General features: G+C 37.3%; 6 protein-coding genes and 2 non-coding genes across 10 annotated transcripts; 5 read left to right on the forward strand and 3 right to left on the reverse strand.

Annotated features, from left to right (window-relative positions):
• Window positions 1-4,563: 4,563 nt before the first annotated feature.
• Window positions 4,564-17,008, reverse strand: LOC132141685 (regulator of G-protein signaling 12-like). The gene is made up of 5 exons (XM_059551352.1): window positions 16,753-17,008; window positions 16,566-16,658; window positions 13,144-15,238; window positions 4,699-4,809; window positions 4,564-4,617 (listed from the first exon to the last, which is right to left on the reverse strand). The coding sequence occupies exons 3-5, from the start codon at window positions 15,094-15,096 to the stop codon at window positions 4,564-4,566; spliced, it is 2,118 nt and encodes a 705-aa protein (XP_059407335.1). The 5' UTR covers window positions 15,097-15,238; window positions 16,566-16,658; window positions 16,753-17,008.
• A 1,895-nt stretch (window positions 17,009-18,903) lies between these two features.
• On the reverse strand, window positions 18,904-62,842 carry LOC132142590 (huntingtin-like). Of its 3 annotated transcripts, XM_059552568.1 has the most exons (66): window positions 62,439-62,842; window positions 61,018-61,101; window positions 59,920-60,040; window positions 59,715-59,774; window positions 59,333-59,412; window positions 59,073-59,211; window positions 57,523-57,664; window positions 57,257-57,435; window positions 56,945-57,149; window positions 55,697-55,741; window positions 55,409-55,486; window positions 54,653-55,017; window positions 53,438-53,561; window positions 53,212-53,330; window positions 52,971-53,082; window positions 52,663-52,800; window positions 50,012-50,170; window positions 49,835-49,932; window positions 49,529-49,668; window positions 47,658-47,721; window positions 45,912-46,012; window positions 45,675-45,821; window positions 43,091-43,211; window positions 42,700-42,845; window positions 42,357-42,508; window positions 41,608-41,810; window positions 41,387-41,513; window positions 41,009-41,244; window positions 40,836-40,913; window positions 40,533-40,756; window positions 40,347-40,425; window positions 39,523-39,684; window positions 39,317-39,372; window positions 38,812-38,960; window positions 38,082-38,218; window positions 37,882-37,998; window positions 37,624-37,746; window positions 36,092-36,342; window positions 35,673-35,815; window positions 35,341-35,551; window positions 34,958-35,093; window positions 34,288-34,467; window positions 34,022-34,198; window positions 32,959-33,035; window positions 32,716-32,854; window positions 32,497-32,619; window positions 32,211-32,421; window positions 31,663-31,808; window positions 28,319-28,496; window positions 28,133-28,213; window positions 27,862-28,046; window positions 27,650-27,776; window positions 26,633-26,736; window positions 26,397-26,551; window positions 26,179-26,318; window positions 26,006-26,088; window positions 25,596-25,726; window positions 25,381-25,513; window positions 24,319-24,474; window positions 24,040-24,230; window positions 23,425-23,539; window positions 22,117-22,330; window positions 21,662-21,767; window positions 21,414-21,576; window positions 20,640-20,800; window positions 18,904-20,506 (listed from the first exon to the last, which is right to left on the reverse strand). In XM_059552568.1, the coding sequence occupies exons 1-66, from the start codon at window positions 62,543-62,545 to the stop codon at window positions 20,293-20,295; spliced, it is 9,348 nt and encodes a 3,115-aa protein (XP_059408551.1). In that variant the 5' UTR covers window positions 62,546-62,842; the 3' UTR covers window positions 18,904-20,292. The 3 variants fall into 3 exon arrangements, with proteins under 3 accessions (XP_059408551.1, XP_059408548.1, XP_059408549.1); XM_059552565.1 differs by lacking the exons at window positions 18,904-20,506; window positions 20,640-20,800 and having other exon boundaries at window positions 21,339-21,576; XM_059552566.1 differs by lacking the exons at window positions 18,904-20,506; window positions 20,640-20,800; window positions 55,697-55,741 and having other exon boundaries at window positions 21,339-21,576.
• A 9,342-nt stretch (window positions 62,843-72,184) lies between these two features.
• Window positions 72,185-79,780, forward strand: si:ch211-89o9.4 (uncharacterized protein LOC566247 homolog). Its single transcript, XM_059552569.1, has 8 exons — window positions 72,185-72,407; window positions 76,629-77,617; window positions 77,721-78,046; window positions 78,464-78,604; window positions 78,739-78,864; window positions 78,986-79,027; window positions 79,161-79,295; window positions 79,514-79,780. The coding sequence occupies exons 1-8, from the start codon at window positions 72,349-72,351 to the stop codon at window positions 79,691-79,693; spliced, it is 1,998 nt and encodes a 665-aa protein (XP_059408552.1). The 5' UTR covers window positions 72,185-72,348; the 3' UTR covers window positions 79,694-79,780.
• Window positions 79,781-92,229: 12,449 nt separating this feature from the next.
• Window positions 92,230-97,154, forward strand: LOC132142592 (polyadenylate-binding protein-interacting protein 2B-like). The gene is made up of 4 exons (XM_059552570.1): window positions 92,230-92,388; window positions 93,521-93,678; window positions 96,130-96,303; window positions 96,463-97,154. Exons 1-4 carry the CDS (start codon window positions 92,382-92,384, stop codon window positions 96,517-96,519), a joined length of 396 nt encoding a protein of 131 aa, XP_059408553.1. The 5' UTR covers window positions 92,230-92,381; the 3' UTR covers window positions 96,520-97,154.
• A 3,696-nt stretch (window positions 97,155-100,850) lies between these two features.
• Window positions 100,851-104,782, forward strand: LOC132141962 (docking protein 2-like). The gene is made up of 5 exons (XM_059551607.1): window positions 100,851-101,054; window positions 101,744-102,043; window positions 102,453-102,525; window positions 102,796-102,968; window positions 103,919-104,782. Exons 1-5 carry the CDS (start codon window positions 100,998-101,000, stop codon window positions 104,756-104,758), a joined length of 1,443 nt encoding a protein of 480 aa, XP_059407590.1. The 5' UTR covers window positions 100,851-100,997; the 3' UTR covers window positions 104,759-104,782.
• A 341-nt stretch (window positions 104,783-105,123) lies between these two features.
• Window positions 105,124-111,264, forward strand: LOC132141686 (zinc finger and BTB domain-containing protein 49-like). Its single transcript, XM_059551353.1, has 8 exons — window positions 105,124-105,686; window positions 105,792-105,886; window positions 106,065-106,161; window positions 106,269-106,372; window positions 109,571-109,676; window positions 109,886-109,965; window positions 110,122-110,215; window positions 110,408-111,264. Exons 1-8 carry the CDS (start codon window positions 105,401-105,403, stop codon window positions 111,262-111,264), a joined length of 1,719 nt encoding a protein of 572 aa, XP_059407336.1. The 5' UTR covers window positions 105,124-105,400.
• Window positions 111,265-111,729: 465 nt separating this feature from the next.
• On the forward strand, window positions 111,730-111,802 carry trnak-cuu (transfer RNA lysine (anticodon CUU)). The gene has a single exon. It is a non-coding gene; the product is annotated as a tRNA-Lys (tRNA).
• An 863-nt stretch (window positions 111,803-112,665) lies between these two features.
• Window positions 112,666-112,737, reverse strand: trnae-cuc (transfer RNA glutamic acid (anticodon CUC)). Its single transcript has one exon. It is a non-coding gene; the product is annotated as a tRNA-Glu (tRNA).
• Window positions 112,738-121,686: the final 8,949 nt, after the last annotated feature.

A 121,686-nucleotide genomic window follows, 5' to 3' on the forward strand; every position in this document is an offset into this window, starting at 1 on the left:
TCATAAATGTTTAGCACGGCTATTTACACCAATAGTCATACATTTTTAGCACGGCTATTTACACCAATAGTATGAGAACTGTATATTGTGTCACTCGCATAGAAAATTAATTACCGGTTTATCCGGGCTCAAAAGGAAATGATGATAATAGTTGACACATTCTTAGCTCATAAATTTATTTCATTTTGAAAATTACAGCTGCCGGCGCTTTAATTTTTTTAGTAAACCATTTAACATTACACGATGCCTACAAAATAATCAAAGCGTATGCTTTCTGCTCTAGGTAAGAACATTTCTGTCGAATGAGAAAAGTTCAGTCGTACATTAAAAAAATGTTTCTGATGTAGAAATTATGTTTCTGCCAAACACATCCAAAGAAACAAAGTTTTCTACTCGTGTGAGAAAAGCACTCGGGTGCATAAATTATATGAAGAGATGATGCCGGTCATCAGGTTATTTAAAAAATAAGACGATAGACGGTGTGCCTTGCTTTAGTGACACACAATGTGTTTAAACTCGTTTCAAATTGTAGGTGTAATTATTTTACTGACTTTAAGCAAAATGTATATTTGTTATTTTACAGTACACATACAATCTACAGGATAGAAGGATGCGGATACAGTAAAATACAACTATAAACTTTAAGAAAAGTTAACTTTCATTACACTAGTGTAAAGCGATCTTACAGTAACTGAAAAGCACTACGTAAAAAGCCCCGAAGGTCATTTTTATATTTTAATTTTGCTTTTAAATGGAGGTATTTTGGAACGGTTAAACAGAGGCCTTGCAAATGTCTTTCCTGTTCTGTGTGTGTGTGTGTGTGTGTGTGTGTGCGTGTGAGAGAGAGAGGGAGAGGGAGAGAGAAAGATGGTATTAAAAACTTTGAAGATAAGAACTTTAAAGAATCTAAAGTGATTAATGCATAACGCATCTAATATATATATATATTATATATATAATCATATATATATGATATGATATAAATAATTATAATATAATATAATATAAAAATATAAATATTTTAGGTAATATATATCATCATTTTGTTGAATTAAGAAACATTTAAACAGATGTAATGAATTACATCAGATGTAGTGAGGGTACGGATTATTCAAACATTACATTAATGTTAGCTTTGAAATAATGTACCCATTGACTTAGATCATACGGTCTGGAACTCCACCCTCGCCGCGCGGGGTGTGTGTGAAGCACCCCTTCATGTCTCACATACAGAAGAATACCCGGACTAGGACCTGTGAGATCCTGTTTTAACTTTAAACATTTTATTGTATTTTTTTAAGTCGTATTATTTTACTTTGGGGATATTTCATTCATGTTTGGACATCTCTTACCGGTCTAAAAAAAATGGAAGGGATATTTTTTTTATATGTATCATCAGAAATGTTTATTTTATATACTATGCTATATATAAAATCAGATTTAAAATAAGAAAAATGCTCTTCTTCTTTTTTTAAAAGAAGAGAATGGTGTGTTTTATAAGTTTGATTAACTTAAATGTTGAATACTTTTTTTTTGTTGTTTAATGAATTGCTTTAGTAGCCTGATGTCATTATATAATTATTTATTTCCATATTCTTTAACCCCTGGAGTCTGAGTGGGTTTTGGGGTGACTGGAGGTATTTTGGCCTCCCCCAGACATTGGTGTTATAAGTATATGTTGAATACATGATTAAAAATGTATGATAAATGATTTGGTTTGGTTTAGTAACATGTCTGTTACTGCGATGTGTTTTATAAACATGATGAATACTTGTTTAAAACGTGTGTTCTGGTTTAGTAACACGTCATATATAATTTTATTTATTTATTTTTTCATATTTTTTAAAATAGAGATAAGTCTCTTCTTAACTTGATATGTTCATGCGTATGTCCACTTGTTTATATGGTTTATCAGAATACAAAATTGTATAGTGGAGTGGATATTATAGTGATATAACAAGGTACGTGTGGTTTATGATTAAATGTATAGGGTAGTCATAATTCAGATCGCTTAAAAACTAAATTTAATTAAAAATGTACGTGCATGCAGCATTTTAGTGTGTGGTGGTACTGTAGGTGTACGGTTAAAATAAATAATTAAACAGCTTTTTGAAAAAGATATGATATAAAATGGATATGAAAATGAAAATAAGATGGATATAAAAGGTTTTAAATATAATATAGAAAATGTTTTGCAACGATTAATGTGAAATGAATTTAACTGAATTGTGTCAATGACACATCCGGGTTCCTCAATAGACCATATTCTTCATTGTGTTCAATTATAGATTTTTTCCCCGATCCTGGTAAAATGTATATTTTTAGTGATGACTAAAACTAATGTAAATGTTTTGTTTTATATTGTTTGCGAATGTATAATGTGTTTATATTCATTAAAAGAAGAAAATAAGACTTGGAGACGAATGAATGTATGAGAGGGAGAGAGAGAGAGAGAGAGAGAGAGAGGGGTACAAGAGATGCTAGCCGCGCACCAACCGTAATTCATAGGTGAACCGTCAGAAAACTGTCAAAACACGGTACTCCTGCGTGAGATACGTTAGTTTTAATTGGCAATGGCTTTGAAGATATTGTGATTTTGTAGTAAATTCGGACGAGTGTGCACTGTAGCGTGTAGACGTAGACAGTGGGACACAGAGGGTCAGGATCAAAGCTGATGTGAAAACAGCTTCTTCTGCCCCCTAAAAAATGGATCTTGTTTTATCTGAAACAGTCGGTTTTAGTATATTTTTTATAAACGTTTCATTTATAACCTTTTTAAAAGAACACAATGTTTTTCAACCTTAGTTAAATTGCTTTTAGATTATGTATATTATATAAAAGATAGAATATAAAGAATGGCATGTTTTTCAACTTTAGCATGATAATTAATTATATTATATAAATTATATAAATATTATATAAATTATAGAATGTTTTATATATAAATGTGAAATAACTAAAATGTTTTCAACTTTAGCGTGATAATTATTATATTATATAAATTATAGAATGTTTTATATATAAATGTGAAATAACTAAAATGTTTTCAACTTTAGCGTGATAATTATTATATTATATAAATTATAGAATGTTTTATATATAAATGTGAGATAACTGAATGTCACATATATGAAATAACTAAAATGTGTTTTAAACCTTTAATTGTTTTAGTAAATTATATAATGTTTTATATATAAATTATATAATGTTATATACTTGTATATATATATATATATATATATATGTGAAATAACTAAAATGTTTTCAACTTTAGCATGATAATTACTATATTATATAATTGATAGAAATTATATAACTGAAATGTTTTTAAACCTTTAATTGTTTTAGATTAAATAAATTCTAGGATGTTTTATATATAAACGTAGAACACACCGATCCCATTTATACACCGCTCAGGAATGTAATGGGGGTGGGAGACACACACACACACACATACACACACACACACAAACACATACACACACACATAACCGTATAACTGGGATAAAGTTCAAACAAGCTAACTGACACAAACTTCAAACAAGCTAACTGACACAAAGTTCAAACAGCGTAGGGGAGGGTTTCCTAAAACCATGATTTAGAACTAACTAGGTCAATAGGGTAAAAGCTTCTGTCAAAACCACATGATCGATGCGTGGGGAGTGTTTCCTTTACCTTTTAAACTACCCATCAAAATATATAATTTAGAACTAACTAGGTCAATAGGGTAAAACTTTCTGTCAAAACCACATGATCGATGCGTGGGAAAGGGTCATAGGTTAACCCCTGAACTCATTCCGGAAGTTCAGCCCATCCATCATAAGGTCACCAGAAGTTCAACCTGTCAAAAGGTCAAAGGTCAAAGTCATAAATCATCTTGACACAAAGTATATCATAATTACTACTCCTATCTGTTCTACTTATTTCAACTGACTTGTGAAAACTGATTAAAAAAAAAACAAATTCTTTTTTTTTTTTTTTTTTTTTACAGTAACGCAAATAGTTACTTTCCCTGGTAACGAGTTACTTTTATTATAGAGTAATTCAGATACTAACTCAGTTACTTTTTGGAACAAGTAGTGAGTAACTATAACTAATTACTTTTTTAAAGTAACGTTCCCAACAGTGTTTATATATATATATATATAAGCCATTAAGCCTCTAATTACACACACAAAGAAACAATAAAACTATAATAACCACTTGCATGCTCAGGTTAAACTGAGATGTCCGGTATTTTTTTTTTTTTGCCCCCAAGCTTCCATCTGAAAATTACACCATCCATGTTTCACTGTCTCCTCCGTTGCCATGGCAATCTGCTGTCACCACACTTGTGTGTGCATCACATGACACTTGGATGCACTCCGGTCTAAAATTAAACTCACATGTGTGAGTGTGACCACAGCCATGAATACACTAGAATACCCTCACTGTGGTGTCAAACCTGCTCTACATGCACACAGCTGTTGTTTTGTGAATGAGTGCCCTAGAGTTCATGCACTCCAGAGGGTTGGTTGTTTGTTTGTTTCAGTGTGCATGCATGTCTCTGAATTACTGCGTAGATCACTCATTCCTTATGTAATCATTCCCTACCCTCCGAGTGATAGGATCGGAATGCTGGGAAGTTTTATAAGTAAGAATGTGAGAGAGACAAAGACTGAAATGAGGAGAAAAAGAAAAGCATTTGGGGAACCTTACCTCAAGGTCATCAAGGGAACGAGCCATACTGAGACGCTTGGAACGTCCAAAAGATCGTCTGCCTGAGGAACGCTGAGGAAAGCCCATAGTAATGCTTTTAAATCTTCCACCCTGTGAGAAAAAGAGAGAAAGACATCAGTGACATACTGGTGGTTGACCAAATTCTTATAATGCAGATGTCCTTTTGATAGAATATATATTGTGTGATGCATTAAACATTCCAGTGTCCTCACATTGGCAAACCATGAGTCCCCAAGAAATGTCTAGGAATTTGTAAATGTCTTTATCTCACAGCAAGAAATGTCAAATCTGGTGCGGTCCATGAGGATGAGATGCACTGTTGTGCATAAAGAAGCTGGTGGCCACACTAGATACTGAAAGCTACTTTTCATTTTGACTTACTTCAGGAACTCATTATTCTATTTCTGTTTGTCAAACTTTGTTGAAGTTATGCCTCAGTTGTTATTATTATTATTATTTTAACATACAAATATTTACACTAAGACATTTGCTGGAAACTGAAGTCAAAAAAAGTCTGAACTTAGAATTTATTTTAATTGATTTTAGGAGTACAGCCAGCAAATAGTTAGGATTAAATAATTAAGATTTTATTAGAGTAAAAAATATTGTGAAATAATATTACAGTTTAGAATAGCTATTTTCTATTTAAATATATTTATATTAAAATTATATTATATTTGTAAAATAAAAAAGTATATTTTATTTCAGGATACTTTGATAGATAGTGTTGTAAGACCAAGATCAAGAGAGCCATTTAAATCCACATTTAATGATTGAGAATGGTCTTGGTAAAATATTAAACATTCATTTGCAGTATAATTAAAATTGCATAAATGTTATTAGATTAAGGTTTTAAATATAAAATTTTGAATATAGAAATAAATTATACTTTTACTTTTATTAAATTATACTAATATTAAATGCCAGCATATAAGGAAATCAGCATATTAGAATGATTTCTGAAGGATCATGTGAAAATTCTGTTTGCCATCAGAAAAATACGTTTTAAATAAATCTTTAAATAAATCTCAGTACAAAAAATGTTATTTTAAATTATTATTTATTGTGAAAGGTATTTAAATTCACTTTTAAATATAATGATGTAATTTCACTCATGATCATTCAAAGGACTTCTACATTTGCATTCATCCTTAGTTCTGCACACACAGAAGAGAGACTGGTGGTCAGGCTGAATCCCAACTCATAATCATATCACCGTCTACCAAAACTGTCTCCTGAGAAATATAAGTGATAAGCTCATTGTCTCCCTCTCCCTATTTTTGAAAAGGACAGCAAAATTTATACCCCATTCCATGTGTGAAGTACACAGAGGAGCCAGCAAACAACTCTCAACTCTCCTCTCGCTGTTTGATTTCATTACATGAACAGACACATAGGGAAATGTGCACTTGTGTGTGTGTGGGGGGGGGGGGGTGTAAAAATTAACCATGTAAAGGATATGGTTCTGAAGTTCCTTTTGTGTTTTTAATAAGAGGATTTCCTGATTTTTAAGTTAAATTTAATTTGTGCCATTAGCTGTACTGCACAGTATTGCCAAAATAATGATATTTGTATATTTTTTAAAGGAAATTTAAAATATGTAATGCATGCATGTGTAAAACTCGCCTCAGCTACTATCTTAAGGTGCTGTGGGTGGTTGCTTGGATGTCTCAAGGTTGGCTCTAAGTTTCTATGATATTCTGGTTCCTAGATATGACTTAAAGGGTTAGTTCACCATCAGCTGCAAGCATCAGTCCAAAAGAAGTTCAATAAAAAGCGCCTATCCATTAAAAAAACACACAGCTCTGGGTGGTGAACAAAGGCCTCCTGTAGTGAATCAATGCGTTTTTGAAAGAAAAATATCCAGATTCAAAACGTTATAATCAATTTAATCTAGCTTGTGCTCACTGTTGCACAAAGAAGCAGCTCCGGGTGGATAACGTATGAGTTCGGAAATGCGCATGCATCGCTCAGAAGTAAGTGTTTTAAATATGGATATTTTTCTTTCAAAAACGCCTTTGTTCACCCTCCGGAGCTGTATGAGACACCCTTTTTAATGGATGGGTGCTTTTTATTTAACTTATTTTGGACTGATTCATGCAACACCCGCTGAGTGGCATTAAACAGCTTGAAAGAAAGATTATTTTTAATATAACTCTGACTGGATTCGTCTGAATGAAGAAAGTCATATTCACCTAGGATGACTTGAGGGTGAGTAATTTATGGGCTAATATTAATTTTTGGGTGAACTAACACTTTAAGTCCTTTTTCAATGTAAAGATGCAGTCACATTAGCAAACGTCCAGTAAAATTTAATATTCAAAACAGGTCTACTGTCAATAGAGTAGCAATGTATAAAGTACAGCTCACACACAATACAGCGAATTTGTAAGACTAACTTGATGAAATTATTAAATTTTGCCAATAAAAACAGTAAGCACTATCAGAAAAAAGGTACAAAAGCTGTCACTGGGGTGGTATCTTTTCAAAAGTTACATGTACACTTTTGGTACTAATTTGTACCTTTAAGGTGCCAAAATGGACTCTTTAGGTACAAAGGTGTGCCTTTTGAGGAGGTACTGGCCCAGGGACAGCTTTTGTACCTTTTTTTTCTGATAGTGAGTGAACAACATTTTACTGCACCTTAAATGGCACCTTTAAGTGAAAACCCAAAATTAAATTTAATTTACTAACCCTCATGCCATCCCAGATGAAATGTATCACTTACTTTCTTTAGATCAATATGGACTGAGAGGACAAAACCCAAGTTAATGCTTCAAAATACAAGCAAAATGATTCCAGTGGATGAATCAATGTCTATTGAAATGAAATACGTTTGTGTAAGAAAAATATTAATATTTATTTTTAAATATATACATTTTTAATATAAACCACAGCTTCCAACAAACAAGCCAGAAGACACTGATTCATCAAATAGAGTGATATGGATTAAACGTCATGTTCACTTTGTAAAGCATCAACTCTGGGAATCCCCTTGCAATATATGGACTCAAAGAGAATCTTACTTTGTGTCCATTTAAAGAAAAAAAAGTCATGTATGTCTGTGATGACATGAAGGGAAGTATAAATGAGATAATTTTCATTGATGGATTCCTTTTAAAGAGTTTTTAAATCAACCATTTTCTAGTATACCAATTGCAAGTAGTAGCCTTTGTCTGATTGCTACTAAAACGTAAGCACTCAACAAAGCTTCAAAGCAACATTTAAGTACACATTATCTACATATTCAACTGGTATAAAATTAAGTATTTATGTATTTATCAGCATTTACCCTAATCGATTTGGTAAATACTTTTAAGCCATGACACCATGTCAAGTTTTGTGTTCAGAGAAAGATCATCAGGGACTAGAGGGAGAAGCAGAAGGATGAAAGTACAAAGATGAGAGAACAAGTAGTCAGGCGGTCAGACAGGCAGAGGGACAGTATGATTAGAGGGATAATTTCCATAGGCTAAAGTTTAGAGATTGATTGTGCAGATGACAAGAGCAGTGTAATCAAATGGCTTTGTTGCCTAGAAACACAGCGAACTGTGTGTTCAGCCTCATCATTATGACACATCAAGTGATAAAAACATTTGCACACAACCACAAATATGCCAACACAAGTGACTACATACACATGAGAGTCTATGCACATGTGTGTCTGCATTTAAAGGGACAGTTAACCCAAAATTGATAATTCTGTCATCATTTACTCACTCTCATATCATCCTTCGTTTTAAATTCTTTCATCTGCAAACACAAAATAATACAGTTTCGCATTAATTGTTATTCAAAATGTTTTAGTGACCACTGACTTTCACTATAGGAAATTTCCAAGATTTCTAAAAATATATATATATATATATGCTCTTCGTTCCCCAGGAGAAGAGGTTTAGAACAACGGTAAGCGGGCCTACACAATGATAGGATTTTCTATGAACTATTCCTTTAAGGCTACCAAGACAGAACATTTACATATTATTCTCTCTCAATCACACACACTCCCAATATGAATTTCAAGGCAAGCATGTATAGACACCATGATCACACAACACACATACACACACGCTCATATGACATACATAAAAAGAAACCTCACAGAATCAGGAGAGAACAAATGTTCTGCGCTACGGAAACAGATGAACACGGGTTCCTTAAAGAAAAAAACTGTAATGTGAAACAAACTGAAGCGTAAAGCGACTTAAAGAGGAAAAACTAAAAAGAATCAACCAAAAATTCAAAGAACACGAGAGTGATTGAGCTTATATTCTGCATCCACTCCTGGTGTCTGGATACTAGACCCATATTGGGTTTCATTAGATACACTATTGGTCATGTAACGGAGGAACGGCTTAGCAGGACGTGAATGACTGCCTCTTGATCACCCTAGTGGTTTCCATGGAATTGAGCACTACAGCGTTGTGAATTGATCTAAAGAAATATCATGGACTAAACCACATTCCTTGGGTGAATCTTGCGGGTGGTGGCTAAAAAGAATCATAGAGCTGTCAACACTAAATGTCCCAGATGTTAGCTGGAGCTGCTCTGTGTTGTGTGCAGTACTTGAATAGGAGAAAATAATGTTTTATTTATATACTTCAAAAGACTAATGATGGAGGGAAAGGGATAGAAACATGAGGCTCATATGACTACATCAGCATAGCCGAAAGCTCTTTTTAGGTTACCAAAGAGTGGATGATACACATACAAGCTAAAAGGTCTCACAGTGCATTCTTATCCATTTTTATTTCACTTCATATCACAGTTTTAACTATTGATTTATTCACTCCACGACGCTCGTTCTCTTAGGGTACAGTTGGCTCAGTCTTGGGGTTGAGATAACATCATATATTCCTGAGGGGAGCAGGGACGCACTGTGCACTGCACCGACCTCTTCGACTTATCAGGGAGGAGCACTGAAGAGCTTTCTTTCCTGTTTACTTCATCCATGTTGGGATGACAAATGTCACTATAAAAAACATCTTCCACATGCTGTTTATCTGTTTCAGACCCATCTCAAAAACTAATTTGTTCTCTGTACGCCCATGAAGCAAATCTGCAAAAATCTATTATAGGATAGTCTATCACACTGTAATATTACAACACAGCCACTGCAAATAAGGATTCTTATTATAAAAAAACTGTAAACATACAGAAAAACAAGTCTCAGTATTGACAATAACCAATGTGACAACTGTTTAGTACTGCTCTCCTCAAGTCTTAACATGTCTTGTTGTAGCGCATGATCAATAGTCATTGTAGGTAAATAGTTTACACATAATATGAACATGATATACAAAGTTTTTCTTGTATACGGTACATACAGTGCTTAGGAAATTTTTCCATTTACTTTTAACTACCTGGTGTCAAAGTGACTTTTAGTGGATGTATGAATTAAGCTGCATTTATTACATTAAATATGGATGACAAGAAAGTGTCTAAACACGTTTAGTCTTTACTTTGAACAGTATATCTATTTTATAATCATTTGAAATAAAATGTGCAGTAAATGTAAATAAGTCAAGGAAAATAAATGAAAAAATATTACAAAATAAAATAATAAGATCAAGCTTCTCATTTTTACTTTGAACAAATATATATAATTTGATATAAAATAATAAAATGAAGCCAACTGGTAAAATATTTTAGATTAACACTTTAGAAGATTAGGGAACACATATTAGCACTTTATTAGCACATATTATTGACTTAATCTGCTTGACCATATTCTAGATGCCTTAACCCAACCCTATACCTAAACATAACTACTATAACCCCCTACTTACTTTCTATAAGCAGTAATTATGGGTTTATTGAGAGGAAAACACTTATGTGTTCCTTAATCTAAAGTGTTACCAATATTTTGCTTTATAATCTAAAGCCATTCATACATACCACCTTTAACCCACTAAATCAATAATCATTTGAAATGGCTAATGAGTTTGGGAGGTAAAATGGACAAAGGAAAAGTATCATCATATTATACTGCAACAAGTATTTGACCTGTAACTGGCACACAGACAGTGGAACAGTGCCGCCTTTTGGTGAGTAATAAATCAACTTATGACCCCATGTGGATGCCAAGCAAATGTTAAGTTTGGTCTCTTTCATGATCTCGCAAAACAGACAAGAACGTTTAAACCAACATAATGAAATAAACCACTGTGAAAGGTTTCCTGAGCTTAAGGGGTGTGCTAATGCAGTCAAGAAAATTACAGCAGATGCTTTTGACTCCAAAATAACTTCATTTATAAATATAATTTATCAGCCTTATTCGGATTGACTGTACACTATTAAAACTCATGCTGCCATGATACCTCACACCTCTTCATCAGTCATGGATGCCACCACCTGTGTGAGACAAACGTGGCATGATCGCTATGTCAACAGAACTCAACTAGAATGCTCCCATATTAACAGATCCTGGAATCACCTTAGCAAATACATTTTTGTATGCAGTTTTTTATTACCTCAATAAATGAGAGTTTTTAGTTATTCATCTGCCACACTATTTAAATTAATTAGTGTGAGCTAAATTTAATTGAAAATTTGCAGAAAGACCTTAAAAAATGCTACAACATCCAAAAATAGCGCTTTTCCTTATACATACATTTAAACACAAAATATTGATGTTAATGTCCACATTACATGAGTGGTGCTAGAATGAAAGAAGCAGAGGATGAATTGAAAAACAACTGCTTAAAGCAGTCAACGCAGACCATTGATGTCTGTCATGACTGATCATGATTGTTTTTAGTAGACCCTGAAGCTGTTGTCACAGAAGATGCATGTAACAGCTTCAATACTATTCTGGGAAAACCAATCAGTGTTGTCTGTTTTGTTGCTTTGGGCCAGTTTGGGGACTATTGGCTCCTTTGCAGTTTACTTTATCTGAGAAACTGTGTTTTTAGTTCTTAGTCCAGCCAATAGCAAATCTTCTGAAGAATATTGATAATCTAATGACGATCCAAACCTGTATGATTTTAATTTCAACTGTAGAACACAAAGTGTCATATAGCTTCTGAAAACTTGCAATACATTTTTATGCGTCATCTGCAATATAAAAAAAAAGATGGTTCTTTACACATAGTAACAGATTTATTTAAAACCTTATCATCCACACAAACCCTTTTGAAATGGTTCTTTGTGTTAAGAGTTTAGAGCCGTTTTGTTTTTCAAATTTCTAACTGACAAATAACCTCATTTTTGTTTTTCTGGAGCTCAACCATCCAATTACACAGAGTCTCAACACACTCTCAACGGAAACATAATTGGTTTTACTTAAATGAAAGAGATTAATTGTAATTCTAGACTCATTTGTGTGTTTCTGACCAGATGCTGTCACATCTGCAGAAACTGCCATTCAAAATATAGAAACATGACGGAAATAATCTAATCTGGTACCATTAGAACCATTTCTTGAGAGTGTAGTTTTATGGCAACTTACTTTCATCATTTTTGGAGGTTAGCAGCCTCTGATCCCTATCTGCTTTTATTTTAATGGAAAATCTTGCATCAACCTTCTATTAAACTTCACCTTTTGTTCTCCACAGAGGAAACAAAGAACATCATATGGGTTTGGAGCAACATGAATTGATGACAAGAATTTTCATATTGTGAACCATTTTTTTAAAGTATCTTGACCAGATTAACTTGAGTGGTTTAATCTACCACCCAGATTCAAGATTTGAATGAATATGAGTGATCTGGTGTCAGCTGCTGGAGGCCCATCAAAGGCAGTCAGATCAGAGCAGGAGCTTACAGCCATTTGAAATGAAAGTTTTCCACTGGGAGAACGATAAGAACCCAGCTTTGTATCTTCTCATCTCAGGGTCAGTTTTAACATGTTCCCTCCAAGCCAGGAGCAGCAGCTGAAGCAACAAATGAGGTAGTTTCAGCCTGGCTACGCATGTCACCTACCTGACAGAATTCTTTTTGACAGTGAAGAGTTTGTGCCGTTTTACTGAGCGATGCAAAATTATAACAGCAACAGCACATTTTAAACTTAAAAGAAGAGAGAATTTAAGATAGAGTGAAATTTTGCGATTCCTCTTCTTTTCCCCCAGAAATCTCTAATGCAATTGAAAACCGCAAAGTAAAGGATCATGCTGTGCCTGATAATAAGAACAAGGAAAAAGTGATATTTATTCCAGGCACATAATCTGCAAAGTCTGCATTCCCTGGCTCATTAACCAGTGCACTGCACTTGTGTCACATTTAAAATCATTACTTATTATTTCTTCCTAATCCTGAAGATCAGGTAACGTTGTAATTCTGAATGCATTTCAATTTCTGGTCAATTCCTCTGGAATGCGGTAGCCTTACTGATTGTGATCCTTAAAAAGTAGTTCACAAATGTGAAAAGAGAACATAAATTAGGGCCTTTTTAATGTTTTAAAAGATTATAAAAAATTATCTTACCTTTTTTTCTGAATCTTTCATTCTTCTGCAATCGTTCGATTGTTGCTGATGCTCTCGCAGACTCTTCTCCCCGAACAGCTTCTTTGCCCACTCGTCCTTCCGTGCATGGAGTCGGTGAGGCTGTGAGGCAATCTCGCCTGCAGCACGGTACCGGTCGGCTGGAATCTTACTCATGGGTGGTGGCAGGGTGCTACAGTTAGCACTGGACCATCCGTCTGTGGATTCTGCATAAGACTCCTGATCACTGCTGTGTCCCTGACGCCAGTCTCTCAGGACGTGAACTGGCAGCCAGCGGTGGTCTGATGCTCCTGTCACCTTCTTGCCATGGGCGGAAAAGTGGGAACGTGAAGGAATGCCTGACACATCCAGCCGTGAGGAGGAGTTTAAATGCCTGCTAGAAAGCAAAGTTAGGTCTGCGTGGGAATGTGGATGGGGCAGAGGATGATCTACAAACTGGTCAGAACGGTAGCCATTACGATGCGAGACTGGCGGCGGCGATGGAAGACCTCCTAGGACACTTTGGCTACGAGGTCCTGGTGGGTTTTCCCATAGTCCTGTGGGAACATGTCGACTAGGGTTTGCTCCCAAGTCAACCAAGAGGACTCGGTTGCTCTTCTCCTCTGGCAGGAAGTTGCCGATGCCACTGTCACTGTTGCTGCTTGTGCTGTTGTTCTGCTGAGCATCTAGATCACCATCGAGGAAAGCTCGAGCTCGCATACCCTCTATAGATTCTCCCATATCACGGTACAGTACGGACACAAACTGTAGAAGCGGCTGGGAAGTCGGTGGGAACTCCAAGCAGCCACCAGTGTCTGGGTCTGGTGTGCAGTCAAAGCCAAAGCGTCGGGCTACACCTTGGTGGATCTTATGATGACAGAGTTCCGGGTCTACAATAAACACATGACAAGACGTACGCAAACCTTGCTCCTCTTCACCAAGTCTATTCATGGCATGTGCATTTGTGGCTTGCATTGTGACAAGGCCAAAGAAGCGGCGGTCATCTGGACAAACAGCGCTGAATGCTAACTTTTCTGCAGGGTAAGTAGCTAGAACAGCGCCTCGATCGTTGCATAGCTGTACACAATCATGCATGACTTTGAGCAGGACCAACGAGTGTACTTTTTGTTCTGCGCGCAGACGCCGCATACAGCCACGAATCGCCTGCAGGCTGTCACTTTCCAAATTGGCACTTGTTGAAGCTAATTCAATAGATCCCAAATATCCCACAACCATCCCAACGTTGAGTATACCCGCAGAGTCTGCATTTTGCAACAGGGCAAATTCATCTTGCTGTTCAAACACATCAACAAACACAGAGTCATCATTGAGCACTTTGGCCATCTCCTCTTCAGTGAGCGTGTTGGGATCACTCTGTCGGGTGCCAGCATTACCGTACGAGAAATCGGTCTCTGAGAGAGCTCTTGTTTTAGAAGCAGAGGCACAAGCTACTGCTTTCTCCGAGCTGCTGGATGAGTGGCTGGAATTTTCAAAGATCATGTTAAAGATTCCACCAGATTGCATTTCCGCTACAACACGTTCTGCACGGTTTATGCCTAGTGTCTTCGAGTCCATCTTTGGCCGCAACCAGTGGCTCTTGTGGTCATGGAACCCCAATTCTTCATCACTTGAACATGAATCTAGATGTGCATTGTTATTACTGCCTTCAGCAATGACCAAATATAAGACACCCGTGCAGCGGCCAATCAGCTTGACAACATCCTCGTGAGATGCTTTGGACACATTAATGTCGTTCACACTCAGTATCTGATCCCCAGAGCAAAGTCCCACATAATCAGCCGGACTACCTTTCAGGATGCAATTTAGCACACACGGAGACTGACCAGATAGTGTAAAGCCATAGCCTGTTCTTCCCCGTGCAACCTCCACCTCTCTTATGCGTGCAGATGGCTGGGCATTCACACGCCTCCTGCCTTGCTCTGATTGTCGGAACATCCTTCTTTCAGTCCCTGTTTTACTCTCTTTTGACTAGGTCTCACAAAAGCAGAGATGGCGTGTTTAGTGATATCATCCTTCCAGCTCCAGATCCCCAGTCTAAGGCACTAATGTGGTGCATGACTGAATATTCATACAACACCTTCACAAAGGAGAGAGGGAAAATGTCATTAATTCAATGACAAATTAATAATAATTTTAAGAGAAATTTATATGGAAATTGTGAAAATGTAATTTCAATTAAAATATATATTTGAAGGGATTCATTAAAACATTGAGAATTGTGGTAACAAATATGGTTCATTCCAGAATAGGCTTTCATATTGATACACTTTTTACCCACCCTCTCACTTTCCTGCCAACCAGAGGTGAGAGGACAGGTAGTTGTTGCTAAGCAATAGGAGCAAGGTGGGTATCAGACAGGGATCATACATTATTCTAAATTCATAAATAAAAATGACACAAAACAAACTTTTCATATACATCTGCATTGATATGTATGGGTCAATGACAAGACTCTTATTTTTTTTATATATACACATTAAAAATGTATACCAAAAGTGTGAGTTTACATTTTTCACGTTCAACATGTTTTCAATCGTTTATTAATTTATTTAGTGTGGCTATAAATCGGAAATGTCCAGGTGGTGTGATTGATAAACAAATAAATACATATGGAACCAACGTGACTACAGGGATTCCATTTCTAAGAACCTGTATAATGTATATCAAATATAACCATATAGAAATTGCAATATGCTAACTAAACAAAAAAATGCCAGACTTACTGGACATTTGCAAGTGTATATATTCAATGTTTATTTTAAATGTTGGTGAAAAGTGGCGTGGAGCATTTTATAATAATAAACATGAAAATGATAGCATAGAAAACTGATAGGATACAATAGTGTTTGTAATCGATATCTTTTCCGTATTTTCCTACAAACTTTCTAGATGTTAAAGATGAGAAGCAGATTCATCCACTCTTGCTAACGGTTCCGCCTTCTTTTTCCCCACTGTTGGAATGCCCACGCGTCAACATGTGTAACCATGACAATGGACTGTCTCTAGATATTTCTCATCGCTCATTGGTTTTCATGGCTGTCAATCATCTCCGCAACGACCCAAGCCCAGTTTGACGGAAACTCGCCAACTGACCACAAAAGTTATGCTACAGGTGTCCAAATCAACACGAGCGAAAAACGATAGGAAAGTAAAACACCACTGTACACGTATTAACAAGTTACCTACTACGTTTCAGATTAGTTTAATATCGGTAGAGAGAGCTGCCTCGGTATTGGTTTTCGCGAGGAACAGCTGGGCAGTGAGTAACATCTAACGTAACGGTATTGAATTATCGGCATCAATAGCCAGATACTGACAACATATATTGATACAAAACTCGTTATAAGCTATAAAACGATAACCCCGTATAGATACGCATGCGGTTACATCACAGTATCGTTTACCTGCAATGTATGAAAGTTTTAATATCCGCAGAAAGTACAAAAAATTCCCCTGGCTACATTGCTAACATTAGCCGCCACTTCCCAGAAACTTTCCTGTCAGGAAGAAATGAAAAATTTGTTGCATTTCAGTACAGAAGATACGGAGTTAAAGATCATAGTTATATATTAGACAATTAAGTGTTCTTACTTGTGACGGATGTGTCCCAACCATGACATGGTAACCTTAGTGCTGCATGAGGAGTAAACAAAAGGAGAGGGCAGCTGGTGTGTGGACAGCAGAAGCAGGAGGAGGAAACTACATCTCAGTTTTTTTCTTTTCTTCTTTGAGGACAGCACCGGCATAGGGGTTTTCCATTAGGGCTATATTTCAGTTTATCCCCAGTGTTCTACAGATGTGGTGTTTAAGAGTAATTTGAATGGCATAAAGTTAAATATCCTGCCAAGTTCACACTAGAACAGTTTAAAGTATTTTAATAAGACTAGAAATTGACAGCTTTTTCCATAACACATAAAACATGGAATTATCAAGATTATTAGTAGTAATTAATTTAGTTAATAATTAACAGCTGCTGCTGTTGTCCTGACAAACATAAATGTAAAATTAAATTTCACACACACATAAGCCCTGGAGAAAGTTAATAACCTGCACTTTTCAGAGGATATAAATTAAAAAACATCTAAATCCATTATCGAGCACATCATAAAACATCCGACTTTGGAGCAGAAAATGTTCAAAGCCTAGGAGTAAATGTAAAGAGAGAAAAAAAAATATCAAAAATTATATATATATATATATATATATATATATATATATATATATATATATATATATATATATATATATATATATATATATATATATATATAATACACACACACACACACATTTAAAAAGAATAATGATAAAAAGAAGTAAAAACAATATTTCAGGGCTCTTCAACTACTTTTAAGGGCCATATTACCTGAAGGACAATTTTAATTAGCAAATCTTAGGTTTTATTTGAAGTCTAACCCATCTGTCATTTTACAAAATAATGATAATAAATTTGTTTTCTCTCCCATTATTGACAGGCTGAATTTAGCTTGTGAGTCACTGGTTAATGTGCCCCACAATATGTGATAAACAATGAAAAATTTCAATTAAAGGAATGGAACATTCAGCATCTTTTATTCATTTCTGTGTTATAGCATTTTCATGATTTATGACGTTAAAACAACCCACCATTAAAATAAATACATAATTTTTTTGTAGTTTGCGTAAGTGAGCTAAATAAATAACAAAGGGAATAGGTTTCATAAAAAAATCCAATAAAAAAGCTCTGGTGCTTGACCATCATGGCATCATACTTTGATATATATGGGACATGTTTTAACTGTAAAAACTAAAACAATAGATAATGCAAGGGGAATGGTTTAAAAAATATTCCCATCTGAGGTGCATTGAACAAATCAGGATTCTCCCCTCTCTTTTGTAAATGAAGAGGATAAACTAAAGAGGATAAAAGGTATTTATCGTGTGATATTTATGAAATTGCGACAGGCACAGTAGTAACATTAATTTTGCAGTAGCTATGTCATGTTTGGTCCAACCACATTGGTGGTCTTTGTGAAAGGCATTCAACTTATTCCAGCAGTAAATGACCCCAACGCATCTTATTAAGCCCAACAAGACTTGAGATTTAAAGATCTGCCATCAGAGCCATTAAAGAAGTGTTTCAAGGGACACAGTATGTAGATTTGACTGTTATGTAAATCTAATATTTTGATTGGCTCTATATTTTGGAGATCTACAAGGAATCCTGTAGGCATGGGGCAATATTTATGCTAGTTGAATCTGACAATACATTTCAGGGAACTAAAGGCTTTTCACGGAGCAGTTAACTGCTGTGCATATTCCGCTTCACTAAGACAAAGTAAACATCCTATCAGAATAAACAGATATATAATAGACATAACCAGCTAATTCTCTCCATTGAAGCAGATTAACAAGCGTGCCACTAGTCATGTAATTTGCAAGATTCGTCTGCATTGGTAATTATGGTAATGCAATTTCCATGTAGACTGATCCGACTAACAATAACAAGTCACTCCGTTTCAAAAGTTAACCGGGTAACAAAAGTTACTCACATAAAATACTGACTCAATACTGAAAGCAGACTAAAGTATGCTTCAAGTTAATAGACATCATCAGCTTCTCAAATAGACTTATATTTACATTGAAAGTTTCTACGCCACCCAAGATGGATAAACATTTTTTTTTAGTCAGTCTCTCAAAAATGAAAGGCTGAGTTACTTACAACTGTCTTTCTCTTTAAACCAATTCATGTCCACCATTAGATGTTGTCATGCACCACAGTTTATTCATTTAATCACAAATAGTATTTCTTTTACACAAATTGTACACTGATGTAAACACTCCATAGATTAAAATACATACTTCCAAGTCATTTCACTAGATCAATAATCATATCTTACGTCCTGAGCTTTTAAAAGAAATTTAACAAATAACTAAAGATGTGTTTCAAGGGACACAGTATGTAGATTTGAGCTGCAATTTTCATATACATAAACCATAGTCTAAAAACGTATCTATGCTAATTGTAATGGCTATTTCAAACTGTGTCCATACAAAGGGACTTTAGAGATTCACATTAGTGATCTGGTTTCTCTCAGTCTTTAAAAAAAAAAAAAATCAACAAAAAAACAACAAATATAGACAACAAATTTTTAAGAGGAAAAATAAACTCTGTTCCAGGCAATTCACCCCTCTTACTCAGTAAGTCAAATACATTTTACATTTAAATATACACAAAAATCTTATCATACCAATAGTCCCAACCACTTCCACATTAGAGGGGATATACAAATTCGATTTACAATCTATTTTCGCTTCAAGTGCTAGCAAAGCAATGCGTCGCCCATGCAAAAGGAATGCTTTTAAACCGAAGGAGTTGTGAGTGTATGAAAACGAGCGTCTTTTTTTTCCATACAAGAGAGTACGGACCGTTGGAGAGGAGGGTAGAGACAGGGATCATATAAAATATCCGGATGTACTGATTTTAGCAAGTGAATTGGTGTGGCTAAATTCTAGGTCTGTGGACTAAAAGATCTGATCTTGGATCTGCTAAATTCCAGAAGTGCAGGAGATATTTTAATAGTGTTTCCATCATGTTTGTAAGAACATTCACTACAATATGTTCTATAGTCAGTTTGTTTATAGCAGAAAATTCTCTATATTAGAATATTATGTTCCTAATGATGGAAACACATCGTTAGTTTTGACACCAGAATTGATAACCTTGGCGTCCAGCCTCACAGTTTTGCCACAGTCACATTCTTTGATACTAGATGAAGAGCATTTATACATAATATGGATTAGACAAGCCTGCATCCATATAGACTTTGAGACGTTAAGTGACATATAGTGAAACCAGTAAAATATTCTTATGGTAGCACTACTTTTTTTGATTACAGATTCTGGTGTGCCTCATCCTTGCTTGGAACGGTCCCACTGTCTCTAATAACTAAGAACTATTTGGGGTAATGTCCTCTGACAGTTTCATAGCAACCGTCCATACATCCAATCAGAGATAACTGTTTGTTGTTGCCATGCATCCTGGTATGTAACGTTCTGATAAGTGTGATTTCTTCTGCTCGTGTACTATTACCAACTTTTTGATGCCTAATTTGTAATGGAGATCCTAATGATACAATATTGTTTTCTGTATTATATTGACGTGTCATGGTGAATGCTCTGCAAACAGCACAGTAATTGGTAATACGGACTACCAGGTGAAGCCACCATCTCAAAGACCGACTGGAAGGCCCTGCGGTCTAACTCTTCATCAATCTGGTGTCGGTAGAAATCCATAGCTACCAGACAAAAGAGGCTAATGTCCACTGTGTCAGACTTCCCCATTCGACTGATGACATGAGGCAGGCTAAAGAGAAGGGAGATGTTAAGGAAAACAAGGATGAAGACAAAAAGGAAAGCATGGAATAGGAAGTGTGCTGTCACCAAATCAAGGGGTGCAATAACTGCCCCAACTGAAAATCATAAGTGTTTAAGGATACAGGGCAGAGATCCACTGACTGGTCGAGGCACTGACAAAGAAACAAGACAAGCTCCACATTGCCATGGCGACAGGCGTCCTCTGTGTGAAGTTTGACAGCGAGAGTAGCACCCAGTCACGTACCATAGAGGACTGCCCAGTTGCATGAAGGGTCTGAAATACCTGTATCAAGAAATACATGCAGTTATATGATCATATTACTTGTTTAAAAAGTGACTTCAAGGGATAGTTAGAAAAGAATGTACAATGAAAGCCAATGGTGTCCAAAACAACACTGGATAGTATTGATTTCATTGTGTTTACTAAGTGTAAAAATTAATTGTGTTCACTAATATGTAAAAAAAAAAAAAAATCTAAATCTCATGTGTTCAGCTGAAGAAAAAAACTGGTTTGGAACAACATGAGGGTGAGTAAATGATGACAGAATTATAGTATGACTAAAGATGTGAATACATTTACTGATGTTCAGTGTATTTTCATGGGCAAAATCCATTTTGCTTAAGGGGGAACACTTTTTGTTCATGTGGAATCTCCATGTTGACTAACAGAAAGCTGCTTCGTTTGAGAGTGACTACAATGTGAGCTGTATTTCAAATAATCACCACTATACCAACAATAGACCACTGACCTTTTTTGTCTATGAAAATTTGAATGAAATTTTGCTAATGTGACCACACTCTAAGAATCAAAAGCATTTATGCTCACAGTGCACCTAAAGCATTACACAAGATATCAACAAAAAAAAAATTATTGGCGACCAAAAAGTGGCACTTGCCTTGTATACCACTGTAGCCATGAATTGCGGGTAAGGCTGCTGATTGGACAGGAACTCCCCAATGACTTTGTTCATGACGTCCTGCAGTGGGAAAAAGTCATCCAGGAACTGAGGAAGGATCCGGGCTACCACACGCGCCTCACTCGGAAAGCCTTTGCGAATCCTGTGGCAAGAGTTTTCCACAGACGAATCAGTACAATACAAAAATGGTTTTAGCTAGGGAAAGTTTCTTCAAAAAAGAAAGATACCTGTCAAACAGGACGGATACGCGCTCCATTGCGACAATGACAGATTCGCTGTCAGGAGCTGTGTGGTCTGCATCAGCAGGACGCCCAGGACTTCCTTTCTCCTTCCCTGTTGGGAAACATTACGCCAACCAGTAAGAGAAAATGTTCCGTAATGGATCCATTCAGAGTAAACTAGATTTCTATACATCCCCACTAAAGAAAATATCAACACGTAAATTTGAATGTTAATCTTGTTATCTTGTATTTTCACTTCAGTACCACAGAAACAAAATTAAAGAACCTTTCGCACAAGACACTTTTTTTGCTGACTTCATACTGAGGACTCTATGCTGCTATGTGCTCTGTTAGTAGGGTGAGCATCTAAAGTGAGTGTTCTTATAGCTGTTGGAGTTAGTAGGGTGGGTAAGTATTAAAGATGAAGCTGAAATGTGTCCTGCCTTCCTCTCCAGCCACACCTGTGTACATGCAGGTGAGCATGAGACCCAGGGCAGCCATGGCACGGTGTGGGCTGGGCATGTTCACACGGTCAACGCTCAGCTTGACTAGCGTCTCGGTGTCCACACGCGACAACTGCTCAGACAGAAGCAACCGCTCCAGACCTCGCAAAATGCAGTGGTAGATGATGGATGGTGTGGCCTCCTCACTAGCAGACAGCATCATACAGCACAACTGGAAATGTAGAGAAGGTACAATAGGAAAGAGAGAAGGTTCAGTGACATAGAGTGTCCAAGGAAAAGTAAAAAAAAAATGTAGCTTAGAACATGTTAAGTTCTTAAAAGTACATTCTCTTTATATTCACACTGATTTTGGAAAACATTTTACCATACAACACCATTTCCAAGAGGAGTTTAAATTTAAAGGGATAGTTCACCCACAAATGAAACCAAACAGTTGTGGGTAGCCATTGACTTTCATAGTATTTTTCCCCCTACACTATCAAAGTCAATGATTACCAGCAACTGTTTGGTAACCAACATTCTTCAAAATATTTTATTTTGTGTTCAACAGAAGAAATACCAGTTGGATACAGCGTGAGAATAAATAAATTATGACAGAATTAAACATTTTTGGTGAACTATCCCTTTAATGAAATGCTTGTATGTTGTAGCCATCAAGTGAAATGTGAAAATATATTTTCCTTAAACCTTGAATACATGTATTTACTAATTTCAAAAACCTTTTAAAATGTAAATTTTTCAAAAACGTTTTTAAAAATATTAAAATTGATTAAATCAGAAATAGAATTAACATTTTTGGAAAATCATGCCACGTAACATTTTACAACCTGTATATACCTTTCCTTGCCAGAGAAGGGTCAAATTATAGTATAATTTCTTGTTTTGTTGTTTCTGCACGTTTTTTCAGCCACATGGCTTTGTTGGTTGCACCACTTAATAAAATTTTCTCTAAATAATACAAGATAATTCCAAACTAGAATCATTTTCTGAATTCATATATTTACAGATATGAAGAAAAAAAAAACAGCATCATGTCATTGATCCAGAAACCAACCAGTTGACGTCCAGATAAAACCAGAATGCAAGAAGCTTGAATAAAACATAATTTTTTGTTTAAAAGCAGAGGCTCTGTTCTTTGTTTTGATATATTACATATTCGGATATTCATACAACAAAATACTGTGGGGACCAAGTTTTGTGAAAATGATCAAAAATGCTGGCGGTGGTTGGCAACTAAAAAAAAAAAAAAAAAACATTGACAAAGATAGAGTTAATATTTCAACACTATTTTCCAAATTGTTTCACCTGAATGATCCCGGCATTGAACTCGGACCCTACATCCAGGGGGTAGTTCTCCATCATGTAGAATGCCACCGCACACATCACCAACACATGCTGTTGGTTGTGTAGATTCACACATCTGATTGAGACACACAAAGAGTGTTAGTCATAAACATGCTCATCTATTTTCAGTGAGGCTATCTGATGCTAATGCTAGCCCTGGTCTTTAATGAGGGTTCTCAGATCTCAGTAAGACACCCTACATTACAGCTAATGAGGAGCTGATGACCATGCAGCGTGCAGGCGTGTGTTGTGATTGCCAGTTTGAACCTATTATTGAGTCTCCCAGCATGCCACAGAGACTTTGGCATTAGCTTTGACGGCATGGGGCATAACCTCTTAAGAGAGACGCTAACAGTGTGAAGTCTTTCATCCAATGCAGGACGCAAGCCGTTAACCTCTCATCCCATATTCTATTAAATAAACAGCAAATATTAAGAGGTAGTGTAACCAATCTAATGATTGGTGTGTGGAGTAAGGGTTAAAGCTCAAGGCTGGTAAAAGGACGATTGTTGATTCAATCCCAGCAACGACAGAGCGTAAAGTGTGTGTATGTATTCAGGTTGTAGTGTTACTCACTGTGCTATAGCTTTAAGGTTAGAGAGCAGGTATTCACTGACGGTAGGTATAAGCTGGCGTGCCGTATCATCCAGTAGGTCGCACTCCAGCACGTACAGAACTCCGTGAAGAGCGCCAATTCGACTGGGCAGATGAGTGCTGCGCAAGGTGCTCTCCAACAGACGGCACACAGGCTCTGCGATGGCTTTATCCTGACACAAGTACATTAGTCCTGACTGTTAAATAGCTGTTTTTGCATTTATTTATATAGCTGCGGCATCAGTGCATATACATGCTCACCATGCCAAGCACTGCGGCTGCTTTGCAGATCGCTGGCACGAGGTACTGATTGAGAATCTCATCTTCTGGTGGATGGACCTTCTGCAGCTCAGTCAGAGTGGAGAACATCATATCAAACTGATTCCTCTCAGTGAAGAGATCAGACACTGCCAGCAGCTTGAAGACACAGAGAGACAAAGAAATGATATACGTGTTAACTGTACAGGAAGAAAATTTGAATGTTTACACTCTTATGACACACTGTTCAGACTCTCAAATGTTTATTTACTGTGCTAGGAAGCAAAAGTTGAAACATGTCAACTGAATCAATAAACAAACACACAGTACGACTAGTATAGCCTGATTCATGAACAGATTACTCCTGTGACCTAGTTCTTATAAAGAATGATAAAACAACTCACAAACTCAGGAGTTATCGATCTGAATCAGCCTCAATAAAGTAAATGGTGTTCTCAATGAAACAGAGTGGTTACTGAATTTACATCTGAATCACTTCAGTTATTGTCTGATTTGAAATGAGGCAAGCACTGTTTTGTAACATTAGCTTCGTGACAAAGCAGAGCAAAAGATCATTTCAGTTAAACATTATTCCTGCTAAATTTAAATGAAAACATTAAATCATTAATTACATTTTTAAAATATTAAGCACACAGCACAGTCAGTTTCACCGCTAGACGTCACTTCAAAGTTACCAAAATAGCACTTTTTGTGTGAATTTGACATTTTTTTATTTAATTGATTTTAAATGTTCCTTTTGTGTTAATTTAATAAAAAGCAATAAATGGCACTACATCCAGATTTCTTTTCTCAAGTGTTGATTTTGCAGAAAATTGGTAGGTATTTCGTAACAACAGCTGTTTTATACAGATCATGCCTTTTTCAGTATGGCCAAAAACCCCACCACTTAACTTTTTTGTTTGGAGAACGAATGGAAACATTTTTAAAATATATATAATTTATCATCAAAATCTGGAAAAATATTGAGATATACATTTTTAGCTATATCATCCAGCCCTACTATACAGCATCAGAAGGCTGATGAAATGCTAAGCATAGACTCACCGATCTGACCACCTCACTGAGGAGCACAACAGGAGTCTTCTTGCTACTGGGGCTGCCAGGGAGGATCCACTGACTGTAGAGCTCCAGAAGGAACTGAGAGCAGGAATGGATGTCAACCCCTGCACGGTGCTTCCTGGACAGGACGAGAAGAAAGAAGTCTGGAGGATGCTGGTTTTCTAAGAGCTGTTCTGCTAGTAACTTTGTAAAAGTCTGACCTGGAGTTGATCGGCGATAATGGTGGTGAGGCAGGTGCTGGGGCATCTGCCTCATCTTCCTCATCCTCACCCCACTCCTCCTCCCTTAGAGGGGTGATGTTATTTCCCAACCACACGGAGTGAATTGACACCTACATAGATTACAGGATTGATATTTTAGGTAAGAATGTGCCTGATGCCAAATACCTTATTCAGAAAGACATGGATAATAGCTTTAAAGCGATTAAGCAATTCTACAGAATAATAGAAAAAATATTTGGCATACTCGTGTTTGCTGGATAACAAGTAAGCTACAGCAACTTCTAAAATGAATACGCAATAATAAGTGTGTGAAGTGTAAACTCTAAATGAAATAAGCGTGAATCAAATGTTAATATAATCAAGGTTTGTAGAGTAGATAATTTACTAACTTGACCCAGTTTGTAATCCATGTTGCCCATCTCCCTCTCGGTGTTAATCTGCAGCAGGAGTTTCTCATGGCTGATGAGGGTGCCTGAACATAAACACATACACACAAAGGTCAAGAATACAACAAGAGACTGTACACCTATAGAGCAAGAGGAGCTTTCGGCTGAGCACTGACCTGCCGTGGAGGATGATAAGGATGGCACGGGGTCCCAGGCATGATAGGGGAAGTGTGTGGCGAGGTTGTCTCTCTTTGACACCATGGCCTGAATCTCACGCTCAACCATACCTCTAATCACAGTGAGCTTGCGACCAAACCTACAAAACACACACAAACATATGATCCCCATCTAAACCTAGAGGCCCAGCACATGAATCAAACAGATGTGTACATACCTGGTATCCAGAGCTTTAAGGATTTTGTTGCGGGGTTGTTGTTCAGGGCAGCTGATGGCTGGATTTCCTGCTGTGGGCAGAGTCATGGAACTCAGCACCAGAGAGGTGATGGCCTGAACCGCCAGAACATTGATCTGAGTCCTCTCCATATCCTCCTGTGACACAAACAGACACGTTTTATCAATTATAAAAACCTGGTGAGTGTTTATATTTTTGGTAGAAGTTGAATGATTTACCTCTTGTTGGGTTTCCTCTTCTTGGTCCATCGTGATTGGCTGAGTGACCAGCACTCCCAACAGAGTGGCCCACGTCTCCTCAAACTGTGTCCGACTGCTCCAGCCTGCAAAGAGACCACATGAACAACTCAAGCTGTTTAATAATCATATACTTTACATAAGACTATACATGAAGTATGCCTGATTTTATATATATATATATATATATATATATAGAGAGAGAGAGAGAGAGAGAGAGAGAGAGATTCAGTAAGATTTTTTTATGTGTTTTAATGCATCCTTGCTGAATAAAATGAATTTCTAAATAATGAAAAAAAAAATTCTTACCCCAAACTTTTGAACTATTGTGTATACCCCAAACTTTTGAACTATTGTGTATACTCAACTTAAGTAATTTGAAATAGTAGCTTACCTATTTAAGGTAATATTTAAATGATCTTATGCCTCCACATATGTTACCCTTGACCACAAAACCAGTTATAAGGTTAATTTATACACCATCTGAACGCTGAATAAATAAGCCTTCCATTGATCTATGATTTGTTAGGATAGGAAAATATTGGCAGAGATACAACTATTTGAAAATCTGGAATCTGAGGGTGCAAAAAAATCTAAATACTGAGAAAACCACCTTCAAAGTTGTCCAAATGAAGTTCTTAGCAATCTATATTACTAATCAAAAATTTAAGTTTTGATATATTTACGGTAGGAAATTTACAAAATATCTTCATGGAACATGATCTTTAATTAATATCCTAATGATTTTTGGCATAAAAGAAAAATCGATAACTTTGACCCATACACAGTTTTTTTGGCTATTGCTACAAATATACCTAAGCGACTTAAGCGTGTTTCTGTGCTCCAGGGTCACATATATGTCTGTACTATCTGTAATTCTTTTAATTGTATTAATTTTTGAGGTATGTAATGTGAAAGATTCTGTAAGATCTCATAAAATTTCATTACTACTTTTTTTAAAGAGACACACTTTTTTAAAGAGAAACGAGTCTTTCATACCCAGTGTGTTAATGCGGTAGAGGAACTCTCTGAAGACGTCCTTCTCCTGCAGGAACTCTACAGGGATCTCTGGCAATGCTGTGCCATATTCTCCACTCGGCCTGGGGGACCAGCCCAGCTTCCAGACCTGTTGAATCAAACAAACAAACACTTTCATACGCTTCTAAACACCCATAAACATAATGAATGCATAAACCTTCATTCTCTCTCACCAGTGATGGGATTCGTGTGTAGCTGTTCACAATGGGCAGCCTGGCGAGGCTAATGATGACATTCCGTAGAGTAGGTGTAAGGAAGGCTGGAATGTTCTTGTTTCTATGGTGACCCAGAGCCAGCACACTCTGCAGACCTTCAACCAGTTCAGCCATGATCTCACAACACCGCCATTCAAGTTGTTCTAAAAAAAACAACAACAACAGTGACATTAACACTTGTTGTTGTAGTCATCATGGATCAGTGTGTAACATATGTGTCTTAACTTACTATATGCAGAGTCCACCTGGTCTTCTGACTGCTCTGTTTTCCGCTCCGGCCTCAGAAGCTGGTCACCAGGACCAACAGCGACTACATAACACACACAACATCATAATCAGAAAATGAATATGAATTGTGATTGCACTTTTATGAGGTTCTATTAGGCTGTGTTTTCCAGAGTTTTGCAACACACACCTGCGTGGATGAGGAGCTGTATACAGTGGACGACGGAGCAGGTGTGTGTGAGGTAGGTGTGTGAGGCGAAGTGTGTCCACACCGCCGGCTGCTGGAGAGCCAGACACAGACACGACAGACTCATTTGCATGTCCACACTCAGAGGCAGCTGATCCTGCAGCAAACGCCAAACCACCACCTACAGATACAGAAAGAGAAACATGCACTGAGTGGCTTTTATTACTATAGGACGTTACGCCTATGTCATATGCTGAAATGCCACTCTCTTGTGAACGCTCACATGACAGTTATCGGAAGCTAGAGATTATGGTTTATAAAGTTTTAAATATGCATATTTTTCTTACACAAATGCATCACTTTGGTTTAGAAGGCCCCCCCGGGAGCCGTGTGGAGTACTTTTTATGATGGATGGATGCACTTTTGTGGGATTCAAAATCTTAACCCCAATTCAATGCCATTATGAAGCTTGAAAGAGCCAAGACATTTTTAAATATAACTCTGATTGTATTTGTCTAAAACGGGGTGATGGGTGAGTAAATCATGGGGTAATTTTCATATTTGGTTGAACTATCCCTTTAATCAAATTGTCTGTCTGTGGATTTTAAACCGCAAAAAGACTGATATTTCAATATTACGTCTGCAAGTTCTGCACATCTCTGTGTGAAGATATGGAGCCCTTATGTCTACCACACACATACTCAAGTGTCATCGGTCACACTTTATTTTAGGGTCCAAATCTTACTATTAACTAACCATTAACTATGACTTTTGCCTCAATTAATTCCTTATTTGCTGGTTATTAATAGTTTATAAGGTAGTTGTTAAGTTTAGGGTATTGGCTAGGATTATGGATGTTATGCATTATATGTAATTTATAAATACTAATAAACAGCCAATATGTTAATAATAGACATGCTAATAAGCAACTAGTTATTAGTGTGAATTGGACCCTATACTAAAGTGTTACAGTGTCATCTCACTATTTGAAGACACTTCACATGAATTTCATCTCCAGAGCTGTGCTGAGAGTTCACTTCAAGTCATTTAATAAAACTATCGTCAGATACTTTCTTAAAGCAATAATAATAATAATAATAATAATAATAATAAACATTATTAAACACTATTTAAGGAATATCTAATTTTTGTGTTTCTGAAAATAAATACATTTCTCAGGACACTATTCTAAAATAAGTTAGTTTGATTACAAATCTCTTTTTGATTATTTTATTTGGTCTTTTGATCCTTAAAAGTTGAAATGTAAAACATTTTTTTTTAAATAAAACCCTATTTATATTTATAATATAAAAAAATCTAATTTTGAAGGCTAGACCAGCAAATGTGCATGCTATGCTAGTATTAATTTCAACAAAGAAAAATGTTAATTGAACTTTTTTCCCCCATGACTAAAACAAGACAAAGACGAGACAAGAATAAGGTCAATAAACGATAACTGACTATACCAACACGCAATATTGTTGACGATAAAAGACAAGACTAAAATGCATTTAAAAAAATAGAAACTATTCCGGAAAAAATATATATATTTTTCGTTACTGTCGAAAAAAAGGAGACAAAATATTATTGTTGACTGCTTTACATGTCTCTCCAACACGAGCTTTCATGTGTGCGGTTGCCAGATATCAAGATTTGAACTCCCCAAATCAGATCTTCTCTATTAAAAGGATACATTTTCTGCCCAGTGTTTAGCTTAAATTTAGCAATCTGGCAATCATGCACACATGCTCACTACATTGCAGAAGCTTTAATGATGATCTGAAATCAAACAAAAAAGTAAGCTGTAGTTTAACGATTTCCATATGAGACGTTCGGCTTAAATGAAAGTGTCATTCAGCCTGTCTGTGTTCTGTTATGACTCATGAGATCTCGACTATTTTGTTGCTAAATAAATGTACTTACTCAACTACGGTTGTTTTAACAGAGAAATTTTGAGTGAGCAAGTGATTGAGTGAGCGAGCGGACATGTTGCCAAGTATGGTGTCCCACACCCTGAATTGGTGCTCTGCATTTAACCCATCCAAGTGCGCGCACACACACACACAGCAGCGATTAGAGAACATACACACACACTGTGAACACACACCCGGAGCAGTGCAATTCCAAAAATTCCATTGCAATTTAGAATTATTGGAATTACTATTAGGAATTTCACTATTAAACAATTGTTTCTTTGTTTTTCCAGTTTTCATAATGTAGAGTGCTTATCGAAGTCTTTGATATTCATTTATATTAAATAGCCTATAATAAATCAGTACACTAGGTAAGGTACAATAACCATGTGTACGAGTCCATATGATTTGTGCAATACCTGAAATGTAAAAATAAATTTCTCAAATGACAACAATCATTGCCATAATAATTTTGAGCAAAACAAATTTTTTTTAAATCAGTTTAATGATCACACAGGATGACAAAAACGTTTTCATTGACTTAAACTAGACTAAAATGCTCAGACATATAGTAGACTAAAACTTGACTAAACAAAAAGGGGACAAAGTTGACTAAATATGGTAATAATTAAAAAGTACATTTGACACACGACTAAGACTAATTTAAAAGACTAATGTGATGACTACTGGTGACTGGCTCTTTTACTGAGAAGGCGGGACTCTTCGGCCATATTGCGGGTTGCACTTTCTCCTATTAATAAGTAATAGGAGTGCACTGTCTTTGTATAAACGTTTCTGTTTTTTTACTTACTGGCATCACCTGTTAAGTTTGTCTATTTGAACGATGAGTGGCAAACATTTATTTTCACAGTGCCGAGGCTTTTATTTTGACAGCACTGAGATTGAATTGTCGATTACAGTGTTTACCGTATTTTCCAGACTATAAGTCGCACTTTTTTTCATAGTTTGGCTGGTCCTGCGACTTATATTCAGGTGCGACTTATTTATCAAAATTAATTTGACATGAACTGAGAGAACTGAACCAAGAGAAAACATTACCGTCTACAGCCGCGAGAGAGCGCGAATGAGGCGTTTAGCGCGGTAGACGCGAATTCGCCTCATTCGCGCGTCTACTTCGCGCAAATGACACGAATTGAGCATCTGGCGCGTTATGCGCGAATGGTGCTTTTTGTGCATTTAGTGTTTGACGCGAATTCACGTCTGCTGCCCAAGTTGAAAAATTTGCTGCATGTGTTATATAATATCTTTAAATTAAATAGCATGATATCATGTTGGCCTATATCGGTTAACTTCAGCTATCGACCAACCTACATTCTAAGATATCTGCATTAGCCATCAAACAATCCATATTGGTCAACCACTAGAATATTCCATATAAAATCATCCTATTTGCAAAGGATGCATCAGTCTTACCTCTATGGCAAGAGTGCTGAAGGTGGTAATGAGAGTCTCTTTGTCTTTGGGAATGTGTAGTGAGGACGGTAGTTTGGACAGAGACAGCAGGTACTGACTCACCACGCCACACAGACTCAACACTGTCTGATAAAACCCAGGCTCACCTGCAACCGCACACATAAACACATGCAATGACAGTTGCAATTACCACTTCACTGTAATTTACAGAATTTGCCACAAAGGAAAATTCCTATGTACTTACACCTACGAAAGTTTGGACAGACCTACTCATTTTCTATTATTATTATTTTCACAATGTCAAATCACCAAAACAATGAGAAAACACAAATTTAAGGATGGGGATTTTGCAATGACCACAGCAATGTTAAACAAAGTTTGCCTCTGCCTTGATTATAGTATTTATAGTATTTAGTACACACATTTGTATGTTGATCAGTGCCACCTATTATAGAGGAACGGATTTGGTTGTCATTTAGCTAATGGTTACCCATACAAGGGTTCAGGTCCAGGAGGTTTGTGAGTTATTAGGTTAGGTTAGGACTCACTGTAGACTTGATTAAGCTTCTGCCAATGATCCCCACACATTTGGGAGGAGGGTAGGAGGGGCTGATGAGGGGAGGGGAGGAGCTCAATGACACCAGCCAATCGCTCAAAGGCCACCTGTTGAGCTGTGTCAAATATAACCGCCCCATGATCCTTACACACCCTCTGTACCCCAACACTCAGACATGATGCCAGCAGACACAAGTTAAAGTCCTGCAAACACAATAACACGACTTCAGTGTCTGTTCGTGTTATAAAATGAGAGATACGCGGGTATTTGGACTTTACCTTGCAGGTCATGATTGCGTTCAGGTCAGATTGGGGAAGTTTTGTCAGAAGCTCTGTAGTTTCATATAGAGCTCCTTCACCTCTCAGACAACACTGAGATTTCACCAGAGCAACATACCACTCCTGCAACACACACACAATAGTAATAATGGTATGCTTTTGCTAAGGATTTTTTCAGCTATTTTCAGTTTGAAACCAACGTTGTATGTAACGTCATACTTTATTGGGTTCCACATTTTCAGGGGGAGGAGGCGGGTCCCCGTCCAGTGGGTGTGAGGTAATGGGGGCGACAGGGCTCGTGGTATCTTCAGCAATAGTGGCTCTGAACCTGTCCAGCAGGGAGTAGAACCGCTGATGCCTGACATAAGAAAAAAAAAGACATTTAAAAAGCAGGGTTGTGAGATCTTCTTATTTAAAACAACAAAATAAATAGATCCGAACTAAACTGATGAGGCGCTTTACCTTTGCGCAAGGCCACTGGTCTGCAGGTACTGCTGAATCCTGTCCAGCTCCTCCAGCGGCAGCTGAGCGATACTATTCTACAGTAGGAGAAGAAAACACAATCCTCAATAAACATTTATCGCAGTGGTTCTCATCCAGGGGTCTGGGGCCCACTAGGTGCCCTTCCAAGGGGGCTACAAGATGGCTTGATATGATTTAAAGTAAGCTTGAACAGCTAAGATGTACGGAAGGCTGACATTGTGTTACTTATTTTAGTTTGTTCCCTCAACAACTGTCATTTTAATTTAACTAATCATTTCAATTTTTAATCTTTGACATGGACATTTTTATAATGATTTTATCATATAGATTTTTTATATACCGTAATCAGGTAGAAATGGTTAAAATTTAATTTAAAAATACTCTTATCACAAATGACAAGAAGTGATGTAAATTAATTTGTAATAAAAAATAGAACATAAAATGAAAAACATTCAGCTATTTAATTAGATATTACCTATTTATTTTAATTAGTTATAATTATTTTATTTACTGAGGTTTTATTATTGTAATGTATACGGTAATATTTATATAAATATTTAAATATTTATTTAAACGATTTTAAAGTACATCTCCTCGTTTCTCTATAATAAAAAAAAAAGAAAGAAAGAAAACAAGCAGCATTGTCATTTCAGCAGAATTACCAGGAATATCTTGGGGGGGCCTTCAAATAATGTCTTTGACAATAAGAAAAGCTGATTTGTGGTATCTGACATAAAAATAGAGCTTGATTCTAACTAAAAATGACTGGGAACACACTGGCTTCTAAAAGAATCATTTATCATCACTTTAGTGATGCCATATTACATAAATGCTTGTTATAAACTGTTCAGTCATCCATCCTCATAATATATTACAATGGCAGCAGATACACAGGGAGCTGCATTTAACTGCATTTTTTGTCGTAGTATTTAAATTCTGTTTTATTTACAATTATTTTATTTTATTTTAATTACCATTTATTAAAACAAATGGCAAAATCAGCTGGTAATGAGTTGTTACGGTGTGTGGGGCCATGTTTTACCTGCAAGGTCTCGGCAAGCAGCATCTCCACACGTCTGCAGGCGAGTGTGTCCACCATGCGAGCCAGCACACGGAACGGCGTGTTGAGTAGCTTGTCCACGTATAGCATTAGCAGAGCCCCAGACTGACTTAGATGAATGCCCTCCAGACACTGCAGGGTCTTCTTCAGCATTACCGGCTGGAGATTTACACATTTAAAACATAAGTGACTGAAAAGATGTGAAAGCACGAACTAAACAAAGATGCAGCGCATGTGAATATACATACAGTAGAAAGGTTGTCGCAGCGTGACTGTATAGCCTGTATGAAGAGTCCGCTGGCTGCTGAATTGCGGTGCACAGCACTGATGAGATCCTGCACTGGAGGCTCATGGGAAAGACTGATCAGATCACTCACATGATTCACTGTCAGCCACGTCAGATGCTCAGAGTCATGCAGGTTTTGACACTGAGACAGGAAGAGAAAAAAGTGCTATGTATAATATTTTTTATATGAAATACAAAACTGAATGGTAAGCTTGGCAAACAGAGATGTTTTATATAATAATAGCAGTAATCAACTTATTTTAAGAGATTTGTTTTTTAAATTATCAGTATCAGATGACTGCATATATAATGGCCGGTACACTCACTTTAAAAGAGTTTCTGGCCCCTACTGACTTTCCATTTGTTTAGTTTGTTTTCCATGCTACAGAAGTCAATAGGGAGCAACAACTGTTTGCTCACCTACAATCTTCAAAATATCTTCTTTTGTGTTCAGCAGAAGAAAGAAACTCAGAGGTTTGGCACAATTTGAGGGTGAGTAAATGATGGGAGAATGTTCATTTTTGGGTAAACAAAAACAAATTCTTAAGTGAAATGGTAGTTAAGACTTAAATTAAGACTCATGCTCAGACACTGCTTTAAGAAAAGGGCACACACTGCTTAAGAAATCTCACCACATAGTCACAGAAGAAGATAAGTGCTCCTCGTCGGACGATCTCTCTGTTAAACATAGCCAACTTCCCCTCGGGCCTCTCCTCCTCTCCAGATGAGTGCGGACTCAGCAGCTTAGTGCTGGACAGACTGTGCCTCCTGATGAAATTATAAAGAAGAACTTTGCTAAAAGGCAAAGTTACATATTTGTATAAACAACAGATCGACTCCTACAAAGAGCAATTTCAAGTTTCACTTCAACATATAACTGTAATAATTCACAACATGTTTTTGCCCTTAAAAAGAGCAATTTATTCCTAAAATGATCAAGAATTTAGCTTAGTCTGGTTTTAACAGTTGAGGCTTCATTTTAAACACCCTTTCTCATAAGGCTGCTCATAATGACCTGGGGGTCTGATGCACCTCTGACCACCAGGTGTAGTTGGTGTAGTTGATGATGAGAAGGACCTGACACCAGAGCAGGACCAGAGATGGGTGTGTAGTGATGAGCTGGAGCACTAGGCTGTTCAAACCCTCCAAAGCATAAAAATGACCCCCTTCCCCTCCCTCAGCCTTCAGCAGCCTGCTGCCCGCTGCCGTGATCCGACGGAACATTCCTGGAAAGTTGATGGCAAATGGGATCTTGGTGAGAAATCTGCTGAGCTGGAAAAGAGCCGGTGTTTGGTTCTTACACCGGGACATGTGACTATACGAGTTAAGACACGAGATTCTGCCTACCTGATTTGAAGATGTGGATCAAACACATGAGCAGTGTGCCCAGCTGCTGACAGTAGAACGTGTGCTGTTGTTCACTCATGTCAACTTTCACCTGTTTAGTGGCGATATCATCTAGCATCACCCCCACTAACTGCAATAAGAACCTGACAAACAAAAAGAGATTAATAACTGTATTAATTAATTCTTATTGTTGTCGTGTTTGACTTGTTGCTATGAACATTTAGAACAATGGAACATTTTAGCAGAAGCATTCAGCCAATCTTCAACAGGCATGTGATCATCTAAATACAAAAAAGGAGGAAAACCTGTTTTTCACCATTCAGTATGACTGTACAACAACAAATATAATTATCAAGGTTATTATTATTTTATATTTTATTTGATCATTTTTCCACACCGACTGATTTTTTTCCAATTACCTAGCAAACGTTTCCTCAGGTGGGACGTGCTGCGGCTCTCCATTGGCGTCTTCCATGGTGGTGGGCGGGGCTTCAGGAGGGGAGGAGTCATCATCACACAACCAACGGATGGTGGGACAGGAAAGGAGGTATGGCGACAAAGAAAGCTCCTGAATACGAGACAGAATGATGTCCTCTGTGGACTGTGAGATGAGGACGCGCAGGATGGCGAGAATCCCAGACACCCACAACTGCACCGTACCCACTGAGGCCTACAGAAGAGAACAGGCAAACACTGAGCCAATTGACAGGATTAAGGTTCACTGGCATTTACCACTGTTCAGCAGATTGTTCGGTGGGCAAAATACAGTAATTCCAATGGGAATCCATGTGCTAGGGAATTTTGTGTTAAGGCAAAAGAATTCCTTATGTAATTGGTCACTCAAATTCACCACGTGTACCAACAGAAAGCTGTTTGTTTTGAAAGTGACTTCTGTCTGAGCTATGCTTTATAAACTATATGGACAAAAGCATTGGGACACACCTCTTAATTTCTGAATTCAGGTGTTTCAGTCAGACCCATTGCAAGCACCTACCCACACAATCTGCATTTGTAAACATTTGTGAAAAAATGGATCGTTCTAAAGAGCTCAGTCAATTCAAGCATGGTACTGTATGAGTCATCTCTGTTGGATCAGATTCAGCTGTAAGTGATATTATTGGAAAGTGTTTAGGAACAGCAGAAATTCAGCTAAAAGTGGAAGACCATGTAAAGTCAGTGCTGAGGTGCATGGTGCATAAAAGTCGTCAACACTCTGCTGATTCCATGAGTAAATAGAACCAAACATTTACTGAAATTATTATCAGATTCACAGACTGTTTTTATGGCCAACCAGCTGCATGCAAGCCTCAGATCACCAAACTTCAGATTCACTGATGTAAAGCATGGGCCCCTGGACTATAGAGAAGTGGAAACATGTTCATGTTGGAGTGATGAACCATAGTCTCATAGGCGAGCCTGGGTTTGGCTGACACCAGGAGAACATTACCTGCCTGACTGCACTGTGCCAATTGTAACGTTTGGTAGAGGAGGGATTTTCTGAAAATGCCACTTGCTTCCAATAAAGGTCAATCTTAATGTTTCAGCATACCAAGACGTTTTGGACAATGCTATGCTTCCACCTTTGTGGGAACCCTTTGGGCAAGGCCCTTTTTCTACTCCAGCATGACTGTGCCCCAGTGCATAACACAAAGTCCATAAAATGACTTGGTTGGATGAGTCTGGTGTGGAAGAACTTGACTGGCCCACACAGAGCCCTGACCTCAAGCCCAACCCCACGGATCACCTTTGGGATGAACTGGAATGGAGGTTGTGAGCCAGGCCTTATCATTCAACATCAGTGCCTGACCTCCCAAATGCTCTACACTGTCATACAGTGTATATTGTTACACTATTGACATAGACATCGGACCATTTTGTCTGCAAATTCTATATTCTAATATTTACTGCTTGAGGAAAGTAATCTAAGTTATGTGTGACTGAAGGTTCTCACTAGTGTAGAAGGTGTGATGAACATGCTCTTCAGTAGCATGTCCACAGGCCGCAGAGAGGAGGGAGCCACAGTCTCGAACAGTGTGTTTAACACACCCAAAGCCTCATGGGAGTCCAGATGCATCTGTCAAGCAAACAAGCAAATATGTAAAGTACACTTAAAAGAAAACCTGTTCATTAGATTTCATTCTGAATTTGAGATGTAACTCTTGAAAATACGATTATATCAGGACAGAAAGTAGATTAGACAGAACCGCACTTGCTGTTTGCCGATCATTGGTAGGATGATGTCAGCAATCTGTCGTGAAAGCCTCTTCCACTTATCTTCATTCTCTTTATGGCACTGCTGTAGGACTAGAATAAACATCTCCAGCACCTGCACACAAAAAACAACCATAAGTTTACATGTAATCCAGGAATGCAACACACCCACACACACACACCAGAACAAAGTGGTACCTGATGGTGTTGTATGAGGCGTAGCAGCATGGACACCACCACCTCCTTTTGAGTGTCCAGCTCCTTCCCCGCATCTGCTTTATTGGAGCCCCGCAGCACAAAGAGGTCGTGTACTATAGGCTGCAGTGCAGGGATTGCTGGGAAATAAAGAGAAGCATAAGAATCAACAGTCTAACTTTTTCAAATGATCAGATTAATGTTTAAACCAGTGGTTCCCAACCTTTTTCAAGTCACGGCCCATACAACCAAACACATATGTGCCCACTGCAAAAAAATTAACTGACCCCGCTATTGTTGGGTTAATAACTTAGTACTCAGAAACTAGATTGTTAACTGTCTTTATTGAATGAACAGAAAATAACTCACCACTTGCCACAACTGCTGTTGTTCTGTAGCATATGCAGCAAAAATATATAAGATAAATTGGCGATTGTTTCTTAAAACAATCAACAAGCTCGAATAGTGGAAGCATAGTTACAGTTTAATATAATTGTTTTTTGTTATTTATATATATATATATATATATATATATATATATTAGTAATTGGCGGCCCACCTGCAATACCACTGCGGCCGACAGGTTGAAAACCACTGGTTTAAACTATTATGTGAAATTTTACAGTCGATATGCATTTTTATTTATTTTTTTTTTTAAATTTGATTTGATAAACTGTCATTACATATTCTCCTCAAGGGTGTGAATATATATTGGTATTGTGATTCCACACACCGTGTGTTACTGCCTTCCTGTCACTGGCCATGATGCCATCACACAGCTGAATGATCTTTGGGATGCTGATGATCTGTTTGGAGTGGTAGCGCTCATAGGACAGCAGAACCAGGAAAAAGAAAATGTTGGGCACAATCTCTTCAGAGTTCCTACATAGAAAAAAGAAATCACTTTAATGCAAATTTATGACATAAGCAAATCTGTGCTACGAGAACTCTACTATTGGAAAGATTGGGGTCAGTAAAATAAAAAATAAACTAATAATTTCATTCAGCAAGAATGCTTAAAAGTTAAAAATTAATGTAACAAAAAATTATATTTCTAATAAATGTTCTTTCAAGTTGTTTTTCATAAAATAATCTTTTTTTTTTGTATCATAGTTTCTTCAAAAATATTAATATGCATATTCGTTTTCTAAACTGACAAAAAAAAGTGTTACTTGAAGAAAATGACCCCAAACTTTTGATTTCTAGAGTATGTTATGGTGACTGTCAGATGGTCTTACCTGAACTGCCCCACTTCAATATACTCAAACTGTTTCAGCACGAAACCAATGAATACCTGAAACAAACACAGGGTAATAAAATATTAGCATTGTTTAAGTCTAATGTAGAAATAAAATAAGATTTCTTTTGATTCTCAATTAGTGGAGCAAATTGGAGATTAGCATGTTGATATTAGGAGTTTAATCCACAGCTCTAAACGACTTACCTGGTCTGAATCAAGCAAACAGTAGTTGACCCGGAGCTGCACAAGCTGGGTGAGTAGGTCCAGCACCTGTCTTTGTAGAGCAACTGAGGTGCTGGTGGTGTACTGCTTCAGAGCCTTTATCACCAGCGGCTCAAACAAACGGATGTGATTATGAATGGCATTCTGAAACACACACAAGTAGTCTACTATTAGACACTTGAAATATAGGTCAAGAAGACATCAGTATTGTTACTGTTAGTTAAAACTAAATGTAAAATTATTTAAAAATCATTATGCCAATTAAAACAAGATGAAATTAAATGACACAAAAATGTAATTAAACATTTTACAAAAAAAAACTATGCATTGACAACTGTAACAAGTTTAAGATGAAGTACTAAAATTGAAAGAAAATTAAGCTAAAATAAATATAAAAAAAAAACAAATAAAAATGACAAAAGCACATAACACTGATCTGAAATATATTTTACTGTTACAGCTGGTACATTCTCCTCGTGAAAGTATGCACATATACAAAACACTGTCAAAATTATGATATAAATAAGTGCAACAAATAAAAATACCATATAATAACAAAAACAATAAAACAGAAAAAAAAAAAGTTTCCCAAAAAATATCAATTTTACCATATATTTCCATATATTCCTCTTCTACCACAATATTTTATTACTGATTAATAAATAATAAATATTCATCAATATTTTTTCTTTGATATGATTCGTGTCACAGGTATCCCCACTGTTTTTACTTCCAACGTCACTCCAAAAAATTACAGTATATTTTGTTATTTTAAAATTATAGTAACGAATTATGAGGCAACTTACCTTGTCTCCTCGGTGGCGAGTGACATTGGTGATACTCGACCTCAGTTGATTGGAGACTTTTTGCATGACATCAAACCACCTATAGGACCACAGAAATGACATGTTCAGTCACAACAGCCTTTTAATTTTCTATTTCTAGATTTATCTCTACGAGGAACTGTTCTACACAAGCACACTCTCTCTCACCCAGAGGCGTCCTGCTCTTGTTCAGCTTGCACCATGTTTCTGAGGCTGGCATCTGCGAGGGCCTGGGTGAAGTGAGTGTATGGGGCCATGAAACAGTAATGGTAGAGGCCGGGTCTGACACTGGTCGAGCCGAGCCGGAGGGCCTTTCCCTGGGACCGACATGGGTGAGATGACGCCCCCTCATACTGAGATGCAAGATTGGTCCCAAACAATGCCTTCAACAGCTGTAAGCACAGAGCACACAGTGAAGCCCAGGACTTTGTAAAGCCACGGATTCAAACAAAAGAGTAACGCATGTCTAACCTGCTGAACACACACAGTGGCCATAGTGGGTTCCCTTGAAAAACAGGACTTGAGGTAACCCAGGATCTCTTCAACACACTAGACAGTTTAAAAACAGGGTTAAAGCTTGTTATTGGCATTCATTTTGCTTAGACATCATCATTTATTCACTGACTTAGACTTTGCTGTCATACTTTGCCAATATCATGCAGGGTGGCCATCTCAAGCAGCTGTGAAAGGACATCAAGCGCCGACCTCAGGAAACCTCCAAACTTCTCAGTAGTGTTGTGAAGGTCTAATGTGACTTTGTAGTTAGCATGTGTAGCTCTCAGTGCATCATAAAGCTTCAGATAAGGAGGCAGGTGATAAAAGCTGCCCAGAGTGGTGGATTTGTTAACGGCTGGTGTCGCTGTGCTGTCCACCGACCTGCCTGTATGGAAAAACAGTGCAAGATACCTGTAAATATTCAATTAATAAATAACAAATAGCACCATGACCTATTTTCCTTTGCATACTCAGTAGAATTCTTCATATGTATGTATCTACATGTGGCACTGTAAGCGTGACTGTACCTGTGTTGGCTTCTCCTCCTTTCTTTGGGCTCATGGGGGTGGTGCTCGGCTCCGTTATCTCCTTCTCTTTCCCCTTTCGTCTGATTGGACTGAGAGATGGAGTGTTGCCCAATGAGGGTAAAGTAGCCTGGGAGGAAAGATGAACAGAAATAATGAAGCTTTAAATACTGTTCGTAAATATGAACTATTACTGATGTATAGTATCTGTTGAATTCCTTTACCTTGACCGCATGGCCTGGGGGTGTGTCTTCCAGCACATGGGCGCAGATGTTAAGGATCTTCAGCAGGTGTGAGAACAGCTGCTCCACCATAACAACCAGAGAGCGGTCATTAAGAGCAGGCCACGCCTCCTCTACCTTCGAGGGGGCGGGGTTAGACTCCTCCTCACCTGCCCACGGGCTCTTCATGCACTTTGGTGCAACAGCTACAAAAACAGGTAGAACACAACATTTTAAATACAAACGGGACTAAAACAAAGTAAAGAAAACATTAAAAAAATGTAAATAGGTCTAGAAATGAGACTTCCACTAGCCTTGGATGAACAGAATTAAATCACACTTAACCCTCCTCAGGCTGTTTGGCCATTTTCGACAGATTTCATTTGTGTTTGTTTTATAAAAATGAGGCTTCCTTAATCTGAGTGATTCAAAATATGGTGACCTTTTTTAGATATGCAATCCGAACAAACAAAACAAATAACTTTGGTGGTCAAAACTGACCGACCACAGGAAATGAATGTGAAAGATTATAATGCTGAGAATTCATGTATTGAATAAAATCAAATCAACCAATAATAAAATCTACAACGCTGAACAAACACACATAGAAATAAAGGACAGAGACTATAAAACGTTAGCTCATTTGCTAATACAATGTTGGTGCAATTAAGAAACTTAAAACACTTAATAAAAAAAAGAAAATTACTCTCTCTTAAAAAACTGTGGCTACTCTAATCTAAATGAGTTTGTACCCGCGAGAAGGTTTCCAGCCAGTAGCAGAGCAGCCTGATGTGCAGACAGATCAAGAGGGAACCAGGCAGAGGAGATGAGAGACAAAACCATACTGGCCACACCGACCGTCAGAGACCGGCGCATGTCCTCACTACCACCAGGCTGAGAGAGACTACAGAAGAAGAGAAGATTTATACTACTGCAGAGACAGATAAAACAACAGAGACTACTGGCTTTTTATATTCTTTTACACTAATGATATGATCAAGACATCAAATCTACTGTAGGCAGGTTTTAATCTCTGTCCTAAAGGAAGATGAACTGTTCAGATTCCAAGTGTGAATTCAGATTAGGAGTGTGTACCTAAAGGAACGTCCTCGGCTGCGGTACTGGCTGGAGCGGTTGAGATGAAAGACAGAGGAGCACACATAGCCACAATGCCAGCCTGTGCTCCAAGTGCACACTGGGAAGGTGCTGGACAAACGGCACAGAGCCTCACAACAGCCAAACTAGAGCGATGACATTAAGTGTAGAGATTAGATCTTGATTCCAAATAAGACCATTCTTCATAATTACAGCAGCTGTTTCTTATGTCTGTACCACCAACCAGAACTATTTCCAACCAAACAGAAGCCCACAGAGGTCTACTATTATGATGTGTTTTTTATAATCTGTGGAATCATCTCTTGCAATTTGGAAACAAGCCATAAGCAATATTTTATAAGAATTTTACTTAAAAGGTTAAGGCACTCACAGTGGTGGCTCTGGAAGTGGAGGAGGTGAGGGCGTGGGAGACGGCAGCGATGACCCGGGATAGGTTGTTCTCCACTGTAACATCCGGTGAACTCTGATCCAGATTGTAGCCACGGTATGTTCTGCAGTGATCACATTAAGAATTAGAATAAAGCCAAATGCACAACCAATCAAAACTCTGGGTCAATAAGTAATTTTTTTTTTTTTTCTACTATGCTAACCAAGACTGCATTTATCTGAGCATAAATACAGCGATTTTGTTGAAAACAAATGTGTAAAAACAGTAATATTGCAAAATATTGTTACAATTTTAAACACGTGTTTTGCATTATAATACAGTATTTGAAATGGGGATCTAATGATTATCTGCGAGCCAGTTGAAAATCAATTTTAATATGTGATGATTCAAATCTGTTGAGATGCCAAACAAATCGCGATACAATTGGAGCAATAATAATAATAATAATTCCTTAAATTTATATAGTGCTTTTCTAAGCACTCAAAGCACTTTACATTGTCAGGGGGTATTTCCTCATCCACCAGCAGTGTGCAGCATCCACCTGGATGATGTGACGGCAGCCATAGTGCCCCAGAACGCCCACCACACACCAGCTTACTGGTGGAGAGGAGACAGAGTGATGATGCAAATCAGCAGATATGGGGATTGCTTGGAGGCCATGATGGTCAAAGGCCAATGGGCGAATTTAGCCTGGATGCCGAGGTCACACCTCTACTCTTTTTGAAAGACATCCTGGGATTTTTAATGACCACAGAGAGTCAGGACCTCGGCTTAACGTCTCAGTATAGACGTTACTGTTGACAGTATAGTGTCCCCATTAGTAATAGTATATTTGAATGCATCTCTGAGGGGAACTGACTGTCTTTAGAAAAGTGTACGTGGTATTTTCTTTTCATCTTGCCTCTGAACAATGCATATTAAAGGGTTCATATGATGTGATTAAAATGTTTCCTTTCTCTTTGGAGTGTTACAAGTTCTAGGTGCATAAAGAAGATCTGTAAAGTTGCAAAGACTAAAGTCTCAAATCCGAAGAGATATTCTTTATAAAAGTTAAGAGTCAACCATGCCTACCTCAAACGTCTCGTTCTAACATGCCTACCCTCATGTCATGATGTGGGAAGATTTGAATAACGCCGCCCAAATGTTCACACAAAGAAAGAAGACATAACTTTTATTCTTGCCGTTGCCACTGCCATGTGGAGACACTGTGTTTCATTGTGAAAGCGAAACTACGTTGTTTGGTCTTCCAAAAGAGGACACGACTAGAAATCAGTGGTTAAGTTGTATTTACAACACTGTTCTGGAACAGTTCAACCCAAATATACAGATGTGTTGCTGCGCATTTTACAGAGTAAGAGAACTGTTTCCTGGAAAAGTAGCCTACAATAAATACAGTGGCTGTTTCTGGGGCAATTCCAACTTTGCAAGGACACTCTGATGCTTCTGACTCGCAGTCTTTAAGTACGTTTGCATATTTAAAGAATTTGCCACTGATGATTCTAACGTGAGTTTTGAGCAGTGTAGAGTAGCGCTTGTTTGTCCTTTCTCCGATCAAAAATGGAGACATGGGTTTTATGTTTACATGGCATGATATGCAACACAATGCGAAAAAAAGACAGTATAAGTCATTATAATCATTAATTATGTCCCCACTGGATGCAACAAATGCATTGTTTGTAATGGGTTTTATTGGTTTTGTCTCATCGCACTGGGACACACGGCATCACAGTATGTTAAGGGGCATAACATTTCCATCACACACTTGAGGTATTCGAACCTTAAGCCGCATTCAAACAATGCATTACACCCAAATAATGTTCTTTTTAGCAATGCCATGTGACCCCTTTAAAGTAGTGTTCCTAAGCGCCACCTGCTGTCAGATAGGGAATCTGCATCTCATTCAGCTCCCCAGCTGTTTCCTTCAGATATGTTTTATGTAGTATAGTTTCGCAAAACTGAAGTCAGACTATTCTGTTTTTGCTTTAAATTTCTAAATTATACAATTTATACAAATTTCTAATTTAGATTAAAAACTACTCATGCTGACAGAGAGACAGAGAGCCTTAGTTTGTTAATATCAAGAGATATCTTTTATTTGCATAACTTTTTAATTTGTTTGATTTGGGGTTACTTTTAAAATTTCAATTTAGTTTTGTTATATTTTAATTTCAAAGTCAAATGGTGAATTGAATCGAATCGAATCGTATGTTGAGTGAATCATTACATCCCTAATTTTAAAATGTAATTTATTCCTATGATGGCAAAGGTGAATTTTCAGCAGTCTCCAGTCATCAGTGTCACATGATCCTTCAGAAATCATTCTAATATGCTGATTTGCAGCCCAAAAAAAAATTCTTATTATGATCAATGTTGATAACAGATGTGCTGCTTAATATTTGTTAACAGTGATGCATGTTTTTTTTTGTTTCGTTTTTTCTTCAGGATTCCTGATGAATAGAAAGTTCAAAAGAAAAGCATTAATTTGTTTTAAATTAATGTAAAAAAATAAATGAATGAAAGCAGCCATTTAAACATGTAATGCAAAGAAAGAAGAGCTGCAGTGTACCGTGTAATAGTGCTGGTAGTGAACTGTGATGGAGGCTGGGTCTCGTGCATTAGCAGCTGCAGGTACACACTGCTCTGATCTCGAGCTATGGCCACAACCGGGTCTGTCTGAGCCTGGTCACAGTCAAAGAACAACCTGGGCACCAACCTGAGTAAAGAAAGATTGAGCAAACTCAGAGTAGGAGATTTGTGATGTGCAGTTGGGAGATGATCAGTCAGAGGTGAAATGTCTGAATACCTGCTGATGGTGTTTGCTGCCACATGTCTCACACGCGGGTCCTCATCGCCCAGTAGATAAAGCACAACTTCATTTAGAAACCTGTCCTGGAGTCTCAAAAGCTGAAACAATTGTAATAAAATGAAAATATTAATAATAAAATATTAATTATTTTTGTAAAATATATTAAAGCTATGTTATATAGCATTATTAAAACATAACATCATTACATTCTGTAAGTGCATATACAAATGGCTAATTGAATTGAATCTTTCAGCTTACACGATTTAACAATATACACTACTGGTCAGTAATTTGGGGTCAGTAATTTTTTTTTTTTTCTTTTTTTTTAATAAAATCAATACTTTTATTCAGCAAGGATGTGTTAAATTGATAAAAAGTGATAGTAAAAAATATATATTATTAGAATATATATTATTAGAAATGTTTTTTTATTTTCAATAAATGCAGTTCTTTTTAACCTTTTATTCATAAAATATGTTAGACAGTAGAACTGTTTCCAACACTCATAATAAATCAGAATATTAGAATGATTTCTAAATGATCATGTGATAGACTGGATGTTACATGTGACACTGAAGGCTGGAGTAATGATGCTGAAAATTCAGCTTTGCATCACAGGAATAAATTATTTTTTTAAAGTATATTCAAATAGAAAACTATTATTTAAGTTGCAATAATATTACACAATATTACTGTTTTTTCTGTATTTTTGATAAAATAAATGCAGGCTTGATGAGCAGAAGAAACTTCTTTCAAAAACATTAAAAATAGTAATGTTTCCAAACTTTTGGTCTGTACTGTATATATACACACACAGCAAACAATAATGAATATGCACGATATTGTTATTGTGGGCACTTCTAAATACCATGAATAATTATATATTACAAATTATTCCGAATTTCGAATGCATTAAGAATACTATTCCCATCAACTCATCAAAATGCACAACACCACTGTATGCTGCTTGAAAGACTCTGTGCGCTCTGATGTAAACAAGCACGCATGAGAAGCACATAGGGGAACAGGTGAGAGACGCGCTGAATGAAAGCACATTCACTCTCTGACAGCAGATGGCGCTAAACTGCGGCCCTTACCCTGGAACCCCCATAAAGCAAGCAGCTGCATTACTTTCTAAAACATATTTATATTATTTTAAATAGCCATTCAGATTTGTGTATTCACTATGATGATTATCACAGTGCCAAATATTTAAGTATTTAGACTTAATATGCTATTTATTTTCAAACTTTTTTTTTTTTCATTTTAATCTGGACTACAACATGCCCAAGATATTGTTTGAAAGTGTTTAGAATCTTTGTTAATTCAAACTTTACATTAGGGCTTCATTAGTTAATATTAGTTAATTCATTAGTTAATAAACTGCCAATTCTGAACATTCAATAATCTTAGGTATTCCAGTATTTAATAACATGTTGTTTAAATCTAACATTGCAACTGAGCTAACATGAATTAAGACTAAAGTGATATGGGTCTTTATAGTTCTTTTGCACTTTAAACTGTGTAAAACTTTTAACTTTACATATTTTTTATGTATTGCTTATTGCATTTAAATGTTCAGTTATTTTTACAAAAGCATGAGCAATTAATTGCAAAAGGAAAATTTGATACCGGCATATCCCTAATATATACACACACATAAAACTAGATTAAAACATCAAATGAATGACAAATGAATCCTTCATCTTAAAAGGAGTAAAGTGAGAAAGAGAGATGACTTACCCCGATATAGTGATGCTCTCCTTTGTGCAACTTCTCAGTTTTTCTCTCCAAGAAACTTACTAACCTGGCAACCAAAGAAACAATAGTTGTTTTTAATAATTAGATGTTTGATTCTTTCCACAAAGTTCAGCAGTTACATATGAATTAGGGGTGTAACGATTCACTAGTTTTCTCGATGCATCGATTACAAACCCTGACGATTCGTATGCATCGATCTTGAAACATGATTTTTGAATAGTGAAGCGCCGATCTCAGACAGTAATCGATTCAAAATGCTAAGAATCGAATGAATCGCGATTTCTATAGCGATTCAATGCTTTCAAAATATATACACATTAAATTACTACACGCACAAATTAAAGGAGACCTTGAACAGTGTTCGTGAGTCGTGTCTCTAATCTGTGCTTCACGCGCTCCTCCGTTTACCGCCTGAGACTGTCACAGGATTGCGCTCGCGCTCCGTTCGTCTCTGATGCAGCTGACGTGTGATCTATAGGACTCGTGGCCAGTAATGCTAAAGTGAAGTAGTTTTACTTTTCTGTAGTTTGTCAATGGCTCTCTGCTTCTTACCGACGACGTTACCTGAGCAGTCAAAAGCTACGTATTTATTGCATGGACAGCAAAAATGTAAGTGTCTAAATCATACGCACAGTTCCATTGAATGATAAATGTGTTTTAACAATGCGGATGAACCGAATATACGAAGGAAATAACCACAGCATTAACGACCTTGAAATAAGAGCGCGGGGTTTATCTGATAATCAGATGCATGAAAGTAGCGTTTGTAGCTTTAACAAACAGACATCGGGCGCGTTTTCTCTCAGAATCATCATTCGCTGATGGAGAGAAGAAGTTAAATAGCTACTGTGGCATTTTATTCTGTGTAAATGAGATGAAGACCTTTTCACACTGAAAGAGAAGTGATCTCGCTCTCATAGACGTGCCAGGCTTTATCTGCAGCTAAACTGAATAAAAGCAGAATGAACTGATGAAACTAACTAATGAAACTAAATAAACTAATGAAAAAAACCCACAATAAATCAAATGTATGAATGATGCAGTGCTAATTGACATATCATTTATTACAGTACAAAACGTATATTTATATATAAAAGTATATTTTCTACCTTATTCTGTGCTGAAAATTTAAATAATTGCTAATTAAATGTAGCCTAATATATAAAACAATCATAAAATTGCCATTAGGGAAAAAATATCTATTGCAAATTACTGAATATTTCCAGCAGTGTATTTGATTTCTTACAGCTAATTAAAAGTAATAAACAAAGAAGAGAATTCCTTGTAAAAAAAATAAAATAAAATAAAAATTATAATAAATTATGATAATAAATAGGCTACATAGATAAAATGATTGCATTTGACATTTCTGTCACTTCTGAAATGATGGCTACGCCCCTGGTGTGACAAAATGTTAGCCTATACATAATACTCTTAAAGCTCTTTTTTAAAATCTTGGCTTACATACATTTTTACGTATGCAATATCGCACCATTAACTTAACATTTAACAATGGACAAGTTTTTTTTTTTTTTTTTCTAACCTATGGTTCTCTAACCATAAATGCTACTGTAATTTGCCCCCTGACTAAACATTTAAAGAATTTAGGGGAAACATTTAAATAATCCTGTGAATGCACTTAAAGAACGCAGAATTGAATCATTATAATCGAATCGAATTTAATTGTGACTCTAATCGTTCTAAACTGGCAAAAATCGTTCTTGAATCGAATTGAAAACCTATGAATCGAATCGAAGCCTTCCCAAAGATTCACAGCCCTAATATGAATATATGTGCTTTTTAAATTATTGTATCAAAATGTGCTAAGTAAAGTAAAGTTTGAATCCACTTACCGAAAATCAATCTCAGCAAGGGTCTCCAAAAGCTCAGTGCGAACCAGCCAATAGGAGCAGTCCTTCAGGGTCAGCAGATCAATGAGCAGCTGCAGGCCAAGTTCACTTAAACTGCCACTGCACAACGCCATGATACAGGTCTGTAGTTGTGTAAAAACACACAATACATTTATAATCTTAAACAGACAGAACTAAAAACTAACAGACAGATTTAAACTAGCATTCTTCACATGTTCAAAATGATCCGAGGGGCATGTATTATATATATATATATATATACACACACACACACTTTTTTTTTCTCACCCTAACAGCAGCACAGGCCATTTTACATGTGACTGAAGATTCATCTTTTAGACTTCGCTGCAGCAGAGGCACAAAGTTTTTGAGTGTCACAGAGTTTCCTAAGAAAACAGAAAAACAGAGAATGTGAAAACAAGCCTCAAGAGTGTGTGATTCATCTGATGTAGCTGTAGTCCTCACCCGTGACGGAGTGGATCTGGGACAGCCATGTCTCTGTGTTGTAACGTGTCTTGAGATGTATGCCTTGGATTAAAGCCCCACACATGATGGCTGTGGCTCCTCTGATCTGAGGATCCCCATGTTCAATGTACTGCAGTATATCACTGATGTACTGTTGCTCTGTTTACACAAACACAACAGTTTCAGGTATCTAGCTTGGTATCAATTCGGTTTTGGGGTCCAGACAGTCATGCTCAATATTTAGTCTTTTGTTGTAAGTGAATGTCTGGAGTGTTCATTCCCTCACTGAACGCTCTTGTCTTGTGTTTTTGTCGAGCAAGTGGATTATGTTTTCATTGGACAGGAGTTCTTGTGTTGTCATATTTAATATAGCACCACAGCTTGCCTGACTTTAAACTGGCTGTGTGTTTCCATGTTATCTTGTTTTTTGTGAGCACATAGGCCATGTGGTCTCATGGTGATATGTTTTGTGTGATTATTTATCTTTTTATGGTTCATTTTCCCCACCTGCTCTCCTCTGAAACTCTTTCCCTATTTATTCTCCCTGTGCTCTCCATTCTGTGCCAGACTGTTCCTGTGGTCCTGTTGGTTCCCAGTGTGTCCTGCCCTGCCACATCCTGTCTTATTTTGCAGTGGCTAAGTATTTTACTCTACGGGGTAGTTTTTGTTTATTTTTGAATTATGATAAAGCCTATTGAGCTCTGCGCCAGAGTCCTTGACTTTCCCATACCAAAAAATGGGACACACATATATAACTAAATAAAAACTAATTTAAAGACAAAACAAGAGACATTTATTAATTAAAAAAAAACAAAAAAAAAACAAGAGCGATTGATTCAGTTGACCCATGAATGAACAGAATCCTTGAGTGTTGTCAAAAGAACCGGTACTTCGGTACCAAGTCGGTACTAAAAAAATTTAAATGTCACAGTACCAGGTTTCTGTAAGTACCGGTGGTACCGAGGACCCGATCAACCCGGTTCTGGATGCATACAGCGCTATGATTTCCGCGAACCAGAAAACGCGGACGGAATCTCAAAATCCAGTCATGAAAATGAAACTTACATTTTAATATGGACAGTCACGATATTTGTCAAAATTAGCATAAATTAATCAAATCAAATCTCCATATGGACCAGTATCTGTAAATGTTAAGTCGCAAAAGTTGGTTGAAATCTGCATCCTGCATGTTCTGCGTGCATGTCTCTGTATGAATGAATGAATGGTTTGTTTACTACATAGACTGAAGCGCATGACGCTTGCAATAATGAGGACATACAACATCACCAGAACAGTTCGGAGTCACTTCACAAGCATTTTACCGTTTCATTTGAGTAAAACCAGTGTCAATTTAAAACTATTCACGGAAAACCGTCAAAACAGCCTCTACATTGCGAGTAAATCACTCGCATATGTGAATAAATTTGACTCAGGGCGACTAAATTATGTCTATTGTTAGCCATTGTCTAATAAATTCTTAGATTTTACTCGCCAGTGTGTGTGTGTGTTCGAGGCTATTATAAGATTGGCGCAGATATATTTTCACTCGCTGAACACTGACTGAGCGCTTCAGAGTTCTCTCTCCATCAAGCGATCTGTACTTTTCAATTCATCTCAATGGACGCACAGTACACCTGTATTTGCCTCTTTTACTGTCTATGGTATTTGCCGAACTGTAAACTCTGTGTGAAGGAGCACGACTCGCCGTCGCTTTGCTGATAGCTCTGTTTCTCACACATGCAAAGAGAGAGAGCGAGAGTCTTACCACGCTGAATCGACATGCTACATGTAAACTATATTATTTGTTGTCTTCTCCTGTTAAAATAATGGAGTTCATTTAGAATTATTAACATTTTCGAACAAGCAGAAGATATGCCGGTTTCTCCGGTAGTGGGCGGAGCTAATGCGCAAATGGCAATTTCATTGGCTGGCGCTCATCTATTACCGTCCCTGTTTTGATTTCAGCAAATCAGTTTGACCGAACGAAGACAACGTGATTAATATTCAAGAACCAGCAGCTCATCAATCCATAGTGCATTGTATATTGTTAGTATGGTAGTAGAATTAGTAGTATTATTATCTTTTAATAATAATTATTATGATCTATTACTTTTTTTTTTTACAGAAACCCTCAATGAACAAAAATATCTTAAGCATCACCACCAGTCTTAAGTTCAGATAAATGACAAATATGCATTCATCACAAATTCATTTTTACATAAAGGCATTGTGCTAGAAATATTACTATTATTTTGTAAAATGTATGTGATACTGCTACTACTGTTAATTAAAAATTAATCACACAATATTTCCTCCATGTTTTAATTTTAATAGCAAATCCCCTTTATTTACCAAAAAATAAAATGTGTTTAAATTTCATAAATTAAAAGACAAATTAAATTTGGGTGAAACTTGTTTACTGTTTTTCATAAATATATTACTTGTAGAAAAGCTTTAAACACAATGGTAAATAAGTATAAAGAATGCCATTGGTTTTATTTTTAGTGATAAAAAGTTTTTTTTTTTTTTTAATTAGCATATTTTTGTGTTTTGCTTTGGTACCGAGAACCGTGGATTTTCACTGGTATCGGTACCGAATACTGAAATTTTGGTACTGTGACAACACTAGATGGGGTCAGTGTTTTTCTCACCATCTGGCTCTTGTCCTTCTATTGGCTGCAAGTAGAGTTTGTTGAAGAAGGCTTCGGGTAGAAGAGCTGCTGCTGCCCCCACACAGCTAACGGCTAATGCCTTCACGCTCACACGCACCTCATTATCAGGAACCAGCCCTACAACACACAGATGCACACACAGATGCGCACACACACACACACACACACACACACACACACACATATATATGATTTTATGAAGAAAGACACTTTAATGTTCAAGTAGCAAACACTTGTATGCTTTATGTGACAATACAGAGTCAAGCAACACATGTCTTGTTTCTCACCATTTCTTTGGCCAGTGAGCAGAAAGGAGGCAGCCAACAGCCGCACACAGTGCACCAGAGGCCCTTCTTTTGGGTCAGTATAGTGACCAATATCTCCTTTAATCCTAGATGGCTAAAACACACAGAACACATACAAAATATTTACAGATTATGTTAGTCTTAACTACTAGATCTCTGTTAAGAATCTTTGAGAACCTGAAGATGCACAACATTGTTCAACATCATTATTGTGTGTGTTCACCTTGTTGTCAAGATCTGCGGCTTCCAGGACCTCTTCCTTTGGTATGAATCGATCCACACTGCTACCAGACGATTGCCTGTTGTGACCTTTTCCCTCCAGAAGATGGGGCTTACTTAAAGCTGACAACAAGAGAATACTGTGAGCTAAAAGGATGACTAATAAACACTCAAGTTAGACCATTAGAACAGGGTGTATCGCTGAGAAAGTGTACTAAATGAGGATGTACCCAGTGCTGACTGAGAGAAAGGCTCTGGAGGTTTATCAGGCGGTGGAGCTGCGCCCTCCTCTTCCTCATCCTGCAATGTGCCGATCTGCATCCCTGAGTACTGACTATCACTGCCATCCAGCACCTACACACACACACACACACACACACACATATATATATTTATATATACTTATATACACGTACATATATCACTAACAATATATATACACATAACAGAATGGGCCAAACTCACAAACAATCATAAACATTCAATTCATGCAAATGAACACAAAAAACAGGAACAGTCAGACATGCAGTATCACTTTAGGAACTCATACAAATATTGCATGATCACAGCTTTCTTCTGCATAATAATATGCATGTCAAGACAATTTTTGGCCTCACAAAAAAAAAAAAAAAGTAGGGTGTTAATCTACTGCAGAAATCTACCCGACAATAATGAGGATTTAATGGCTGATTAGATATTAACTTATACATTTTAGTCTTCTAATTTGGCAGAAGGAAGATCATTGCTTTTATCAAAACCAGGAAATTGCTCAAATTCAATCCAATGTTATTTTAGTATTATTTATATACTATTATAGTGCTTATAAATTTTTTGAATTAGCTTTCATTTTTATATTGCCAGTTATTTTAATTTTCAAGTTTTATTCATTTTAGGTGTGCTTGTCATTTTTATTAGTTTTTTGTTTTCTTTTAATATTTCTAAACAGCTTTAATTTATTTATTTCAGTTTTAGTCATTGTAATATTTAAACTTCAGTTGGCTGTCAAATCAACATTCCGAATTTTCATTTTCAAGCTTAAGTTTTTAATCGAACTTTTATTCTAATTTATCTTTAAATTGCAATTACCAAAAATTATTTTTAACACTTTTAGTATAAGTTAACAATGACTGATTTCATTTTTAAACGGTGTTCAAACCCTCAGGAAAGAGGATGTGCATGTGGGGATGGAGCAAATCAGGGGTGGGGTTCTATCCGGGCAGGGAAGAGCAACAATAGCCTCACCCCCGTCCTCTGCTGACCTGCTCACTACTGCTAGAGGAAGAGATGGCAGAAAAGGAAGAGGAAGAAGTCGAGGTAGAGGAGGAGGAATAGAATGGCCTGTAGATAGTCGACTCGCTGTCGGAGTGTGGGTCCGGCCCTTCTGTGGGAGTTGGGGAAGGTGGTGAATAGCTCCGACAGCGTCTGCTGGTGCTGGTGACACTTACGAGCTCGGCGCATTCTGAAGGCGTCACGGCGGAGTCCGGCCCCTCCGTAGTCGTCTGGGAACTGTCACTAGGGGGCGACGACAACACTGCTCCCGTCGACATCTGGTTCCCATCGCTTACTAAGTCACCAGACCTGCTGACGACCCCGGCGCCCCCGCTTGAGCTGCGACTTAGCATGTCCTCATCTTCCTCATCTGGAGTATCAGGCCCTACACCCTGCTCTGAAGCACTCAGGTCCACTGAGTCTCCCGGCTGCAAGGCATGCTGGGAGGAGCGGGGCTGCTCTGTGATGATGTCAGATGTGCCAAGAGACGAAACGCCTGATGAGGAGGGAGCTTCACTGGAGCTGTCGCCACCAACCGAGGCTTGAAGAAATGTGAGAGAAACAAAGCATTAATCCTTCCATATATTCCATGCAAAGCATTTGTTTGAATTCAAGGAGTGTTTGTTTTATGAAGAAGGCAAAGTTCGTGGACATGATGTTGGTAGCTGCCTGGTTTGTTTTCTGGTGTTTGGTCTAAGCGCTAGCATGTTGCAATGTGGTTGCTAAAGCGCCTCAGGCAAAACAACAAATCCTCAAATCTAGCGTCCAATTTTGCTGTCGGAAATAATTCGTCATTGTTTTTGAAAGTAGTCCCTTATGCTCACCAAGTCTGTTTTTATTTTGCAAGAGATTTTATAAAGCTGATTTTTTTTTATCCACCAGGAGAAAATCGCAAGTCTTAAAACGTGACAGTACTCCCCTCCTCAACTTACCAGAGATTGATCCTGTGGGGACCTCTGCCCTCTCAGGGTCATCTTCCAAACCCTCCTCTTCACCCGACAACAGCTTACCTAAAACAAGCACAACATCCAAGACATATCATTACAATGCACCAAACATGTTTCTATTCCAAACACCATTCTAACTTTCTTTGACAGTCTAAAACTCCAACCACACATTCAATATCAAAACTGTTCTACTGACGTGCCACAGACAGCCCCTCGAAGCACACACTGAAACATGTCAGTAGGTTAGATGCAAAAGAAGGACAGACAAGTCACCTTTCTGCTTTCTGAGGAGGAGAGGACTGCATGTTGACCCACCAGCTGTAAGCAGGAAACAGGAAGTGAAGAGAGCAGAAAAGCCCAAAAATTCATTTTGAGGGTTAGAGGAAGGAAGAAGCAAAGGATGAAGATCTGATGCAGGGTGAAATAGTTTGCAGTGAACTTACAGATCAGTGATTTGTCAACAAACCGAATATATATGACATAAAGAAGCAGTGTGGGAAATATTAAGAGAGGAATTTTAAGAGAGTATGTTAGTAGTGAGTAACACAATTTGAATTAAACTGAAAAAAGAAAACTTTTACAATTTAACACCTTCACATTGAAAAAAAAATAAAATTCCAAAGTCGAAATTACTTTTATGAATAGATGTCAACATATATAGTTTTGGCAGTTAATCAGTGAAAATCAACGCCGATACTTTAATTTCTCCATGTTCCTCTGTGCTCATCTCACAGCAAAAGAAAAACAATACATTTGTATATACATTTATTTTAATAATTTAAAAATATTACCATAATTATGAAATTATTGTTTATTCTATAATAAAATCCATCAATTTCAATTGAAAGTTTTTCATTCGTATAACTGATTTTAAAAACAATCTGCAAATCACTTGGTCATTAGGGCTGGGAAAATAAATCGATGCATCGCAAATCGAGAAATGATTTAGCATAGATTCTGAGATTTTCCGAATGCATCGCGATTCTTCCTTGAATCGATTTGGAGCATAGTTTTGAACATCAGATGGCACTCCATGCTTTAGAAACAACCGTACTCTGCTTGTTTCCAAATCCTTACACACACTTGAACCTAATATAATAATTCATAGAATTCAGAAGGCTGAAGCAAATTACAAAGGTGTTCACAGTGGGCTGTGTTTACATTAATCTTGTGTCATAAAAGCATTCTAAGCTGAGGTGAAAGTACATGATATGCCGAATGCACTAGCGCTCTTTAACCCTCTTCTTCATGAGCATTTGAGTGTGCAGATAAAAACTAGATTAAGAGTGCCATCTGCTGTTAAAATCTAAGCTCAGAATCACGATGCATTCTGAAAATCTAAGAATCGATCCACGAATCGATTCTGCGTCGATTTATCGTCCAAGCCCTATTGGTTATGGTTTAGCCACATTTACCTCATTTAGTTATAAGTATTGGTAAAATACAGTCGATCTCTACTTATATACACAACACAAACCTTATTTTTCTATATGCAACAGACTGTATAATAACAATATTTACCAATAAGTTCGAGGATGCTGCCACTTCGTGCACGGCACTCTGTCTCTTCTCTAAAGACACAGGTGTGTGATATTTTACCACGCGTGATGAGTGTGTTCAAGAGCTCAGGGGCAGGAGTGCGAAACACCTGCTGCAGAAGCTCCAAAGACGCTGTGACCACATTATGATCCCAGTGCTGCGTGTAGTGCAGGGTCACTTCATAGACCTGAGAACCGAAGATTAGAGTCTACATGTTCAAAAATACACTTCAGTACACATAGATCAACATAACACAAATCGCAAGGATACGTTGAACTTGATCCGCTCTGGTACCTGAATGAGCTGCTCAGGTGCAGGGGTGATGTCCGCCTCTTTACGAACAAGACCAAAGCTGCCCTTCAGGCTGGTGTTAGGAGCCTGCTGCTGAAGAAGAGGCATCAGGTAGCGCAGCGTCAGTAACACACCCAGAATCAGGTGACTGGAATGATCCTCATCCACTGGCACTACCAAACCTGAGAGCGAGAGAACATAAGATGAATTAAGAAATCTGAAAAATAGCATTTTGACAGAATCTCAGTTGTAGAGTGTAAGCGTCCTACTGAGCAGCACGTTGAGGAGCCAGGTGTAGAAGTAGTGTGTTCTGCGTGAGTGCTGACACACGCTGACAGCCGAGCTGGCCGCCGTTCGCCGAATAGTGGGAGAACTGGACTTCAGATTGGCAACAAAGGCCTTCAACAGCATCTAAATACACATTCAAAGAGTGAAATCCTAAGTGCCACATTCAAAGTGAATTTGATGAGAATAACTTATAGAATGTGGATAATAGTCATTTAAACAGGAAGTGAGATTATGAAATCATATTACTTAACCTGCTTTATTATAATTCTTGTTAATGATACTTTAGTTTTTTTTTTAATGCATTTTGTAAGAAAATTATTAAAGAGACGTCTAGGAACATGAGAGATTGGCTTATGCACACCCTTTGAACTTTGAACTGTTTTCCTCGCAAATTTGAGATCACTCTTCTGCACCAAAAGCGTAAATACAGATATATTCATCTGAAGAGGTACAATAGCATTCAGGCTCGAGGTCAGTACAAATCTTTTTTTTTTTTTTTTAAATATAAATTCAAAAGTGACAACAAAGACATTTATAATCTTTTGGTTTTAAGTAAACATTGTTCTTTTGCACTTTAAAAAGTATTACGGTGTCCACCAAAATATTAAGCAGCATATATGTTTTCAACATAAAATAAAGAATAAAAACCAGCATATTAGAATGTTTTCTGAAGAATCAGGTGACACTGAAGACTGCAGTAATGGTTGCTGGAAATTCAGATTTGCAATACAGGAATATATTACATTTTAAAATACATGAAAATAGAAAACACTTATTTTAACTTGTAAAAAATATTTCACAATATTAAAATTTTTATTTAAAAAATTAATAACAAAATGTTCTTAAATTATTATTTGTATACATGATCAAATAAAAGTAGCATTGGTGAGCATTACAGACTTCTTTCAAAAACTCAAAACTATTTTACCGGCCTCAGTGGTTGTGTATTCTGTATAATCTTTTATTAAGCACTCCTGGAGTGTTCGTATAACTAAACAAATTGATTTGCCTTCATCTGCAAAAATCTTCACCTGCTATTGCATGTGGAATTTGTTTATTTATGACTTGGATTGAGCTGGTTTTAAACATAAAGCAGCACTAAACTGACAGTTGTAGTGTCTTTAGATGTAAATGTGTTCTTGGCAAGGGAACAGGCTCTTTCCGTCTCCTAGTGATGTGAGGGAGAGGAGGCTCATGGATAATTAAATCCAGTCTGAGTCACATTCCATTTTGAGAAGATGATGTCACCACTGCACATTCACAGCTTCAGACAGCGAGAGAAGATAACGGTGTGGGAAATCCCGCAATGAGGTGCCAAACCACAGAAATCAGGCCAGAGGTCATGGTTAATGTTGTGGTGGTGTGACTTGAGTCAACTGATTTCCACCTGAACATCAGGTGATGTGGTTCAATAAAGCGACATGGTCTTTGAAAACCTTTAACTGTGACAAACCTTCATCTAAACCAAAAACCTAGTTTACAGTGGTTTCCTTTGTTTTAAAGCTCTTTCTTTATAGTACTGAACTCATACCTTAATCTCTCCATCATTGGCGAAGTGACCCAGGGCAGCCATGATTTTAGGAATTGAAGAAGAAAGAGTTTCCTGCACCGTCTCCTCCTGACGTTTTGTGATCCGTGTCAGACACGGCAGCAGATTCACAAGATACGGCCTGAGAAAAAATAAATTAAAAGCATGAGTTTCATTTTGTTATCATTAACCCAATATCAGTTTCACTTATTCCTGAGCAGAGCAGTAGAAGTAACTGACTTTTAATAAGTTAATAAGCATACCTGCACTTCTGTGGACGCACTAGGTGAGCGAGCTCAGCAAACCTCCACAAGGCTGCCCGCAGACTCCGAGAGGCAGCGTTCTGTCAAAACAGAAAGAGTAGTGCTTTATTAGTGATCTGTGCATGTCCCTAGAAAAAACAAGAGCCCTGTACCTATGAAAACTATAGGGATTGCCATTTCAAAAACACTCTAGCCCAGAAAAAAAACAATAAAGCACTGTTTGCACCAAGAACAAAACAATAAAATGAATCACAGACTGCCTATTCGCACCCAAAGCAAAACAAAACTGGAACTCTTAAAACCACGACATCAAATCTAAAAAAGGTGGGAAAGCCAAGACAATTTTTTATTCCTTGTGAAAAGATAATGAAATCTGATTCACCTTTTTAATTTCTTTGTACAGTTCTAGCTGCAGCCTAGGCAAGTTGGAATCCATCAATGCCTGCAAAGTAAAACAAAAAGAAATTTTATTACAATGTAGCACAGTAAGCATCACAGTTCAAATGAATTTATATATATATATATATATATATATATATATATATTTATATATATTTATATATATATACAAACTATTCATGACTCACTTTGATGATTTTGTTGAGGCACTCATCTGCCACCATCCTGACGTCAGACTCTTTGTCGTCGCTGCACAACAAGAACATTTCCATAGCGATTCCAAGAAGCTTCTGGAACTCTGGAGATGTCCTGATGAAGTCACAGTGAAATACAGCACTGAATGACACATTACGTAAAAAAAAAGTAAGCTAACCTTTCAAATTAGCAGCAAACATGATAAAACGTGCATTATGTATATTACGTCTCAACAAAGGCCATTTGACTTTGCCACTCATTCAGTTTATAATAGCAAAGAAGGAGTGAGTGTGTTCTGTTCCTCCTTATATCTGGCTGTTACTATCACCCAAATTACCCTCAAACACTGACAGCTTCAAGAGCATGTTGTTGTGAAGCTGTTGTGCAGTCTAGCAATAATAATGATAGCCAAAAAAGGAAATGCTAAATGAAAAACAAGGAAGTGGCTACACAGTTAAGCAAAGAATGAATCCCCTTGATCCAGACACAGCAAAACGAATAATGAACTTCATTCAGCTGCATTGTGTATATGAGCTGGACCGTTGATGATGCTCTAGTTTCAGCTCTCGTTTGGCATCAGGATGAGTGTAGCAAGGTCAGTAAAGCCAAAACTGTAGGAAATTCTACCATTAAAATTCCCAATTTCAAAGTCCACGACTGTTCCTGTCTGTGCACCCAAAATCTGCCAGGATTTCACAACATCTTTACTGTCCCTAAACTTTTGAACAGCAGTGTATATCCTAACCTACAGGTGAAGAACAGCACTTTACTAATGTGCTTCAAAAAGATCTATGCAGGCAGGTTTACAATAATCTTTTATTTTTTTCCTTTGTTTTCCAAACAGATTTATTCTGTATTCAAGTGTAGTCGCGCTGAAAGAAATGGACTTTGAGAACTTCAAATGCTGGCACTCATTTTAAAACTTGCTAGTAATAATTCAGGATTTTTCATCTTGAATACCTTTAATTAATTAGCATCGTAAAGGTGCAAAAACCAGCCTAGCGTCCGCATCAAAAGGCTTTTGCCTCATAAAATGTGACCAAATCTGATTATCCTTTATCTTATGTGTCCGTCCATTGACTAGTGCATACCTTAGCGACTGTGCCACGATGTTTTCACATATCGTCAGGCAATGAGTCACTCTGTCCTTTTTGGTTGTAGCAAGGTCTTTTTTTCTGTAAGAAAACACAATTTTACTGTGGATGTCATGAAAACAAACCTTTGATCTGATGAAACACATGAATAACATATTCAGCAGATATAAACATACAAAAGAGCTGCTAATATACAACACAACGTGAACAGAAGCAACCGAGTATGTATCTGTAAAGTGAGTATATTAGATTGAGCCACAGTGGTCAGCCAGACACTGATTTATTTTCTGATACTGATTACCTAAATCCATTAGGTGAATTTAATCTTGCTAACAATGCAGCAGTAAAGCTGTTCTTCTGGACCATAGCACATATAGCATCACTGTTCACTGGTGACAATCTAAAACAAATCTAAAGTTATTAAACACAACGAAATGACCTCAGCAGATGAGTGTTCAACCTTGAAAAACTAAATATGTAATCGCTCATCTATTACAGTGGTTGATGCATGATCACTTGGCGAACAGGTGCCTTAACAATCAAAATAGTACCAAACAGTTTACCATGGGATGTTAACCCAGAATAATGTAAATCTATCTCATTAACAGAACATTCATTCATTCATTTTCACTAATTAACATATTCTCAGTGCAAAGTCAACTATTCAAATTCTCCTTGTGTCTTAAATAAGGAAATCACTTAATTTATTTACACACAAGTGCCATTCAGTGTCTTCATAAAGTATTCATTTAAAGTTACTTATTTACAGTGACCTTATGTTATACAGTTTGAAAAAAAATCAAATAGAGATAAAAGATCTTCGCATTAAAGTTAAATAAAAAAAATAATTTCCACATTGAAATGAATAAGTGGTGATCGCTAAAATGTTTATTTTCTGTGAAAGACAAACCTTGGTGGATTTTCAAGATTTTTAGTGTGACTGTGACGATAGTTCAATACATGGAGCTGAAAATTGTCATTGTTTATAATAAATATCCGAGTAAAACAAGGGTTGTTGTTTTTTTTTTGATGGTATGAGTCACGCTGAGTAACAGGAAAGGAAAAACATGTAAAAAACCAGGAGATGAAAATATTTATAGAAATCACTGCATTCACAAATGAACATTTCCCAGTAAGATTTTTGGTTCATCAAGAATTGTGGAGTTATTTTTGGATTTCTTTATATGCAACAGCTTTCCCCTATGTTTTCTGCATGATCGCGCGCTGTTTAATCTCGCAGCTGACGCAGAATCAAACCACACTTCCAACGCGTCATCTGATATTAAGCCCAAAACAACAACAACAACAACCAGCTTTATATGAGAAAACACGCATCCCTCCTGAATGTCATGATAACATCACTATAGCGACTGTGTCAGGTGATGATGATGATGAGGCTGCATCAGGTCAGCACTCACTGTTTCTGGACGAGCTCCTCGGCCGACAGCGGGCCTTGCTGCTGCTGCTGCTGCTGGAAGGATTTGAGCGACTCAAACGCTTTCATCAACTTCTCCATGGTGGCCATTTGATCAGAAGCACTGATCTGGATGCTGTCTGACTGGAGAGATGGAAATATTTACAAACTCGACTCTACAGCCAGAGGAGTCGAGCACCGTGCAGACTGCTGAAGGGAAACTCAATGTGTGTCGTCGAGATCGGACACCACTTATAAGTGGACAGAACCCCCTTAAATCCGATCTAATGTCCACACACCATCAGATTATTACCGGTATTCCAACAAAATTTTCAGAAGGTAACTGAAAACATAACCAGCTCTGAAAGCCATCTTAAAGCAGGGTATGAGGGCAACTGTTCTGCTGTATTTCCGGGTTAATAAAACTCCTGTCAAAATTAAAGTCCTCTTTGTCATAATAAATTGTACTACGATGCCCATATCTGTAGGGAGTATTCTAATACAAGACTAACGCCAGATCAATTACTAGGTCTGACTAGACTGCTGTATGCAAAATGTATGTTTCTGGAAAATAAACAAACTTTATACAGCTCGTTGTGCCTTTATTTCTTTATTTTTCCATAAAAAAAATTTGAAAGCAAAAACAAAGATATGTTTTAATTATTGTTTGAATGTGAAGCATAAAGGCTGATGAAGAACACATATTTGCAATTATCTGCCATCTCTGAAAACTGTATTCAGTCCATACGAAGAGCTACAAAGTAGACTAATTAGACTTCAATTAGGCTTCAAAATTCAACAATCACATATAATATAGAGGTAATTTCTAATGTGTAATTTAGCACTTCTTTATTCATGAATAAAAAAGCAAATCACAAAAAAATGACATTCAAATATGTTCAGATAATTTTCAGTATATGATATAGGCCTATGTGATTTTGAATGTCGTCTTAGTTATGTCAGCTTAAGAAGAGGCATAGTAATTTATCATATAATAGTATAAAATATCTCTCTTGACTTGCAGATACATTACATTTGTCTACTGATTCTTTAATTATTTCTCGGTCGCAAAGAGTGGGAAATGGCATCCGAATTATCCTACTCTATAATGTTTCCATGGCTTAAAAACTGAGCATTTAATTTTCATATTCACAAATGTAATGTTTTTCTCCTTCACATGAAAAGTCGTTCCAGTTTTCTTGGCTAGGTCGGCCACCTAAAATCTCTACACAATCTTCAATTCGATTTACATTGTTAGGTTCTCCTGCTGCCCAGTACCTGAACATAACAGTTTTAATTAGAAGAAATCTCTATAAATATTGTAAACATTAGGTTTTCACATATTTGCTTAAAACAAAAACGAAAATAAGTCAGATCTCACTCTTTGGTTATTTCAGTGTTGTCCACCCATTTCCACACTCCCTCAGTAACAGAGAGGCCAATCCATACATCCATTTGGAAATTAGACATGAATTTCTGTTTGCAGCCCATAAGTAAAGAATCGGTTACCACCCAGGTGGCCAAAAATGTTTAAAATCAAATACTGTATGTTTGCAGACACAGTTAGCTATCTGAGATACCATCAGGTTCCATCAACTCTTCATGAGCTCTGAAACAAAGTTTTGTCTCTTTTTGCCCTCTCACTCACCTGTTCCTCTTCACTATTTATGATCACAAGATAAGCTCCCTTCTCAGCACAGCTGTGTCTGCTCTCATTCCACGTCATCATCATAGAAGAGACGCAATAAAAATGAGAGGCAATGTAGCTCCCTCCTGTCAAGCACCCTTAAAAGAAAATATCTTTGTTAAATTATGGTGTCACAAAGCAGTACGTAATGCTGAAGGGAGACACACTACAATATTTAAATGTAATTTAATTTGATTAAACTTAAATGACTAAGTAAACATCTTAAATGAATACCTACCAATTAGTAGCAGCTTTTCTAAATTCTGTACTTTTTTCATTTGATATTGTTCACTAGCCTGCAGCTGATCTCTCTCTATTGTGAGATTGTAGTAACGTCGGTTCAGATAGTCCTGATCGTCAACACACCGGTCATAGTCGGTCTTTAACTGGACAATGTCTGTTCTGTACTTGAATGCTAGAGCTATGAGACCAGCCAGCAGAATACCGAACAGCAACGCCAGGCACACAATCCCCACTTTGTAGAAGTTTGATGAGTCTAAATGAAAAAGAAAGCATAGACTACATTTTTTAATACCACATTCATTAAAATTAGCGTATTTTATAGCTTACCTGATTCACGGGGCTCAGTCTGGTTGATTTGAGACTTTGGAATCTTTGTAGTGAATTCTTCATTGTATGTAGCCAAAGATGTGCTGCTATTGTCGACAGTGTTTGCTCTGTTCATTTCTGTATCTTTCCAACTGAAACTGATTTTTAGTTCAAATCCCACATGTGTGAAAAGCCTGCAGTTTCAGATTTCACTGCTATTTGGTAAAGCATCTAATTAGCTGTATATAACATTCTACACATTTAAAATAGCAGAAATATGTATTTTAAGCAGAAATGATCAGTGATAATGGCTTAAAATGATTTAGAATGATCTGTCTACACTCTTGGTTGTTCTGTTCTGATTTCACATTAAAACAACTCACTACATTAACACATGTTTGCAATACTATTAGACCAATATGCACAAATCAGATATACTCACTGTGTGATCCTCAGGCTGGTGTTGCAATGCTATATAAACACAACTTTTCTTTATAAGACACCTAATTCTGCTATATATTCTCTTTATTTCCTCCTCGTGGGAATAAATTAGTAACTGTGGTAACTGGGTTTTGTTTTCTTTCACACTGAACAACATTATAAAATGTTTTATTGACTGTATTCATTAATACACAGAAACCAAATTAGAAACTGTTGCTGGGTAATATAAACGGAAAGCCCTTTAAACATACACATTTTAGTAGTGCCTATTTTAGTTACAAGTGTCACAACAGTGGCTACTTATTAATTTTGGTAGACCAGCAATAAGTAATCAATGAAAATATCACAATAATTACCTTATTGCCAATAAAGTTTATGTATTTGAAATATTGATGCTTTTGATGGACATGATTAAGCTCGTTTTTGTTGTTATTAGAAAATCACAAATGTCCTGTTAAAAAAATTTGGTTATTTATCATTGTTTTCAGTAATGATCAGAAGTAAGTCCATTATTTGTCTGAAAGGTACTTTTGTGCCAATTATTGTTATATTGACAACATTATTTTCTCCCTAAAAAAATATTGATTCATTAAAGAGAAATTTGTTTTTGTTCTTGATTTGCAATTGCAAACTGATCAGTATACATTTTGATAGTCTCTAACAGACGGCAGATATTCATTGCAGACATTTGCATTCTCAAATACTGTTCTATCCCAATGTCATGCCTCTTTGTTTTTTAGAAATAAAAAAAATGAAACAAACATTAAAGCTTCAATGAATACATATTTTAGTTTTCTTACTGTCCTTTATTGTTCTCTAAGCTTTCAAAATCACATACATTTTTTTGGCCTCCGCTATAGATCCTGAATAGTGGAGAAATTAATACAGCAGTCAAACTAAATGACAGAATAAATGGAAAATAACAAATCAGGATAGATGCTAAACTGTTAAAGAAGATTTTGAAGGCTTTCCTTTTCTGCTGGTTTTCAACAGCTCCGTCAGTTTTGTTGTGTCCGTCTTTTCTTGTCATCTCTGCATTGGTTCGTTCACCTAGTCCTGGACACTTCAGAGCATAAAGGACTGAAGCACAGCAAAACAAGATTATTGTAACTGTATTCCAAAAAAGAAAAAAGAATACATGATCTGGGAAATATTCTATTCCGATCAAAATGAGCCTCACGCTGTTGGCTGCTCCAATTAGCCAAGCTGCTACTGCCAATGCAATCCTTTACTGGATGCTCTTACATCTCAGAAATGTTACTGGATAAATCACTGCCAGGTAATGGTCAAAGCACATGCAGATCTGGAGAAGAGGCCTGAAAGTCCAGCCGAAACCAATGAAAAATACCAAACAATCACTTGTCACATTGGGATAGTTGGTAATAAATGAGTCTATAATCCTATGGATGCCAAACCAGCTCCACTATATTGATATTCAATGGAAAGACCAAGCTGGGTTTGATACTCCCAAGAAGAAAAACCCAGAGGGTCCAGCAAAGGACTGGCGTTCCCACAACGGAGAACAGTACTAAAGTAACAAAAATGTCAAGGCTTCCAAAGTGTCCCTTGCAAATACAGCCTCATATTACAGAATTGTCGAATACAGAGAGTAAATCGTTGATTTGGAAGCATGATTTGCACAAAGTTAAAGAAGGTGGGAAAATTAGGCTAAAGCCTTCAGAAAGCTATAATAACAAGACTGAAAGACTAAACTGAGAAATCATTGAAAAAATGTTAGTACCTGAAATGATGTCACTGCATGCAAAATATACAGAAACAAATACTGTTTCTGGCAGTGAAAAAGTACCAAAAATGACTCATTCACCATGTTTCATCCACATATAAGGAACAAATGTACCTGGCCGCTCCCATTTTGTTTGCATATTTTCACTTTTATTTTTATTTTTTTTACTTACGTCATTGCTTATACTATTGGAAAACAATTATTATTCTTGGTGATCATAATCTATATGCCTGTTAGGCATTTACTTCAATATAGCCTAGATAAATCCAGTAATAGTCAATGCAGTATGGTTAGATTACATGAACAGTCTTATACAGGGAAACTCACAAATAGTTAACAGGTGAACAACAGACGCAGGAGTGGAAGGGCAGGTAATAGTAAAAGGGAAATTAATCTTTCAGGTAAATTATAGTATGAGTCTTGGTTATATAATATGCAGTTACCACTCTCGTAAAAAAAAATGTCAGTTAACAGTAACCTGAATTTCACAATCTTAAATAAATAAATAAACAAACTAAACATTTTTTCGAGAAGGATTTTCTATAAAGTGCATGCATATAGAACTACAAAAACACCTCATCCACCATGTTTCATCTGGATCTGCTTACTCATATTGTGTTTGGATAGCACTGTACCTGTTGTTTTAGTTCATTTTACTTGTGTGTCCAGCATATTTATGAGCTGTTTAAAACAAATGTTTCACTAATGCTCAGATTTTAATAGATCATGGTGTGCTGTATAAAAATGATTACACTCTAGTCTTGTTGATGGTGTGTAATTTTATTTCTACATGAAACCTTTTTCACACACCAAAGGTTTAAATTATAATTACATTTAAATCAAATGTATTAAGAAAAAAGAAAATAATGAAACCACCCATACACAGGAATTAACAGACTTCTAAAAAGGCAGTGAAGTAGACAGGGAAGCAGGAACTGAACAAGGAAGTGAGCACAGAAACATATGGAGAATAAACAAGAGTTCTTAACACAAGACAGGGAACACAAAACTGGAATCATCACAAATATTCTGTCCTAGCTAATGTCACTTCTCTTATAAGAAATTAAAACTTTATCATCTTTGAAGCATCAATTTCTTTCACGTTGTCTTTTTTCCCTTTTATTTGTTCTTTGAAAGCACATTATGTTCTTCAGGTGGCCTTCACAATACATCCTGACTAACAGTGAAAATAATACAGCAGTTAAAGTGAAGCACAGAGTTAGTGGAACAACTTCACAGAAATACACATACCTACTGATTTTAGCTATATCCATAAAGTAAATTGAAACCAGAGGGATGTAACAAATCAGAATAGATGCTAAAATATAAGAGATGATTCTGAAGGCCTTCCTTTTCTGCTTGTTCTCAACAGCTCTGCCTCTGTCAGTATTATTGTGTATGTCTTTCTCTGGCATCTCTACATTCTTGTGATCTCCCGGTCCTGAACGCTTCAGGGCGTGAAGGACAGAGGCACAGCAAAAGGAAGTTATTATCACTGCAATACAAAAAAACAAAAAGAATATGGGATCTTTAAAATAGTTTACCCTACCAAAAACGATCCTCAAGCCGTTACCCATTGAAATTAGCCAAGCTGCTGCTACCAATGCAATCCTGTACTGGATGGCCTTATATCTCAGGAATATTACTGGATGAATCACCGCCAGATATTGTTCAATACACATGCAGATCTGGAGAAGAGGTCTAAAAGTCCAACTAAAACCAAGGAGAACATTAGCTAAACGGTCACCCCCCACAGAAGGAAATCTGATCATAATAATGTCCATAATGCATTGAATGCAAAAGAACAGCTCCAGTATAGTGAGGTTCAGTGGAACCACCAAGCTGGATTTAAGGTTCCCATGGAGAAACACCCAGAGGGACCAGCAATGTATCGGTGTGCCCACAGTAAAGCACAGTATTGAAGTCAAAAAAGTGGCAATAGGGCCAATATGTCCCTCACACATGCAGAACCAATCCACTGATTCATCAAAAATGAAAGTTGTTCTGTTGATGAATGAATTGCACATTCTGGGGAAAACAGAAATGGGTCAGTGTGTTGGCCAATTAACGTTTTCTTTACAGCATATTCTAATGTCATCTAATGTTTTGTGTTTTATACCACTAATACCTTTAAAAGTATTTTATTTTGTAGTATTGATTTCTGGATCCAATTTACCCTATTAATTTAATCCTTAAACCCAAGGTTTGAATTAAAATGATTGAAAGAAATGTCATACCTGGATTGATGTTACAGCATGCTAAATATACTGAAGAACTGTTTTTAATTCCCAATGGCAACAAGCTACCAAAAGTGCCTCTGTTCAAACTGTGTGAAAAATCAAGCTACAAATGCACCTCATCTGCCATGTTTCATCTGTCAGTGGGCAATTCTACATGTATGTGTGTCTACTCCCATTTTGGTTTGTATATGTACCTCTGTTTTTAAGCTCATGTAATTAATCAATATATGGGGGGGGGTAATATTTGAATGAAATATCATGTACTGTCTTACATTTTCGACAGTAAGTTCACATACAGACACATAAATACAAATATTTATTTATTTTATAGCTTGTTTTATAGAGTTATAATACAGTTTGTAATGTGGAGAAAATAAAGAAATGTATAGGGATGACAAAAAGTCCAACCTGAGTGACAAGTAATCATACTTGCACAATTACTTCACAATTAGTTTAAAACACACACACACATGTTTGTTTTTGTGAAAAGTGGGGACATCACATAGGCGTAATGGTTTTATACTGTACAGACCGTATATTCTATCGCCCTTCACCAACCCTTTACCTAACCCTAACCCTCACAGGAAACTTTGTGCATTTTTACTTTCTCAAAAAAACTCATTCTGTATGGTTTATAAGCGTTTTGAAAAATGGGGACACGGGTTATGTCCTCATAAGTCACCCTCTCCTTGTAATACCTGTGTCATACCTGTGTCATTATACAGAGTTGTGTCCTGATATGTCACAAAAACAAGAGCACACACACACACACACACACACACACACACACACACACACACACACACACACACACACACACACACACAAACACACACACACACACACAAACACACACACACACACACACACACACACACAAACACACACACACACACACACACACACACACACTCACACACATTAAAAACATGAAGAATGTAGCCAGTGGAGAATGTTCTCTTTTTACATGGTCTGAACATTTTACAAGAACCACTATTTTGATAAAAGGCAAATTAATTTTCAAATATTGACTTTTTGGTAATATTTAGGCTAAATGGTTCTTTACATTCAAATGTTAATTAAAAGGCTCATGGGTTTATTTTAATACTGCTTGTGTTTTACTTAAAGGAGCATTGCGTAGGTTCTGAAATTTCTTTTGAAAATTGAAATTGTGACCCCGAGGAACCAGCAATGGACCGGTGTTCCCACAATGAAGCAAAGTAGTGAAGTGAAAAGGACAAAATAAGTTCCAAAATGTCCTTCACAAACACAGTACCATTCAAATATAGATGCTTTCCAGATTATGAAGGAGGAATTGCACATGGTTGAACAGCGCTGGGGAAATGAAAGATGGATTGTCATAATCATTTTCTCATTTTAAACATTAAATAATAGTCCGAAATATCTAAAATTTTAAACAGAACCGTTTATTTGTCTTCAAATATACATACAGTATAGGCTTTATGGTTGTTGAATCACAGATGACTATAGTACTTCATTTGGTACTAAGATTGGACAAAAATACTCGATTTCAAGATAAAGTCTTGTATAAGGTGAACAATGGTATAGTTTAACTTAATTAAAATTAAATATCATACCTGGCTTGATGGTACAGAAAGAAACACCCAAAAGCTACAAAATATCCCAGAAGCTATGAGCTATAAAACATGTCTCATTCAATATGTTTGGTCCATTCATAGACAACTATGAATGTATGAGGGCCCACTCTCATTTTGTTTGCATATGTTTGTCGCTGTTGTTTAGCTCATGTCATGCCCTGCATGCTTATAAATATAATTTTTGTAAAAATATATTGTGGGATATAATGCATACCAATCATGATAAATTAGATAAATGAGAACACATACATGCCCATGTCACTCATTTTATAGTAATGATACTATATCAGCTGTGAAATAGAAAGCCCCAAATTACCCAAAAACCACCTTTGATTCAGTCTTGGCACTAGTGATAGGAGACATTGAGACTTTTGAAACTTCAAATTAAAGCAACTACTCTACAAAATGATCCACTGCTTCAAAGCGCACAAGATTCTGCACTCTGAGGACATCAGCTGGTTAAAGCCATGTAAATGCTAAATGCCACAGCAAAAATGTGTTTAATGACATTTGCTACAAAACAGCTGCCGGTGTTTTCAAGTGTGTCTATTATTTGTATTATCTTTAACCTGTACTATTTAGTCTTGTATTCATTTGTAGCACTTACTGTACAAGAATACTTTTTGTGCACAAAGAAAACAAAATTAATGACTTTTTTCAACAATTTGTGCAAAAAAAAAAAAAAAAAGTATTAGCTTCATAAAATTAAGGTTGATCCACTGATGTCTCATGGACTATTTTAATGATGTCCTTACTACCTTTCTGGGACTTGAACGTGTCAGCTGCGTTGCTGTCAATGCCAGGTCAGAAAGCTCTCGGATTCAATCAAAAATATCTTTATTTGTGTTCTGAAGATTAACAAAGGTCTTACGGGTTTGGAACAACATGAGGGTAGGTAATAACAGAACTTAAATTTTTGGGTGAACTTTCCCTTTAATATTTTTCTGAATCTGCACACTTTTGGGCTTCATTGGAGTTGTTTTGTGAAGTCCCGTGGCCACAAAGCAGAAGCAGTACCTCCTTGTATAAGAAAAGTAACATGTAAATTATTGATTCTTTCCTGCATGGGTATTAATATTAATCACTCTGAGAAAAAAAAAAGATTTCTTGTAAAATGTACTCCAATAATCTTTGCCTCTCTTTCTCTCTCTCTCTTTCAGTTTGAGTTTCTTGAACATCCTTTTACAACAGAGTCCAATGGCAAACAATGTATGAAACATTCAAAGCTATCCTGTGATCAGTCATTTATTCTAATCCACTTTTTGGTGCTTGAACCCTAAAAATGCAGTGCCTATCATTATCGAGTCATTTTAGTGTGTACTTAATATTGTCAGTATTGTCAAGTGTGTATAGAGCATATGAGAGCATATGACTGCTGCCAAAGCAGAGGGGAAAGCCTTAAGGAAAATGATAGGGGGTGGTGTTGGGAGGGCAAGCATGTATGTGAGTCAGGGGGATGAAAACATACTGAGAAGAAAGAATGTGTTACAGTGTGGGTCTGACTGGAGTGAGGAGTGGCATAAGAGTTACAGAGGGAGACAAAAGACATTTTGCACTGGGAGTGAATAATCTGAATGTACTTCACATTAGGTTCAAATTGTAGTTTTTGGTGTTGAAGTCTGAAGTGGGAAATAATGAAGAATTCACTCCAAAGGAAAAGAACCTCCAGCTCAACTTTAACTAAAGCCAACAAGTGAGTATGGATTTTGTTAGAAGAGCCTAAATGGATCGTGTTGGAAACATAAAAACAATCTGTAATTATTATTTTTTTAATGAATAGCAAGCTATGCTATCATATATGATATACTGCTATACATTTAAATATGCAGCCTAATTGAGTTTAATTATTTTCAACATCTCTGTCTTGTTAAAAAGCTTTTAATCAAAGTGGATTTAAATTTTTTAATGTATTTTTATTGTTGACCGCTGATGCAAAGACAAGCTGGTTTTTCTGTGTCATCACTCTATTATGATGTTTCAGGGCCACACTACATTCTCTGTATGGGATAAATTAAACTTTATGTCTACCTTCATTTCTTTTTAACGAGACATTGTATCTCACAGTGTGATTTCATATCTTACATTGTGACTACATTAATCTCACAACTGAAACTTTATTTATCATAATTGTGACTTAATATCTCATGATGTAACTGTTTCTCTTATGAATTGCAAATGTTGTATCTGACTATTTCTCAAAATGTGACTTTATCTCTTATTTAAATGATATCTCACAATGATCTTTTTTATTTTGTACTTTGAGGTACAAGGTTTTGCTAACAGTGACAGGCAGAAATATTTACCTGAATGAAACATTAGTGTATTGTAATTGAGCTTGGTTTTATTACTTTCTATTTTCAGTTGAAAAGCTGTAATTCTTCAGCATCAGAATAGTTTTAAAAAGACAAAACTCAAAAGTTGCTAAACACAAGTGTAAAAATTGATGGCTGTGAGCTGTTTTGGTGCCCAGAGAACAGTCTTGTCACCTGTTGCATTCCATTTTTAACATCCATTGTGAACTTTAACAAGACAAATGTGTCAAGGTCTTGAATTTATACTCAAGTCAAAGTCACATATGCATGTCTCTGTCTCTTGTTGCCCACAGGCTGACTACAGACTGATAGTCTTTACATTTATCTCCAAACAGTTTACCAGATGCTTTATATTCACTAAATAAATACTAGATTATGTGAGAGTTACTCTTCAGTTATTGGGTTCTGCCAATTCAAGTTAAATCTATAGCTTCTATAGTCTAAAGTCTAATCTGTAGTCCTCACTGTTATCTGTAGAGTGATATTTGTCAAGACATGATCAAGATATATTACAGCCAACAACATTTAAGGAAATAATTGCATGATATGTGAATTGGGTGCATATGTGTGTGTGTGTGTGTCTGTGTGAGTGTGTGTGTGTGTGTTTGTGCGTGTGTGTGTGTGTGTGTGTGTGTGTGTGTGTGTGTGTGTGTGTGTGTGTGTAAATTTAAAGTAGGATTCCCCTTTCTAGTCTTGTCCAACGCATGGAATACATAGATCAAATGTACAGAGGTTATATTGATTTGGGTAATGTCTTTGAGGACGTCAGGATTCCCCCTACCTCCATATTTAGCTGTAACAGAGACCTGAATTTTTCAGACGAGGCTTGTGTAATTCAGTATGTTTGGCCTTTTCAAGGTCCTGGGTCATTAACAATCTCTGACTTAACAAGATACTTCTGGTCTCGTTCCAGAATGTGCTAAAACCCCATATCCTAGTAATACACAGCAGAGATATTGTGCTAAGTTGTTCTATCATCATGTTTATGTGTGTATGTAATGGGTTGACCTTAACTGACCAGCATGGGCTGTTACAATATTCCCGCCTTCCAGGAATGAAGACAGCGTGATTAATATCTGCACAGGATTTGTGAGTCAGATTAGTTTATTAATTTAGGTCTATCTGCCAAGTGACATTTCACACCATGTCTTCAGCCCATCATACCATTCCTGTAAAAAATAAAAATAATAATAACTGTAAAAGAGCTATAATGATCATTACACTTTTATTTCATCCCTCAGTCCTTACATAAGAGTTGATGAATGTGTGAATCTGAACATACTTCTGGGAGTGATCCTGCATCAGATGATCATGCCTATATATAAGATTTTCTAAATAGATCTGTGACCGATGAGTGAGCGAGATAGAGTGAGAAGGCTCAGATGATTTCTTCAGGAAAGCAAGCTGGCGGTTGTTGATTCTCGTCACACTTGGTATTTCAGTTACTGGCCAGCTGGGATCAGAGATCACACTTAGGAACATACCGCTCTGCTATTAAATGAAACGATAGTGTCAAACATTGCTGTCTAATATGCAGAGAGAGAGTCAAGGGAATCTCGCTGACTGCTTTTTGAAGGGTCACTTCTGTGTAAGAACTTCCCCAATGTCAACAGAAAGCATAATTCATCTAGCTTATCTTTGTTATCTATCTGGCTCAGACACACTGTTCATTTGACACCACAGAGTCTGCTTAGCTTCAACAGCACTACCAAGGACAAACTGTTCATCTAAAGTATAGCCAATGTTTCATCAGGAAGCCAAATGTGACAGCTTGACAAAATGTGTTTTGGCGTATTCTAACTGATTGTCTCATCTTACATAACTAGCTATGCTGTGTCAACAGCTCTAGTGGTAGATGTGCTAAACAACATTAACCTTTAACATTTAGTTTTATTCATTGGAATGAAGCACTGGCCACCAGTCAATCAGCTCAATTTGGTAGCTTTCTGGCATTGGCAATACCCTTGTGAAAAAGAAGTACACATTAGCAATCTTTTAAAAAGAGTACTTATTACTGAAGTAATATGGCTACTTTGAAATAATTCACTTAAGTGAGAATGCAATCTTTACTGACACTTAATTACATGTTATTTGTAATTCAATTAAAATTTATCATTCAATTTATATTAAATGCAGTTGAACTTAAGTGTGCTTTTTATATAATCTCGATATATAATTATTTATATAATTACGTCATTGTTTAAATGTATAAATATTTTTCATTAAATGTAATATTGAATTACATACTAGAGTTAAAATTAAAATTAAGTACTTTACATGTCAGGCAGCATTAAAAATAAGCACTTTTTAAGCATGAAAAAAGATTATTTAATTGGTTTAATTGATTTATTTTATTTAACAATTACAAAGTACACTTTTTAAAGTATGTAAAGAAACATTAAGTAGTCATTAAAGTGTACACTTAAGTAGTCTTTTTTTTAATATTCTTTTATTGTCTGTATAGTTTTTAAACAGATGCACGTTTCCACAAAAGGGTAAAAATGAAACCTTTTTGACATCTAACCATGTAATTTCTCCTAGTGAATCACCACATTATGATTGAAAAAAAAAAATACTTATTTTTATTATATTTTTAAATGTAATTTTGGCAGATAGCCTTGCTCGGTCACAATTTATTTTAATGTACTCACTATTAACACACCATTAACTATGTCTTTTGCCTCAATAAACTCCTAATTTTCTGCTTATTAATAGTTAGTAAGGTAGTTGTTAAGTTTAGGGGATTAAGGATGTAGAATGTGGTCATGCAAAATTTGTGCTTTATAATAAACAGACAATATGTTAATAATAGGCATAATAGCAAAGCAACTAAGAATTGGTCCCTATACTAAAGTGTTACTCCTTGTTACTCCTAGATTTTTGTATAATGGTTTGGCAGCCTTTCCTAAAAAATGTAATTATTTTTTGAATAACACATTATTCAAAGATCTGTCCAGGAGAGAGCACACATGCCGGGGGCATGTGGTTGTGGCTTTGAAATGATGGCAGCTGTGTGGAACTTAACACTAGACAAATGTCTTTCACCTCTTGCTCATGTTACAAGGACATGCTGTCACAGTGTTTGAAAAACACCTCGCTGTCGGGTTATTAATTATATGTAATGAAATTAGCGCATGTGTGAATGAAAGTCTTCATGAAGTTGTCCTCTCTTGCTCTGTTGAGACTAACTGCCCCTTCATTAAGCTTTAATGAATTGATGCATATATTCAACACCAGAGAACTATTTCACAGTTTATATTTTAAGCTTACTTGGGAGCTAAATGTTGAGCCTCAGTCAGGATTTATGGCCTAGGTGAAGGGAAAAGCTTATCAACAAATGCTTTTCTCTATATTGTCATTTGAGTAATGAGCAGACAGTGGAGCAAAATTTTCATTTCCATTTTCAGGAAAATCTTAAGTGACTCTAAATATAGTGAAAATGCATTGTAATAAAAAATATCATAGTTATTTAACTCTGGAATTATAGGTTCCCCCCTCCAAAAAAAAAAAAGAAATTATAATTACCCAAGTGCTGAATGTACTAGTTTGAATGTTGCATGATTCGAAAATACATATGCCTCTTTTTGATTTTTCCCCCACAGACTTCCACATGTTGCTCAAATCAACACCAGGCCAGTGTGTTTGTCTCAGATGAGCAGTGTTTTCAATAGTGTGCCACCACTATTCGGAACAGCACAAGCTTTCCTATTGAGAATAGCACAACTTGAAGCTCAGTTGGTTTTGAACCTGATTCGTAATGTTGCAGCTGTAAATAATAGCAGTTATGGGAACCCCCTTGTTCCTTTAAATCTCTTACAGCCCGTTGGCATTCAAAGAGCCTCATTTTTGAGCATGTACCAGCACCCTGGGGGTTTTAAAAACATGGATTCCATACCTCACATGGTTAGCCAACCCTCAACATCTGTCACAGACATTAATTCACTCAATTCCTATAAGGAGAGTGGTGCCCTTCTAGCAAAAGAGATCATTCAGGAGAAAACACTAGGTCCCTTCATGAATAGCACAACATTACCACTGCCAGCATCTGAGGAAGCTCTTGTTAAATCCAGTCATGAACATCTTGGCAAACATTTCACCTTCAAACCAGATGTGGACTGTTCTCAATATCAGACAAGGATAGCCAAAGCAATGATTCCTCCTGATAGACCACAAACCGAAGAAGCAGAGCCAAAGCAACAAACAATGCTGCATTTTCCAACAGACAACCTGAACAAAGCTTTGACCAGCCTTGGCCTTTCTCTTGAGGATCTAGAATTACTCAGTCATTGCCCACACAACCAGTTAACAACAGAGAATCTCCCCTTCATTATACAAGACATTCAAAAGCGCAAAGGAGCAAAGGACGTTGAATATGGCCATGCTACATGGAACTCATCTGATCAAGTTGAATCATCCAGAGAGTCATCATACGATCATGGGGAACAGAGGAATCAAAGGATTATTAATGGTGCATGGCAAGAATCCCATTCCCATATATCCCTCAGCCCTGAAAGATGCCGCCCATCTGAACTCCTTCATGCGCACTTCTCAAACCAGTCTAAAACGTTGAAAAGAATAAGATATTCATCAGGTGAGTTGTTATTACATCTACAAATGATGCATCAACAGCAATGCAGCTTATTTAAAATGTTGTAATGTTGTATCTATCATATAAACATGGTTTTCTTTTCCAGGAAGAGGCTCAAATTTCTTCCTAAAGAGGCTGCAACATGGGCCTGCTGAGGTCACCAGGCGGAGGCCTGGTTCAGTCTATTTCCCCCCTCGCTCAAAATGCAGCATAAGGCAAGAGTTTGCCTCTTTAGACTGTAATAAAGCAATACACTATACTATACAAAGACCCTTGTCTTCTTCACGCAGATCTTCCACTTACAATGGCAAGAAAAAAGGTAATCACCAGTCTTCGTTTCCAGTCAAATCTGCAAAATCAGAAGTAACCTCTGAATCCATGAACATTCAGATGCCAGTGACTAAGATGACTGCAAAAACATCAGCACAAACTGTAAGTTCTGGGAGGATGTTAGATACTAATGGTTTTCGATGAGATTATGGTGATAACCGAACTTCATGCATTCAAAGCAAGACTCTTCTAGAGGGTGTTTTATAAAGGTTTTTATTTCCTAATGTGAACTGTGATCACTACCAGCATACTGACTGAAAAAATACCACCATTAAACCATTAAAGTATCAGCTTAGTCTCAGCACTGCAGCCTTAAAAATAAAAAGATAGGCATCTCGAACGGTTAGCATTACAGTTCCATGATAACAAATGAACAAATGTGAAACAGTGACCTCTGGTGGCGTGAAAATCGTTATGTTTCAGAGGGGAAACACTACAGACAGTGCTGTAATAAAGCGAACTCCACTCTTTTAACAAAGCAGAACACTTTTTTCTCATCACTCCCTTGTTTCCCAACAGAAGGGTGTGATTCGTTTGTCTGGAATCCCTCTTGATTACTCTGAGAGTGAACTCATCAAAATGGCATCTCCCTTTGGTCACCCTGTTGAGGTATTAATGGCAACTGAGGTTGACACAACAACCTGTCTTCAATGGAAAAAGGTATGAGGTCTTGTGACCTGGTGTTTATTTTAACAAACAAATATTATATTTTCTAATCTAATTTCCAGTATAAGTACAGCACTTTTATATCAGTGTGTGTGTGTGTGTGTGTGTGTGTGTGTGTGTGTTTTCAGGCTTTACTGACATTTCCAACTGAATTCTCAGCCCAGGAGATGGTGAAGGTTTACTCTGCTATCCCAGTTCACATGAGGCAGCAACTTTTAGAGCTGGTGTCTCGAACTGTTGACTTTAGTTCACCTGTGAGTTAACACGCTAATGGACTGAAACAGTTTTATAATGCATAATGATAATTTCTTGCATAAATACTTCATTATTTTGTTCATTTACTCTGAGGGTTTAATGCAGCTACTTATGCTTTAGGTGTCAGTGTTTCATGCTTTTGTGGGACCATCACTGTCAAATGCAAGTATCACTTTTCAATCTTAAATATTCAGTCTTTAAAAAAAAAAAATATTGAGACGAACATTTTCATAAGATTTGTAAAACTTTCATCCCTTCTTTATACCTCCTAACAAGAAACCCCACTGTCTTTTAGGGGCTGCTGACACCTTTGGACCATTTGCTGGTTGTATGTAATGTTCCCAATCAGCCCTGTGCTGTTACAGGAGTGTTACGGCTACTAAAGCCTTTTGGACAAGTTTTCAAAACTCTGGTACTTCACAGAAACAAGGTTAGCTATGCTGCTGCAGAACAGTAAAAACATTCTGCGAACAGCATATATAAAATAAGAAAAACTCAAATGCATTTGGTTGTTTTGAAAGGTATAGTGAACACATAGTCTGACTTAATTTCAATGGTCTGTGTTTTCTCAGGTTTTATTTGACTATTTGAGTCTAAAATATCAATGGATTGATGATGCACTTTTTGTTTGTTTGTCTTCTTAACCAGGTGGATGTAGATCAGTGCCTTGGGAACAGTAGCAGCATCCAGATGGTTTTAGAGATGGAATCCACTTCTGTTGCTTTATCTGTATATGAGTGGTCTCAAAAAGTTCCTTGTCTTTATCACAACCATCATCTCTCTTTCCTCAGAGGATGTAATATACAGAAAAATACATCTTCAGACTAATATACTCACGGTTTTATTCCCTGAAATGTTGTATATTTTATTATCTTTGCTATATAATACAATGAAACAAGGTCATAAGAAGTATAATTGCTTGTCTTTCTCCGTTTATAAAGTTGTACATTTATAAAGCAGTAGAAGTAGCATTAAAAATAGTAATCATAACTAAAGTACAGTCACTACAATACCCATAGTCTTGGAAAATCCTGGAAATATCAGGGAATTTTAAAAGTCATGAAAAATGTTAAAATGTCATAAAATATTTAATCCAGTAACCACAATCAACTGGAAAGGTCATGGAAAAGACACTTGGAATGAATTAGTCAGAAATAGTAAGAAGCCGTAAATTATATTAAATGAATAAATTACATAACATGGCTGTATGTTTTTAATTGTTGGATACAGTTAAAAAGTCAAGTTCACATTTGGTGACAAACCAATTAATTAATTAGTTAATTCACCCACAAAAAAAAAATTCCCCGTACATTGAAAGCATAGTAACCAGGGGCCATCAAACTTCAAAAAGGATAAAATAGCACTATATGGAGGTTTTATGTTATTGATATGTACATATGCAAGTATTGGAATGAAGGGGGGGGGGGGTGTGCAGGGGGATGGCATTTAAAAAAAAAAAAGACAAAAAGCACCCCCCCCCCCCCAAACATCCCCTGTAGAATAATATGTGTATTGTGTCAAACTTACCATACAAATGAAATGTTTCAATTCTCTAAATTACTTATGATAATTCACAAACTAAATAGCGGCTATAGCCCATCAGAACTCGGTACTATAACAGGCTGCTCACAAGTTTTCGTAATTTTTCGCGCAAAATGGTTCAAGTGCAACTTTTGAAGTTCTTTAGGAAGAAGACAACAGAAAAGGTATGATTTTTCCTTGATTGTAATTTAAAGACATTCCCTGACATTGTGTTATTGTGCTGTATGTGACGGATTGAGAGACGATATTAGAGCTGACATACGAGTCACCGACTCGCAAAAAAATTAAAATAAAAAAATTCCTCCATTTCAGGCACCAGAAGGGAAAAAAGCTTATAATTAATAATTCATTTAATAAGGCTATTTTTTCATTAAATAAAAACTTTTTTGGAACAAATATTGAAATCATTATGTAAAATTAGGACACACACACACACAGAGAGAGAGAGAGAGAGAGAGAGAGAGAGAGAGAGAACTGACCACACCATCCCCCTGAAATATTTTTCCAATTCGACCACTGACTCTAAGATATTAAAGGGTAACTAAACCCCTGGTCAGAGCCTGACTCCACCCACTGTCAATATTTGAAAAATGCTGAAAAGTGGGCAGAGCACAGTGGAGATAGAGGGGATGAACCGAGGGCGGGGCTGCGTGCGTGGGGCGTGAACCTGAGACCCGCAGTGACGGATTGATTGACAGCTGCTGTCAGAGTCACTAAAATGGAGAGTGACTGTAGTGACGCAAGTAGCTTTGCAACAGAGCGATCATTTGAAGTAGAGGTAGTGTGGTCTGAGCCATATCAATTCGAGCCGCTGGCTCAAACTGCAGTCTTAACTCCTGCATCGCGTTGCTTTTCGGCGCGAGCTGTGTGGAGAAGCCCATTTCCACCTCCATTGCGTAGGAGAAGCAATTCCGCGTAAAATGCAGTTTGCACACTCCAGCTCTAGGCAGGAACTCACTGTCTTCCAGGCCAAGTGCATGCAACCACTGGCGCCTAATTTTAAAGTCTGCTGGAAAACTGCAGTCCAGCAGGGCTGTCGCAACCAGCAACACTACACCTACGTACCATCCTGACCACTGTTCTAAATACAGATATATATACGCCAACTTGAAGCTATCCTAACTGATGCAATACTATGCTACTGACTAACTATGCTTCAAACAATACTCACGTTACACTAACAACTATGCTAATTAACTACATATGTTCTGAAGGAACTGAGCCAGTAGAGGGCGATACTGACTGTTATCTATCTGTCACCCCACTACCTTTAAATATCTGTCACCTCACTTCCTCTTTGAGCACATGGACATGGTGGAAGCCATTTGAATGGTGGTTTAGGCCTAAGGGCAATGATGGCCTTGACTGGTTTTTGATACGTGGACTGGGTGCGTGCATCAAGTGTAAGTTGATAGTTTGTATCTTATATATATATATATATATATATATATATATATATATATATATATATATTTATATTATGTATGATGATCATGTGTACAGATTGTTTGGTGGGTACCTTTCTATCTTAACCATGAATAATATTGTTTGTTGTATGTATATGAATGTTGATGTAGTACATTGTTTGCAATTGGTCACTTGAAGATTTAGATCTGTTGTTTAACTGTTTTAAACCTGGTGAAACCTGCTTGTTATATGCATCAATGTGTTAATGTTTGTCATACTTGTAACTGATGGCAGTGTTGTTATTCTTTATAGTAACCACACACCTTGATCCACATGTTGAGCCATCAAATAAAGAAACTAAAAGGAGTTTTGTGCATTCTCATCGATGCCCCACAGTGATTATTAATTTACCAGTTCTTAACAAACTTCAAAACAAATGGTCCTTCGAGCCAGAGCTGGATAATTGCTGTGGATCAAGATGGCACATGCAGCAAGGGGTAGTTATCACCGACCAGCTGATGTTCGTCCAAAGCGGCTTATTCGCCCACCTGCATGGATGAGTCAATATGAGGTGGAACTACCATCAGCAGCAAATCGGCAACTTGTCCCTGATGAGAGAATTTACCAAAGATCAATGCAGAGAGCCAAAGAGAAGGGATCTTTCTCTCATTTCTCAACATTAACTAACTGGAGCACAGTGGATGAAGACCCCCTTGTCGAACAGACACCTATTCATAAGAGTTCACCACAGATTACCTCACAGTATTCTCAGTATATGGCAGATTCCTTTCATCGGATGCAAGAGGATAATAAAAGACTGCGACAGACTGTATCAGAGCTACAAAGGCAGCTGGACCAAGATGGGGTGTTGCCAACATGAAATTCAGCTGAAACATTATCTTTTGAATGTAGTTCACAACCTAGGGAGGTATCAGAAGAGAATTCTCCTCTGCCAGTATACCAGCCAGCAGCCGTCGAAGAAGAATGGCCATTGCCACCCCCTCCGATAACAGTTGATAATAGATTGTTGCGTCCTTCTAAAGAAATGGAGCTTGGCATGATGGAAGAGCTTAGAGACCGCATTTGCAGACTTGAAATGCAGAGGTTAACAGTCCCATCTACTCCAAGTTATCAGGATCCAGACTCTGATTATTGTAATTTACCTTACATGGCACAAAGTTGTCGACCAGTAAGACGAGATGCTAGGCCTTCACCAGTGCCTCCACACAGATACTACAGTTTTTCTAATAACCAAGCTGGTGTACAAGAGATGACATATCGGGGACCCAAGCCGTCCATCCCTGATTTTACATCTGATGATCCAAGAGAGTTTGCTAGACTTAGGATATCATTGGAGAATATCCTTCCACAAGATGCCACAGAGCAATTTAAGTACCAGATTTTACTGGATCATTTGAAGTTTGAAGAGGCACTTTTGATAGCTGATTCTTATTGTAATTCTCATCACCCTTACTCAGATACAATGGCTTCACTTATTCAACATTATGGTCAGCCCCATCAGCTTGCTCTGCGTCGGATTGCTGGATTAATGGATGGACCTGTTGTCCAGAATGGTGATCCTACTGGATTCCGCAAATTCGCATTGAGAGTACGAGCATTGGTCAGGATGTTAGAGCAACTGGGTGATGAAGGTCATGCCGAACTTTATTGTGGGTCACATGTAGCTAGGTTAGCAAACAAGCTACCATATGACTTTCGAGCTAACTTTAGACGATATCTCTACCCTTTGAAGAGAGGAGTACCATCCCTTCTAGATTTGCTGACTGGCTCGAATATGAATTGCAGATACAAGAGGAAGTGTTTGAGTGTTCCCATGAGCCCTGGAAAGGAGATACCAAGCAAAGAGAGCGTCAGAGTTTTAATATGAAGAGTAAGTCAACGACTGTGCTTCTTGGTTCGACCTACAACACTTCTGAGCAGAAATCAATGCCTCAACCACAAGGGAAGTCGAAAACTTATTGCTCCTACTGTTGAAACAATATGCATTTCTTGGATCAATGTGTCAACTTCATTAAGCTTACTGTGGAGCAGAAGAGGGATTGGATAAAGTCCAATAACCGCTGTTGGAATTGCGGATTTCGACACCAAGCTGCCCAGTGTTGTCTGAGAATTACCTGTGACATCTGCAAAGGTAAACATGTTCAAGCATTGCATGAAGTAAATGTTAAGCCTGCAGAGAGCTTAACTACAGCAACTTGTGGTCTAGTAAGCTCTACTCCAACTGACATTCTTTACCTTGATCGGAGAGCTGGATGTAGTCAAGTTTTGTTGAAAATCAGTAAAGTGCTCTTACGTAATGGTAATCACACGCTGGAAACCTATGCTATATTGGATGATGGTTCAGAGAGGACGATTCTCCTTCAAGAAGCAGCAGAGAAGTTAAAGTTACAAGGTAATCCTGAAAGCATCACACTGAGAACCGTGAGACAGGATCTGCGAGTGTTGCAGGGCTCTGCGGTGACTATCTGTCTGTCTCCTATTAACCAGCCAAATAAAGTCTACACAATCAAGAAAGCATTTACTGCAACTCCGTTAGGTTTGGCTGAACATACTTACCCAATAACCAGACTTCAGCGGCAGTATAACCATCTTAGGAGATTGTCCTTACCTCATTTTACCAATGTCAGACCACTCATACAGATTGGGTCAGATAATCCACACTTGATAACTCCTGTACAGCCAGTGAGACTAGGACCACCTGGAGGTCCTGCAGCAGTCAGAACGAAACTTGGATGGACGCTACAGGGTCCAGTCAAAGGTCTCCTATATGCTGGTAATGCAACTTCTTGTTTTTTCACTTCAAATGTTTCTTCATCATCTGAAATTTACCATCAAGTAGAAAAGTTGTGGCAATTGGATGTATTGCCATACAGAAGTGAAAAACTTGTTACCAGATCTAAACGAGATCAAGAGGCCATGGATCACTTGCAAGCTAGAACAGTCAGAGTGGACGTGGATGGAGTCCTGAGATATGCTACTCCTTTACTACGTGTAAAGAACATGCCCAATCTGTCAGCACCCCCTGAAGCAGTTCTGGCTAACCTTCATAATACTGAGAAGCGTCTCATCAAAGATTCAGAACGTGCTGCTGCTTATAATGCAGAGATTGCCAAACTTGAGCATGCTGGATATGCCACGAAAGTTACCAGAGTAAAGGAATGCCCCAAAGAATCCTGGTTTATCCCTCATCATATGGTAACGCATAATGGAAAGAACAGAATTGTGTTCAATTGTTCATTTTCATATCAGGGACACAATTTGAATGAGCTACTCTTACCAGGACCAAACCTAAGTTCATCCCTTTTGGGTATTCTGCTGCGTTTTAGGGAGCATTCTTTCGCTATAAGTAGCGATATAAAAGGGATGTTTCACCAGGTGAGGTTGTTAGCAGAAGATAAGCCAATCTTGAGATTCTTGTGGCGTGATCTTCTGAGGGAAACCCAACCCAGTGTATATGAGTGGCAAGTACTTCCCTTTGGCACAACTTGTTCACCATGTTGTGCCACTTATGCACTGCAGCAGCATGTCATTGAACAAGGTCATTCGGAAGATGTATGCAAAGCTGTTCAGCAGCACTTCTATGTTGACAATTGGTTACAGAGCTTTCCTTCAATTGAGATAGCCCGAGCTCTTGTGGACAAAATGAGGAAGCTGCTTGCTGAAGGAGGTTTTGAGTTAAGACAGTGGGCTAGTAATGCTGCAGGTATCATTCATCATCTGCCGAAGGAAGTATTATCTCAGAGTGGTGAGCACTGGCTTAATCAGAGTGATATGGATCCTCAAGAACCAGCTTTAGGGCTTCGGTGGCTGTGTCAATCAGATACTTTGATGTACAAGTCTTACACACCAAAATCATCCCCCATCACTATGAGAAATATTTACAGAATGATCGCCAGTTTATATGACCCTCTTGGATACATCACTCCCTTTTCTACAAGGGCAAAAATAATTGTGCAGCAGTTGTGGAACAAAAAGCGAGAATGTGATGACCCTCTACTCCCTGGTGACCTCTTGGAGGCTTGGAAGATATGGGAAAGGGAGCTCCAACACTTGAATGAGATCTGACTTCCCCGGTGTTACGTGAGTGCTGAAATGGACCAAACTGATTGTGTGCAAGAAATTCACATATTTTGTGATGCTTCAGAACGTGCCTATGGATGTGTGGGATACTTGCGAACAGAAGATCCACTAAAACGGGTGGAGGTAGCATTCTTAACTGCACGCTCACGAGTTGCACCAAAAAAGCAGCTATCAATGCCAAGATTGGAATTATGTGCAGCATTGACAGGAGCCCAACTTGCCCACCTGTTAAAGAAAGAGCTTACTATCAAGATAACTGGAGTTCATTTATGGACAGACTCTACAACGGTGTTGACTTGGATTCAGTCTGATTCATGTCATTTTAAGGTATTTGTTGGGACCCGAATTGCTGAAATTCAAGAACTGACTGACTCCCAAGATTGGCATTATGTAGATTCATTGAATAATCCAGCAGATGATGTTACAAGAGGACGGACCCTACAGGATCTTAGGGAAGACAGTAGGTGGTTCAAAGGTCCCCCTTTCTTGTATTTGTTGCCAGAAAACTGGCCAAGAAATCCTTCAGCTTTGATAAATGATGACACCGAAGAACTGCGTAAACCAATCACTTGTCTAAATCTAACTGCAGTCTCATGCTATTCAATTCCAGAACCTTCACAAGCTGACAGCTTCAAGGATCTAGTTTATGCTACCGTAAAATCCCTTCATGGGCGGCCTCAACAGAGAATCAAAGCCCTTCTGCTGAGGAGTATCAGCAGGCGGAATTAATGATTTTAAGATCTGCACAAGGAGACAGTTTCCCTGAAGAGATTCAAAGTCTTAGCAATGAAAAATCTCTGTCATCATCAAGTCGTTTGGTAACATTAGCCCCAGAATTTGATACAGTAATGCAAGTAATTCGAGTGGGAGGCCGACTGCGTAATTGTAATCAGTTGGAATCAGAGGCAGTTCATCCAATAGTTTTGGATTCGAAACATCCAGTTACCAAGCTGCTTATTCAACAGTATGACAGTAACTTAAAACATCCTGGTGCATAACGTTTGTTTGCAGAGTTGAGGAGGAAATACTGGATTCTCAGAGGAAGAGAGGCTGTGAGAAAAGAACAACGTAGTTGTGCAGAGTGTCAAAAATGGAGAGCTCAACCAATATCTACACGAATGGCAGATTTACCTCCAGCACGTTTACGTTTACATCAACCACCCTTCTTCTCTACAGGGATGGATTGTTTTGGGCCACTTATTGTCAAATTGGGCAGAAGAAACGAGAAAAGATGGGGAATACTGTTTAAGTGTCTAACCACAAGAGCTGTACATATTGAAGTTCTGACCAGCCTTGACATTGATTCTTTCTTGATGTCTTTAAGACGTTTTATCTCCCGAAGGGGAAAGCCTGCCGAATTGTTCTCTGATCAAGGAACAAATTTTAAAGGGGGAGAACGAGAACTTAAAGATGCATTCAATGCCCTGCACCCAGACCTGAAAGACAAATTAGCTGAGTACCAGATCAACACATTTTGGAGGCTCTTGGGAGAGGGAGATTCGGTCTATTAAAACTGCTCTAAATGTCACCTTGAATTCACAGACCGTAACACACGAAGTTTTGACCACCGTCCTAGTTGAGATTGAGGGGATTCTAAATTCGAAACCTTTGGGTTATGTGTCCACTGACGTGGCCGATCTTGATCCTGCCACCCCAAATCTTCTTCTGATGGGGCGGCGAGACCCTTCACTTCCACAGGTCATGTATCATGAGTGTGGAGGTCCTTCAAATCCTTGCTGATAGGTTTTGGTCACAGTTCATAAGAAATTACCTACCCAGTTTACAAACCAGGGCAAAATGGCAAACCGACACTGATGCTCTCCAGTTAAACGCCGTTGTCCTAGTGGTGGACCACCCGTTGCCTAGAGCACTTTGGCCTGTAGGTCATATAATTAAGTTGATTCATGGTAAAGATGGAAGAATACGCACGGCAGAAGTGAGAGTGAAAGACAGAACATATCTTTGACCAGTTAGTCGGCTGATATGCCTCCCTGCTGTCCCTAACAGTAATTCTTAGTTTAAGTTATTGCAAATGTGTGGGACAAATTTGGGGGCGGCTGTTCTGAAGGAACTGAGCCAGTAGAGGGCGATACTGACTGTTATCTATCTGTCACCCCACTTCCTTTAAATATCTGTCACCTCACTTCCTCTTTGAGCACATGGACATGGTGGAAGCCATTTGAATGGTGGTTTAGGCCTAAGGGCAATGATGGCCTTGACTGGTTTTTGATACGTGGACTGTGTGCGTGCATCAAGTGTAAGTTGATAGTTTGTATCTTATATATATATATATATATATATATATATATATTTATATTATGTATGATGATCATGTGTACCGAGTGTTTGGTGGGTACCTTTCTATCTTAAACCATGAATAATATTGTTTGTTGTATGTATATGAATGTTGATGTAGTACATTGTTTGCAATTGGTCACTTGAAGATTTAGATCTGTTGTTTAACTGTTTTAAACCTGGTGAAACCTGCTTGTTATATGCATCAATGTGTTAATGTTTGATGTTTGTCATACTTGTAACTGATGGCAGTGTTGTTATTCTTTATAGTAACCACACACCTTGATCCACATGTTGAGCTATCAAATAAAGAAACTAAAAGGAGTTTTGTGCATTCTCATCGATGCCCCACAGTGATTATTAATTTACCAGTTCTTAACCAACTTCAAAACAACATAGGCTACACGAAATAATCTAAATAACTATATAAATTCTATGCTAAATGGATGCTATAATAGTCTATCCTGGTCATTTTCAATACTCGCAATTCCAACTCCTGACTCAGTGATTTTGATGGAACAAGATGGTTTTATACTGCCAAGGGTGTGGTAACTCGTACAGAAGGGCGTGGTGAGCTGGAAACTGCTTACGTAACCTGCCACTGCTTACGTCACTTGCCACCGCAACATCCAATAGGAAAAATCAACTGCAGTAGCCACCGTTTAACCTGAAGAGGGCAGCACTCAGACTTTTTTACACCATATATTGTAGAATTAAAACACTTCATACTCAAATGTCAAAAAAGTTACGCGAATCAATGAACAGCACTAATAAAGCCCCATTCTTACAGATCATTAACTAAAAAAAGTTGGTTTAGGGTTTAGTTACTATTTAAAGGGTCATTTCATCTTTGAATTCACTCTCAACTCATGCCACTGTCTCTTTAAACCTGCCCATTTTGTGAGACACCCCTCGCTGCAGACTGTAGCGCGGTGACGTCATGTACGTACGTCACGTATGTATGTCACGTATGTGTTTACCGCGCATTCGCTTGTAATTTGCATTGCGTGATGACGTTAGTTGTTTTTGCTTCGTGCGTGCATTAAAACGATGCACATACTTAAAAGAAAACTCTAATAAAATGTTAAAGTATTAAAGAACATTAAGGTGTAAAAAAGACGGGAAAAACAACCATGTTTAACCATGTCTCATCTGAGGTAAAATTATACGGAATTAAAGTTTATTCTGTAATATCTGTGTAGTATCTTACTTACAATACATTAACATTCTGTTGCACTTTACTTCACTGTGTATATTGTAATATTACACTTCAGTGGCACCTTATATTTCTTATTGAGCTAGTCAAAATTACAACAGATAAAGTACAGTCATCAGCTCTAATAGTGCAGATGGTAAATTGTGAAATGGTCGTTCACAATTTGATGCAATCGATCCGGTCCGAATCTGCCTTTTTTTCCCTACCTTTTCACGTTTCAAATCACATCAGAAAAGCATTTATTTTAAATAAAAACGAAGGAAATAATCAAACAGTTTTGAGGGAGGGCTTTATTGTCCTAATATGCTGGCATCCATTTAATAATTTGAATTAAAATTATAATTTACACTCAGTCATTATTGCATACTGTTTTATAATGTACTACAATACTGAGGTGCAGATAATTGCCACTATTTGCAATAAGTAATATAAATAGCAGAAAATCCTGCTATTTTAACATAGTATAAATATAATCTATAGCCTTTTGCTCTAAGTGTAAATAGCCACTGCGTTTCTTATTTTAATCTTTCTTTTGCTATGGTTCTTGTTTGTCTATTTATTAACTATAAATTTGGACATTCTGCTTTTGCAATTCTGCATGTGAAACATTTAAGCCAATAAAGTAGTTTTAAGTTCAGTTGACTACATACAGTATATTTTCGGTGTCTGCATCCCATTTTATGCAAGGTGCCTCCAAAAAAAAAAAAAAAAAAACGGATGACAGTGATCTTTTTTTATTTATTTCAAAGAACAAAACAGAACATATATTTGTATATACAAATATAGATTAAGACTATAAACATGACACAAGAAAAGAAAAAAAAAATTCACCGCATACATTTTGTTCATCACTGATAAAGCAATAAATCAAGCAGTAGCCCTCATTAGCCCTCAAATTCTTTGAATGAATCAAACCCACACAGGACTCTCCTCCTGTGATTCCTCACACAGCCAGGTGGACAGTCTTTAAATATATCACTGCACAGTATGCACTGGGTCAGAGAACATGACGCCCGGAACTCAGGTTGTATTGTTCAGACAATGCACTGCAGTTCACGAAACCTAAAGCCGAGTTCAGACTGCACGATTTTCAAAGTAGTCGGGTCACTGTTCTTTTCACACTGCATGACTATCTTGGCCAGCATTCAGCCACTGCTGTGTTCACACTGCACGATGGATCGGCGACAGAAGGTTTCACACTGCATGACTTTACAATAGGAAGAATCGCCAACAGCTCTGTCTGGCACGCAAACTATGTATTACAACCAAACACAGCTCAGATGAAACGTCAAACAAACACGGGTGCTCCTGCTAAATTTATACTAATTTATCTTCCATTTCATGGGTCCAAATAGACCGAGAAGAAAGCCTTTTTCTGAAATGAAGCCATACTTGCTGATATTGTGGTCTATAACTCCTCCCTGATATCCCCGCTGCTCTGTATCTTGCTCTCTCATTGGCTGTCGGTCATTGCCGATGTAGTTTTCAGTCAGAACACTTTTCAGACAGCATGATTTTGAATCGCCGACAGGTCCAGATATTTAGCATGCCAATATCTCACGGGCATCGGCGACTCATCGGCGATTCTCTCAGATCGCGTCTTTGCTCATTCACACTGCGTGATTGTCACTCGCGTGAACGAGCTCAGATTTGCCTGTGATTTCGGGCATTTGTCGGCGATTTCTCAAAACATGTCGGCGAGCCAAAAACTGGGCTAAAATCGTGCAGTCTGAACGTGGCTTAATTTACATAAAAGAACAAACAATACTAAAGCAATATTTAATCATTTTGAAGAAAGGCAGAAGAGCCATACAAGGAAAATATTTTAAATGCATTTTTAAATATATTATAGCATGGTGTTAGAAAAAGTGTTGTTTACTTTGTCTGTAAACTACCTAAAATATTTAATTTATAACCAGCATTAACATCAACTAAATTAATAAAGTTTGTCAAGTCAAAATTTAGGTTGGCTTGGCATGAGAAAGCATGGCCTGAAAGTTTGAAGTTTTTTTTCAATTTGAAAATTTTACAGTTGAGGGCTATACAGTCTGTCAGAGAAAGAAAAACAAAAAATTACAGTACTCTAGCCACATGAAGTGAGTCTCTGAATTCTCTGAAATTCTCTGAATTTCTTCTCACTGACAATGTCCCCAAAAAGTCATATTAAGACATATGAAGGTCAATTTAAGAGGTAACACTTTACAATAAGGTGTCATTGGTAAACACTAGTTAATGTATTAATTAACATGAACTAACAATGAACAATACATGCGTTACAGTATCTATTAATCTTTGATAATGTTAATGAAAAAGATTACAAATATGATATTTTTTTGCAATGCATGCAACCATCAATTGCATTACTTACATTAATAAAGTTTTTCTGCTCTATTTTAAGACATCTTTAATGGTTCGTTTTAGGCGAAATAAGACTTTGAAAGACCAGCATTCGAATACTATATCATAAAACATGTCATAAATGTTTGAAATCGCACACATTTGCAATGGCACTCTCTATGATTATGACCAAAGCATTCTTACAATTAAAAGCAATTTAAACGCTAATTTTTAAGAAAACAAAAGTAATATCTCATATCCACCATACCTTACGAACATCCGGAAGTGAATGAACCTGGATATGCGCATTAATGACAGTAGTAAGTACGGCGCACAATCGTATTTACGGTAAATACATATACATATACATACGTGACGTACATACGTGACGTCGCCGCGCTACAGTCTGCAGCGAGGAGTACTTGCATTTTGCAGTCACTCTTCTGTAATACCGTTGATGTCCTTCAGGGGGTGCCAGAGACATGTTTGTTTGAAAGGCCCACATGAGCACTCTGACGTAGCGTTGAAATCTAGCCAGGTAACGGTGTCGCTGTAAACAGGAAAATTACCTTTTAGTCGACTTATTTGGCGATAGGTTAGAAGGACAGACGTGTTACAATGCCGGGTAAGTCTTCTCAACAGCTCCGGTCTTTGAAAGAAGCCATGTTTAATCTTTTTGACTCTGTAAGTGCAGTGTGGTGCTCTCAGTCTTTGTTTCGTGAAATTGTAACGTTAGCCAGCGCTGAATGCGTAGAGTAGCAACATATAAGTAAACGCACACATTTAGCGGGCAGTATAAAGCAAATTGAGCCGTTGAAGGCTCACTTGTCAAGAGTTGGTGTGCGTCGCAGTGTACACAGAGGCCTAGTGTATGTGATGCAGTCGTGTGGCTAACTCACGCATCCACCATGCTCCTTCATTTACTTAGAGAAACCCTTTCAAACTTAACCGCTTAACGTTTCAACAACTAGCGTCAGTTTTTGCATCGATGGCATTCAAATAACATTTAAAACGTTACTCTGCAAGGTATTTCTTCACGTGGAAATACTGCTGTTGTTGTTATGGTTCGAGCTAACACGCATAGCTTCACAATACACGCTCACAAACGTGAAGTTAGAGCAAGTGTTTTATTCGACGGCAGGAGACACCTTCCAGCCAAAAGGAGTCTGTTTTAATTGGAAGCTTTAAAAAAATGTTTTATACTATAGTGAGTTTTCTCTCGAGTCATAGCCAGGCCTCATGTTACAATGAATCAAATCCATGTGGAGAAAGATGGTGTCGACTGACCTCCTCTTTGTCTCATTTATACAACACACTAATAGTTAATAGCAGATTGTTTAAAGAACATTATATAACTATGTGTGTTATTAACTGTATAGTGACGCAGGTATTAGAAGAGCTTAATAAACATTATTGTAAGCAGTGTTTTGTAATATCGAGCGTCTAATTTTCTAGCAAGGTTTGGGTTTGTACACTACACAATCTTAAACCGAGAGGGACTAATCATTCTTACTGTGATAACAATGATTTCAAATGAAATTTGGCTAAATTCTGTGGTATTAAACTTTAGTAACTCATTTAACACGTGCACATTAATGAGTGAAGTTTTACTGATGCATATTATCTAAACCAATTGTATTCAGTGTCCCAAAAGTCGTCTTTATGTTCGTTTTGTGTGTGTGTTTGTTTGAGGTTGTGGTATTATTTACTGAGAATGGGATTAGTTTTAGTATTAATATAGCACTTTCCATCCCCAGAACCTGCTGATATTAACAGTCCAGAGGTAGCAAAGACACCAGGAGGAGGCAGCGGATCGGGGAAGGATGAGAATGTTGTGAATGGACACAAGGAGGGGGACGCCAACCCCTTTGCAGAGTACATGTGGATGGAGAACGAGGAGGAGTACAATAGACAGGTCAGTGTGAACCTGCTGATCGTGTATATGCCTGCTGAATGTCTACTTCTAAATCGGATTCACAAGATCAGTTAAAGTTATTAAAGGAAATTAACACAAAAATTGCTATTACTCACCCTCGTGTCATTGCAAACCTTTGTGACTTTCTCCCATAAAACCATATTTATTTGAATGTATGGTTGTCACACACATTCACATGCAGTCAATGCGGCAGAATTTTTAGAGAGAGATGTTCTTATCTCTTTTCCAATGCACTGTGAATAAATCTGGTCAACCAATAAGATTTATACTTTAGGTGAAAATAAACACTTGATTGGCTGTTAACAACAACAGCAACATGTAAATGTTGTTGTGACACAATGCAGTGTCCTAGTAGCTGGGATAACCAGGGCATTTCTGCTTTTCTATTAGCACCAACTACAGTCAAAAGAGTAGACTTACATTTTCATTCAGCCTGTATGCCGTTGTTTACGCATTGTTCTGAACAGGCGAATTGCATGTAAAAATCGACCTGGATTTATAAAAGGTAATTTCGGCTGTATGTTGGAGCCTCTATTTCCATGCAAGTGAAGTGGTTGGTGATTGTACGGCAAAATGCATTCACTCTTAATCTTCCCATGTGCTGTAGTTCTCAAATCTCATTTTCATCTAGCAATGTTGTGGTTGGTCATGTTACTTAAAGTGACCCTGTTATAGGGCTGCACGATGTCGTTTAAGCATCAATATCACGATGTACGAATCCACGATAGTCACATCGGAGGATGTGCAATGTAGGCTGTCGTAGTTGATCCGTTATTCATTAACTGTACGGGCCAGCTACTCCCCGCTGTGATTCGCGGATTAATTGCACAGCAATTTTTAAATTTTAAGTCCTGTCAGTTTAACAGGGCAGAGAGAGCGCGCGCGCGCGAGAGAGAGAGAGAGAGAGCGCGCGCGCGAGAGAGAGAGAGAGAGCGCGCGCGCGAGAGCGAGAGAGAGAGAGAGAGCGCGAGAGAGAGAGAGAGAGAGAGAGCGCGAGAGAGAGAGAGAGAGAGAGCGCGAGAGAGAGAGAGAGAGAGAGAGAGAGCGCGAGAGAGAGAGAGAGAGCGCGAGAGAGTAGATCACTGACAAGCTATGCAATATCGCATTCATTATTGAATGCTTGTCGAAGGCGATAATGAACGCGATATTGCGTAGCTTGTCAGTGATCTACAGCTCTGTCTATTAAATGGCGCTCCATTTGAAACCAGGTGATATATCGCCCAGCCCTATGGGTAACACATTTGCATAATTCCCACCTATGTACTACGTTGGCCGGCAGTGAACAATTTGACCCCGCCCACAAACACTTCATTCTACTGATGACTGCTTCTCTAATCTCGGGGAATTAACGTAAAAAAAAAATCTCGGGGAGCTCAACACGGGATGCATTAAATGCTCTTGAAATATGGCTCAGTACTCAGTTTATTTGAACCAGCTGGCTCCACTCAATCACAAGTATGATAAATAATGGATGTTTATATTTTCTATCGAGCGTTCAGCATACGGAACTATGGCAATGGGCGTATCGTTTCCAACTCGCGCTGTACACAGTACACCAATCACAACAGACTGGGACCAATCAGAGCAGAGCAGGCTCACCGGAAAGGAGGGGTTTAGAGAAACTGAATCTTTGAACTGCTTCCAAAAAATCGTTTGAGAATCGCTGGAAAATGAAATATTAAATGCATATTTTGAGAAAACAAAAATATTTTTTGACCTTGCATGCATGTAATCCTATTGGAGACTCGCAAAACAATATTAGGAACCTTAAAAATGGCATAATAGGGGCACTTTAAGAATCAATAGAATGTTTTGGTCAATATCATCAAACCTGGCTTAATGTGATAAAAGGCAGCTTTTTTATACATGCATGAGTGAGATTTGTGAACTGTAGTGGGGGGGTTAAGTGAATAAAGCTATTGCAAAGTTATATGAAATACTTCATGCTGCCTTTTGTTCATTTATTTTTATTTTAGTGAATTTTTTTATTTTTATAATACTGATTATTTGTATATGTTTGAGAAATCATAGTTTTTTTTTATTTGTTGGGTTTTTGATGTAATGCAAACCACTATTTATTGCTGTATATTAACACAAATTGTTTGTCTGAGATGAGAGACTAAGAGCAAGCATCTTTGAGCGAGACCGTCCATCACTGCGTACCGTCTGTCTGCCACGACTAACGTTTCATCAAATCTCAAGTTACATAGTTTGACTTTTCACATTTGCGGTTTAATTAATTTTATTTTTTCACCATTTGCAGTGTGTTTGTTCTCTCCATCAAGTGGCACCTTACAGTGCATACACATTTTATACATATATATTCCTAAAACATACCATCATAATCAGCTGAATTACAACACATCCAATATAAATCCGTACAGGAGCCAATGACTGTTAGATTTTGATGGATCGGACATCTTCCTGCAGGTGGAGGAGGAACTCTTGGAGCAGGAGTTTCTTGAACGCTGTTTCCAGGAGATGTTGGAAGAAGAGGATCAGGATTGGTTCATTCCTGCCAGAGACCTTCCCTCTGGAGTAGGGCAGATCCAACAGCAGTTTAGTGGGCTTTCAGTCAGCGACGGAAACGCAGAAGACATCGCAGTAAGTATGACAGTGCAATGATTTGATGCTTGATTTACAGGTATTTAAGCTAAACCAATCTCACATTGTTCCTGAAAGGAAACCACTTTGTAGACTTTAGATCAACTTTAATGACATTTTAATGTTCTAATATGTACTTCTTCTTTTTTTTTTCCACAGCGCAAGAGCAGCTTGAACCCAGAGGCAAAGGAGTTTGTTCCAGGCGTGAAATACTAGAGACCCTCCAGTTAGGGGCACCTTTATAGAGACTTTGTGACCGGTGGTGGCCAGGGGTCACCCTCACACATACTTCAATCATCCTGGGGTTGTGTGGGGCTTGATGGGGTGGGGCCTGGGGGGGGTACTGGATGCTCTTCTATAAGCTTTTTATTTCCGTCTGTCTCCATGTATAATGTGGGCGGGTTACTCAGTGTAATGTTCCTATTGGACCGCTGCAGATAGTGACTAGTTCTCCTGAAAGATCTTTGTATTAATCTCAGAGGAACAGTTATGTGATTTCCACTATTGTGATAGTGACTAGCAGTTTGCCTCCCGTGTCATTGCCATTTTCTTTTTTCCTGTCCTTCTTTTATTTTCTTCAAAAGGAAGCTTGGCGGGGAGGTGCGTGTCATAAGAATGGGAGGGGAAAGGGCTGGGAAAAAGGAAACCTGACATTACATGGACCGTTGATGGGTGGACCATTCTATGATGGACAGAACTGGTGGCAGCTGACAACTTTTGAGGGATTTTCACAGAAACATTTTTTTCCGGTTGCTTTTCTTCTTCCTCCTTTGAAGTTCTGTCACAGTGTGCAACATGCATTAACAAAAATGGGAAAAAAATCAAATAAAAGAAGCAGGTTCCCTCTTGGACATGTTGTGCTGTGCCATGATGTCTTTGTGTTTGTGCATTCAAAGTACTGTAAGCTAAATCTCAGTCCTGCCCATTCTCAATCAGTCTTTTGGCTGGTACCAGGGGAGGTTTGACCAGTGAGATTTTACAGTGCTTCAATCAAACTGGATTGGTCATTGGAGTTTTGGGTAGACCTGCAGAGTATTAAATGCATCAAATGGTGAGCTAAATAATTGTTTCAATAATGTAAGCTGCTCAGCTGTTACAAAATTGAGTCTTTTTCAAATAATTTAATGTCCATTTTCTGATATCTGAATGTCACACCATTGTACTTAAATGAATAGCTTCCCAAAAATGAAAATTTGCTTGAATTTACTCCTCTTAAGGTTATCCAAAATGTAGATGAGTTTGTTTCTTAATAGGAACAGATTTGGATAAATTTAGCATTACAACACTTGCTCGCCAAGGAACCTTCTGAAGTGAATGGGTGTTGTCTAAACAGCTGATAAAAGCATCACTGTAATCCACAGAACTCCAAGTGAAAACCTGCGTGTTTGTAATGCATTTTAACTTTAAACCATAACATTCGGCCAAAATACAAGCCCAAAACAACTTTCTTCCAGTGAGAATGTCCATCTCCTTTTGTCATACATATTTTTGCATGATATGTGCATAATATGTGCATATATCTCTCTTGATTCAGACAAAATGATTTTTTTATACAAGTGAAAGCAATATTATAGATGGAGGACTCCAATTTTAGCCATAAACAACAGTTTGAAGTTACCCTGATGGATTATTTTTTATTACAAACATGCAGCTTTTCACTTCACAATACGTTAGTTAATAATCTGGAGTCTCGTGGATTATTGTGTTGTTTTTATCAGCTTTATGGACTCATTCTGATGGCACCTATTCACTGCAGAGGATCCATTAGTGAGCAAGTAATATAATACAAAATTTCTCCAAATTTATTCTGATGAAGAAACAAGCTCATCTACATCTTGGATAACCTGAGGCTGTTAATTTTCAGCAAATTTAGATTTTAGAGTTGACTATTCCCATAATAGACAGATACAGTATATTGTAAATTGTCAGCAGTACCTGTTCTTGTTTAATGCATTGACATGAGGGGGTTTCCATGTATCTGTGGTCTCATGGTTACTCCACTGACTGGGCAGCCTAAACATCAGTCCAAAACCACATGGATAGCACATTTTTTAAGTATGATTAGTTCAATTTATTATGTATTTGCCTAGAGCACTATTTGGATTACCCAGCTGCAGACATATATACCATGTATTGCTTCAGACACTTAAGACAGAAACACGTCATAGTGAAACTACTCCACCTTTAAGAAAAAGGGGATTGTATCATATCTGCTTAAAAGGGCAAAGAATTTTTCATTTTAACATTACAGATCGTTTTGCTTCAATCAATGTTTTATTAATTTTTATTATTATTATTGAATTGTAAAGTGTTCTACCAGTTTCTTTTTGCCCATTTTGTTTTTAATCCTTTATGCTGTTTATATTGTGCTGATGGTTATAAAATTATTTAACATAAGGTAATTGACCATGATTTTTCAAAGATACCCTGTCCCGTATATAGGTAGTGTTCTGACACTTTCCACACTCTTTATAAATGTATGCAGATCTTTTACCATATTGACTGTCTTTGCATAATTTGTTTAGTTTTTTTTGTCCAGGATTCCCTTACAGCTAGCAAGTGTACAATGTAAGTTTGGCTATAGATTTGTGGAACCGAGGATATGAATAGCAATGCAGATGAACTGATGATCAAGAGCCTGGACACACCGCTGTGGCTATTTATTGCTGAACACTTTGACATTCAACAATAGAATAATGTCAGAGTATAATGACAGGTTAGATATACTTAATCCTTCGTTAAGTAATACTGTGAAAGATGTGTTTATGTGAATAACTGTTGTAGATTATTATGCATTATAACACAAACAAGATAATACTGTGTCTATCTGTGAGGCTGTATGAGTTTATGTCTGTGTGTATCAGTCTGTGCATGTACAATATTTGTGAAATGAGGTATGGAGACTACAAAAAATTTCAACTGGCTCTGTGTGTGCTTAAGGAGGGTCTCCAAGGAAAAGTACAACATTTTTTAAATGCTAAATTGCAATTTATTATGTCACCATCAGGGGCGCTGCACAGGATCCCAGGCCCTTTGCGTAGGCGGTCCTAATGGCCCCCCCTTGAAAATATATATTCCAGACTTTTCAAGGGCCCTCTCTTCCTTTGGTGCCCTGGTAATCAGTACTGGTTTTACCTCCAGTCCGACGCCCCTGGTCACCATAATTGTTCATATCTAAGTTGTAACCTTATGTTCACATAAGTTCAGTTTTTGCAAATAATTAGTGTGGTACTATGGGGGATAAAAGCCGTCTAAAGGATTTTGTTTTAAAAATATATATTAAATGGAAAATACATTTTTATTAAAAATGGTGCAAATAGATAAAAGATTTAAATGGGATTTTACCCAAAGTGTAAGGAAATAAGGCAGCCAATATGAGAATGTATTGTAGGGTAAGAAAAATGAATCACTATATGAAAATACTGTCAAGCTTTTGTTAATAGAGTATATACTCAAAACAACCAGTGCACTTTTTTAATAACTTTGGAATTACAAGACTCCTTAAAAACTTTTTTTTTTTGCTTTTGTTTGATTAATAGTGAAGTTCGTTTCCTCAAAAATAAAGAAAATAATTCATTGCCGATTTCTGTTCTGATACATGTAGTTTAAATATGGCAATATGACTGAAATTAGTGATGTAAAACTAAATCATATCTTGACCTTAATTAGGGTGACCATATTTTAGTTTTCCAAAAAGAGGACATTGGGTGCATGCGGGGCGGGGAACTGGGGTGTGGTTGGTTGGTTGGTGGTTAAAGTACTGCCCAAATTAGCGCAATGACCACATCCCAAATATCAAAAGTCAGAATGTCATTTCCTTTCCTAAAAAACATATTTTACAGTCTCTTTTATGCATATTGATCATAAACACAGCTAAAAAGTTTCCTACCAGTGGCCCTCCTTCACAAAACTTAACATCTAGCACAGTTCTATCATAAGTAGAATGCAAAATGTTTCAATACAAGCATTTTAGTCAAATGTAATTTATGCAACATTTCAAACTTTAAACCCATGGGGTAAAATCAAGAGAGAAAAAAACCCTGCATCTAACAGGAGCTGCAGGAGTCAGATTTCACTGATCAGAGGATGAGAGGAGAGATGGGAGTACTTATTCTCTTCTTGTTACGTCTGTTGCTCCTTCCTGGAGCAAAGGCCATCGACGACAGCTCTCTAGTGTTGTCTGTTCTGTGCTACCATCACCAACTGCCCTTTGTTGCACCAATTTCTGTGACCCACCAAATTATATGACCATAGTAGGTGCTGTATTGAGATAATCCAACCTACTTCTAAACTCAGTCCTTATCCTAAACCTACCATCACTACTGTGCCTACTAAGGTTACAAAATTCAGTTTTTAGGTCCAAAAAGAAGACATGTCGAGGACATATGGCCCCCCTAATTAATGTTTATTTATACTTAATGTCCAATGAGATTTATCCATGAGATAAAGTTATTTGAGTGCCACTGGTATCCAGTTTGATTTTTAATTATTTATTGATAAGGCCGAACTGAGCAATAAATGTTGAGGAAATAAGAAAACCATTTTTAGGAGGTGGAGTCTAAGTGTACACTTACACTAACTCGTGTTAAAAGCTTGGTTATATGTGTTAACCATTAAGGGATGTCACACATTGTGCTGTAAAAGATCAACTTTTAAAGGACTTTTTTGAGCTGTCAGAGATTGATCAAGCAGACATGGACACTCACGGGAAACAAGGTGAAGTTTACCTACAACATCAGAAACATGGGAAGGTAAGACATCAGAACATTGTCATTTATTGTCTGGTAAAACACGCAGATGTTTTTGTGTTCGTCAACCTCAATTCTAAAACTACAAAATGGTCATAGCAGATCTAAATAAAACAGTTATATTTAAATAGTTTTGAGTTTAAAATGATTTTACACTTAGTATTGATATTAAAGTGTGTAACATTCAGAAACATTAGAAAATCAAAGTAGGGTAGTCTAAGCTAATATAGCTTATGCCACTGTGTTTTGGCATGAACTCGTGCTACCTATGTGTACGTTTATTTTTGGTTTGAGATTGTTGGAACAGGTCTAACTTTACAAGTTGAAACATGGTGTGCACATCTCTGTCTTGCTTTAGAATTACTGTACAGCACATTCCATTGACAAAAACACACCCTCATGAAAGTGTACTAGATTCAGGCCATGCCTTCACACACACAGTACATGTGAGGTAAATGAGGGATTGGCAGAGTTCGTAATTACATGCGTATCTCCAACGTGACATGCTTTTTAAGACCTTTTTAATGCTAATATTTAGCAATCCAGAGGTGTGTTCATTACCCGAAGCACAAATTCCAACTGATGGATCCATCAATTTGACTAGATCTTATCAAATGTGATCAATCTAACTGTATTGCAGAAACAAGGAAAATAATAAATGTAGGTAATAATCGTCTATTTGTTCTTAACAGAAGTGGAAGCGATATTGGTTGGCCCTTCATCCGGCTAGTCAGCAGGGCGTGGGACGGTTAGAGTTATTAGAAGCTGTTAACGAACGGTCAACTGTGGTGGTCAGACGACATCCAGAGAGGAAAGTTGTACGTCTGGCCGACTGTGTGAGTGTCGTCAAGCTGCCTCCTCACGCAGCGGCTTGTCCAGAGGAAAACATGGCTGCTTTCTGTGTGGAGATGGAGGACAAGAGGCTTGTGTTTGCAGCAGAGAAGGAAAGGTGTGGAGAATGGGTGGACATAATATGTAACAATGCCTTTGAGGTGAGGGTTTGGATTTTCCAGATATATTTTGATTTTCACACTATCATTCAAAAGTCTGGGGTCAGAATATTTTTTTTTTTTTTTAAGAAAAAACTTTTATTTAGCAAGGATGCACTATACAAAAGTGTCAACATAAGTAGAGGTATTTATGATGTTACAGGAGATATCCATTTCAAATCATGTCTCAGTACAGTTTTTATTGTATTTTAACAGTTTTTGCTAATTAAATAAATATGGCCTTGGTGAGCATAAAACATACTTTCTCAGGGAACCCGAACAGTATATATGGAGGGTAAAAAAAGTTCAGGAATCTAATAAAATGAAAAATGCAGATCATTCCTGCCACATAACTGGTATTACTGGTAACTAGTATTGCTTGTATTTCTCAATGGTGTTCATACTTTCACAGAAACACACTAAAAGTGTGTCAAAGCCGATACGTCTTATGGAGGACAATCAGATCTGCATGTCCAGAGAACAATGTGAGTACAAACAAAAATACAAAGGACAGATGTATCATTCATGCTGTCATGTTCCTAAAAAAGACCAGTCTACCTACTTCTACAGTATGTCATCGCTGCATATAGAATGGATTTTTTTGCTGACAAGCCAGCAGACAACAGTAAACCACCTTTATTTAGCTCTGGTTTAAAACAAAGACATATGGTATAACCTTTGACCTCTGAATCAAGATTCAAGGTTTTTGAATCACAGCTTAAGTTTAATTTTGATCTCAATGTCTTTCATTTTAGTGTGCAATTTTAAAGTGGTTGTACTGCAGAACGAGGTTTCAGTTCGATGTGGCCTGAGAGGACAGTACTGGCTACAAGTTGGTGAGGACAGGCTAGTTCTTCAAGATCTGGAGACCAGGAGGACCGTCATGGAGTGGCCACATAAGCTGCTGCGCCGCTATGGCCGAGATAAGGTCAGCAGATAAATACTTCATGTACATAACAGAAATAAGAGTAATATATTTATTTAAATAAAATACTATTAGATGTGATGCTGCTGCTTTTTTGGAAGACATTATAAGGTGACTCATATTTTTTATAAGCAAAACAAAAAATACAATTTTAAGAATAATAACCATAAATTATTTGTTAACTACTTTTAAGCATTATAATTATACACTACCAGACAGAAGCTTGGGGCCAGTAAGATGTTTAAGTTAAGACTTTAATTCCATAAAGACTCATTAAACTGATCAAAAGTGACAGTAAAGGCATTTGCAATGTTATAGAAAATATATTTTTTTTTTTTACAAAAAAATTAAGCTAAACTACTGTTTTCAACATTGATAATAATAATAAGAAATGTTTCTTGAGCACCAAATCAGCACATTAGAATGATTTCTGAAGGATCATGTGAAGGATCAAGACAGGCATAATGACTGCTGAAAATTCAGCTTTGCCATCACAGGAATTAATTACATATTTAATTTATATTAAATTTAATTACATACAGTTTTACTGTATTTTTGATCAAATAAATGCAGCAAGAAAATACTTTGTTCAAAAACTACATACTAAAAAAATGCTGAGTTTTCAACCTAATTTTGAAATATAATTTAGATTAACTAAACTTTTGTTAAAAATAAAATTTTTAAATGTAACCCAATAGTCGGGTTAGTCCGTGATTGAACATTGAAGTTGGGGTTGAAAGTAAAACAACCCAGCATTTTTATGTGTGTGCACCAAGCAAAACTTTTGAATGCTATGTCTCTCAAAAAATAATTCAGGAAAAACTATACATTTTACAAAAATATTCCGGTAATATTACACAAAATATGGTCAACCCCCCAAATATAAGGTAACTAGTTAACATGTTAAATGAGTGCTTACAAATATTTTTGACATTGTCTCTGTTCCTCTCTAGATGCTGTTTTCTATAGAAGCAGGCAGGCGCTGTGAATCAGGTCCCGGCACCTTTAACTTTGAGACCAGACAGAGTGATGAGATCTTTCGCCTCACTCAGTCAGCTATTCACCTACAGATGAGCCTTGCCGCTACCGGAGACAGGCACTCACCACATTATCCACGTTTTCGTTCTCCTCACTCACCCCTTCCAAGACGCCCTGATAGTTTTACTTTGCTTGATACGAAGGGCAGCAACAGCCCTCAGCCTTCAGACACAAAACTGCCCTTGAACCTTAATCCAGCACATGCTCTTGACCCAAACAGATTTTCTGTACATACAAAACCAGCAAGTCCTATAGGCTTAACTGAACATGCGTATGCAAACCCTACAGATTCCTTTTGCTCCTTAAAAAGCACACAGTCAGATCCTGGTGGTCGTATTAGCTCGATTGAGCCAGTTTATTCAAACCCTGATGTGTATTCTGATCCTGCAGATGCCATCCACCTGAAACCTAACAGTTGTGTCCATGCCAACGCTACGGACATGATATACTGCCGGCCTGTCAAGACAACGCCTGACAATGACCAGCAGCAAGACTCAGTATATGAGTACTCTGAGGTGTATGACCATGTCAAACCAAACACAAGTAAAAGTCTTGACCAGACTGAGGGGCCCATTTATGGCATACCTGAGGTTGTACAGTCAGCTCAAAACAATAACTCTCAGAGCAAAATGTCTGATGAGAACCAACCCATCTACAGCAAAGTTAACAAACCACCCAAAACCCCTCAGTCTCTCCAAGAAAAGAAGCTAAGCCTAACACCCGAGGTTGTCTCTGAGGACCATGGAATGATTTGATTTAAACATGTAATATAAAGTCTTCACAAGAGCCCCCCCCCCCCCCCAATAATTTCATTATTTAATAATCCATTCTACAAAATGTTGTGGAATTATATGATGACTTGGTATAAACTTTACAAGCCCATAAAAAGTTGCATGTATTGTTTGTATATTTTCTTGTTGTACCAAAGCAGAATTAAATGTTTATTTTAAGAGATGAATGCATCTTTCAAAGAATGGCTTCAGTGGCTAAAATCTCAGCAAAAGGTCAGATCATTTTAAAAACAATTCAGGTATCCAGTAAAAAAATTATAAATTAGAGACTATTTTAATTTTGGGGTGAACCTTTAGAAAAGCCACAAACAAGCGGTTAAGCCGAAATTAATCAAACTATAGGAAACTGACAAAGTGGCTAAGACATGAATCATAGTTTAATTCATTCAGTAAATTTACAGTGCGCTGTAATCTAGTCTTTATGGTTTTTACGTCACTACTACTGACCGGAAGTGCTGAGCGATGTCAAACCCGAGTGAATGATTGTTATTCCCACGATGTTTTGAAGACGTGTCTTTACATTTCTCAATTCAGTACCATTTTCACCCAGCTCCAAAATCCTTGAACGCTCAGTGAAACGTGCTGAAGGACGCTCAAACCTTCACCATGTCCAGTCGCATCGCTTTCCAGACTCAGCTCGCTTCCATCATGGAGGTGCTGGCGAACGCAGCGGTGGCTGAGATATGTAAACTCGTAGACGACGACTACGCGGTCATAAACTTACAGATGACTCAATGTCAGCGTGAAAACAAAGCGCTGAAGAGGAAACTTCACATACTGGAACTTAAGATGGCCCGAGGGTTCGCAGAGAGGAGGATTTATTCACTGAACCGCAACAACAGGGTTCAAGTGAGCGCCGCTTTGTCAGACAAATACAGGAACCAAACTAACGGTGTGTCTCTTCTACCGCCAGTGTCTCTGACACAACAAATAAATGATAAAGTTTGTGGTTAAAGTGCCGTGTTTTCTGTTGTTTTCCCGGTTTTCATCCACCCAGACGTCCTGTATGGAGCTCAGTTTAACTCGGGACTGTGGAGAGGTGGAGGGACAGATTCAGCTGCTCACCCAGCTGTCAATGAAAGTAACAGTTTGGTAAGCTGTTAACTCATAACTTATATCTATAGATCTAACGATAGTTTGACTGCCATAGACGTAAAAGATAGATAGATTAATAAAATAAATAAAATATTGAAGATATATTGACAGAATTCTTTTTTAAACATAAATGTTTAATATAAAGAGATTTATGAAATATTTCCTTTCATGAAAGACAGGAGATGCAGTATTATCAGAAGCAGACACAGTGCTGATCAAGGATGAGATGTTTGAGGAGGACCAAACGCAGACACTGTTCATCAGAGATGGTGGTGAGTGGATAGAAGAGTACAAGCCAACTGTTATAAAATTAACAGAGGTTAGGTTTCTAACAATACCTGTTTTAAAACTGGTCTTGACACTGTTTCTCTGCTTTAAGGAGTGAAAGAGACACCATCACAGACTGGAGAGGCAGGTTTTGGTGATGTTCAGATGGTGAAAGATGATGATCAGCTGTCTGGGATGCAGCAGCCGTCTTTGGAGGTCAGTGGATCTGACACTGCTCTTAAATCTGAGCCAGAGTTTGAGAGTATAAAGGGGATATCCCAAGAGCCCATAGAATCACGTGCTGCAGGAAAGTTTGATTTGAATGGAAAATCCAGTCCTATGAGGGATTTTTTAATGCAAGGGAGTGACAAAACAGACTCGTGGCTACAATCTTGCACATACATGAACAATGCAAGGCCGGCTGAGAGCCATTGCACAGGCACTTTGTGCCGTTCAGAGGTCATAGAGGTCGACTCTGCAGAGGAGGGGGAAGAGATTTCTGTCTGGGCTAGCAAAGTAGCACAAGGGAAAAGCCAGGATCCACGTGTTTTTACCCAATTCGCAAGGGAGGAATATCAGGATAGCAGGATCATCTTGCCTTCCTCCAATCCGCCTCTGGTGACGAATGACTTTGCAGCAGTGGCATCAACATCTTCAAAAATACAAGGCACGGACAGCCACTGTAATGTCAGAGATGTCTTGTTTAACCAACGAAGAGTTGCTCAGACTAGAAATGACAAAGTTCCTCGTGAAAAACTTTTTGCCTGCACATATTGTGGCAAAGTCTTCAACCGGCCCAAAAAGGTGGTGATCCACCAGCGGATTCACACGGGTGAGAAGCCGTTCAAGTGTAACACCTGCGGGAAGTTCTTTGCGGAGGCGGGAAACCTGAGAAAACACCAGAAAGTCCACACAGGAGAACGACCGTATAGTTGTTCTCAGTGTGGACAGACGTTCGCCTGGATACGAAACCTCAAAAACCACCAACAGAAGTACCATTCTGAGATCTTAACTGCAGAAGAACTGCTTTCTCTTGGAGTCAAATGTAAAAAATGATCACCAGATTGCTGCTCGTGTGTGTGTATTATACCACCATCATATCTCTTCTGTATAAGATTTTCATTTCAATTATAAACATGATTTACACAGTTTTTTTTTTAAGTCGAAGTGTGTTTTTATATAATTAGCAAATTCATAGTAAAGCTCTGTCCTCTGGTGTACTGTATAAAAATAAAAAATAAACAACTTAGTCGAAATACAGTTTTTGGTATAATAAGTGTTCAGCATGTTTAAATAAATATTTCTGCACTCATTTTGTGGTTGTCTTCTGAAGAACATTGGTCTTATAAAAATAATGACTCTGAAGGCAGGAAGTTGGAGGAAGTAAAACCTTATGAAATCATCAGGTGGTCACTGCTTTTGCAACCACAAGTGTAAAATATACAGTCGTGGCCAAAAGTTTTGAGAATTACATAAATATTAGTTTTCAAAAAGTTTGCTGCTAAACTGCTTTTAGATCTTTGTTTCAGTTGTTTCTGTGATGTACTGAAATATAATTACAAGCACTTCATATGTTTCAAAGGCTTTTATCGACAATTACATGACATTTATGCAAAGAGTCAGTATTTGCAGTGTTGGCCCTTCTTTTTCAGGACCTCTGCAATTCGACTGGGCATGCTCTCAATCAACTTCTGGGCCAAATCCTGAATGATAGCAACCCATTCTTTCATAATCACTTCTTGGAGTTTGTCAGAATTAGTGGGTTTTTGTTTGTCCATCCGCCTCTTGAGGATTGACCACAAGTTCTCAATGGGATTAAGATCTGGGGAGTTTCCAGGCCATGGACCCAAAATTTCAACATTCTGGTCCCTGAGCCACTTAGTTATCACTTTTGCCTTATGGCACGGTGCTCCATCGTGCTGGAAAATGCATTGTTCTTCACCAAACTGTTGTTGGATTGTTGGAAGAAGTTGCTGTTGGAGGGTGTTTTGGTACCATTCTTTATTCATGGCTGTGTTTTGGGCAGAATTGTGAGTGAGCCCACTCCCTTGGATGAGAAGCAACCCCACACATGAATGGTGTCATGATGCTTTACTGTTGGCATGACACAGGACTGATGGTAGCGCTCACCTTTTCTTCTCCGGACAAGCCCTTTTCCAGATGCCCCAAACAATCGGAAAGGGGCTTCATCGGAGAATATTACTTTGCCCCAGTCCTCAGCAGTCCATTCACTATACTTTCTGCAGAAGATCAATCTGTCCCTGATGTTTTTTTTGGAGAAAAGTGGCTTCTTTGCTGCCCTTCTTGACACCAGGCCATCTTCCAAAAGTCTTTGCCTCACTGTGCGTGCAGATGCGCTCACACATCCTTTCCTGAGCAAGCTCTGCACTGGTGGCACTCCGATCCTGCAGCTGAATCCTCTTTAGGAGACGATCCTGGCGCTTGCTGGACTTTCTTGGACGCCCTGAAGCCTTCTTTACAAGAATTGAACCTCTTTCCTTGAAGTTCTTGATGATCCTATCAATTGTTGATTTAGGTGCAATCTTAGTTGCCACAATATCCTTGCCTGTGAAGCCATTTTTATGCAACACAATGATGGCTGCACGCGTTTCTTTGCAGGTCACCATGGTTAACAATGGAAGAACAATGATTTCAAGCATCACCCTCCTTTTAACATGTCAAGTCTGCCATTCTAACCCAATCAGCCTGACATAATGATCTCCAGCCTTGTGCTCGTCAACATTCTCACCTGAGTTAACAAGACGATTACTGAAATGATCTCAGCAGGTCCTTTAATGACAGCAATGAAATGCAGTGGAAAGGTTTTTTTGGGATTAAGTTAATTTTCATGGCAAAGAAGGACTATGCAATACATCTGATCACTCTTCATAACATTCTGGAGTGTATGCAAATTGCTATTATAAAAACTTAAGCAGCAACTTTTCCAATTTCCAATATTTATGTAATTCTCAAAACTTTTGGCCACGACTGTACTTACCAATATCAGGACAGTGAAGCAGTCAGCACTGTGCAATAACATAACTTCTGGTTTTCCATATGAAACAACTAGGACATGATTAATAAAATGTGATGTATGATTAGATCCACATGCCTGACTAAAGGGAACGCAACCATTGTTAAATACTAATAAATAATACTCTGGTTGTTCAGCAGAGGCATAAACACTTACCCACTTTTTAAAGAATGAAACGTCCACAGCTGTTTGTACAGTCAGACTTCAGTTATTAGGGGCCTTATAACACCCTTTCAAGCCACTGAACAGAGTTCATCATAAACAAGAAATTACTAGTTAATTTGCACATGGAAAGCTTCATACATTTCAGTGAATTACCTTGATGTTTCTGTGCCAGCCAGGGCCATGTTGTAACACAAAACCTTGTTTCATGTGTCCAGCAGCAAAGACAGGTGGAAGTCGGAGAAGCAGAAACAATAGTGATAAAGGAGGATCTGAACGACCAGTGGGAAAGAAGCCAGGCACAAGCTGTAATTGTGCAAGATGGTGAGTAGAGGGCCGATGAGTCCTCTATTTGATGCTTAAGTCAGTGGTAGAATTAAATGTGTTTGTTATAATAACAATAGATGGATATATTTCATTAAAGGGAGAGTTCACCCAAAAATTAAAATTGTGTCATCAGCAGCTATCATATTTACATACTTCTGCCTGGCATCTAGTATACGATAAAATGAACATTCGTTCTCTTTCCTCAGTGGAGTCAAATACAGAATTTTGTAGCAGAAGACTTTCTACCTCACCAGCCACAAGCACAGATGCACCTGGTACAGAGAAGGTTTGTTGATTTACTCCTCTCTTTAGATGCAAAAAACTAGGACAGAGCTAAATAGTGGCAACAGGAAAGTGTTACGCTACAGCTGCAAAGTTAAAAGTAAGCCACTTTAGGATCCAAGAAAAAAAAATAATGATTATAGTTTTATTTTATTTCCAGCCCATAGAAGTGGAATTGTCCCATTCGAGTGAAAACGGACAGGATAGGAGCCAGAGAACCAACATTTCTCCATCCACCGGACTGCATGTACAGGGTGAGTAAATGAAAAGAAGTAAACGGATGATGGTTTAACCTTTCAATGCATATATACACTGCAGATGTACGTATACGCACACTATAAAAACATTTTTTTACTAAGCAGATTTGAATGTCATCTTAAATTTAGAACTAAGAGTATTTGCAGATTAAAATGGGTCTGACAGTATCTGAACATGTTTACGTCCAGGTACTGTTGAGTCCAGTCCAAGTAGGCCTCAACAGCACCAGTACCACAGGTTTGCTGTTCGACCTAGCAGGGGTCTAACAACAGGAGAAACCGCAGCTCTCACAGGCTCAGGACACTTACACAAGGGAACGGTGAAAAGCAGAACTCCACCCACGAACCAGGACTGCTTGTTGTATGACAGACCCGCAGAACCTAAAACCAGCTTCATGCACTGGCCCACACATCTATCCTGCTCATATACAGATTCAGACCAGGATCAAGACTGTATGCTGGTTCAGTCAGAGACTGTATCTTCTATTAGAAGCACCAAAGGTGGACAGGATGGAGCATCATCTACTCGAACACATGCTGTAAGAAATGCAGGAGCAGCAGAGGGGCCTATAAGAGAAGAGGAAAGCTGGACTCAAGCTGCCCTTTTGAGGCAAAGCCAAACTGAAGCCTCAGGTCAAATCAGTAGACCCGAAGTGATTCAGACGGAGACTGCAAGTAGAAGAAACCCTTCATATTTCACTGTGATTCCCCAAATGGTGTCTAACTTACCTCAGGCTTCTCATACCAGGCTGCAACTCCCAAATCACACGGAGAAAGGTAGACGGAAAAGCTACGTTTGTAAGTATTGTGGAAAGGCGTTCCCTGGGTTGTCCAACGTTGTGGCCCACCAGCGAGTGCATACAGGAGAGAGGCCCTTCAGGTGTGATACGTGTGGGAAGCTTTTCACAGAGGCAGGCAACCTCAAGAAACACCAAAGAGTTCACACAGGAGAGAAACCCTTCATCTGTCCCCGCTGTGGGAAACGATTCGCCTGGATCTGTAACCTCAAGACCCATCAGCAGTCGGCCTCCTGTGTAGGAGTCTGATATAACACATCTGGTGACAATGAAGGGCTTCCAACTCATGCCTCTTATGAACCCAGCAGTCCTCTGAAGGTCGAAGCAATCATCATAGTATTCATGGAAGAATTTACAAATGGAAGGAAAGGGGCATAAGAAATAAAAATGGATACATTAATAGGGAGATTAAGGTCGGTAGATTAGCATCGGTTAAAGCAATTTGTCTTCGGTGTTTTAATGTTGACTGGCCATGAATTGTAATATTAAAAGTGAGCAGCAGGTGGTGCCTGAGCACAAAAAAAGGAGCTTCCAGCGGCGTTTCCTTTTGTATTACCCGTACGGTATAAACGGGTTTCGCCATACAAAAAGTCTGCCGGTTTTAAGTGCTTATTGTAATTAAAGGTATTTAAACTTACAGCAATATTTTTGTGATTGTGATGCCACAATACGTTGTTTGTTTGGAATGTTGTGGCCACTCACCATCTCGCAGTAGCCCGGCTAGCTCAGTCGGTAGAGCATGAGACTCTTAATCTCAGGGTCGTGGGTTCGAGCCCCACGTTGGGCGCATTACTTTTGTAGTGCCTTTCTTTGTTTTGTTTTGATTTTGACTTTTAATGCTGGAGGACTTCTTATGAGGCCCCATCGAGCAAGCCTAGGATCAAAAATACTGAGAATATATGAGGATTAGCTGCTGAACCAGTTCAGGTCAGGGTCCGGCTATCCAATACTTGCACCCAATTCTGCACTAAAACTGTGTTGGTAATCCTGGATTGTTGGATTTTAATTTGGCTGGTAGGCTACTCCTGAAAATGTTATTATATGGCCTAAAACAATCACACACACACGCACGCACGCACGCACGCACCCACGCACACACACATACACACCCACACCCACATCTTGCATTTCCAGAACTCCAAATGACAACTCGCTGTGGAAACTTGAAATTCGTTTTTAAATATTGTAGATGTCTGCAAGATTAGATTATATGTGATTTAAAGATCTTTTGAAACCGTTATGATTCAAAGATATTAAATAAAACCGTAAATTGTAGAATCTGAGAATTACAAGTTGGGTTCTTTCTTCCAAAAAGGAGCTAAATGTAATGCTTGAAATAATAATAAAAACAATAGAGAAGTTAAATATATAGCAGAGGATGGTTTCGATCCATCGACCTCTGGGTTATGGGCCCAGCACGCTTCCGCTGCGCCACTCTGCTGTTAACAGGAAGGTGTGTAGTTTGTTTTAAAATGGTTTCTTTTATATACCACATGATACTTGATCATACCATTCTCCAGACGATATTCTATTATATTCTGAATGATACATGTGTATCTAAAATTCTAATAAACACTATTTAGAACTTTTTAACTTACAATACGAATGAATGTGTCGAATGAGTTTGGACTGTAAGAAAAAAATATTTCGTTCCCTGACCGGGAATCGAACCCGGGCCGCGGCGGTGAGAGCGCCGAATCCTAACCACTAGACCACCAGGGACTACTGTTCATCTCAAAACTGACAAAACATTTTAACTCTAAAATGCCTGCACTGACCATTTTCTAATTCTTAAATTAATTACTTGTAATAAATCAAAGGAGCATTTTCAAAATAGTAATAAACAAGAACATCAGCTATTTGTGTGTGTGTGTGTGTGTGTGTGTGTGTGTGTGTGTGTGTGTGTGTGTGGGTGTGGGTGTGTATGTGTGTGTGCGTGGGTGGGTGCGTGCGTGCGTGCGTGCGTGTGTGTGATTGTTTTAGGCCATATAATAACATTTTCAGGAGTAGCCTACCAGCCAAATTAAAATCCAACAATCCAGGATTACCAACACAGTTTTAGTGCAGAATTGGGTGCAAGTATTGGATAGCCGGACCCTGACCTGAACTGGTTCAGCAGCTAATCCTCATATATTCTCAGTATTTTTGATCCTAGGCTTGCTCGATGGGGCCTCATAAGAAGTCCTCCAGCATTAAAAGTCTTTCAACTGGTGCTGAACATGCAGGGACAGACAGCACTTTAAGAGCAAGAGCATGCAAATGTGGATATTTGTCCTTGTTGTGAGACAAGAACATAAGGGGGTCCTTCTCTATTGGAGAGCTCTGGATGTGTTCAAAGTATTTCATTACCTGAGTGACAATGCTGACAGTTGGGAGTGCTATGTTTCTTTTTATGAGTTTTATACATTGCCAGGAGTCGTGGAATCTTGGAATTTGGTGGAGAATGAGGTGGTTCTGCTGTAGGTCCCTCTCTGGCATGGATATTTTCCAGGCCAGCCATTTCAGCTTTAGCTATCAAGAAGTCTGGAAGAAGAAAAACAAAAATACATACCTTATTAATCAATTTGAAAATATATTGTAATGTGAATACAAGCTTTAGCATCAGAATTAGTAGTACCAGCAGAAGTGGTATTAATAGTAGTAGTAGGAGTAGCAGTTAACCCTTAAACAGGCAAGAGTGGAAAACGATAAGCAATAAATATTTTCATGTAATTTTTATTTCATCTGAGCTTAAGTAAAACATATCCAAAATAATTTTTGAAATATTTGATATATTTTGGATTTTATGAGTTGTGACTCCCAGTTCAAGTTGCCTGATTAGGGTATAAAAAAGGACCAAGTCATTAATCTGTTAACTGTTACTGACCTAGTTGCTACTGCATGATTAAAACAATTATATCCTATACTTTACCTGATGTAATGTTGACAAATTATATATCATTCAAAAGCTTACGAATTCAGCCTGTGAAAAACATTTGAAATCGGACCTTGCTTTACCATAAAAATGGTACTCTGTTACCCCCCGTTTTTTAAATAGGCATTAAAGTACACTATCCAAACTTAAATTGCTGTAATTTATGAACACTTTGGAATATAAACCTAAGGTTGGTCTTTTTTTAAAGAAGAAAATTAGCAGATTTTTAAAAAAAATGGGTGTATCAAAAACTTATAGAAGTTTAAATGTACTGTAAATAATATGCCCTATATTAATTTTATTTTATTTTATTTACTATAAATATTGTACATAACAGGTTTTACTCTAAAATTGGTATAAAATTAAAGCCTTGTGTCTAAATAAGTTATGTTACAAATTTGAAGTTGATATGAAAAAAATTGAGGTTCCTGTAAGATTTTATTTAGGGCGTCATACCACACACAGCTACTGGGAGTCATCAAAACTATTTTGAATTTTGCTTAATGATTTTTTCTCTAGATTTCTCTGTGAATTTTACTTCTATCTCAAAATAACCACCAAATATGAAATCCTGACACTTAGACCATTCCAATGATATGTTTGTTGCCCAGATTATAAAAAGTTTTGGTTCTAGAAGACCGTAATGCATTATGTTTTATGACACTTGACCCTGCCCACTAAGGGGGAGGTGACCGCCATTAGATTTTAAAGTACCATTTTCATGGTAAAGCAATGTCCGATTCCAAAATGGTTTTCACAGGATGAATCTTGGGCTTCTAAGCATTCAAATAGTATATGATCTATGATTATTACTAAAAGATTTTATAGAGAAAAAGACAACAGCAAAATAGAGTGCCAAGCATCCCACAGGTGGGACAGTGACAGTTATGGGGTTAATTTCTTTTACCAAGCTCCTCACCTAGTGGGTGGTGTCAGGTTTTGTATTACACAATTTATTTGAACTACTTTATAAAAAACCTTTTCTAATCTTGACAAAACACATATCATCAGAAAGTTCCGAGTCTCACGGTCCCATCTGCCAACTGTTCTTTGATATTGAGACTGAAATGTATAAATTTGATACAAGAGAATGCATAAAAAAACACCCAGTGGCTATTTTTGGTTCAACGCCTAAACATCTCATGGGAAGTTACATTTTGTGATATCAAATTAAAATTTAGAACACAAATTGGTTAGACATATGACTTTGATTTGATAATAATTTTAGAGTAAAAATTATTTTGTAAAATACCGGTATATATTTTATATAAAATATTTAGAGTACATTTGATTTACAGTAAATGTAATCATTTTTTTAAAATTACTTTTTCTTTTTTTTCAAAAACAAGACCAAACTTATGTCTATATTCCAAAACATTCGTAAATTACAACCATTTAAATTTAGTGTAATGTTACGTATATTCTCAATATTACTCAATATTCTCTTTTTTATACCCTAAACAGGCAACGTGACTCAGGAGTCACATACATTTCAAAACGTGCTAAATAACAAAATAAACAACATATCACTCAATTTTTTTCTTCAGCACCCTAAGACAATGTTCAGAATTAATGTTAGCAGTAATATAATTTTTTTTCCAAAAGAAAAGTAAGTTTAATATATAATCACCTACCTCAAAATCTGAATGTTCTCCACCACTGGAGCCATGATGGATTTAGATCAGGCTGACTAGATCACTGAAAACTTAAAGCAAATCATGTGACCAGCATACTTGAGACAGACCAGGCATTGATAAATGATAAAAGGATTTAATAAAAAAATTTGTTCTTATGCCCCAAAAAAGACAATAAAAATTATGTGACTCGTGGGTCACGTTGCCTGATTAGCCGTAGTACTTTAAAACACTTAAAAAATTATAAGTTAGCTTTTAATTCGTACGCTTTTATTCATGAATAATTTTTTTTAGATTTGTATTCATCGTCTTATCTTTTTTTATTCATTTTTCTTGATGGCTTGGTTGATGGCAAGTTTCCTCGATGAAGAACCACTGTCCACTGGAACTTGTGATGTTTACCACTGGAATGTATCAATGGTCAGCTGTGAGTTGTTGTTTTTTTGGAATGATGATAAATGTGATAAATAAATGAATAATTAACTGTGCATATTAGGGCCAACAAATTAAATTAAATGTATGCATTTAGCAGACACCTTTATCCAAAGCGACTTACAGTCCATTCAGGCTAACATTTTTTACCAAAAAAAATTTAACTAAATATTTTTTATGAGCATTACAACCAATAATATTCAATTCCATTGAGTTTATTAATGCAATGTCCAATCAAAGGCATTCAGATGAGTCATCGCTGAAATGCCACAGTTTTGTTGGGTGCTAAATTCTGCACTCTGCCACCTAAATCCACCAAATCTGCTATTTCATAGCATGTTTCGTTGTCCATTGCTAAATAACATGTTCATACTGCAGTGAAAATGAAAATTTGATTAATCTTTCAGCCCTATTTCTAACCTCATAAAAAGACATTACACACACTTTACAATAATGTGTCATTTGTTAACATTAGTTAATGTATTAACTAACATGAACAAACAATGAACAATACATTTATTACACTATTTATTTATTTTTGTTAACATTCATAAAAATATAGATGTTCATGCATTTTTAGTTCATGTTAGTTCACAGTGCATTTAAGTTAACTAACTTAATATTAATAAATGCTGTAGAAGGAATTTACATTTAATCATTTAGCAGACTCTTTTATCCAAAGTGACTTACAAATGAGAACAATAGAATCAGTCAGATTAACAAGAGAACAACAACAGTTTACAAGTGCCATGACGAGTCTCAATTAGTCTAGTGCAGAACGCATAGCCAGGTTTTTTTTTCTTCTTTTTTTAAATTTGAAAGACAAGAAAAGGAAAAGTGCTAGTATTTGTTGGTTAAGTCCCGGTCGAAAACAATGATTCTTTAGATGTTTCTTGAAAATGAGTAAAGACTGTAAAGCTGTACGAATTGAGATTGGGAGGTCATTCCACCAGCTGGACACAGTCCAGGAAAAGGTCCTTGAGAGTGATTTTGCACTTCTTTGGGAGAGCACCACAAGGGGTCGTTCACTTGCAGAGTGCAAACTTCTGGAGGGCACATAAGATTTAACCAGTGAGTTTAATTCAATTCAATTCAAGTTTATTTGTATAGCGCTTTTTACGATACAAATCATTACAAAGCAACTTTACAGAAAATTATGTTTCTACAATATTTAGTGGTAGCTTATAAGTGGTGGCTGTAAGTTTGTGCGCGTATGACAGGGTTTTTCTGAAAAATTAATACAAGACGTAGTCAGCCAGATGATGAACATTATTAAAAGCAAATTATATGATGCAGTCACACTTGTAGCAATATTTGTTAGTTCTGTTTGTTGATTCAGGGTTAGCATCGTCTGAGGTCCTCTGAGGTGTCAGCATCATCTCTTCTCAGGTGTTCTGGATCCAGACTGGAGCTTGTGTAAATCCTAGTTAGTTTATGCAGTGTTTTGGGGGAAGTGTAAAAAAAATGTGTAAGTAAAACTTACAAAGTATTATGAATAAGTGAAGTGTGGCCAGTCTCATAGAATACTTCCATCTGAGTCCAGAAAGACTCATTACATCCATAACACCCTGTAACAATAAATTCTGTAGTCAATAATACATATTTGTCTTTTTTTTTTTGTTACATTTATCTTATAAAACAAATATGTTAAAGGAATATTTTAAAAAAGAAAAGAAAAAATGTTGAAAGTGTTTTCACCCTCAGGCAATTCAAAATGATGAGTTTCTAAATCAGAACAGATTTGGAGAAACTTAGCAGCACTTGCTCACCAATGGATCCTTTGCAGTGAATGGGTGCCGTCAGAATGAGTAATCCAAAAGTAATCCAACTGACTCAAGACCATCAATGAATGTCTTGTGGAGTGAAAAGCTGTCTGTTTGTAATAAACAAACCCACTATCAAGGAATTTTAACTTCTGGCCAAATCCATAATAAGCCCATAATCTAAACTCTAACATCAAATTCCAACGAGAAATGAATTAAGAATAGTTTTCACTTGTAAATAGAGCTTGACAGGAAACAGGAAACTTGATCCTTTGCAGTTTGCTTATAGAGTTGAGCATGGAGTTGAAGATGCCGCCTTCACTCTGCTGGATAAGGTAAGGTTGGAAAATATTTGGATGCAACATATTTCTGTGTTAGGATTTTATTTTAGCATTTTTCTTTCGCTTTTTACACTGTGAACATTAATACACCTTTAGGATGGCTGGAGGAGTTGCAGGTGCGCCAAACTCTTATTAATGGATTCATCATTTTTTAAGGGGATGTTCACAGCATGTGCTGGTAAATATAAAAAAGTCTGAGAAATTTCACTGGAAATTTTAGAATTATCACATTTTTCAAGATATGGGGCAGAAAATGTATAGATCTATATAATTTGTATAATTTCATATAGTTAATATCACATGAAGAGTGTCGTTTTTCTCCAAAAGTCAGCAAAATTACAAATGTGATATTGATTTTATGCAACAGTTTAATAAGTTAATATCAAGAGACTTACGTTTTAGACAACATATTCCCTGTTTTTGCTCCATTTCTAAAAACAAAAATAATTTAAAACACAGCCACTGTTTTGCGTCTCTGGGGAACATGACAGTGTTTCGTTCCTGAATGAATCAACCGATTAAATGATTCGGTTCAATCGCAATGACTCACTTATTAACAGTGACTCGCTGACATCTACTGGCGGTTTTAATTTCACAATTAAGGTACATTTTCATTTTTAAAATAATTTCAAACATCAGTTTCCAATGATCTATGTTTAAAATATCAAAACGTTATTTATTTATCTGTAATTGCAGGTTAAAGTATTCCATGTCCCACAGAGCTGCATTAAACAGTGTGTAAAAACATCTAAATGACGCTTCAGATGCAGCTTCTGTTTTCTCTGCATTGCAAAGATACATTTTGTTGATTCTGATTGCATTTTCTTTGGTAACAGCCCAAATGTTAGTATTTAACCTAAAAGAGGGTGCACACTTTTAGAAAAAATGTCGTAAAGGTAAAAAAAAAAATAATAATAATTGGAGTCAGCTGTTAGATATTTAAGCTAATAAGATATCAGCACAATAACACACTCAGCAAAATATTGTTTAATCGTCTTGTTATCGATAAAATCCTAGAAATCACAGATATACATTTTTGTCAATATTGCAAACCCTTTTTATTTTGATGCACCACCCCAAGATTTACTGTGGCCTCATCTGGCCACCCCTATTACATTTTTCTGGGGGTGCCACTGATTTTAATGCAAATGAAATGACCTGTTGATAATGATATTTTGACACTTATAAAATATGCAGATGACATGGCCTTGGCAGAATGTGTAAAGAATATTCAATCGTTATACTTACCTCAGTTTGGTTCATTTTCTCACAATTTGGATGGAGGAGAGATCTTTGTAGCTTAATATTAGTAAAACTAAAGAAATGTGTTGTGAGGCTAATAATGTATGAGCACATTGTAAGCCTTTGTTATGTAATGGAGATGAAGTTGAGCAGGGGGGGGGGGGGGGTCTTTTAAATATTTAGGTACAGAGATTGACTCCCAATTTTCTTTTGATAAGAATTCAGACAATGTTTTTAAAAAGGCTTTTAAGCTTATTGAGTTAAATGAGGAGTTTTAATATTGAAAAGGACAACGTGATAGTTGAATATAAATCACTTTTCTTACTTTTAATATTGTATCCTGTTTCAACTTTATTTCTGTTAAATGCAAAAAAACTCTTAAGGATTATAAATGTGGCAAGTAAAATAATTGGTGAGAGACAAGTACCTCTCACTGATCTTTATACTATTAAAAAGGAAAGCCTCTGTTATTGTGGGAGACTCTTGCGTAGTTCATTTCAGTTCATTTCAAGTCAGAGTATAAGACCTTTATTCCAATTGCCATTGGTATTTTAAATAGGATCATAAGATGATTTTTTTTTATAAAAGTTGTGGATTTAAGTTGATGCATGTAATGTTAATTGTTATTGTAATCGTTATTTGTATTGATTGTTGAACCTTTGTCTAAAGGGAGTAGACAATAAAGCTTTTTGAATTTGATTTTGATCTGTGGATATTTCTCTTCTGATTAAGATGACTTTTTCACTGGAGAAGGCAATGTGCAGGACTGAGGATTCATAGCTGCAACAGTTTGAAGTTAAAAACGTCTTGATGGATTTGCTTTTTACAAAAATGCAGCTTTTTGCTTCACAAGCTGTTAACTGGCAGACTGGAGTTTTATGGATTACTTGATTATTGTGGTGTTTGATTTGAATTTTTGACTTTATTCTGACAGCACCCATTCACTGCAGAAACTGGGAAGCAAGTGATGCAATGCTAAATTTCTCTAAATCTGTCCCAATGGATGAACTCATCTACATCTTGGATGACCAGAGGGGGGTAAAATTACCAGCAAATGTAAATTTTAGGGTGAAATAATGCTTTAATATCATCCACTAGAATATGCATTTTAAAAAACACTAAATGTAAATGTAAATGTACTATATATATATAGTATATATATATATATATATATATATATATATATATATATATATATATATATATATATATATATATATATATATATACTATATACTATATATCTTTAAGATGTGCAAAGCCAAATGTTTCAAAAGTATCCAAATGATTTTAAAATCCTTGTTTCCTTATTTTCATGTGTTGTTTTTCTCTCAGGCCATTTGTAGCCCTGCACTGTTTCAGTCTGTCACTCTCTCTGTCCCTCTTTGGCTGGTTTTCCGGATTCACACAATATGGATATATTCATTTAAAATGGTAATTTTAATGAATTTATGTTGGGCGCATTTCTGAACATACATTAAAGTAATTGGATCTCAATGCTTTAAATGTTTAATTTCAGTGGCTTAATGATTAGTAGTACATGAGGAAGAAATTCTGCAGACTGCATTAAAGGAAAAATCCTATTAGCAGGAATGAGGGCATTATGCATCTGAAAAAATTAAAGTATTTAATCATACCACTGTCTCTTTTTCCATCAAATCTTTCTCTGTTTCCTTGACCACTGAGAATATCTTAATATATAAAAATCTAAATAGATTATATAAACTCTTTCACATGCCTTTATCCCCATTTATTATTATTAGCATAACATCTCTCCTAGTCATATCTTGAAAAATGATGAAAAACAAATGCTGAATTTTCTAACTTTTATAACCGTCAAGCTCAATTCATTTGCTCAATATTTGCTCGAATAGATATGGAAAAAACTAGGTGTGTGTGTGTGTGTGCGTTTAGACTGAATGCAGGTAATAAGTAGGTTTGATGTCAGTGTCACAAGTGTTTTGTGAGAAATGATGGATAGATGCACTAGATATTTTATCCAGTGTTGTCTTTCTGTTAATCTCTACATGGAATCTGTTGTCATCTGTCATTGTTATCTGCTGGATACTCATTTAAACTACAGATTGAATCCTTCACTCTGACCTGAGGATGAGGAGGAGATGACATTTACCCACCCACCACACACACATCACCCATTCTCCCACGAAACCCGCTGTTGCATGTGTTCTCTCGGCTGTGTATTTGTTCTCAAACATGAAGAGAGCATAAAGCAGCGGCACAGACAAAGACATGTAGCAATAAACAAAAAAATTTACAGAACTGAAACAACCATCTTGAACATGCAAACACACACAGATATATAGAAAGGTTTAGGCAGAAACCCA

The sequence above is a fragment of the Carassius carassius genome, chromosome 6 (genome assembly GCF_963082965.1).
Source record: "Carassius carassius chromosome 6, fCarCar2.1, whole genome shotgun sequence".
Classification (NCBI taxonomy): domain Eukaryota; kingdom Metazoa; phylum Chordata; class Actinopteri; order Cypriniformes; family Cyprinidae; genus Carassius; species Carassius carassius.

Excerpts from the sequence above, each read along its gene's own strand:
- LOC132141685 (XM_059551352.1), bottom strand. The coding sequence starts at position 15,096 with ATGTTCCGACAATCAGAGCAAGGCAGGAGGCGTGTGAATGCCCAGCCA. Across the intron at positions 4,810-13,143 it reads TGAAAGATTCAGAAAAAAAG|GGTGGAAGATTTAAAAGCAT; the intron begins GTAAGATAATTT and ends TTTTTCTCACAG. Across the intron at positions 4,618-4,698 it reads GTTCCCTTGATGACCTTGAG|CATTCCGATCCTATCACTCG; the intron begins GTAAGGTTCCCC and ends AAAACTTCCCAG.
- LOC132142590 (XM_059552568.1), bottom strand. The coding sequence starts at position 62,545 with ATGGCCACCATGGAGAAGTTGATGAAAGCGTTTGAGTCGCTCAAATCC. Across the intron at positions 52,801-52,970 it reads GCTCACTGGCCAAAGAAATG|GGCTGGTTCCTGATAATGAG; the intron begins GTGAGAAACAAG and ends TGTGTGTTGTAG. Across the intron at positions 40,914-41,008 it reads CCCTGCATGATATTGGCAAA|TGTGTTGAAGAGATCCTGGG; the intron begins GTATGACAGCAA and ends TAAACTGTCTAG.
- si:ch211-89o9.4 (XM_059552569.1), top strand. The coding sequence starts at position 72,349 with ATGAAGAATTCACTCCAAAGGAAAAGAACCTCCAGCTCAACTTTAACT. Across the intron at positions 72,408-76,628 it reads ACTTTAACTAAAGCCAACAA|ACTTCCACATGTTGCTCAAA; the intron begins GTGAGTATGGAT and ends TTTCCCCCACAG. Across the intron at positions 79,296-79,513 it reads TGGTACTTCACAGAAACAAG|GTGGATGTAGATCAGTGCCT; the intron begins GTTAGCTATGCT and ends CTTCTTAACCAG.
- LOC132142592 (XM_059552570.1), top strand. Across the intron at positions 93,679-96,129 it reads AGGAGGAGTACAATAGACAG|GTGGAGGAGGAACTCTTGGA; the intron begins GTCAGTGTGAAC and ends ATCTTCCTGCAG. Across the intron at positions 96,304-96,462 it reads GAAACGCAGAAGACATCGCA|CGCAAGAGCAGCTTGAACCC; the intron begins GTAAGTATGACA and ends TTTTTTCCACAG.
- LOC132141962 (XM_059551607.1), top strand. The coding sequence starts at position 100,998 with ATGGACACTCACGGGAAACAAGGTGAAGTTTACCTACAACATCAGAAA. Across the intron at positions 102,526-102,795 it reads CTGCATGTCCAGAGAACAAT|TGTGCAATTTTAAAGTGGTT; the intron begins GTGAGTACAAAC and ends CTTTCATTTTAG. Across the intron at positions 102,969-103,918 it reads GCCGCTATGGCCGAGATAAG|ATGCTGTTTTCTATAGAAGC; the intron begins GTCAGCAGATAA and ends GTTCCTCTCTAG.
- LOC132141686 (XM_059551353.1), top strand. The coding sequence starts at position 105,401 with ATGTCCAGTCGCATCGCTTTCCAGACTCAGCTCGCTTCCATCATGGAG. Across the intron at positions 105,687-105,791 it reads ATACAGGAACCAAACTAACG|ACGTCCTGTATGGAGCTCAG; the intron begins GTGTGTCTCTTC and ends TCATCCACCCAG. Across the intron at positions 106,162-106,268 it reads ACTGTTCATCAGAGATGGTG|GAGTGAAAGAGACACCATCA; the intron begins GTGAGTGGATAG and ends CTCTGCTTTAAG.